This window comes from Macrosteles quadrilineatus, unplaced genomic scaffold (genome assembly GCF_028750875.1).
Source record: "Macrosteles quadrilineatus isolate MER2022 unplaced genomic scaffold, UCM_ALF_1.0 Scaffold_9__3_contigs__length_116548681, whole genome shotgun sequence".
Taxonomy (NCBI): Eukaryota; Metazoa; Arthropoda; class Insecta; order Hemiptera; family Cicadellidae; genus Macrosteles; species Macrosteles quadrilineatus.
The window spans coordinates 88,279,778-88,409,087 of NW_026542602.1; the positions used below are offsets into that span (position 1 = coordinate 88,279,778).

A 129,310-nucleotide genomic window follows, 5' to 3' on the forward strand; every position below is an offset into this window, starting at 1 on the left:
TAAAATCCCCTAGTTTCTTGATTCTACATGATTTTTGACGGCAAATTGACCTTTCTAGCCGCGTTTTTGACACGACGCAACGATCACATGCACTACGCCACCTACGCGGAGAAAGAGCGCCCAGTCGCTCTCAAAGACGTACTGACGAATAGAACCTCTGTATAGTGTACATGCCTTTCCCCTCTCACAAAATGTATATAAGAGATTCACCTTTCATCCAGCATCTGCATTTCATAAGCATCGGTGGTTCAGTGGTAGAATGCTCGCCTGCCACGCGGGCGGCCCGGGTTCGATTCCCGGCCGATGCAAAGTATTTTGCAGTATTTACTTTTTAGAAAACGCATTAATGTAATGGGGCTTTTCAACACAACTAAAACTATACTGTATGATAACTGTTGTTCCTTGCTCAATTTACACACTCATTCAAATGCAAAATGTAATAATCCCCACCCAGATTGAACGTATACACACATATGAATAATTCAACAGAAGTCAAGAGCCGAGAAGTGATTTAATCGCACCTCTCAATTATTACATTCGCCACGTTAATTTGGCGTGTCGAAAGCAATTTAAACAGTCCTAGAGTTTAATAAACCCAGTTGAAGGTCATCTACAAAATCAGCTGTAAGTGCAATAAACTGAGGAAGTGCGGTGAGTGCGCCTGCGCCGAGCCGTTGAGCATGACGTCACTGCGCGTAATCTCTACGCATGCGCCAACGCCCTGCTCCCCTCCCTGGTGTATCCGGAGGTAGTAAAATATATGATGGACACTACTGCTTCCGGAAGATGAAAATGAGGTGAACTTCATTGCATCGGTAAATTTGTTGGTTAAGGTACATTTTGTGAACGGAAACTTCTGAATGGTTTACATAAATGAATTGCTTCACAAACCAATAAGTCAGAGTTTCTTTGTATATAACTGGACAAATAATTGGTGTATTAAGTAGAAGAGTAAAGCTATATTTTCAGCCGGAGGGAAGGTCGTATACCATTTGGATAAGAAGCATAAAAAGCTTTACCTCAAAAACTTAAGTAAAGTTTACCCTTACTCCCCCCGAGCTCTTGGTAAAGTGAAACAGGAGACTGCCATGGCGGGTTCTGCACTGAGATACCTCCTCCAGGAACAAGCATCGATGTAGTTCGTTTTATACATCGTTGGGAACAAGATCATCTTAATAAGGCAGTTTAAAGTTGCTCGTTAAAATTTAATCCAAGCAATGATTCATTGTTACAGTGTTAATAACAAACAATTATTACATATTGGTTCTTAGCTCACAGTCGAACTACCATATTGTAACATATTCTTTAACAAAATATATAAATAAAAACATTAAGTTCACAATTAACATCGTGTTCAGAGTCATATAAATAGTTAGGTATAACTCTCACTGTCACTCTTAATACAAACTTGCTACCCGTTGCCAAAACGTGATGGATCACTGTCAGATGACAAATGGCTGAAATAAATAAAAACTGTATCCACCCTGGATCAGCCATTAATATCCCTGGATACCCTGTGTTGTGATTGCCACTCCATTGTTTGGTGTCAGTCAACTAAAACCCGCTGTGCTTTTGTATCCAGGGCCGCAGCCATTTGTTTCTGCTTCACGCTATTGGGTTTAATTAGTTTTGCTAGAGACGATTCTTGCGGGTGGTTTCAACATTTGTCTCCAGATAGGAAGAAGCATTGACTATAGGTAGAAGTTCTCTGGCAAAGAGTGTTGATTTGGCTTGTAAAACATTGATGTTCATTAAAAAAAATTAAATTGGTTTCTATTAACCCCGGCGTGTAAATGTTAATGTTATATAGTTTTTTGGTTGTGCTTTACAATTGATTAAAGACCAATAATTATAAACTTGGGTGTTTTAAAACGTATTCAAGTGATCAGATATGGGTCCTTAGACGGATTAGATCTAATGTGGATTTGGATTGTAAATATTTTTGGATATTTTATGTACTGTACTTTTACAACTGAAATCCGTTGAGGGGCTTCGTTCACCTACCATGTCCAAACCGAAAAATAAAATATTTAGCTAATTGGACAGTATTACAATTTTAAACTTAGTAAAAAATACGATAACTTAAAATTTTCTGTACATTTTGTTACTTATTTTGTGCTGTGCGTATGTACAAACACAATGCAAAAATTTCAAATTGAACTGCAAAACACGACTAATTAAAAAATATACGGAACCATACGGAATTGATCGGTGGGGTATTAACAAATGATTTTGGTGTGATTTAAAGACTCTTGACAACTGAAAAGAGAACTGAACATCCACCTGCATTTTACCATTGACTATACACCTCTCCAAGGGTTTACCTTACATATAGACACCATTAAAATCTCTCTATTATTTATTGTTTGTTATCTAATTTATATCCTTTATTGTTTGTTATCTTATCTACATTATGTATACCATAGTTTAACTATCTTGCCACATATTTGTTCTCACTATGTAGTTCTTGTTATTTTAATTAGGCCTCTCATTTTGTTTTCTTTAACTCATAATGCCACCTTGATCACTGTAATTGACGTGGTAAAATGGTATAATCAGTAGGGATAAATAAATAAATAAAACCACGACCTTTACTTTTGGTATTTACATTACTTTTAAATTAGAAAATCCTAATGTTTACTCCAATTCATACCTCTAATGTTTTAACTTTAAAAAATTTAGTCGATGTGTAATACTACTTTGCATATATAACATTTTGAAAATGAATGGTAAAATTACCTATTTCCTTGATACTTCACTTATATAATCTAAAATAAAAAGAAAGGTAATGGTTGATATAATATGTTATTTAAAAAAAAAAATTACAAGCTAACAACCAAACCTACGATACGATACAATGGTCCGCATACAAACCACTTGCAACAATACCTGGCTGGTTTGTGAAGAAAAACATTTATGTATTAGCTTCAATCGATTCTTAAGATGTTCATTCAAGGCTACGTTACGTAGCAATCAGTGTGAAGGAGAGTGGAGTTCTACAGCGAAAACGAGTTCTATAATGACTTGGTATCTTCTTGGAAAAATTATTCCGTGTTTAAAATCCCTAAACATGCAACAGCATGTTGATTATTTGTTTTGTCACTGTTTGTATACTTTGTTGGTTGTATTACGTGATTTTAGAACTAATTCCTAAACGAACAATTAGGAACAAATAAAACTTTCTATGTATTGTTTATTGTTTGTCTTCTGATGGAATAATGAAAGAGTGAAACTCCCCAAATCACTATAAAATTGAAGAGAAAACTTACTCGACATCAGCACAACGATATGCAAATTAACATAAAAACCACATGAAAACAAGTTTCAGATATAGCATGAAAAACCTGCTTGAAGTTTCCAAAGTCAATGCTCATCTTTTGTGAATCAATAAAACAAGTTTAACGCAGCTTATTCATAGTTTTAGAAAGACAAGTGTTCCACTATTGCCAATTTGCACAATATTTTTTAACATATCTCGGAAATTTACATCAAGGTTTTTCAGTGGTGTTCTTGGTATCCCTTATTGTAATCATACATAGGTTTATCACTCAAATAACGGTTAACAACAATGCCTTGTTATCAATGACCTTGGCGTTATCAGTTGAATAGACGTCCACGACCTCTAGGAGGCTAAAGTACAGAGAACATTCGTTATTCGAGCTATAAACATGTATGACATAAGGTAACAAGAGTGCAGTACTCTATAAAACATGACAGGGATTTTATTCGACATAGAAGTTATTTTAAAGCAAATCCCAATAAATAGGGGTTAGGTTTATATGTATTAGGATAGTAAATATATATATATATTTTTTAATTTGATAACATCAAAATTATGAATTTGGATTCTGCAACTCTAGTTGCATTTAAATGCGCTGATGTCAACAGAACCATTTTACACTGCAAGTTTTACTCTTAAGTTGTAATTTTACAAAGGAAACAGTAGTTTATAAATAATATTTTTATTTCGTTAATAATTTTGTAAAGGTCAATCATACAGGCTAAGAGAAAATTAAACAAAAACCCCTGTAACAAAGAAGACGGAAAAATTTATACGTTTACCTTGTCTTTTAAATTAAAGCAGATTAAAAATAATGGTAAATATACGTTATGTATTTAAAAGAATAATATTGGACTTGAGTGTAAACATATTAATTGCATTGAATTAAGTAATACAAATTACAAGTTTTATTGTATCCTACAAATTTAAATAATTTAATAAAGTTATTAATGGGGTTTTGTTATTTTATCAAAGCGATATGATGCGTTGCCATTTCAGAAAAGGAATTTGTAATGCTATGTATGGTATTTAATGGCCTAGTATTTACTATTCCAGGCATTTCCCGCGGTCTATAATGCTGGTTTAAATCATATTTTATTTATTTATCATAATTAATATCATATTATGAATTAATTATACAAATATTTAATGTAAATAAATTGTTCCCAAATTCGTTGAATACATTTAAAATATTTAATTAAAACAAATGGTGTCTGCAAACATAATGTATGCTATTGTGTTATCTTAAAATTAATATAATGGAATTTGTAATAAAGATTCGCCCCAACTAAGGGAACGCCTCGAGGGCTGTGGGAAACGAACCAACCCCCACTTGACTGAAGTGAAGGAATGGGGTGAAAACCTCGCCAAGCAAAGGAATCCTTTAAAATTATTTACTCCCAGACCTAAATATAAAACTACATTTTAAGTAAGGTCTTAATTGCTTAAGTAGGTGATTAGAATTTGGTTTCACCTGTTAAGACGAATAATAACCTAATTTTTACTCGAATTTTAGCTTTTTAAGTGATAGGCATTGTTGCTATCAGTTTGTAAATTTAAATATATATTTTAAGTTTAAACCACGAAGATAAAAAACATTTTAAAATATCGAACGTTTCAAAATCTCAAATACAAATATTTTTTGGAATCAAGATATCGGAACAAGATATTTATAACTATATCCAGTATCATGAAAATCTTTCGAATTGTTTTAATACAAACAAATTGTTCCAGACATAAACCCCTTAGCATTTAGAGAAAATTATGAGAAAGAAAGAAAAGGTGGTGTGGAAAACGTCTTATCAATGACCTCACAAGTCAGTGATAACGCCACTTATCAAAAGAAAAGAACGTTGACCTGAAGACGTGAGATAGAGGTGGAAAGAAACTTTTAAAACTGTTATCAACAATTTATCTTACAAGCAGCGCTCTTTTGTTGAGGTTAAACAACCTGCTCGTCTTTTCGTCTTTATTGGACCATTTTGTACATTTTCCGCTTAATGCTAATGTATTTTTGACTTTATTTGTAAAGGGCCATGCAGATTTCGATTTACTTTTAAAAAGACACTTTTAGTATACAAAACATATGAATTTCATCAAATTAATTTAACAATTTTTATGAATAGAATCAAACTTGTTAAAACAGACATTGTATATTTAAAACCAACTTTGTTTCGACATTTTATAAAGGAACATAAATTATCAATATTCAGTAAACTTATTACTATATTATTACAGTAATACAGTAAAATTAGTGTTCATCGTTTAAGGTAGTTTTCTAATGCGTTACACATTTGTCTATCCTTTTGAATGTACACAAATTGGTTTATTTCTCCGTTATAAAGAAGGTGTTTTGAAAACTTTGAGTTATACATATATAGTTATTTTATTTTCAGATTTATTTGCCTAAATATGTTCAATAAATCTAATTTACAAATCAGACTAGCAGTTTCTTGAAAAATAAATTGTTAAAACCAACATAAAAGGAGTATTATAAATAAATATTACCATAAAAAAAACTTATGAATTCAAGCATCCAAGATTATTCACTAACTGGAACGAACTTTCCTAACAAACTTGAAATTTACAAAACAAAGCTTTACATCAGCTCTTCTAACCAACTCGGCTGAGTTGAATACTTCACTTTTGATCAGAGGACAGAAATTAACATACTTTTGACGTTGGTTGAACTGCTTGAATTAAACATTTTTCTAATGTTTTCTTTGAGGCTAATGTAGTTTATATTTTTTAAACTTTTCTATTATCAGTTTCTGTAAATTTCAAAATCTTTAAGACAACATATTTTTTATCTTGATAAGAACGCAATTTGGCATATTTGAAGTCTATTTTTTTTAAGAAATTATATATAAAAGTGAAATTCCTTGTGTGGTTTCTATTTACTTGTCCAGTTGTTTCTTTAGTTAGGATAATTTAACTAAAATGTCAATGATTACGAGCAGCGTTAACGTATCAAAAAGATAGACTTTTCTCAGGATCGAACTAGTAACCTTTTGATTATCAAGCGAACACTTATACCATTGCCATCAGACCATTTTATACCATTCAACTACTTGGCTAAGATTAGTAAAATAATTTTAGTTTTTTATTAAATTTTTAACGTAATAGTGTCCCAGCAAACATTTGAAAAAGAGAAGCATGATCTGTTTAATATGAACAAGTACCCATGATTATAGGTGGTCGATTTAAATGTAGATATAGTTGATCAAAACTTAGTTGATTTACCTACTAGACGTTTATAGGAAACACCCTACTTGCTATACTTTATGCGTTATGAGATTGGTACCACTTGAATGGTTTGTGGAGTGTTCTGTAGGATTTGTTTAGTTTTCCACTATTGTGTACAATACGTTATGATCAACCCTAACGTAGTTAATTGTATTTCATTGTGATGAATAAACCAAAATGATGCAAGAAAATGTACTCGCCTGAGGGTTCCTTATTGATAGATGGACCCAAATCTTTGACCAGTATGTCAGTCAAGAGCCATTAGCGAATAACGGGATTTGAACCAGAACCTGTAGGACAGGAACCCCATTCTCTCATATCTATACTAACTTTACTACCAATGCCAGATAACTTTGCCAATGCATTTCCCTGACTTACCAATGCTTATTCCAACAGCAAATGTCTCACTTTCTAAATTATAGTCGGGACTTGGAAACAAAGACACACTAATTACGATTAAATATATACTTTATTTTATAAACATGATAATTTTAAGCATATTAATTACAAAATCTACATCTAAACATAAACCGCCCGTCACGGACTCGAGGTTAAGCGGTACTGAGCAAAACTAATGGTAAATCATATTTACAACAAAATATACAATAACAATTCTCATGACTAGTATAACAAACAAAGCATAACACCGACACGGAAAACATTCAATATAGAAACAAACTCGGAAAACAACAAACATTTTCAGTCAAGCATAAACGATTAAAATATGCCGTTTTATATAAAAATAGATATGACTAATTTTGATTTTTGCACAAAATATAACCGCAGGGAAAAAGGTTAAAAATATAGCAGATTATACAGTACATTCATGTGAAGGGTTAACTGATTTAGCAAGTTTAAAATAACATTAGTTGAAAAAATGTCAAGTGTAGGCCAAAAAACAGAGTTTTAATAAATTTGACACATATATCAAACTAACACAACCCATTTCATGAAATGCAGTTTAAACAATTTCCTACGTTGTTTAAATTAATGAGCATATAAGAAAATATATGAGTAGAGTTTACTGTGACTAGCTTATGCTGAAAGATTCTATTGTGGAATATTACTGGGAAATCTTATCTATTTATTGTTCTGGCATTTTTTCTAATACGAATACAGGTGTGAAATCGTAACTGCGAAATGGCTGGTTAGTTAGGCCTACTGAGTATTAATAGAAACAATTTGAATTGATGATGATGCATTCAGATTTTTAAAATTGTTTTTTTTTTTAACTTAAGAAGTAAAAAAGTCTGATATCATCATTTATTGATAGCCCAATGAAAAATTACATCTAGGTCCAGATTCTGACTTGCTGGATCAAACCAGCAATTTCTAATTTGAAGATGAGCACTATATAACTGTTTGGACACTCCCGCAGTTTTACTCACATATCTCGGGTTTTCAATAAAATGTAATATCCACATATGTTATAATATTTCGAATGTAAAAACATTATTTTAATGTTAAAATCAATATACAGTAACCGGCATTCAATCTCGTCCATATAGTTTCAGAATTCATATATTAAATATTTGCAATGTAGGTAATTCTGTAGAAAGATGTATAAACAATAAAAGATTGCAAAATCCGCCACTCAAAGATGGAAACAAAAGACTCAATAATCAAACTTTAAAGGTCACCGTGGTAATTTTTAGTTATGCAATTTTATGACGTAAGCAGACGTTTCGCACGAACTCAACTCGTGACCCTATATTGATTCGCTCTCCGTTCTCTTTGCCCACCGGAACCAAAATTCACTTCCGGTTCAACGAATTTCATTTCCGGTTTACTAATCAAACCCCAGAACAAAAACAGGTTTATCTCCAATCGTGACGTATCTCGATCTCTAGTGCTCTGAGGGAATCGTAGAGCAGAACCAGAATGAATTGAATGCAAATCTCAGAAAAGTTGGGTGAATAAATTATGAAAACTGAAAAATTCCAAATTCATCATTACTTCAAATTGTTTCAAACTTAAATATTGACGGTTAACCTTACATATTTTGTGCTTTAACATTATAGATATTAGTGTTTACTACAGTCTACGAAATTCTGAATTTATTTTCCTATATCACTTACAAAAGAATGTCACTTCCAAAGATTACGATAAGGCACAAATTAATATAATGGACTATTTTATTTCGATTAAAATTAAAATTGCGCCGTCAGAATTTATTTACCCGCTTGAATACGTCTAGCGTACATAATTGGTCGCAGATAGGTGGGTTTTACACAGTCTAAAGGGTATTTACATAAATAGAAATATCTTATGTACAACGGTTACGGGTTAAAACTGTTGAAGCAAAGTGTCCTATTCACTGAAATAAATGGGTTAACTACAGTTTTGAGTGTAAGTAGTTCGATAAATTATTTGGCTACCAAAGTAGGTCGAGTGAACCACCAACCGACCAACCACAGTGGCAATGCATTAGCCGACAAGTTTTGCTATGACCTCGTTTTCGACGGGACTGTTTTATAAATTGGCCATTCAAGTGTTGAAAACAGTTTGAAAATTAAGAGGGTTTTTAACACTTTTATGCTCTTCGTTGGAAATTACACTTAAAACATTGCTTTCCCCCAGAGGAGTTTTAAATTAAAGAAAAGTGTGATTAGTGTGAATGTTTAAAATATATATTTTAACGAATTCCAATTGAAATAATCTAAGACAGATTCTTTTTATATTGATATCTGTCAACTTTTTGTAGCCAACAATTGTTTTTCTCTGTTCAATAAAGGATACAGTTGCTTGAAAATTTTAAATTATATGTAATTTTTGATAACACAAACTATAACAACGGGGATGAGCGTTAAAATGAGAGAAGCCATTCAATCAGGTAAAGAGCTACTTGTCCCTAATAATTATTTGTCAAGTTTGCAAAGACTCTTCATTGTGCTTCCTCAACAGACACTTTGCCAGAACAGCAACATCTACAACAAAACAAGAACAGACGGAGAAGACTGTACAGGCTACTAGTGTTGTTTTATCTAGTCTTTTTCTTGCACTGTTTCGCGAGTTTCCTCCTCTTCAGAATCATCTCGTACAAGGCCTCCATCCCTTCGTGAAGACCATCCCCCGTGATGGCACAGGCAGGTTGGATATGCCACGAGTGGGTACACCCGCCCAGTTCGTGGAGTCCTAGAAGTTTCTCGAGCTCCTTGGGTTCCCTGGCTCCCGGAAGGTCCTGCTTGTTCGCCAGGATCAGGATAGGAACTCCCGTGTTTTCCGGAGACCTAGCGGTCCTCACTAGTTCCATCTTGGCCTCTTCCATTCTCTCCACGTCAACAGAGTCCAGCACAAACACTATACCGTCGGTGCATCTGGTGTACGACTTCCAGAGCGGTCGTAGTTTCTCTTGCCCTCCGACGTCCCAGACGAGGAAGTTGATGCCCTTCGCTCTTCCCAGAGTTCCTTTGACCTGGAAAATAATTTTGGTGAGAATTATGAAAGTTCTCTGAGGAAGGTTGTCAAAGGGCAAGGAAAAACTTAGTTGAGGTCACTAATGATTTATTTAGAATTTTGCAATAGTCAGTGTCGTGAAAATCAATTAGGTATCCCAACACTAATTTAGAAACAAGGAGTTTCGAATTTCCATGGGATTTCAGTTCTTTTTTAGTTGCTGTGTAGCATTAAAGTCCAACTTTACACACAATACAAAATTATTACAGTTTATTGAATAGGCTACACTAATTCAATCCAACAAATATGAAAGGGGTTGTTTGTTTGAAGTTAACCTTCCAGCCTGGTTACTCCACAAACAATGACTTGGAATCTGAATATTCACTGTGCAATAGTACCCACACATTGTATGCCACTCCCCACTGTTGTTATAGGTTTGCAATGTAATAATTTTGTTAGGCTTACGCTATTTTTTCAGAATTGTGTTACTTTTAGCTGAATTCAAAGATTTACTTCTTTATTTCTAGTATGGGTTACTCGTACACTACTCTGCTGTTTTTAAACATCTTCTCACCTCTAAATCCTAATTTTTAAATTGTCTCCCTATAAACCTCTCACCCAGACCAAATCGGAAATCACTTGGATAAACGTGAAACATACATCATTAAGCTTCGTAAAATATTTAAATCCATAAAACATTTAAATCCATAAAATATTTTAAGGTGTTAATTTCAGTGTGCGAATGGTGTTCCTAGCTATCGTAACGCTATTCAAATATACTATAGTAAGTATGATGGAACCTGTATTCTGACCCGGTCTTTCTGGGGACTGACCAATGGTTTAAGGCCCGGGCCAGTCAAAGGTAGGTGGAAGGGAAGAAATCAGATTCCACCACACAGACTATAGGGTGGGAAATTACACATAGGAATAGCTTAAACCCGACCAAGATTTATAGGCTTAATCATGTCAAGATTCCCTTGGTCTTCGCCCAAGGAACGTCCAATGTTACAGCAAAGCTTATTGAATTGACCAAAGGTGATACATTTTAGAAAACTATCAACATTTATACCTTCTCGCAGTTGAAGCCTATGGTGGGCACTGTGTTGAGGTACTGGTCGAACTTGAGCCGGTAGAGTGCGGTGGTCTTGCCAGCGCTGTCCAGTCCCAACATGACCACGTGGAGAGTGGCCTGGGTCGAGGGCAGAGAGTCCAGGAAGGAGGAGTTCTTGCCCATGTTGGCTCCCATGACCCAAGCTCGGATCTCACATCACTGCAACAATTAAGTTCGGATTAAGTGGCAAAACTTGAGAGATTTTAGTGGAATTGTAAGGTTCTTAAGGAAATTTGGAAGATCTATTTGGAAAGAAGTTAGTACGTAAGGGACGTATATTCCAGGTATATAGTTGAGGTCATAGTTCAATCACAAGTTAACAGCATACATAGAACATGTTAACTATGTTATGCTGCAGGGTTTCATCTTTAGTTTTTGAGACCCAGGTTTCACTCTTCATATACCTATTTCAGCTGCACCCAAACCAAAATTGAATATTGTATGTCTGGTGGATAACCACGAGCGATATCCTTTACGACGTCATTTTTGTCATCGAGCCCTTGACCACAAGCAGAATGTGACGTACTCTAGAAGTGGTTTGCTAAGATGGCTGTATCTTGTCTGAAAATAAACTGCAGACACCTATGTTTTTGTTATATCGTAACAGTGATCACTTTTGGAAAGACAATTATTTATAAGTAGATCTTTTGGAAACAAGCAGAATGTAGTGTACTATGGAGGTTTGTTTGGTCTACATCTGGTCTAAATGCAATAATTGCCGATCTAATTTGCTCAGATCGCCGAATAGGAATATGCACGTATATTAGAACAGAAACTGTATCGATCCTAATCATAAACAAATGACGTCCCTGATACGAACGTCTATATTATAATAGCTGTAACAACTGGTTTGAACGTTTTTGTCAGTTCCATTCAAAATTAATATAAACATGTTTACTTTCGGGCCTGTGAAGTCCTTTGTTTATTTTTATGATCCATACAGTTTCTGTTCTAATATTTGTGGGGCTGTGTAAACAAAATAAACTCATCGAATAACGTGACATCTTAGTTATCACAGACAACTCTTCCAAGTATGACATAACGTTTTTTACGACAACTTGAACCATTCAAGTCTTCCATCCTGTACGTTGCCAACTTCAACTTGGATGTTGATTCAAGTCAATGACAATTCCACATAAAGACAGCCCACACTGGACGGGTACAGGTCTGCCTACCTAGAACAGCCTGACTGATGGACAAGACACTGTACAGAGACCTAGCAAGGTGTGACAGGAAACAGTCCATTACGTGCGTATGTGTGAGTGAACGGTCCATGAATGGGGCAAATGGTCAGCTGGCCATTGAGCACGACCATTCACAAGATGCCTAGAAGTCTGGTCTAGTCTGAGATTTCTACAATCCTCAGATGGTAGCTAGCACTGCAACGTAAACTCCTAGAAAGTTGGTGTCCCGCAAGGTTCTACTACCGGGCCGAGTTTTTATCGCTATAGAAGTGGGGATGGACTAACGTTCGTTTACTTCTACTCCACTTCCACTAATCGTCAGTATGGTTATTTTAATGGTTTAAAGAAGTTCATATGTGTGGCTAGACATTCTACAAAGAAGTAAGTTCTGCAGAAGCAAGTAAAAGACTGCACTACGAGCTAGAGAGAGCTCACTAATTATTGTATAGTACGAATGTTTTTTGGTGAGATTCGGTAGTAGTAGTAAGAAATAATAGATTTTAATAAAGATATCAAGAAATAAAAACTTGTCAACAAATATCAACAAATATCTGTCATGATTGACAGAATATTAATTTTAACAGTTTGAACAACTCCCTTGTAAAAGGAAACACAACATTGTCATATACCGGTACACGAATAATAAATATTTTCAAATAAATTAGAACAAAAAATAAAATTGGTTTTGTCAAAGCAAGAGTCCCAAATGTGGGATTATAATCAGCCCTTTTAACTGCCCCGGGTTTAAACTACATCAAACAATCAATAAAAGGTCAAATTACCCGTGTCCGCCGGTCGATCCTGTTGTATCCTATTATCGACCGGCGGACACAGGTAATTTTACCTTTAATTGATTGTCACACCGAAAACAACATAAAATGTTCATTGAGTGGGGCCTTGATTAAACAGTAAAATTAAATTGTCATAATAACTTAATTCACAAAATAACAAAAGTATTCACCTATTCGTCTATACAGGATCCCCAAAGCAGAATGGTTCCTACGTGTCTGCAACAGCCTGTGAAAACCTCAAAATGTGTCCGCAAGCGCTAAAACTAAAAAGCTAAATAATGACTTATATACCGGTATATATATATATATATATATATTCACTCTTTAGGGCTACTAGTAATATAGTTAAATAAAATAAGTAAATTTCAATAACTTGTATAGCCTACTTTTGAAACAAAAAACTAAAAAACAGGATTTTCCAAAGTTTACGTTCTGAAAATAAAACCTAGAGAATACACATCCACAATCGGTTCAGAATTTTCTCACGAACGTCTTTTCAACGAATAATCCACGAACAAATGCAATAAAACAAATAAAACTGAAACACATCATGTAAAATTGAACCAAGAGTCCATAACACAGGCTTACTTTAATCGTACGATTCACTTCACTCACTTAACTGGAGCATCTTCGTCTGTCCTATCACTGATACGGAGAGGAAAGATAACTTTAATGAGACTGATTGAACAGTCGGAATGGTGGGAGAGTCAAACACTTCATTCTCTTATCTTTAAACGTTTAATGGTTGAGTCACAGTAGTGACGGAAAGTTGACAAGAATTACGTACCAACTACACTATGGAGGTTGGACAGTTGAGAAATATAAATAAAGGATGTTTGAATTAGCGTGTCACAATGAAAATGATATTAGTGTTGGAATATCTTTACATTTTAGGGGTTGCGTTACGGTAAAGGATTGTCGGAAAGATGTGAGGAATTATGTACTTAAAGTACTAAGAAAGACACGATAATTGAGTTTTACAATAGTAGCTTTTAGATAAGCGCTTTTCTTAAGATTTTGGTTTATCGATTGTTTACATGGGACGTTTCGGGACGTAATTTTACTGACGAAAGTGGGGTTTTACGGAGATATAGGAAATAACTACACTGTAAAAAATAACTCATCTGATATTTTATTTAGTTAGATATTTCGTTCTAAACATAGCATAGTATTGCAATGTTGTATTTATTGGTTAAATTTAATTTGTTTATTGCTAAGGCCTATAAGAGTTTATAGCGTAATACCTATAGGCTAGCGGCTAGCGTAAAACTGATATCCGTTTTGAACCCCCTTATACACTTATGGAAGTTTAATGGCGTTTGGCCAACAAATGTAATGTAACATTGTTGGAACAGGAAGGAACACCTGCATTTTAACTGCAGTTGAGGGGGTTAACTGAAAAAGGGTTCAAACGATTTAAACTCATTGACTGATGATGTAAGCAGACCAGTGATGACTGCAATTATAGAAGTACTGTAAATTGTAAATTCATACCCAAAATATGTATTACTCTCTAGTTACCACTGATGCTTTAAAGCACCTAGCGGATAATGTGGGGAAAGGTTCAGCAGGAAATACAGTAATCCGTACTAGTAATTCGTCTTAAGTTATAGCATTGTTAGCTTTACTTAGATACATTAATGTTCAATTCCTAAACATTAATTTAACATTAGCGAAGAAATTGTTAAACTATATTAGGGAGTGAAGTAATTGAATGCAACCCAATTAATAGTCGAGAGAAGCGCAATTTCGCCAGGAATGCAAACTGCGAATCAACATGCAGAGCAAACATCTCGGATAATGATGTGATAAAACTGTTTACAACTACGTATTCCCCCTCTTAATGGGGGAAAGCTGGTTATGCATGGCGTTTTGCTTACTTGGCTACACATTATGCGCGAGATACGCCAAACATTACAAACGAAAGTTGTGAAAATAGCAGATATTGTTTATAGACGCAGTTCATGAAGGCTGAGGAAACGTAAAAGTATGCCTTAGTAAAATGAATGAATCAACTGTTTACGAAAACATGAGCTTATCTTAGGAGAATAAATTCCTTAAAAAACAACAGATGGCTTTTCTAAATAAAGTTTAACTATCATCGGCGTATATCAGCAGCACGTACATCAATTGACCTACCTACAGCACTCATAACTTTATTTACACGAAAGGTATACAAAATTTGAAAAAGTCTGTGTTGAATACAAGCAAACAAAACTTATAATGATCAAAATATGTTTTTTAAACAAAGTTGAACTACCAAATATTATTAAACTTATTAACAAGCATCAAAATGTTCATATGCTAAAGAGTTACTATTGTCTTAACATAGCTAGTCTGTGTATACCTCACAGCACCATTTTAAATCTCATACCCGTGAATAATTTGTTCAATACGTCCCCAAAACATTAAGCTCCGAAAATGGCAGTTTTGCACAATCCGGCCCGAAGGACCATTTTCTTAATCCGGCTCGAAGGACTATTTTCTTAATCCGGCTCGAAGGACTATTTTCTTAATCCGGCTCGAAGGACCATTTTGCCCAATAATTCCGCCGGCAATTTGGACTTTAAAACACTTTCCGCCTCATCTGCCGCAAGATGCGCTTATCTAGGTCTCGTAAGTGGGACATGTGCAATTACAACACCGACCATCAGCTAGCGCAACTACCAGGTGGTTCGCGCATGTTCCAACTTGCCGCAATCAACCACATTCCCGCTAACGGTGGAACCAGTTGGACGTTGGACGTTCCCTCTCTGCACTCGTTCTGCCCCACTTCTTCCACGCACTTTCCACATTCTTCTTTCACGCAATTCCCTTCTCCCTTTCCTGTTATGATCCTCCACCTGACATGTGCCACAAACACCCTTGCTGCCGGTTGGGCGGCCTACTTGGTCACCGATGAACTTTTACGACCTTTTGTGTCTGGCATGTGGTTTTCGTTTGGTCACTTGGCTATGCTTTCTCTTGACCATTTGGGTCTTATGGTTCCTGCATGTTTTTACACTTAAGGTTAGAGATTTGTAGATTGTTCTATGACTTAAGTGAAAATAAACAAATCGTAGCCAATTATGAAATAACGTAATCCATAGATTAATCATATTCAAAATCAATTATAGCACCTAAAAAAAGAAAACTGAAAAAGGTAGCTTAAATAATCAAGCCATTACAGTTTTACTTAATCAAGAAATGAAATTGTTTTTTTTAAATTGTAGATAGAAGATATGTTCAACAAAAACACTTCAGTTTTATGTCATGTTTTGTTAATAAATGAAAAACGATTGATATAGATACTTCTAAGTCTTCCTTCTAATCTTCATCCTAGACTCCATCTCTAAGGCAACCGTATTTTAAGTAAAGTAGGCTAAATGAAAAGTCGTTATGAAAAGTCGGATTCAAAACCGTTATTACTACAATCATTTCTCTACAACTTTGTAGGATGTAAATTCGTCGAGTTTTAATAAATCTAGCTCAAAATTGTGCGTATTAATATTTTAAAGTTCTGTTAATGTGCGTCAAAAAAAAAAAAAAAAAAAAAAAACAGTTTAACACAAAACTTTTCGAATGCACACACAATTTAGGCACAAAACGAGGAAACTGCAAACACGAGCTGCAGAAAGCAATCAGTTAATGTAGCGGCAGAACAGGATCAAACACACCCCTCGTGTGTTTTGTTTGAAAAAGTTTTCATCAACATTTGCTTGCCTTTGTGCCACTCCCTCTTCACTTGAGGAGTAGAATGATTAGCCTTTTGACAATCCCAAAATCATTACTCAATTTTATGTTTATTTGTCAAAACACATCAGCATTCTAGTCAATCTCCAGATCACAAAATTTCAAACGAACCCTTTCAAAAGCTACAAATTATCACAATCATCCACAAAAGTGGTTGAAACATAAACTGAAAGAACGACCTTTCGCAAAGGATTTACTGTTCCCTTTCTAATTAGGCCTAGAATGAATGAACGACGTTCTCGCCCTTGAACAATTCGTCGGTCACGATGAAACCCACTCAACCTTGGGAACGCAAACAAGTGTACGAAGTGTCAACACAGCGCAGGTGGGGGAATGCGTATGACAATGTGAGGTTATGTTAGGGGAAAGTCGCGGAGGTATGCGCATGCGCGGACGTTCACCTGGGAGCGGCGCAGGCGCTACGCGGATAACGGTCTCACGCATGCGTATCGCAGATCATATCAGCAGAATCCGGCGAAGGACCAAATTTTACCTAGATTAGTATTAGGACAAACAAGCTACTACTAATGTCATACTACTAACTATAAACATCAGACATCAGAGAGAGCAACTTAGACTAAATGAAGATATTTTACTTCGAGTAGTATAAGTTAAAATTTTATTTTGAATATTACAGGAAATATTTGTATCTTTCCCGATACAAGACACTCAAGTTTTAAGTTACCTTGGTTCTAACCAAACCTAGCCCTAAACACGTTCGTTTAATAACGTAATATCTACACCAACTATTTATCAGCAAGGCAGAGTTTTCTAAAAAGAAAAAGAAGCCTTTGTATCAACAATGTTCAACTTTAACTAAATGAAGATATTTTACTTCGAGTAGTATGAGTTAAAATTTTATTTTGAATATTACAGGAAATATTTGTATCTTTCCCGATACAAGACACTCAAGTTTTAAGTTACCTTGGTTCTAACCAAACCTAGCCCTAAACAGGATTTGCAGATAATTATAACATTTCAGCCAGCAGCCCCACTTTTTGGTATAAGGAAATTGTTGAGTTCGTTTAATAACGTAATATCTACACCAACTATTTATCAGCAAGGCAGAGTTTTCTAAAAGAAAAATTATTATATCTGTAGAACCCAGCCTTGACAACAGCAGGACCAAATTTTACCTCGAGTTACAAGCACAGTTATATTCGGGACAAATAATCATTTATCATCTGTTCTACTGCAAAATTATCTCAATCAATTCGTTATAACGGTCAACATGTATCAATAAGATAGTATTATCAAAGAATTGGAAATACAGTAGCAATCTTTAGAGGAGTTAAAACATTAGTCTCCTAAACGATGTTTGCTACCAAGGAATTACTTTACAAAGATTCCAATAAGTAGAGTTTTTTGAGTTTATTCAGTTCAAAAATGACTGGTGAGCTTTAAAATGTAATTACGATACAAGGCAATAAAACAAATGTCTAAAAAAACACAAAAATAAAACAACAACAACAACAAAAATTCACAAAATATTAAAACAGTTTACATGATTGAATTTAAACATTAAACATGAACAATACACTACATTTAACTATTCGCAAATCCCAAATCGTGAATGTGCTTAGTTTCTGTGCACAAAATGAAGTGTTTAGGGAAACCTAAAATACATATTGCTGGAACAAAGTTATGAATATGGATGAGAATTTGAGGCATTTTAATTCCAAGCAGCATCTGGTCAATAAAACCTCAGTCTAGCCAGTCCAGACCGCTTCCCTATCAGCTATACAAGTGCTCTTGGGCTGTTGTTGATCGGATCGGAGTATTTATAAGGGTATTTCCAAGACGCTTGCCAACAACAGAAAACTAAAATATAATGGTGTGGTAAAAATTATATTAACGAAAAATCAAAATTAGCAAGATAATATATGGAAAAATATTGGAGCATTTACTTTACTCCAAGGAAATTGGGACACCAATACTAAAGGTTTATCAATTAAACTCCAGCAACGGAATTAATATCCCATACATAAGAAACGTGTTCATTAACCACATTCATTGTGCATTTCCCAGTAAATACGTATCCGATTTTCTATTTTTAAGTTTTGGTTTACTTACTAGCTTACTAGCTTATTATTAGCGAGTAGTTCTTGTCCGGTAGCTTTCGAGTTCATTGACATCTTTCTTAACCAAAGGTTCATTGAATCACTTTAAAAGTAGTGAAACCAAAAATATCTATGTGTAAACTACTTGTCGTCTGAAAAAAAAACGAATGATTACAGAGCACTCTCAAACTATATATACATTTGATCGTCATCATCGGCTTTCAAGCTTTCCACACATCAATACATTTTTCTAATAAAAGAATGAGATACCTACTTGCATTTCCCAAGATAGTAATACAGTACAGGTTTCCGTTCAACTGTGGAACGAGAAGAAGAAGGTTCTTTGAGACATTCCTATGAACTTTTATGGTGATTCCAATTGTATAGTTCTCATAGAAACTACACAAGTAGGTTTATGTCCATCTAGTCGACAGCAATCTAATATTATTACTCTGGTAACAAACTCTCTTGGAAACCGGCTCTTACGAGAAAGCAAAAAAGTCCCGGAAGGTAATACTGTCAACCAATTGGACGAGTTGCGCAACGATTGTCCCAGATTCTACCCTTTCATGGTAAGACCGATCGCTCCATGGTCGACTGACTGAGCCAAGGGGGCGTGACCGAGGACTGCCATGACGACGTGACGACGAAGAGTTCAAGACTACAATCGTGACGACTCTGGAACTACAGGTTTGTATTGTGTTCATGGCGTAGGACAATTTTAATCTTTCTATGGTGACGAATAGGCCTAAATAAGACTTGTTCCACCCCTCGTTTCCATGCTTTAAAATAAGATTGCCCAGAACGATTTAGACACATTTTGGATGCTGGAGGAGTATGAGTATGCTGGAGGTTGAAAGAGCATCTAAATAGAGTGTGTTATTCCCAACGTCATATTTTATGTTCTATTTTTCCATATTTCAGTAAGCTACTTGATGGGAACGTAAAATATTTTACATGTTACAATAAATAGCTCTTACAATTTTCCATGTTTCATTTTCATTTCATTTCATTTTTAATTTAACACCAATGGAGAAGCAGTAGGGAATATTTCGTTTTTCTATGTTGTTAAACGAAAGGCAACGAAGTCATGGGTTCGAGTTCCCACTCACTTTAAACTTATCAGTAGCCTACAGCTTAATCTTTTCCTACTTGGCTTACCCCTAGCTTTGCTTGATACCGTCTATTCACAGCCATCGAAGTGGAAATGTAGACAGTCTAGTTCAAGTATGAAAGTTTTTTTTAAAGGAATACATTTTAGTTCATTTATTGCACTAGCATTTGGAAATTTAGAATCTTAGAATCAATCTAATGCAATAATTCTTGTCGTCAAGACTGCAGTTTCTAAAAATTAAGAAAATCATAATTTATTTAATTTATTTACCAATAAAATAACGTATTAAACAAACTTCTAACTACTACTTCTAACTACTTCAAACTTCTAACTTCTAACTATACAAACTATTAACGATCATTTACGATTTCCAAGCCATCTCCGATGTCGCAAAGCTAAAGCAAAGTTGATGGCTTGAATCATTCTAAGAACAGCTGATGGCTGATGGCCGAGCCGATCTATCTCGACCTTTGCTGAGTTCATATTCTGACGTCAGAGCTATATCCGGACTGTCATTATGGCCTTTCAAAGTGCAATTGAGTCTAATAATAATAATGTTATTAGAAAGTCGTAATATCGTTAAGGGTAACTTTGATTGCTTGAATAATGGAATATTTAAGTATAGTTAGTTTGAGTAGGTAATTTGAGTACATAATTTACTTATATAAGATTCGTCAATACAGTAATTAATTGTATTTATGCTTAGTTCGTTTTGGAGATGACAAACTAATTATTAAAGGGCACATGAAAATAAATTTCTAATTATAAATACCTCGAATTTTGTATTTATTGTAAAGATTCGGGTATGAATAGTAGGAAAAAAAATCTTCCAGGATAAAAAATTAACATTAATCAATCAATAATTCTGTAAACAGTTATTTGTGCTGTAAACAGTTTTCAAAACGATCAAAATGCTGTATTTTCTTTACCATGCAACTGTTCAAACTGCATTAAGTCAAATCAAACTAATTCTTAGACAATTCAAGTAACCAACGAGGTCCAAAACGGGAGTGTTGCACGACGTCCAAGTGCCATGACGTCCAATAATATTTTTCCAGTGCCACGACGTCCAAAACATAATTTTTGAGTTGTTGCACGACGTCCAAGTGTCACGACGTCCAAAAGTACAGTAACTGCGAAAAATATAGTCTTTCTACAAGCTTTGGACGTCGTGGCACTTGGACGTCGTGAAACAGCGCACTATATAATTGTAAAGACGTATCATTTGCACGACGTCCAAAGCCTCTGCCAGTTGCACGACGTCCAAGTGCCACGACGTCCAATCAATATTTGACTGTTGCACGACGTCCAAGTGCCACGACGTCCAAAGTGCCTGCACACTGTGAACACTGTTTGCCGACCTCAGTGCATACAGTTCGCATTGCAATTATTGAAGGCAACTAGTCCTAGTCAACTGTTTGAAAGTTGTCAACCGCTTCGTCTTCGATTAATGTTTAAATTATTCAATGGTTCTAATTGAACTAATTATTGCATTAGCTTAAATTTTTTTATATGTAAAATAAATACTATGTCGCCGTAAAATGTAATGATGCAGTATTTCTGTTGTTATGATTGCATAATTGATTTCTACAAAATAGAGCTATGTCATAGAAACGAAATAAATAAATGACTACCTACACTATTCACTATATTGTATGATTAATACAATAAATTAATCACTAGCCCAAAAGTAAATATGGTTGGTTTAATGTGAGTAGTGGTAGAATTCTAAGTACTGCAGTAGAATAGAATTGTCATACTATATCAATTGGTAGCAAATTTACTCGTAAGATAAAATGTATGCACAGTTTTATAACAGCTGTAAGACTTCCCATTTAAGTACCGGTATCATTGAAATTGTATAACTTCCATTGAACAGAAATGAGATAAGTAGATATTGATACACAGATATATGAATTTTCATACACTTATAATATGACGAATTCAAAAAAGTTTTATCCGTCAAATGTGCTAAATATTATGTAAACTATCAACTTTTTAAGCTATAATGATGTTACTACAATGGTTAAAAATGTTTCCTGTGAAACAGTGGGAATAATTCGTTTTAAAAGAAATCATTCATCATGGATATAGGAAATAATTAAGATTCTATAATCATTGCCCTATCAGCCTAGGCCCTTTTCCTGAGTGTTATGAGGTTTACGTTTTGATTTATTTTTGTGTAAACCGTAATATAATCCCCCTGCCACAGCAAATCTGTAGACTGAATTTCCATTTGCCTGATTATATAATTTCACTTAAATATGTTTGAAAATTACCCTTTTTCCATATTTATTTATATTTTCCTATTTTTCCTATTTGTCGGTATGGAACTATTGTGATAGCTTTTTGTTTACAGTGCAAACCATGGATGATGGATGTTTGTGACAAGCAAACGCGAAAAATACTAAACCGACAAGGTTGAAATTTGGTATGATGATAGATGACATCCCCGATTAACATATTCTTACCTCAACAATTCTTTCAGTCTCCGCCCCGGTGGCTCTGGCTCTGGACTTTCTCTAGTTAACCTTATGAGAATTCAAATTTAAAAAAATTAAAGAATTTTGTCAGCCGTTTCAACTGTACAAGTTGGTTCTATGATATTAAACAGCATTAAAAAGTTATAAGGCTTGCCAAACAGGGTGCAGCACTATTATGTTGTTTGTTTGCATTAATGACCACAGCTAATTTGAACCAACTAGCAAAAAAAAGTTGTGGTACACAATGAGAACTTTACTTTTTCCATGGTCTAGGTGCAAGAACATCAGGACTATGGTAGATGTGTGCTACACAATAGGATACCGTATAAATTAAGAGACCAGTTTTTTTTTTTAATCGTGTCCTCTTCCATAACTGCAATAAGCATATATACTTATATGTCAACCCCGTACGAAGGACGGGTACTCTGCTAGTAACACAATAATACAAATACAGTATATTAATACAATAATACTGTAGGTTTCCGTAGTCTGTGGCCATAGGTTCATCTGAACTGTCAATCAATTCTGAGAAATTCACAGTTGTAAATTCTTACTAGTCTTTTTCTAAGTTCACGTCGCACTCGCAATTAGTTCGCATGTTTTATGTAGGAAAACAGGTAAGCATTTGTAGGTTAAGTATAATAATAACAAACATGCTTATCGTAGGTTTGTAGGCATACTTGTTCAAGAATATGCCGTGGTAGGTTTTGTTTATACATTTTATGTTTTAATTCTTGTCTAATGACGATATTGATTTGTATTAGTGCGAAAATGTTAATTTATTTGTCAAGGGCATGAGCGGCCCTCTAGTCTATGTATGTTACATGAAGCACAACATGAAAAAGAATAAATTAAAGGAAGGTAAAAAACGGATCAGTTGCTGAAGGTCTAAATCTCGGAAGGTCTAATCAGACCTTCGACACACATTTTGCAGTTTGTACTTGATGCTGAGGATCCCATGAATCCTGTACAAAATAAAAAAAATGTTTCATTCAAACTACAATTTTATTACTTTTCCGAGAACCAGCCTTTATCAGGACTTCCGCTCCCACGCTAGTTGGCAACGTCAACTGTGCTATATGAAAACAATAAATCTTGAGAAAATATACTGTTTAATGTTGAATTTTGAGGTTGTGGTGTTCCTTCGTAAACACATTCAATTATAATCTAGGAATATGTAAATTTATTGTTATACGTTAACTTTATTGATATTCGATTCGCTACAGTACTATTAAACCTATAACATTTTCAATTCATGTGCGTTGTATTTTAGAGTTGGGGAAACAAAAGAACCCTGTGTGCAACTTATTTATATGATACTAGCTGTGTGCCCGTTCTACGCACGGGGATCTTAAAGTAGTCAGTTGAAACCTTCTTATATTAAGAAAAGCAGTTGGTTTGCATATTTTCAGATATGCTGACAAAACTATTATATATAAACCTTCGCAAATACAGTATCTGACAGTTTCAAGCCAAAACAAATCTATGAGGCATAGCCCTAAGGCCTATAGTTGAAAGTTACTTCCCACAATGGTTAAAGACATTTAAAGTACTACCTCAACCTTACCATTTAACACTTTATTCGGGTTGACATTTTCATTATCAAGGTGCTCTTGTCCTTTTCGTGACACTGAGAAATAAGGACATAAATGCGTTACCAACAGACATACACACAAAAATACAGAACTTAATTAGGGAATTTGCTACGTTTTAAGCATAACAAAGTACATATAAAATTAGAATTTGAAATCTTTGTCAATGTCATCAAATTTTATCATAACAATTTATATTTGCTTGGACCGAAGATGACCCGAAATGCTGTCGAAATGACGGCTTACTTTATAAAATGAAGTACTATAGACAATTTAGATTGGTAATGGTAATTTAACCTATAATAAAAATTACCAAAATAGGCCACGAACTATTGATACATAAACAACGTAAATCGTAAACAATTCATGATGGTTTGCTAAACAAATGTTTTACTTAAATGAGTTATCATTTTCTTAGCATAAACTAACATTTTGGAATCCAGACAGAAAAAGCAAAACTTATACAGTTAAGGCGTCAATTAAATTGAATAAGGCTGTAATACCACTGTATAAATAAGGTGCAACACCAACGATAACTAATTTGTAAATTACAGTGATGTGTTGGTACGTAAAAATGATTCTTGCTGCTACCAACGGTTCTAAGGAAAAAAAACCAGTACCAAAAACCAACGTTTACAGTTAAGAATTACGTCCAACAAATTAAATGCGTTAATCAAGTCCCAAGGTTATTGATTTCTTGGTTTTGGATTTTTTCGTGAAAAGTTATCGGCAATCAAAATTATTTCCCATTAATTGCTTTATTCGTAAACAACTTTTAATGTAAACTTATTCAGTTTGAAAAAAAACAACCTTATAAAAACAACTGTTTGTTATTTAATAGATTACGCAGGCCTATTCTCTAAACAATGATTGGTATATCTTTTAACATTAGAATGAAATGTGACAAAAATCACGCAATGCTGGGTTTTTGGACGTTTGTAATTTTATTTCTTAAGTAGGGAGGCCGTGTATTCTAGGGAAAAGTACCGGTAACAAGGATTGTCGTCGAAAAGGTTGTTATGAATAATTGGGTAGGCGTAAGTACCCAAGAGATGGGCTATGGGCCTATTGGCTGTATGGTCCAGCGATTGCATCATACGGTGAGTAGGAACAGAAAGTGACACATTGGAAAAACGAGTTTAGCATCATCCATAAACCGTAAACCTCTGTTGCAATCACCCACTGCAGTTGTGATTTTTTACTTTACACTTTACACTTAACACAACCACCATCGAAGCGCCGTCAATGAGTTAGTAAGGTATTGGCGACGATCATTAATAAATTCAAGTTTCCCAGCCCTATACAACACTGATTCAAGGTTATAAAAACTCAAGAACAATTTTATACACAAAGAATCTCTGGTTCCTAACCTGGATGATGTTATTAAATTTCATTTACGGTTTCACTATATTATTCCACTTGCGATTAATTAAATCCGTTATGTAAGACAACGATTTTAATCTCACTTGTATAAATGGGCTTTGCCTTCAAAACGTGATCGAAAATGGTTGTGGTATTTGTAAACATATCAGTGACAGCGAGAAAAAATAATCTTGATCCGAACAGCTGTTCGTTATTTCATAGATCATTATGTGATAAAAATTGGACGAAAACTTAACAAAAATCGCAAAAAACTGCATTTTTTAAAGTCCGTAATATTATTTACTAAGTAGTGATGCCATATTTTAATGGCTAAAGACACTATCGCCAATCCAGTGAATACATTAAAATGACTTGGATCTTGATAGGTACTCTCGTTTTCCTGGAGAAGATTGCGTAAAATGTCATCTTGAGTGTTACAGAAAGACAGGAAGACAGACAGACAGAAATTTAGATGAGACTTGTTTCGGCTTCTTTAATGTATAAAACGTAAAAATAACCTACAAATGAATGATTCTGAGCAATGTACAGACAAAACACCAATTTTATTTATATAGATTCTCATTGGTTGCAATTTAATAAGTGGTGTAGCAAAACACAAACACAAAATTTATTGAAATGAAATTAAGTCAGTGTTAAGTGAATACTATTAACAAACATATTTGCTACATAAAGACATTTAATTGAAGCCTAAAAAACAGTTCGAAAAAGGCATTCTATTCTTTATACTAGTAAAAATTAAAATGAGGGTATAAAAAATAGTTTTCAAAGATCATGTTGATCAATGTACATTCATCTAGTCTTGAAAAAATAAGTATTTAAAAGCTTACTCCAAACATAATGAAGTTGATCGGTTGTTAAGAAAATGTCATCATTTTTCAAACCATGTAAACCTTATAGTTTTCCAACCGTTGCCTTGTTTATTTTTTTCTTTTTATGTTTTTTTTTTACTTTATGATGTTTCAATTAATGGTTCAAATATTCATATTATATATATTTCTGAACAAGAACATATACCCATGTATATATAACTAATAAACGTTCCATAAGCATTTTACACGAGAGAACACTATTCGGCAAGTAGCCGGTCATCGTAACCGGTCATCATGAAGGAGCTTGGACGTCGTGCAACAGCGCTGAGCTATATTGGACGGCGTGCAACAGTCAAATATTTATTGGACGTCGTGGCACTTGGACGTCGTGCAACTGGCAGCGACTTTGGACGTCGTGCAACACTCCCGCAAATGTAACTTTTTTACAATTCTATAGTGCGCTGTTTCACGACGTCCAAGTGTCACGACGTCCAAAGCTTGTAGAAAGACTATATTTTTGGCAGTTACTGTACTTTTGGACGTCGTGGCACTTGGACGTCGTGCAACAACTCAAAAATTATGTTTTGGACGTCGTGACACTGAATAAATATTATTGGACGTCGTGGCACTTGGACGTCGTGCAATGCATCCGTCCAAAACTAAACTAATTATGACTATGCATGTATGGACATAATTTAAATAGCCAGCGAATAAAATTACCCTTTATAGAACGACTATTGTACAAGAATTTCCTAGTTTTACGTTTGTATTTAGTCTTAGCTTGATAAGTAACAAATAATACACAAGGGATTATTTCAACAACATCAGCCTTAATAATTAGCGTTTTTCCAAAGTAATATCCCCAAACAACAATATTCTCTAACGTTTTAGTTGTTAGGGATAGCTACTGTAACAATGAATGCCGATCTAACTTCTTACTTTCTCATCGTATCTCATCAAAATAGTTTCAACATTTCTTTGGACCAAGACAACCTTGGTTTGGCCACTATTGTAGCGTCAAGTTACCCATAGCGGGCCCCTGACTACCCACAGACAATAACTACCTTCATGTTGTGGCGAATGTAATGTCCAGATACAGAGATCATTCAAACCTAAGTTATATTGCGGCGAAAACACGTCTAATAAGGCCTTATAAGGTTGGTAATTTTAAATATTGATACAATTTTGTATTCAAGACAATGTTAAATATAGGGCTTTGAAATGTATGAGTAATGATAGAATTCACTCTTTCGATATAGTAAGAAGAGACCTGTTATAAGAATTCAATAGGCCTACCACGATGTTTTAATTTTTTTTTATTTTTTTTTGTAAGTTGTAATATTTTCAAATCCTGTTTAGGATTTTGTTTAGGATTTAGTTAGGATATTTTACAAAACCAAAACATAAATTACACCTAATTGTGAGTTATACATAAATTATTAAGTGGTAGTGTGCTAATGGAATACATCTGAAAATAGTTTTCAAAAGTTTTACGTAATGTTTTAGGATATTTTCAATCGAAATTGTGAAATGAATAGTGTTTTAAGTGAAGTTTTGGGACTAGAATTAGATTTTCTTGTGTAAAAGGATACATTCTTTACAGAATCCTTTCATCTTTAGTCTATACGAAACTCCATTGATCTGTTCAAAACACTCCTTTTTTCAAGAATTTTCTTCACACTTGCTCTCTTATAACTCCAATACTCTTGAGCATGATTTCCATTATTGAGTGTGTATTATAAAACACTAGGTTCTCTTTACAGAACACTATTTACCCTTTAAAGAACAACTATATGAAAAATAGCGAAATCGACGGTTACTTTCAAGGCTTACAATGACTATTGCGTTAGTTACAAAATATGGTGGATTACTCAATAAATAAAATATGTCCAGTACGTCATCGGAGTAATTATTACTATGTTATTTGGTTTCAGCTCCTTCTTTAAGAACCTTTGGATAGTATTAACATCGTATCGGTGGATCTTTTGTGGTAAACACTTCCACGATTTCATCAGTGCAAGGAAGATTAAATCTATGTTCTTATTTGAGAAATCTCTTTGTTGATAAAGCACGTTCTTACTTCAAAAGGGAGGTCTACCCTTTGCAGTAAACTATTTTTCTGTACATAACGGTAACACTATTTATTGTTTACAGAACTCTTTAGAAACCCTAAATCTTCCACAAAAACCATAATTTATATTACTTCTAACAGAGTTTTATTTACTCTTTAAAGAACACAATTTCCCTTTTGTAGGACTTCTGCTCTTTACATTATACTCTTTGCATATATTAAGACGGACGGTGACCTGTTTTATCATTGAGGTTAATGACTACTTGCTCCTACACTAATGCGATAAGGAAATACTTGACTACAGTAGCTAATTTACCTACTAAGATAGTGAGTGGTTAAGACTGCTACTGTGATCCGAAATTCAGACCTATATTTCGAGTAAATGACCGGAAAAGTCGTTGAATGATTTTACATAACTCATTTAACATACATAGCTGAAGTGGTTCATTCGGACATTAAAAAAATTGTTTTTAAACATTTAGGGGATTTAAAATATAACATGGCCTAACTGGGGAATAAGAAACTAAGATCGTAAATAGAAGCCTCCAAAAGGGGATTATTTATCACAACCGATTGTAATAACATTAATGTACAATGGTTTTATTACGGTAATACAATAAGTTTTATACGTCTTCACGTTCAACTGTGGTATTTGTCAAAAATAACCTCGTAAAGTGTGTAATATATTTCAGGAATATGTATGTAGCCTATAGTTATATATTGCCTATAATATTCGATATTTCATTAATAAGGGGAATTATAACCACCGGTAGATATTTAATGGTAGGCATAATTTGATTAAATTATTTGAGAACATTTTTGTTTTTAAATGTCCCTACGTACTGTTTATTTAAGATAGCCTTAGTGAAAAAATAATTTGTTTCATTCAAATCTTATACAGTAAAAGTTTTGAGCATGACTTTATGATTATGAAGCTAGTTAAAAGATCTTGAATATTTAAAAACTTATACGTGCAAGTTGTTATCTTATTTAAAAATTTAAACGTTTGAATATATTTAAAAGATTAAATACACTATATATGAGTAATATAAAAATAAATCAAACGCAAAATTAATCATTAAAAATAACTTAAACGAAAAATACCCTAAGGATGACAACAGATAAGGAGGCAATTACCTTATTATGTTTACTGCATAATGTAGTAAGGATGACGGTAATGGTGTCATTATAATCATCATTAACAAGATACTGTCGTTATCAGGTCATTACTAGAGGGCGGTACCGGTAGTCACTACTCACTGATAAGAATACAATGACCATATGTTTACTGCACAATGTAGTAAGGATGATATAATTATAATCATCATTACCAAGATACCGTAATTGTCAGGTCATTACTAAGAGCGTTACCGGTAGCCACTGCTCACTGATAAGGAGGTATTGACCATATGTTTACTGCGTAATTTAGTAAGGATGACAGCTGTGGTGTCATTATAATCATCATTACCAAGATACCGTAATTATCAGGTCATTACTAAGGGCGGTGCCGGTAGTCACTTCTCACTGATAAGGAGGCAATGGCCATATGTTTACTGATAACACGCCTAACTTTACTGTGTTGGGAATTCTTCATAAATATATTACTTATGTTTACTTTGTATACAATGAAATCTTGCTTAATCCTTAAAAGAAAATTAAAATAAATACTGTAGAATTTCCAATTTTTAATATATTTTCTATTTTTATTCCAGCAACATTTAAGTGAAGCGTAGAGATTTTGTTTTCTAAGCATGTTCCGCATCCCTTGGGGTCATTTGACTTTAAAATTACTTCCACCCGTTTCCTATTCATGATATTCATCTTGTGTCTTAACATTGTCTTCAATTAAGCTGAATTCATTAAATATAAACTGCTTAATGGAATAAAATGGAAAGTGCTATAATCTTTTCTCATAAATAAGCTTTAAAATATGCTGTACTTTCGTAACACACGTTATGTTGGAATGAAATGAAATGAAATATTATTTATTTATACAAGCAAAAGTTTTACACTTAACCTGTAACATTAGAATTCCAAATAAAATAACAGCTATGTGGTAGGTAACGCAAATAAATGTCATTGTTTGTTATACCGGTATTATTAAGTTTTTTTTTATTTTCCTGAAAATTCAGTTAGATCTTCCTTTAGAAAATCGTTGTTATGTGCCCATGTTATTTGAATTGCTAGTGCATTTAATATAAGTAAATTTAATTTTGAATTTTTTACATTGTACATTTAAAGAGTACTATTTAGTTTAATGAATTTACTATTAAATTTAAAATTCTAAACACTATCAAGCAGTTACCGATACACTACATTTTTATAAAACATTATATTACTAAACGACCGTACCTTAAATTTTAAGAATACAATATAATTTAGTGATAATAATTACCATTCAGGGTGTTATTCACACGTTTTCACCATACCTGTAAAATAAAAAGTACAATTAGTAAATAAAATTAAAGAGATGTTCTAAGGAATAAGATTACAAGGAGATATTTCACAAATAACAATTCGATTAAAAACATATACACAAAACACAAATGTTGTGTTGAGTATTTGTATAGAGATATTAAATTAAAATTACGAAAAAAATAGGTCAGAGCAGTGTTGTTAATCGTATTGGAAATCGAGGTAAATTGATAAATCCAGTCCTAAACGGACAAGTTGTCCTTGCTGAGTTAACGATTTCGATGTAACCCGATTCGATATCTGATCGCCGCCGGCTTCTCAATTTAGCAACAATTCCAGACCTAACAATTACCAACGGTAGTTATGGGGGGGGGGAGACCGCCATTGGCAGACAATGCCCAATTAATTGACATTAAGTTAATTGGCAATATTCAGACTGGTTAGGTAGTTAGGTACTGGTTAGCAGAGGGGTTGACGACCGCGGATTATGCAACTTTCACCCCTACGGATTTGGATTCTAAAATTAAGTGATTTAGAAGGATGAGGGTTAAATAGTGCTAATAAAGTGGTTTGGTCTAATTTTTTCAGGAATACTTAACTTTTTTATTTTTTGTCCTACGACGCTAGGCACGAGCCCGGATTTTTTTGCAAACCCGTTAATAAGCCAACCTTTGTAACAATACTTGTTTAATAATCTCCATGAGAGTCTTATTTTCGAGGTTTCACTGTGCTCCTTATTTTAAAGGAAGTGTTTACAGGATTATAAGTCAGTTTGTAAGCTTAGGGTTTGTAAGAAAAACAACTTTGGTTAGTTTGAATACAACTTAAGACACGTAAGAAAACCACAAATGCAGGAGTTAACGAACAAAAAATACAAACACGCCATTACTTAAAACAAATGTAAGATAAATTCAGCCAACAAATTTTCTTATTTTGTGTTCATAACAATTTAAAAAATATAATTATCTTGAAAACTGAACATATCTTGAACCTCTCTAATTTAATTTAAGGTTGGACAAATAATTTACGAATATTAACGAATACATCAAAACTCTATAACTTTGAAAGATAAAATCAATTTCCAATCATCGCGGGACAAAGCCGCTGTTGATAGAATGTAGTTTATGTGCAGATTCGATTATCCCTTATAATTGAACGGTGCCTTTGCACACATGAGGCAGCTTCATCAGCATATGGTAGTGAAGACAAGACCTTATATAGCGCTGTGACGTCACTACGACGACAGGCCGATTAACTAGGCAAACAAAGTAAACGATTGATGACGCACGATGTACGGATGCACTTGAGTGTGAGTGAAATCATAAGTGGTTTAGACATCAAAGTTTGTGCTCAACATAACCTTAGAGTGTCATAAAATTTAAGAATATCCTCACGGTTCATACATCATGGGTTTTGCAATGAAATGCAGTTTTTAATGTGCATGAAAAATTACATTAGGGATATCAATTGAAAATGAAGTAGAGGAAATAATGAACTACAAAATAACTACAAAGGACATATTTTTAATAACACACAAGCCTTTTGAAACTACTATGTAATAGCTACTAATGATATTTCATTGAAAAGAATTCATAATTGAAAAAAAAAACAAAGACACATACTAGATTAAGAATTGAACATTTCAACTACCGCAACTACGAAAAAATCTGTACAGAAAAAACTGTACATTTTATTAATTTAAAATATGCAAAACGAAAGTGCTAAATTTCTATTGAAAATAAGGACATGTATAGCCTACTTTATTAGTTTTGAAATAATTATATATCATAAAAATTAAATTGGCTCGCTCCTTTTGCTTTGGGTCAGGAAAGAAAATAAATAAATACCCGCAACTTACACAAGAAAAGAAGTTAAAAAAATACATTCAGCTTAAAAAACCCCATAACCACCTAAATAACCCAAAACATATCACAAACAAAAGTATGTCCATAGTTGTACATTGACTATTATTTTAATAACAAAATAACAAAATTTATTCCAGCATAAAGAAATCGATCCAACAATTTAATAGACAGAATACAACTTTTGTTCAATCGAGATATTAAATAAGTTCAGTTATACATATGTTACAGTGTTCGACTTTGGAACAAAATACTCTTTGTTTTATAAAAACAGGTTTACACGGGACGCACCCACGTAAAGTAGCAATACACTATACTGTATTTTATTTTATGTACTCGTCAACAATTACCGTCCTGTCAACATCTACCATCCCGTCAACATCTACCATTCCGTCAACATCTACCATCCCGTCAACATCTACCATTCCGTCAATATCTACCATCCCGTCAACATCTACCATCCCGTCAACATCTACTATCCCGTCAACATCTACCATCCCGTCAACATCTACCATCTCGTCAACATCAACCATCTTGTCATCATCTACCATCACGTCAACATCCATTCGTCTGGTGAAAACAACCTTCATACTCATTTCGCATCATATATTGTAGTTTCTAAACAAAACAGTAAGGTGTGTCTCGTGATTTACATTTGAACAATGTTATGAAACATTAACAGTTGTGGATAACTTCCTAGCAATAGCAATAACCTTGAGGTATAGGGTTGGGCGGAAGGCCACCAATAACATAACAGTGTTGTCAGCTGTTGAAATACGATTCGTATACGAGCATTGTTGCAAACACTCTATTAAACGTGTTATATTACCACTCTAGATTTACGGTGGGGGACTGGCATTTGATATGATGACGTCTTCGGAGTGGAAAATTACACTGCTTTAGATTTTTAATGGTGTAAGTAGATTTTTTATCCTAATTTCTGAATAATGGCGATATGCTTTGAAAGAGTTGCTCTCTCTAGAAAAAAAATTTTCTTATGATTCGTGCCTTATTTTTGTCAAACTGGTAAGTACAGCTTTATTTTTTTAAGGAATGGAATTTTTTTCATATTATTCTCTTTTTTGTTATGAATTGTATGTACTCTTGTATAGGTGTAAATGTAGGTATGCATGTTTTCAACATGTGTTTAAAAAATCGTGTACGTATAAGACTTGTACTAAAACGTTTCATAGTTTACTTTTTGCATCCATTTACAAAACTATGTACGCTTAATGTAAAGGTTAATCCAACTGACTGAGAAAACAAGAAATTTTCTAAAAAAAGTTACTCATTTTATTTTCCACCGATTAGCAGTTGTATTTCGCTAAAGTGATTAAGAAATCAAGAATTATATTGAAATAAGTAACATTTTAGTTGTTCAACACAATTATACATATGTTTTTAATTTATAACTAATATCATTGAGAATGTGTATACTCAATGATAATATCTTACCAAAAGAGAATCCGGTGATTCCAATTTTAAAAGTTGTATTTTGGAATAACACTCAATCTGTTTTAGCGCAATGAAAAGTTATATTTGGCAAGAGGGAAATTAAAAAAGTGATGTGTAATATTTTACATCCCATATTTCGATTCTGAAATGGACGCGTCAGTGACGTTTTAATTTCCTAAAATCAAATGAATAAAATCCCTTTGGGATTCAGGTATCGATATTCCAATCTGTTACAAGTTCTAATTCCACTAAAAACATAAAATTGTTTTGAAGTGTTTGCATTTATAGAGGCAATTAAAGTTATCAAGTGATTATGTATTTTGAATTGAAAAATAAACACTGGCAAAGGTGTTTCCTTAATGTAGCCAAATTAATTATCTAAAATTGTTTCATGGTAATTGGAATTGCTTTATTTATTTTATCGTATATTTAAAAATAATTACTTCCATCAATTTCGTAAAGGTATATAAAACATACGTAATCTATAAATGGCATATCTCATTTCCCCCCGTCTTTATCAAGTATTCTCGATCCATAATTCCAGTATTAAGACATACTTTCCCTTTGCGAACATTGAAACCCTTTACTTTTACTCGACACACTGTTTTAACTTATTCATATGAATAAGGCATTCTTATGGGAATAAAACAACTCAAGTATTCTAAGAGCTTTTCAAAATTTTAGCAGGATGGATGAATGAATGAATGAATGAATGAATGAAATCCATCACTATCAGGATCAACTTCAGGTAAGCTCTACTTTTTACTTAAAACATAACTTCAGTCTCAACCCCCCCCCCCCCCTAAAAGAATATAAAGTAGGCTAATGACTGTAATAGAATCATGAATCTTTGTTTATGCTTTAGATGTAGTTTCGAGACAAAAACTTAATGGTAATTTCTGTACTAAAAACTGGCTACAACAAGTATTTTTATGGGTTATCCTTTAAGTATCAAAAGCCAATGGATTTACCGAACTCCAATAACTTTAAAGCATTTTTAGTAACCTTAAGAGATGTTCGAACACAAAATATCTCAACCTATTGAATTCGTTTTGAGTTAATTGTTTGAAAGATACGTGATGGTGCCAACGTTACGAAGTTTAACACTTTAGAAGATGCGACAGACTAACAGTTGCAACAATAGCGACAACGACAACGACTGCGACACAACCTGACAACAGAGACTGTCTATTTCCACAGTTCTATTTCTGGGAGTTCATCGTACAGTGGGAAACCCAACAGCCCATCATGTGTTCACCAGATGAAGAATTATTTTGGGTTCTTTCTGGGTTGTTCTCCAAAAACTAATTGTTGGATTCGACAACTTTAAAGACTGAAAACTTCAATAAACGGTGATTTAATGGTTTTCTACCGTCGTAGGGTGGAATTGTATATATGTATATAACCACAAAGTCTTAATTAGTATTAATTTTTACACAATACATAACGGCGTGACTTGAACTAAACCAAAGCGACCAAAGCTAACGGGTATTGATTTCGATTTATTCCAAGAACACAAAAGCAATAATACTGTGTTAACTAAACGAAACAAATCAAAAACGTAAAAACCCTCTCGCAACCTGCAACTACATGACTTGTCCCATTCAACACCAAAAACGTTCCCCGACTCATTACCTAGAGAAAGTAGCCGTCTAGAGCCTGGAGCGGTGGGAAGTGTTGTTAGAAGATGACTCACGGGTATAGCTGACAGTGGACTCCCACGGGCGAGTACCCAGGGGTCGGCCTACGCGGAGGCGACGACCGACGACATTGGACCTTGGTTATGCAACAGCGTAGGTGTGGTCGTGGGAGAGAGTGATAGAAACATCAGAGATCTGATAGTAGAGGAGGAGGGTGGAAGAGGGTGGAGTTGATAAGGGTTGTGAAGAGGGTGGATAAGATCATATAAGGTTGGTGAGGTATGCGATACCAGGTCGAAATAGGGTCTAAAATAGTAAATAAAAATAGGTAGCTGAGTATAAAGTATATCGATTGTTAGCACAAGAGATTAATAGGTGGTTTAAGAAAATATTTTATATTAATTGCTCTGACCGTGCTTTTCAAAAGGTTGAGAACATAGAGGAGAATAATAAGGTTCTTTAAATCTATCGTGAAAAATAGATAAACCGACCATTGATTGTACCTAGAGCTAGAGGTAAAACTCAATGGTACTTATTGCTTATTTTAATGGATATCATTTTACTTTACGTATTTGGAATCAGTCGTGTGGCAGAATCAAATCTAACAACCTTATCGAAGGTACTGTAAACATAGAATGTACACTATGAATCAAAGGTTTTACTCAGGAAAAACTAAATGGAAGGATAAATTATTAGCAGACCATGTAAAAATATTTCGCATAGTAGTAAATATTTTAAATGCTGTTGAATACAACCCTTAAATTGGAAAATTGATCGTGTCCTCAGGGGAGGGTGGGCAAAAAATTGATAATTATCTGAGAAATTTCTAATCGAGAAATTTCATTCAGGTATGCGGGTGCGGCTTAAGATTTTCTCATACGTTCCTGTTCCTTATTTAAGTTATGCAGATGAGGTGAAATACTAAAAACTTGAATTTCAATTTCAAATGTGCCCGATTTAGAGCACGAGACAAACACAGTTTAGTACGACCAATTCATCTGTCACGTTTTGAAAGCTTGCCAATTAACGAATTACTTTTCAATATAAGCGTAAATAGCTGTAAAAGCGCGTCGAAATTCTGTCGTCAAGATTACACGGTCTAAAAGCTTTTTTGTTAGTTTGAAACTCGGACAGGAGACAGACAGGCAAAGTTTCTCGGAAGTTTCTGTGACTAAAAGCCACCCAGGTGCTTTGCTAGAGTTAAACTGGGACAAATCAATCTTTGCTGGAGCTCCCAAGAATTTGCAAGTTGGGAAAACTTGAGGAGGAAAACTTAACAGAAAAAAAAATTGGAAACAAAAATAATACTGATTGGTAGTGTAGATCTCATTGTTACTGAAAAACTTAGCATCAAATAGAACTTGTGAAATCGTATAATTTTGAACTGTATGAACGTCTTGTACCTTTCACCATACTGGAAAAATATATAATTTATTTATGGCTCCCACTATAAGTAAATAGAAATTTATAAGTTATTGAACCAAACATAAAATAACTATTATAGCAATATTTTAGGAGCTACGAATTATGATTCTAGTTAACTAACAGGTTTAAAACATTCACCCCCCAATAACACCATGAGGGCACAAAATTAGTTTATGAGAGGTTTTGTTCTAACACATTGGTACCATAAATTGGTCAACGTTTTAATGTGTATAAAAACTCGACGTACCTCCTGAAATACAAGAAAATTAAGATCATCAGCAAATTATTTTTCATACGATCATTGCCTGCAATTCTAGAGATACATTCCTAAACTCACTATCAATTCACGCGATCAACTGTTTGCATCAATAAAACAAATTAAAAAAATTGCAATTAAAAAAATCTTATATCATAAACTAAATTTTTCTTTAAATGTCGCTAAAACAAGTTATTACCACTTCAAACGAAACGTGTTGTAAGAAGTGTGAACGAAGGAGTAAATATTGACTCTAGAGCCGTAGGACGGCCCATCCCATCCTAGAGATTGTACAAACAAACACTGATAACAAAAATATTCATCCTTACCCAAGCTTCTGGGGGAGGGAGGGGTGTTTTCAATGGGAAAGGAGTGTAGTGGTGTTAAGAGACCTCTGTCTTGAAGTCCTGGGTTTTAATCCTGGCAATCGCCAATTACGTTATATATGCTTTAATGTCATGAACAGTGGTTCAGATCTCGTCTAAAGCTACTAGTCTATCTATTATAGACATAAATAATGGGTATTTCGCTAATATGATAACTGTCTCCTATTCGGAGGGTTCTCCTAAGTTAAACCCTAACAATTTTTACGTTGAGGGCAAAGTAGGAATACGGAAAGTTAAACTAACTATGATTAATTAGAGATGACATCTTTTGACTAATTCTGCAATAAAAACTACCATGATTAGGTAAAATGTTAACAGTTAGTCTATCTTATGACAAAACTGAATTTAGTTCAATATTTAACAACCATATTATGTGCTTAGATACATAAAATATAACGTAGTACAGTAGATCAATAAAAGCCTGTTATTGTACGAGTAGCCTACTGTATATGAAAAAGACTATAAGTAAGTAATAGTATATTTCAATACTATTCACGAAAGTGACCCATTTCGGGACGAGATAGTGTTTTACATGCGAGTCGAAGCATTGGAAACACTATCGAGCCCCAAAATGGGACTTTCGTGACGAGTATTGAACGATACTTTTTATCACGATAAAAAAAAAACTACTTTATCAAACTTAAAAACAATCTGATATTTCGTAATCAATTCATTTTTCTAATCCAAACACAATACGACTGTAGAATTAATTTTAGTGTTAAATTCAGCTGATTGTAACTTTGCTAATGTCAGGCAAAGTATTGTTTATGTAGCGAAAGTAATGTTTATGTCAGGAAAAGTCATCTGATCACTATTTGTTTTTGGTGTGTGGAAATTAAAGATTTTCGAAGATCTCAGCTGCATGGAAATGGGCTATTTTCGAGTAGATCGACGAGAAAATATTTATTTCAACAATTATAAGCTACGTTCTAGTTCGTCCATAGCTTGACCTTGTTATGATTTGTTGAGTCATTGTTATTAAACTTTGAAGTCGATATCAGCAAAACGTCGTTAGAACAGATGTTGCAATACATCGATGACCAACGTCCAAAGTTTCTACGATTAATCGTCGGCGTTTTTTTAAGTTACGTCATAGTAAATCAGCAATATTTGTTGCTTGGAAATATTCTAAGAAATATTCCTAGTAACTGAAGTAATAAAGTCATAGTAGCTGAAACAACCTGGTTATTTGTTTTCTGAATAATCGAATGCAGCATACTTCATAAGGTAGGACAAACTCACGCAGAAAACACGGTACAGTAAAACAATGTAAAATAATCAGACTATGTGCTTAAGTACACATACAGCTTTATAACTAGTAGGCCTACTAGTACAATCAGTCTATCCTGCTACACAAATGTTTTTGAGAAGTGTTAGCCCTATCTAGAAATCCCATAGCTACGGAATTTACAACCCTGTTTATTCAATTTTGAAACGTTCGAGATCGCACACAAACAAAATAGAAAAGTCATCCTATGTTCGCATGAGTAGGCGACAATTCTGACGATGGAGCAGGTGGCAGACTGGGGGCTCAGGTTGCATTGCCAGAGGGGCAGAGCCCCAAGCCAGCCAGACGGGCCTGGGAGAGAGCTGTGCCACTTTTTGTAGTCCGACTACCTAGGGCTTCGCCAGATTGGGTCCAAACATAGCTTATTTGAAGCTAATTAACAGTTTCAACGATCGCAGGGTTCAGCAAGGACCCTGTTTTTAGTACTAATAATTTGTTGATCTTTTGTTGTATATCATAATTAATAGTTTATAGCTCAACGACGAATCCAAAAACCGATTCCGACTTTAAGCGAGTAATATAACCACTCCACCGGACATATAGTAATCTATGCAAGTTTTTCCTGCAGGCGATAATATTATATACTTCAAGAAATTAAAAAAAAATTTAATAAAACTACAGATATGGCCTTAAACAAATAGAGTACCAACTGAAAAATAACACAATGCGATTCCTTCAACAGTTAAAACATGGGATATACGCGATTATACTATATGTTATGTGAAAAGAGGAGGTAAAGCTAATGATGAAATCTAGAACAATTTCTTGACACAAATCAAATTTGCAACTGACACAGATAATAAATTGCTGTGAAACATGCATTCTGGTGTATTTCTAGCGCAATTTATACAATCCTGTAGCGTGTAGCTTATCTATTATACAACACGTATATTACAACAGTGCCTGGGAAAGGTAGTTAGACACACACAGTAAAATACTGATGCAACATTATTAATACAATTATTACACTAATAATGCCACTTGAAAATCAATAGTCATAAATATTGCGAACATAACCAAAATGAAACGCATAAAAAACTTTCAGTTTATACAATAGAATAAAATGTTCGGTTCAATGTCAACGTTTATCACCGAATAAACAGTACAATACGCAATACAAAGGCATTAAGCACAATAACATTTATTGGATAAACGCACAATAAATACGTCTAATAATTTACAATCCCAATCAACAATGGGCTCAATGTCCGTGATAACTATTAACCTCTGGCCCACTCTCCTACTTTTGCTATCCGAAGGGTGAAATAACAATCAGCTGTTTCATTATTGACGAAGATTGAAAACCAATGGCTATTTAGCCTTCACCTTTGGCTAACCATATACTTCCCACGGCCAACTTGAGTATACATAAATTTCAATTTGCTGAACCAACAGCTTTTACGTGACCACACCTTGGTATAATATGCTACTAAACAAACCGTAATACATCTATTGTTATAGGTTTATTACAATGGTATGTTCATTTGATTGGAGTAGAAGCATTTAATGAAATAATTGATTTTATAAAGTAGGCCTAACCTAATGTAATAGATGGGTGATTAAGTTATGAATAATAATGAACAAATATTGTTCCATATATTTGGAACAACAGAATTAGAGCTTTAAAAATGTGATGATTTGTTATCAAAACACTGTCCGTTATATTTAACTTATCGTCTTCATTATTTTTATTTGAATTATTCTTGAAAATATACTAATTTATTATGGCATGCTTCCAGTAATTATTGGTTTTGCAAATTAAACGTAAACAGATTACCTTAAAATTTTTGAGAAGTTCATTCAAACTGGTTACTGACCTGTAAGAAAAAACTAATTAAAATTTTAAATAGAGCAACAAAGCTTAGAGTATTGACACATATCAGTTGAATATATACATACATTTAAAGTGAACTACCAAAAGTAAAAGGATTAGGCAAACATAAGGTGTTTTATTCACAGCTTTGTGTGTTTAGCATAAATGCAAAGGCTATACAATAAATGGAATTTACATGTTGATGTTAAGTTTATGAAACCGTCTGGCTATGTAGCCTAATAGGAGTGAAAAAACCACCCCTTCCCTCAAAGCAACTATAAATCATCAAGGAGAAAGGGGCTAATTTAATTCACAACATCCCAATATAACCACCAAAACTATGTACCCCAGGCATTTAATTAGTTGGTTCAACTATGCGTTCTCTGACAGAACCTGGATTAGCAATCATACGCTACCAAATCAAAACCCAGCTTGGAATGTGGTTATCTAAGCTAAATTAACAGTTTCACGAGTATCTGGTTGGTTGGCAGCTGCCTGGTTTGTTAGAATCGGGTAGTCGGTTTGATGTTTTGGTTTGTTTGCGGTTACAGTATTTGGTATGTTGGCAATGCTGTATGTTTGTTTAAAGTAAGTAGATGGCAACTTGGTAGCCCTGCGTGTTTGTTTGAAGTGAGTTGAGTACATATTAGGTATGCGTCAATGGCATGTGTTTGTTTAGAAACAGGAAACTGGTATCTTTGACTATTGATACAACTACGAGTTGTATGCTATTTTATTAATACAATATTTCAGTATCCAATAGTCAATGCTGGTATGTTGACATTACCGTGTTTAAAGGGGGTACAGTAGTTTGTCTCAAAACACTGGAAATGTACACAATGTTTTCCCTGTTCTTATCATTGTTTACTGATTACCATTGCTGTGAAAAGCTGCGCATTTATAAACAAATATTTGCATTCGTTGTTTGTATTTACATGAAAAGTAGTCAAGCCGAATAAAATAGTGGTATTTTCGAATTTTTGCATTTAAATGAGTTTTTAAATCATTATTCCTACTTTCTCTTGGACTAAATTAATTTTAGTTTGTTGTATTATTATATTGCGTCATAAACTATCTTAGCTTGAATTTGAATAATTCAACATCAAAACCGTGTTAAAATCAATTATTAGCTAATTCATGAAAAACAAATATTAAACAAAAATTTTATCAAACAGCATTATTTTATAACTTTCATAAAACTGTTATAGTTTTTAGAATTTAATTGCCAGACTAAAAACGTCATCGTTATTGTAGCGTAACATGTTTTATATCACTCCAGTGAAAGAACTGAACACTTTCATGTCGGTAAAAACTTCGAAGCAAAACACGTTTTCCACCAAGGATATAATAAGAAAACATAATATAACCAAGGAAAATTATTCTCGGTGCAGTTATTATAAGAACGCCCATGAAAGAGAGACGGGTCATAAGCGGCAAGAACGGAAGAAATAAATTTTGCTTCTTTTCACCACAAATTAGGGGTTGCTGTGATGAATCGTTTCGTCTCAAATTCTCGACGCCTCATTTTGAACCCCTCTGACCCTTTTTGTTCATATTTATACCTTCCACAGCTTAATGGATGCTATTGCTACATCTTTTGAAAATATACATGAAGCAAACGTACATCGTTAATAATAGGTTTATAAACATACCATTTTACAATTGTTGAAGATTTTACTGTTGTATTTCGTGCGGAACAACTTAAATAAAAACTATTATTAAAATGGGAGAATTATTTAATAAATAATTTAACACTAAGGATATAGGTACAGTTCAGATATTTTGTTGGTGTGATTTTCGTATGGGGCTAAAGTGAAAACGTCGCATTGTTTAAAGGAAATGATCTTATCATTAGTTTAGACGTAAGTTTAAAACGTGGTTTTTAGGACAGCTCAGGTGAAAATGAGGTTTAAAAATAATACAACAGAAATATTAGCACAGTAGAAGACAAATTAAATATAAAACATAATGCTATAGATATTATGAATAAAACTACAGAAAACTGCATTATTTATTTCAAGAGGTTGAATTAATTATTAGTTCTCTTTAACTAACTTTGTTCGTTAAAAGTTCAAAGTTGACCACTGGATGCGAATCAGAGTTAATTCTGAATCAAGAGATAATTAGTGCACTTCATTAGTAATTTTTAAAAATATTTAAACTACTAAAGTTTGATTAAAGTTTATTTTCTGTGTTTGTCTTATTAAGTGAAAAAAGTTTGGATTAATATTTGAATGGAACAAAGAATTTTCAAGAGTCAAGAATCATGGTTAATGAGGTACGTTTATAATTGGGCGCAACTTATGTTTATCGATACACTATCGTAGAATTGATATACCATTTCAATATAACAATCGAAATCAGTGGGTAAAAGTTTGTTTGATGAATCGAACCATCGACAGCGTGCTGTAAAATAGTTTTATTTCTTACCACGACTTTTTAATCTGAAAGAAGTCAATTGTAATCTAACAAAATCTTTTTTATGACCCCAGCATAGTTAAGTTATACAAACATAAGATACAAATATAGACTATAGATGGATAACATATAATAGCAAATGTAGAATCGATTCCTGCTAAAGTAATCTTTGAGAATAAATTTGGAATATTTATTCAAGATCTATAGTCAACGATTTCAGTAACCAAGATGTAAATTTTTGGTAATATTTAAGACTTGATCAATTAGGTTAATCTAGCCCGATAAGTGTGTATACAGGTAGGCAAGCTAAAAGCGGTTTTCGGAGAACTAATTCAATATATTAGATAGTAACAACAAGACCAGGGTTTTAACAGATCCTTTGCAAAACTTTAAATGACGCACGAATAGACACAAAATAAGTTCATAGATGCTCAATTGGCTATTCAACGTGTTACATTTAGCCCTGAAAAAAAATTAATATAGTCATCCCAAACGAGAACTTAACTCACCATTGGGGTTGAAAACCACACATTTTCGTCCCCCCAGTCGAAGCCTTACACCTAATACCGGCTTAGAAAGGTGATCCCAGGGACAAATTGACTTAGGGAAATTCGATAAAGGGTCCAACTAAACTGGGATAAGCCTCGACTAGGCCACCAACTGTGATTTGTAACCAATCTACGTGTTCCCGCCGTAATCAATGCGAATTGGTTACATGCTCCGAGCCTAATGTACAAGATTTTTGTGACTAAACATTTGGTGTTTCAATTTTATAAGGTTTTTTTTAACATTTTTGACGGATTTACACTGAACCGGATTACGCTTGATCATTGGTCTGTTCATACATTTGCATTGGGCTTCAATAAGATTTTCTAAATTAATTATTCCACGTATCACTTACTTTTTTACTTGTTTTCTTTGATTTCCAAAACATATTACAACTTCAGTTGGCGGGGACACACTTGTCATACACCCTTCCGATCCGACTCCGGTCATACTGTGGTACGACTGTCGGAGAGGGGGATGGTACATAACTTTGAACGCGGTTGTTTACACATCTCCGACACGCGTCACGTCATACTCCGATCCTACTCCGATTTTGACTCCGATCACGCACCGACACTGCAGTCTATTCGTTTGTCGGATGCAGGACGGGTTGTTTCTTAAAAATCTCCTTTATTCTTAAGGTTTAAGAATAATGGTTTAAGATAAATATATGCCGATGCTTGTTGTGAAATCTGTGCGTGCATATCTTCAATTTGAGACCTCGCTCATGAAAATCGGACGGGTAGAAGAGCCTAATGAACTCGAGAGAGAAAACCCAATGTGTTTAATATGTAAACAACCTAACTATCATTCCATGCAGAATGAACCCAAATTCTTCGTTTTCCACTGCCTTTCAGAGATGTCTGACTTTCGTCCTCTTCATCTAGACAAACCGCCATCATGGCTGAATCCCGAAGTCCAAAGTTTTTGAACATGTTACCACCTTCTGCACGTAGTTTACAAATCAGACTGGCGAGTGTTGATCGACCCGGTGTAGGAAATCGGAGATGAGTCGGAATCGTATATGACATATGTGCTCACCCCCTCCGATCCTGCACCGATCCTTCTGGAATCCCGCAAATCGGATCGTAGTAGGATCGGAACAGTGTATGACAAGTGTGTCCCCGCCTGCCTACAATAACAAGTGGTCTATCAGGCCTTTTCACACCGGCGTACTGGACGTACTGTACGTTTGGTACGGCCAGTTCGTACAGTACGCGGTCCTTTCACACCGCACAGAAACTTCCAAAACGTACACTTGTTCGTTTGCAGCCAGACAAGTAACACTGGCTGAGCACGTGGTTTTGGTGTGACCACTGCGCATGCGCGAGCTCGCGTACGCCTCGTACGATTTAGAAAAATCGCTCTCCGAGCGATTCTCACAAAACCATCGCGTACGTACTGTACGTACAGTACGTTCTGTACGCGCGGTGTGAACGAGCCCATATGATAACATGGACAGCGATTTGTTGAAAAAAAAACGTACCAAACGTACAGTACGTCCAGTACGCCGGTGTGAAAAGGCCTTTTTAGCCCTCCTACCTTTTGGCGTTGGCGTACATTGAATTAATTTAGATATTCTAACAGTGTATGAGGGATTGATTTGGAATTTACAATGCTTATTTTATGTTAATTTTGAGATTTATTACATGTCACCGTCAAGACAACAGCACCAGTTATTGCTTATGTATAGCTACGGAATTTGCAAAATACGATATAACTCAAGTAAAATGAGCAAAAAGTGTAAGCTTGGCCAGAAATGGTAACCATACAAAGGCGTGATTTTCCAAGCGATTATCAATTTGGTTTCACAGGTGCTGGTTGCAGTTCAATTTGCTTGTAGTAGGCTAGATATAGCCCTATATTTGACTTGATATTTTAAATATTTTAGCCCGAAACTTGATTCTAACCCAATCAATATCAAACTACTTCATGCTAAACAACCCGTTATCTCTAATCACTGATGGCAAACGTCCCAATCTCACAGTGTTGCATGCTGGATAATGCGAAATTAAAAACGATTGCAAATACGATTACAATATTTTTTCACACGACTGTAGTTGTCCGTCAGCTGTAACGCAACGGTGTAATTTACGCGGTAAACCGAGGTGTTGTACGTGCGAGATATGAAAGTGGTCGCACGGAATTGTGGGAACACTTTCCCGCCAATAGCGCGTCCTGAGGCACCACGCAAGCGCGTTAACACCTCAGGCCGAGACGAGGTGGTTTATGGTTGGCCAATCTTTGTTGTTGTTTCAATGAGGAGACATAACCTCAAAAAGTGTTTCAATCCTCGGATAGGCAGCTTGAATAATTTAACTTAAAACTAGTCTTGTGTCCACAAATTAAGTGGGGAAACTCAAATATCGTTTTCAAAAATATGTATCTTATTGTAAATGCGACCGATAAAAAAATACATTGCAAGGAAATATATTCACACTTATTACAATATTGTTTCACGTACACGTTATATAGTGTAGTGTAGTGTGAAGTGCAACTTGTAATTTGATTTAGTGGTTATGAGTTTTTGCACCTACGATATACCCAAATAGCCTTTCTTCCACTTCCTGCTGTGTCCTCCTAGAGGTTCCTCGGACCGTGCCCTCGTCACGCACCGACTTCCATGGTCACTCCCTGGCCACGGACCCTGGTAGTGGACCATGGAGTACAAGGTCCTACCTTCACGCGATCTCTGAATAAACCTAGGTTAACAATATAGAGGTTCCTCCTTCGAAAGGTTACCAGTTTTTGTGGTTAAAACTGTAATAACATTCATGAATGACCCAAACTAATCGCTTTCGCGATGAAATGGTTACGTGTAACTATTGTTGGATGAAAAGTAAAATTACACAGATCTGTTATTTAGTTAAGGTGTGAAATGTGTGGCTAGGTATTGCTTGTGAATGATTGTCCATAAACTTTACTAGTTGATTACACTGTTTTTATTGCACGAACCATGCTGGGTCCTATTATCCTATCCTACTATCCTATTATAATGGCTAGGCGCTTTCGTATCAGCTTTGAGAAGAGGGCATCTTGTTTTGATTCGTTTCGATAAAAATAAAGAGACAAATTATTAACGCAGTAAATTCAACTAAAGAATTTTGATTTTCACAATTTGAGTTGACTTTGGCAGGTTATGAGATGCTTTGCAATGATCAAACCACAAAAAGAGTAATGGCATTAGGTTGAGAGCTAAGTCATACAACATAGGCCCTAACCTAAAAAAAATGTTTTTGTAACGTAAGGACATATTTTGAGACATAATTCCACTCGCTTGGGCTCTAGGATAATACAAACATGTTAACACTAAAAGAAATTTTCCCTGCAAAGTAATGAGAACTCTTTAAACCACCTGGCGAGACTCATAAATCACAACCCTTGAGCCAAAGTGTTATTAAGGCCAGTAATCGCCAAACTGATGTATTGGAGGTAGAAATATTGAAACATTTATCATGTTTTTGTTGCCTTGCAAACAATAAATATTTTAAATGTACTTTTTTAAAATAACATATATTTATGGCATTTAGGTTGTATTTGTTTGATAAAGCAACATATATTTTTTGATTGAGGAAGAGGAAATCTTTTAAACATAAATGATGTGGGACCGAACTGAATAAATGGATGTCCACGATATATTTTCTCTCTCAATACATATTTCAGGAGGCGCGGGTTGCTGTGATTGGTCTAAACAAGGCCCTGGCGATTCAAAAAGTATTTTTACGACATGTTATTTTAGGTTGAAAGTTTGAGGCCCCTTAAAAGGTAACTTAAGGATACAGGGTTTGTCTAATGAATAAAATTTAATATTACAATGATATATAATTGACTTATGAAACTTAAATAAGTGTTGATGACTCGAAACTGCACCCGGCTGTTATTAATCCTTTTTCAAATTTTATAGCTTCAAGTTTTGGATTATCATAACTTTTAAAAAATGATCAAAATCCATTTTAAGACTATAATTTTACTTCAGTCGTATCTTTATGTTATGAAATCGTCCCGACAAGTAGTGTTCATTTTCAATGTATCCACCATTAAAATAGTCTCAAGCAGCAAACAAAGAAGAGATTAATATTTCACTCAAACAGGCAACGTGACTCGAGAGCGTTATTCATTCATAACGCCGTGTTGCGAGACGAAACTTGTAGTCATTCATACGTTGTCGGGATTGTGTTTCGTCTGAAAGACTGTAATTCCCTGAATCGACGTACATTTCTCATTAGGATGCAGACTTTAAACGGATTAGTACAAGGATCACGTACTGTAGCTCGTGCGCAGGTTGGTAGCACCGTCAGTTGTCATTCGTACCAACTGAAAAAAATAATAGTTATTGCATTGTTGAGCGCACTGCGGAATAAATAGGTTAGTTGATTGTTGAAGCTAGATGATTGGAAACCAGTAAAGAAGTCGCTTTGCTGAGGTCCGTGAAGTTGGCGTACCCATATTAGCGTATCCACTTTTGATCATACCAATCGTTAGTTCATCGTTAGTTCTCGATAGTTCCCAAATTTTTTCGTTAGTTCTCAAAAAATAAAAAAGTTATAGCCGATTATAAGTGGGTACGCTAACTTCACACTTCCGGGTTCTAGCACGCGCCGTTTTCTGAGGAGAAATGTTTACATCTATATACCAATCGTTAGTTCTTCGTTAGTCCTCGATAGTTCCCAAATTTTTTCGTAAGTTCTCAAAAAATAAAAAAGTTATGAGGCATACAAAGTGGGTACGCTAACTTCACAATTGTACAATTTCCAGCGGGAACAGTTTTTTTACTATAAATGCCTATATCTATATACCAATCGTTAGTTCTTCGTTAGTTCTCGATAGTTCTCCAAAATTAACGTTAGTTCTCCAAAAATAAAAAAGTTACGAGGCATACAAAGTGGGTACGCACACTTCACAATTATAGAATTTCCAGCGGGCACAGTTTTTTTACTATAAATACCTATATCTATATACCAATCGTTAGTTCTTCGTTAGTTCTCGATAGTTCTCCAAAATTAACGTTAGTTCTCAAAAAATAAAAAAGTTACGAAGCATAAAAAGTGGGTACGCCAACTTCACAGTTATAGAATTTCCAGCGGGCACAGTTTTTTTACTATAAATGCCTATATCTATATACCAATCGTTAGTTCTTCGTTAGTTCTCGATAGTTCTCCAAAATTAACGTTAGTTCTCAAAAAATAAAAAAGTTACGAAGCATAAAAAGTGGGTACGCCAACTACACAACTATAGAATTTCCAGCGGGCACTGTTTACTGACTATAAATGCTTATATCTATACACCAATCATTAGTTCTTCGTTAGTTCTCGATAGTTCTCCAATATTTACGTTAGTTCTCAAAAAATAAAAAAGTTACGAAGCATAAAAAGTGGGTACGCCAACTACACAACTATAGAATTTCCAGCGGGCACTGTTTTCTGACTATAAATGCCTGTATCTATATAACAATCGTTAGTTCTTCGTTAGTTCTCGACAGTTCTCCAATATTTACGTTAGTTCTCAAAAAATAAAAAAGTTACGAGGCATACAAAGAGGGTTCGCTAATTTCACAATTATACAATTTCCAGCGGGCACCTTTTTCTGACTATAAATGCCTATATCTATATACCAATCGTTAGGTCTTCGTTAGTTCTCGATAGTTCTGTAATATTTACGTTAGTTCTCAAAAAAAAAAAAAGTTACGAGGCGTACAAAGTGAGTACGCTGACTTCAAAATTATAAAATTTCCTGCGGGCACCGTTTTCTGACTAAAAACGCTTATATCTATTTACCAATTTTTAGTTCTTCGTTATGTCGTGTTAGTTCCCCAATATTATTACTAGTTCTTAAAAAATAAAAAGGCAATAAGGTCTTAAACGTGGTTATGCCAACCTCAAACCCAAATCATTCCTAGCGTGCACCCTTGTCTGACTAAAAGTGCCTATATCTTAATATTAATCGTAAGATGGGCTCACTCATTTATTTTTTTAGTTCTAAAAAAATTAAATAAATATACGTATAGCCAATAATCAATAGATAAACTTATTTAATGCTTCTGATTTCCAGCGCGCACCTTCATTCAACGAAAAATGCTTACAGTATACTACTATACAACTAAATAAATATTGTCTCGACCCCGCCATACCCAATACGCCATGCTAGTAATGTGTTGTACACATTTATTCCATCCACTACTCCAGTCTCCAGTTTGTTCAAGTCCGTATGACCTTCCAGTCTCGATCCGTGCAACTGTCACTCGTAACGTGTTACGTTTAATGATGTAATTTTATAATACTAATACCGAACACAAACAAATACAAACAATACAAACGATTAGTTTAATTAACCAAACAGAAGTTCTTTGATCGTACATATTTTATCTGCTTAATCCAATTCAAATAATCACTGCTTATAAATTACTTTAGGCTATACCATTTTACTTAGCAGACTCTGGTTTTCATTTTGATGGATAGTTTATTTTGTTTCCATGATGGACTTTTTATAAAATGCACTTTTTCACACAACTAAGTAGGTATAAATATGATTTCATTGCTTATCTAAAACCAATTTTTGGAAGCGTTGTCTTTTTTGGATGTTCTAATTAACTGAACATATTCAACTGTTAATAATTTTGATAACGTAATCAAAATTATCACTCCTAAAAAATAATCTAACCGAGTGACACCTGCAACTACTATTGCGGATATCACAGATAAGCGCTATCCTGGAACTGATAAGCAATCCTTTCTCTTCGAGAGAATCATAATGTGATAGTTATTCTAATGTCAGTGTTACTTTGATTTTCATTGTGTGAAGATGAATCAAATTACAATGCATGGAACTAAAAATTGGTATATAGATTTAAGCGTTATTAGTCGGAAAACGGTGCCCGCTGGAAATTTTATAATTTTGAAGTCAGCGTACTCACTTTGAATGCCTCGTAACTTTTTTATTTTTTTTTTAGAACTAACGTAAATATTGGAGAACTATCGAGAACTAACAAAGAACTAACGATTGGTATATAGATGTAAGCATTTTTATTAAAAAAAACTGTGCCCGCTGAAAATTCTATAATTGTGAAGTTGGCGTACCCACTTTTTATGCTTCGTAACTTTTTAATTTTTTGAGAACTAACGCAAATATTGAAGAACTATCGAGAACTAACGAAGAACTAACGATTGGTATATAAATATAAGCATTTTTATTTAGAAAACTGTGCCCGCTGGAAATTCTATAATTGTGAAGTTGGCGTACCCACTTTTTATGCTTCGTAACTTTTTCATTTTTTGAGAACTAACGCAAATTTGGAGAACTATCGAGAACTAACGAAGAACTAACGATTGGCATAGATATAAGCATTTATAGTCATAAAACGGTGCCCGCTGGATATTCTATAATTGTGAAGTTAGCGTACCCACTTTGTATGCCTCGTAGCTTTTTTATTTTTTGAGAACTAACGTAAATATTGGAAAACTATCGAGAACTAACGAAGAACTAACGATTGGTGTATAGATATAAGCATTTATAGTCAGAAAACGGTGCCCGCTGGAAATTGTATAGTTGTGAAGTTAGCGTTCCCACTTTGTATGCCTCGTAACTTTTTTATTTTTTGAGAACTAACGTAAATATTGGAGAACTATCGAGAACTAACGACAAACTAACGATTGGTATATAGATATAGGTATTTATAGTAAAAAAACTGTGCCCGCTGGAAATCCTATAATTGTGAAGTGTGCGTACCCACTTTGTATGCCTCTTAACTTTTTTATTTTGTTGAGAACTAACTTAAATATTGGAGAACTATCGAGAACTAACGAAGAACTAACGATTGGTATATAGATATAGGCATTTATAGTAAAAAAACTGTGCCCGCTGGAAATTCTATAACTGTGAAGTTGGCGTACCCACTTTTTATGCTTCGTAACTTTTTTATTTTTTGAGAACTAACGTTAATTTTGGAGAACTATCGAGAACTAACGAAGAACTAACGATTGGTATATAGATATAGGTATTTATAGTAAAAAAAACTGTGCCCGCTGGAAATTCTATAATTGTGAAGTTGGCGTACCCACTTTGTATGCCTCTTAACTTTTTTATTTTTGAGAACTAACGTAAATATTGGAGAACTATCGAGAACTAACGAAGAACTAACGATTGGTATAAAGATATAGGCATTTATAGTAAAAAAAACTGTGCCCGCTGGAAATTCTATAACTGTGAAGTTGGCGTACCCACTTTTTATGCTTCGTAACTTTTTTATTTTTTGAGAAATAACGTTAATTTTGGAGAACTATCGAGAACTAACGAAGAACTAACGATTGGTATATAGATATAGGCATTTATAGTAAAAAAACTGTTCCCGCTGGAAATTGTACAATTGTGAAGTTAGCGTACCCACTTTGTATCCCTCATAACTTTTTTATTTTTTGAGAACTAACGAAAAAATTTGGGAACTATCGAGGACTAACGAAGAACTAACGATTGGTATATAGATGTAAACATTTCTCCTCAGAAAACGGCGCGTGCTAGAACCCGGAAGTGTGAAGTTAGCGTACCCACTTATAATCGGCTATAACTTTTTTATTTTTTGAGAACTAACGAAAAAATTTGGGAGCTATCGAAAACTAACGATGAACTAACGATTGGTATGATCAAAAGTGGATACGCTAATATGGGTACGCCCTTCACGGACCTGCTTTGCTGGTCGTTCTTAAGTTAAATTGATAAACATTTTAAACATATTTGGGGAATGTAAGTACTTGATACAGGAAATTTGTATTGATACCGGTTTAATAGATTCTAATAGCTTAGTTTTGGATTGAGTTTTTTTCTAAAATTAAAAAGGTTAGCACTAAGAAGAGCACAATTAGTACCTTTGTTTCTTAAGTAGATCGTGTCATTATTACTAAATACAGAAAAAGATGACCAAATTAATTTTCAAAAAGTGTAAAACGTAGGCCTATACAAAAATAGAAAACATAAAAAAATGTTTTCACCTACTATTTTTTTAAATATGTTAAGTGTGGTGCATAAGTATGCTAAACAAAACAAACACCTTTGTTAGATTTACAAACATAATTATAGTTAGTGGTTTGTCTCGGCAACATGATGGTATCGAAACGGAACGAGGTTGCTACTTTCGCAACACCAAGTTCATTCGCCGGTCTGGTGTTTTGCTCACTGGTTCAGAGATTTGAATATTGAACTGATCATAAGTAAAGAGGAAGGATAAAATTAGAAAAGATAAAGATAAGCACAACAAATTACAGTTATTCAGAAATTTAACATCAACAGTGTCTGTAAACTATGAATTGTAAAGGAAAGTTAATATTACGCATTTGTACGAATCTCTTTCACTCAAACCATTTTTTATATCAAGCATCGTTAATTTATGGTCCAAATAACAAGTACTGGGCAAAAATCAACGTAGCTTTAACCTAACCAATGCCCTATCCACTATCCAGTCAAATAAAAACGTGGCAATGAAACAGAAATATAAACAATTAAGTGAATGATTACTTTTTTACAAGCTAATATTAAGTGAATTCGCGAATCCAGACGAAGAATTTAGATTCGGATCCGTAACCATAGGCTAAACCTGTTACTTGTGCAAATTTGAATTTGTTATTTTAGACTTAACAGAACAAACAAACAGCTTCAAATCTTTGTACTGTATTGCAATATTTGGTTGGCAACTGTTACCATTCACTTAATAGACTGTTGTGTTCCGTAGTTTAGTGATATTAATCTTCTAAATCTTCTAAACGTAATACGGTAAAAACTGTTGGATGTGTAACCCTTTAATGACTGGTTAGAAACGCACGTCCCGACGATTATTCATCCAGTGACTCCAGAGTGATTCAAACACAGAAGAAACTGTTCCAAGAAGGGTCGTGGAGTCGTGTACGATGATTCTACTCAGGCTCGCGACGGAAGTTGTCGAACTAACCTTTGCTTTAGGAAAACATGTACTACACTTGTAGAAAAACGTAGTTCAATTGAAACTTTGACAAAATAAACTGCAGTAAAACACTTCACAAATTTCTTTTCCATACCTTACATCAACATCATAAGAAACTATCAAAATTATCTTTCCACCTTCAACAATCGTAACAGTTTGACTAAAACGCAGGTTAATTTAAACTTTAATGTCTATATTAGACATAGATAATATAGAGTTGATCAACGAGTCACTGCTAGTTTGAAATTGTATTTTCATCCTCAATTTGTGTTGCTATCCTTCATAGTTGATGTGACATATAAAGATGCTCTAGTCACAGAGAAGTAATATAAATTTGGCGAAATCGACAGAAATCATGTTCATAGCACGTTATGAGAACAGCTCAATTAAACGTATACTCATTATTCAAAAACTTACTATAAACTTACAAAAATAGGTACAATAACATGTCTATTTGTATCTATAATTGAAGGTAGTACACAAGAATCTAAAAACTGTTACAATTATTGTTAATTTGAAACCCCGTTATCTTGGACTTTGAACAACCCAAATCGTAAACTTCCTAAATTTGATTTACACAGTGGAAAATAACAGAGAACTTGCCAATTTCAAGATACGAACTTTCTTTGAACATCGCCAAAGACAGTTTAATTTAGATCCACGAGGTCTGAAAACTGTCTTCGCCGCTATAAGAACACGAGAAGTTTTCCAATCTAAACTTCAGTTTTCTTATTTTGTCTATTTATAGGTTGGCTTAGACCTGAAAAATTCACAGTATAACCAATAGAATAACATTGAATTTAATTCGTTTACGATCATTTATATGGCAAAAGATTAAGGTATTGGAATTACTAAGCCTGTACGATTTTACACGTTTTCAGAATTTGGAACGGGGAAATATCACAATATAGAGACAATCCTTCGGCATTATTTAGATAAGGATTCAGTTAGACCATTAGACATTCTATAGTTTTAGGATATAGAACCATTTATTTTATTTTATTTTTAATAGAGCCGAAGATAATTGAGCCACCATTTTGGGCTGATAGTTTCTGATTTCCATCATATACGCCAACTTTATATGGAAGCCAAACGGAAAATAAAACGTATTGTAAACTATTGCACATCAGAAAAAACAATTCCACAACTTACACATGAAAAGATTTAATTTAATCATCTTTAGACTAAACTTCCACCTTATATTGAGCTACCAAAGTCCCCCAAGCTACAGAGGATGTTTGGAAGCGAGCTTGACAATCGGGGGGAGCCGGTTATTTTAGTGGCAGTAATTGACTCATTGAACGGCAGCAATAATGAGGACTCTTCCAAAACAACCTCCAGCTAACTGGCTGCCCCTTAGTATACGAAACATACTGGTAGTCTATGCTTTGGACTAGGGTAACACAACATGGGTTGTAGGAATTACTTTATTACTACATGCAATCGATTGCAATAAATTATATTGTGTAGTATATTGTATGTATATTTCGTAGTCTAACTGTAACATCGGTTATAAAGAGTTACTTAAAATCTGAGGATTGATATTTCTCAAATCAAACACTTTGTAAGTTTATACAATTACGGAACAAGAATTTTTTGAGAGAGATTCGTAGGCTATAGGGCTTTAGTCAAATATAATGTTTTTAAGAAAAATGAATAATCCACATTGAGAGAAGGTTTAGAGAATTTCCTGCCAGTTTTAGAGTAAAAAGCATACAATTGATTGAGCTAAGTATTGTGCTGTTGTAAGATATTTTTTCTATTTCTTACAGTGTTTAGGTAAAGTGGTAGACCATTAGGGCTATGGTAGATGTGTTTTATTACAGCATACCGTAAATTTAAAGAAACAAGTTTTCTTAAACCGTGTCCTCCTTCATTGCAAACGAAAAGCACAAGTAACTGCAATAAGCCAACCCCGTACGAAGGACGGGAACTTTGCTAGTCCAAACTAAAAATTGACTACATAAGGTACATTAATGACATATCTACACAATACTTTGTTGTTAAAATACCGACACGAACGGTATGATAAAATTTACCCACAAACAATTAAGATAATAAAATAAAAATCCCTTATTTTGAAACTGACTAAGCAATTTCAATTCCTGCCCAACTCTTATGAGGCAACACAAAACGGGAGGATTATCGACCCCACTTTCTCCGTAAACGATATTGCGAAAACCTAATACACCAATAGCTGGCCCTGCGCCCAATTCATGTTGGCGAGGTCCCTGGGTTGATATTGCTTAACTACACTCACGGCCGTAAGCGATTTCGACTGACCTTCCACTGATTAGAAGTAAAACACGGGCAGATACGATGGATATTGAACACAGCTCCGAAACGGCTTAGTTCCGAAAAAAAACGCATTATTTATCGGGTAAACACAATCTTTAGGGTTCAGTGTTCAAATGTATGGATGAAAATTAGACGAATCGTGTTTTAGGTTGAATTATAAAACCGTTGGAGTTTAGTAGAAGATAGAAATATACATGAAAATTTATGCTGTAAATCAATCACTCCATTTGTCTTAAGCCATTCATTCAACAAGTTAGTCTTAAAAACATCACCAATTTTTGTGTCTAAGTCTAATTACGAGTTTGTACATCATCTTTCTAGGGTAAGTCTAGTAGCATTAATGGTTTTTTTTTTTTTTTTTTTTTGTAGATTTGCCACGTAAGTATATAAACTTCAAGAAAATACGAGACCTACTTCTCATAAAACACTAATAGCACACAAATAAAACTAAAGATTCGCCGCATCAACATACAATTCTTATGGAGCAATTACCTAAACCAGAGGATAAACCATGTAGTTTTACGGTTGGATAGTTTGTATAAAATTTTTTTACTCTGACAGTGATTAAACTCAAGGAAACGTAAGAGTTTTTACAAAAATCAGTTGGACATAGAACATGAATTTGTATTCTAATTAGGCCTAGTGTAAACTAATAAATTTCTTTTGATATAGGAAAAGTTCATTAATAATTTCTCCTCGTTGATAGATATTTCATATTTTTATAGATGGATCTATCTTGCCTAAGATTGGTTCCAACTATCGATTCGTTGCATTAGGACATAAATAAAACTAATTTATGTCACTCGGAATCCAATCCTTAGAAGTTGTTTTTATTTCAGATAACTAAAAGTGGAGTTTTTTCTTAGAGTCCTTTGGAATGGACGCGATTCTAAAAATGAAACACTGAATGATTTAATTCAAACTCCCACTGTTGTATCAAGACAACAATATCTCACGGGCACAGAGTTCTTTTAATGATAAAGTTAAGTTGTTGCCCACACTTTTAAGTTTCTAGAGGACGGCCTTTCCTGAAATCTGGAGTGGGTGATTCCATTAGGCAGTTTCGGGAAGGAAACTACTTTTGAAACTTTGGATAACCAATTTAAACTCCTGCGTCAACCCCGATCTCAAGTTATCAAGAGTTAAGTAATTTGTGGAGGATCCAAGGTAGTTTGGATTTTCTGTAGCAATACTTTTGTCTGAGATTAAAAAAAATAAAAATCTTTTACGAATTAAAAATGATTTTTATTTACATTGTGATTCTGTGGTCTTGGTTTAGGGTTAAAGATAGGGAGACATGTAGACATTGAATAATATTGTAAATGATTGGCCTTTGCTAGCTAAATGGCTTTAGGACATATTTAGCCTATTTTACAACAGAATATTTTCCTGTAGAATATGACGGTATATCGTTTTCCATTACATTACATTGAATTGACATTGTTAACAGACCATTGACCTTTAATTGTCAAATAGACTGATATTCATGTTGATCACGTTTGGGTGCGCTAATGTCGACAAAATGTGTCGCTTTTATTTCAATACTGCCGATTCTGGCTTTTCTATTTGTATTTGCCCAGGGACAATAAATTGACAATAATTAGATCGTTTCGTTTGGTTATAATAGTGTTAGAGCCGGTTGAAAATACGACACAAAAATGAACAAAACACTCCATAAACCTGGAATAAACCAATCTTAAAATAATCTTCAACAGGTCCATAAGAATGATAGATATATCAAATAAATATACCGTTTACCTAACACATATAGGCCTAATAAAAGAAATATGGTGATGAGAATTGACAAAAGAAACTAAATAAACAACACGTATCCTATTTCCAAACGCAAAACATAAGGTCAAACAAGATCTGTATAACCAACAACAATTAATCAAGTTTCAAACAAGACACTGATTACAAACACTAATCCAGAAGTTGTTTTAGACACAAAACTGTCAACAAGTTGAATCAAAACATCTACACAAGCCTCTAAACTGAAGTAGCTTTTGTAAATAATCAAAACAGCATCAGCATTCGCCCTAGTTAACGTTTAGACTTTTCTTCTTCCCATTTTAAATTAATTTTCTTCCCTCTTTAATTACAGACTTCAAGTTAATTGTTTCTAGAAGCTTCTTTTGCGTCTTTTATATCTTATTTGGCTAACGAGATAAGCGCTTTGAATATTCTTTTGAAAGTCTTTTGGATGGGAGAGGTAATCAAGGTTTACACTGTTACTATGTTTTATTCCCATTGGGATTTTCATGAAATATTTATCGTGTTATAGAATTATGATGATTTTTACTAAACTGTATCCTATGTTACTTTTCGTAGTATTTTCCAATTTACACAAACAATTGCACCCTACATTTGGACCTAGGCATACTTAGGCTACCTTAAAATCTTCTTAACAGATCCGAAGAAAATGTTTATATTATCTACAAACACCATATCTGCACTATTGTCAAAACGTCCACGAAATTGATCCCTCCAGAACTATTAACTCAATCTTTAAATAAAACCAAGCAACAACACTCGCTGTCTCAACATACTGGAACAACTCTTAACAATGTCTTCGACCGATCCACAAGAAGGAAATTCAGTAATGGAGTTTAATCAATACTTATTGTCAAAACCCCCACGAAATAGTTCCCTCGAGAAAAATGATTCCGATAATTAAGAGTAACAAATCACGCACAAGAACTTTCCCATGGTCCAGTCTACGACACGACTCAAGTCCGTTCCCAGCTGATGGCAGATACGTAATCAGCTGTGGTGACGTCACAGGTGTAAACAGCTGATCGCATATTGTTGACGACTTCGTGTTGCTGTAAAGGTCGCCGGTAATTCACGCAGGCTCGTAACATTACGATTACACACTCCTTTTATTCCCGGGTCCAGGAAGGAAGCGGTTTTCACGCTTTGTCGGTAAATGACCTTGCGTCGCGTAGACGAGGTGAATTGATTAGGTTGTAAAATGTGATCAGTTTCGGGAGCCATGAGTGCTTTATTGAGCGAACAGTGAACATTGGTTGATTTTAAAATGGCAATTGTGCAAAACTGAGTGGAAATATTCATGTTATACAGGCTTGTTTTTTCATTTATTAATTTTTTTCTGAAGATTGGTTGAGCATACGGAATTGAAACTTTGTACAAACATTTATGGCAAGAGTAAAAGTATTAGACTTATTTTTGTAAAGAACAAATGCTTGTCGGGGGAAAAAGTTGAAAAGAATTATTTGGGTAAAGTTGATCTAGCGAGTTGATTTCCGTTTTCACCTTTGGTTAATCTGAATCCAATATTGGAATAAATCAATAAATAAAGATAAATCTGTGATATGCAGTATAATTTTAGATTTTTTTTAATACAAACACCGTTAGTGTAGCCGACTTTTTTAACTTCATATTTTTCTTTTTTGTTTAAATAGCACTTATTCTGAATCCATACTGTAACTAGAGATCTATCTAATCCCCTAAACATAGATAAATGAATACTTTAGGTCATCATTAATTATTGTTGAAAACGTATAGTGGATAGCGAAATGCTTCATTGAACGGCAAAAAAACTAAATTTCTTTGGTAAAACTAAAAAAAAATTCCATTCGAATGTTATGTCATCTCAAAGAATAAACTGAAAACGTACAAATGGTTTAGCAATAACGCACTATTAACCTAATTCAGATTAATTTAGGTCTCTAAAGCCTAATTCAGATTACAATAACAGTAAAATTAACTCACTGGTATGTATAGGTTTATATACCGGATACAGGGGCTGTGCTGACGTAATGCTGACGCAGAATACAGCTGCTGATGTACACGTGATACGACCAGCCACTCAGCTCAGCACACACTTGCTGAAATAGGTTACTGGTTACGTGCTGTGCAACTAAACTACCCAATGCACTTCGCCCTACATTGATTACAACCAGCTTGAGGACTCTGCATGCTGTGGCTTGATACAGTATAACGTTTTACTATAGAAAGCATAATCTGTAAAATATACATTCCATTAACGTGCTCATTATTGTAAGTATATCTGAGAGACTATAGTGATCACCTTTTAATCGAATACAGTTGTTTGTTCGACCCCTGAAGGTGTCGATTACGGACCCAAATGCCATTTGCTATTGATCAATCAATTGATGCTGTAACAATAGATTAACCTAACGAGGTTTGGAACGTTTTCTGGCAAATCACCAGCTGATTGGAAAACTTAATCTTCGCTTTTAACAATCAGTTTCTTTCACTTTCACAATAATAAATTATCTTATACCAAGCAGCGAACGCCTCAGCTGCTACCATTTTACGCAGAAGATTTATTTTCCACACACAACACATCTTGAATGTAGATTGCATACAACTGTAGTAGCGTGGTTCTTGGATCAGAATAATTTGTCAACTACTAGTTTCTTGGGTTTTTATGGTTTTTAATATACCATTTTATTTTGTGTCCAAACTCAAGGATTAAATGTAGGTAAACTATGTAGTTTCTTGACAAATTGAATACCGGTAACTGGCACTAAGTTTCGTTTGAAATTAAATTTTCAATTTCATAATTTAAATGTGCCTTGTCGCATTTTGGTGTACACATTATTTTCAATCGGTCTATTAGAGAGAACTAGAACGACTTTTCCTCGAGAATAAAAAAAATATGTATGGCCAGTGTCATCATAATCATTTCTCCATGCTGTACCTGTCCGAGGAGTGGGATGAAAATGGGCAAGAAAGTGAAATAGAAATCAGAGACTATCAGAGAAACCTCTGATCAGAGACTCTACAAAGAGAAGCACGTCAGATCTGAGAACCGTCTCTTGGAAGTAAAGAATGCAGACTTTCCCGGCCCAGCGAGCAAAGCTGAACAAAGCGTTCTAACCGTGCTGATTAAAATGCAATGCTTTACTAAACACCTTTTGTTGAAAAACTGGGATTTAATATTAAGTTCAAGCGTTTCTGGGACTGGCAGAAAAACTGATGAATAAAAAATGCTTCGCTTGACGTGTTTGTTGGAAAACAGGGATTTAACATTCCATTGTACAAGTGTTTCTGAAACTGACAGTGACAGCAATATTCATAAGAACTGCGAAAGTTTGAGAGGTAGAAATGTGGAACATGTTCACCTGTAGAGAAAAATATTGGGATTTGTTTATCATACCCTATATTATGTGTTCACATATGGTGTGATTATTATTTACTAGACTCTAGTAACAAGAGCAATACGTATTAATATAATTAAACGATTGGATCAAGTTAAATAAATTATTTTATTTGTACAGTTATTAGGCCTACCTAAAAAAAATACCAAACTGCTGGTTTTGAAATTGATTATAACATGGCATATTGTAACTAATCCATGTAACCTTAATGTTTCCAAGATATTTTTATTTTCTTGCATATGTTTAGCCTACTTTGCCACAATAAGGATTGACAACATAAAAACACTAAATAAGTTAAAATTACTAGAAATTACGTAACAGCTAGGCAAGGTACACAAGAAAACATTTGCTGAAATTGTTCGAGGTTATTTGAAGACAATTGAGGTAAACAACACTGACTGTAGATCAGCTGTTTCACTATTATTGTTGCGGGAAGTTTTGAATACGACAATAACATTGTAGACCATATTATTATTGTTGTGCCTTGTTAGATTGCTGATGGATTCAATCATCATTTACATATTTGCATGATTGTTTCAAATTATATAAGAGTAAAGAAATTAACTCTTAATATTTTTCAACAGTTGACGAAAATGGTTTCCCTAATTGCATGGATATGAAACTTAAGCTGCCTCAACAACAAAATTGTGGTTTGCTTTGAAGAAACCACGCAGTTGTGTCATTCTACGCTAAACAAGTGTTCAATTTGCGTCATTGGCTTGTTTACGATTTACACATCTGGCAGAAATTACTTCACTCCAAGTGCGACTTACACGGCTACGTCCAAATTCACCAACATTTTTGGGGTCGTTTCTAATGTCCAAATTCACCAACTTTCTACCTGGAGCAGGTACGATTTTTCTCCCGGCGGGCGGGGAAGGAATTCCAAATAGTTTGCCCTCGCCTGCTCCGTCTCGTCTCGGCGAGAGTGTACTGCTTAGCCCTAATAGTACTGTTTAAGCTGTGATTGTTTCAGACAGCTTTAGGTTAGGTTAGGTTAGGTTTGGTTAGGTTTGGTTAGGTTTGGTTAGGTTAGGTTATGTTAGGTTAAGTTAGGTTTGGTTAGGTTACAGTACACTCTCGCCGGGACGAGACGGAGCAGGCGATGGCAAACTATTCGGAGGGAATTCCTTCCCCGCCCGCCGGGAGAAATATCGTACCTGCTAAAGGTAGAAAGTTGGTGAATTTGGACATTAGAAACGACCCCAAAAATGTTGGTGAATTTGGACCTGGCCGACTTACACAACAAGTTAAGCGTTAGCGGATTAGGAATCTAAATCAACAATTGAACAGCTGTTTATAACAACATTAGACTGTTTACTAAAGTTGACATCCTAGCAATTTGTCAACAAACTGGAACCAGTCATTCACTTGCATAGAAAACATAGTAGAGCAAATCAGGGAGATTTATATAAGCCTAAGTTGGTACTATTTTCTCGTTATATTTTCATAGTATACTATAATTATAGTTGATAGATATTGTACGATGATGTACACTTAATCTATTACATAATTATCTTGATTGGTTCGGCTTATACAAAAGTCCATTAGCTAGGAAACTAACTGCAACGAATTTGATCCAATTTCATTTGATTGAATATGAAACAATGAAAATATAGGTATATTTAATTAAACATTTCCTGAGTATATATTGTTTAGTATCATTTCATTGTGTTGAATAACAAATTCAATACAGCGTTATGTCATTTAAAAGAATGAATACTTTCGACATGATTATTAGTAGCCTAATTACGTACAAAGACGAGGTCCAGTTTTGTTGTTATTTCTTTAGCCAGATACCTGTTTAGGGTTGTTATATTTATAATTAATAACAGTACTAGATACGTTATGGAGCAATATTTATAAAAACTTAAACCCTGATGATCAAGCTGGATCCAGTTTTAAATCGTGCATTAGACTTGCACCTAAACCCTACTTAACCCAGATTAATACAGGAACCCTACCAAACTTCATAAATAAATAGGCAAATGAAATATATTATTGAATTCCTAAATTATAAAAAAAACACAGTGTTTTGAGACGAGATATTTTTCATAAAGGCAGTGCCGGACGGTAAAGCTTTGAAGTTATGACCTCTCGGAATGTTTAGGTCAAGAGGTCAAACTGTTAAAGCTATCTGCGTGACTAATTCCTCAAGATCAACATGTGTGGTCGACGAATATGTAAGTGCGTACCTATAGTTCCATAGATTAAAGATTAAACTTACTTATAGATCATCCTTATGGATAATCTGAAGACAATTTGAGGTTTGTTTATGTATATTATAAGTCTTCTCTTTAGGCTGTTTTGGTTATTTAAATTATTCCAGCCAAATAAAAGGATACATTCGTAAATAATTTACTACATCGTATTTATACTACTATATTACTACTACTATACCGGTATATACTACATGGAATATTTGTATAATTTACTTTTGTATTTAATTATTACTAGTCATCGCGTGGTATGGTAACCAAAGAGTAATTGACTACCTTTGTATAATCAATGGTCAAGAGCTCACAGTAAAAGTCACATAAAGATAGAAGTAAGAAGTAATACAATTATTAGTTGATACAAAGCATTACTGATCATGAAACACACAATTGAAGCTTCAGGTTTTACATGATGATGATGTTGATGTTAATTAAATGTTACGAAGATGCGGGTCCAACTGTGTGGTTAATAAGCCTTATTTTTTACGAATTAACTTTGTTTAAATTAAATCAATTCAATAAATTTCCTGCTTAAGAGCAAAACTTGGGTGGATAAAATGTTGAAAAAAATTCTTCAGATCAAAAAACCTAGGTATCAAGGAAAAATCTCTTCAGGTTATTCTGTTTTTTATTAGATGTAGCCAATCTAGCCCAGGTAACTCTCTCTTGAACGATAAAATGAAGGTCGCCGATTTTATCCTAATGAGATAAGATGCTTCTCGAATTTTTGGGACTGGAACATTATCCTAAATCATTTGGAGCGTACTTCCTGGCAAAATGAAAACGATATAGATTTTATGTGTACTAAATTTGTACATACATCCAGTTAATAATATATTCCAGTTATAATATTAGTATGGCTGAGCTGCGATTACGTCGTATTCGGTTTAATGGTCTTACTGTTGGACGAAACGAGAATTCTATCCAACTCAGAGAATCTGGGTAGAATTTCCGAGACACTAATTCCAAATCCGACTGTCGGAGTGTCGGGGCCGAAAAGATAGATTGTCGTCTTGATTAGCCCCAGACGACGGCACCTTGGGGCAAAAAATGGGCCGAGCTTTAGATGAGGGATGGCTGTTCAGTGTCGCCAGCCCTGTTGATTATAACAGAACACGACTTGACATGTTGACATACATGGGATGATAAAGGTCTAGAGAGGCTGAGAAGTTTAAAATAGGAATCTATCAATACAAAGAAGTGTGTAGTTAACCTATTGAATACGAATTGAAAAATATTCCTTCTAATGAAGAGTAAGGAAAGGTTAACTTGTCCAAGAACGCGTTGAGAATCTTCCTGAGAGGTAGAAAGTTGCGTATAAAAAGTTTAAACTTGAATGGACACGGGAGTTTTCCTAAATCTCTAGATTATTAACTATTTTCGGCACTGGGATTTTTAGGAGCCGAAATTTCTCCAGTACAGTACATGCTTCGGCAATGGTGTTCAAACGGGTACTTTTCCAACATATTGTGACTTACTTGTTTTTGAACAAACAATAACCTTCTAAGGAAACCTCCATCAAGAAGAAAACCTTGAGTTGTTTACATTCTTTTATCAACACTTAAACAGTTATATAACACCAACAAAAATTGTTAAATGAGATTTGGAAGTGACATTAAGACTAAAAAGGAATCCCAACCTTCCATCATGTTTGTCGTGTGAAATATTTTAAGTGAAAAAAATATTTAAGTTTTAAATATTTAAAACACTACAACATTTTAAAAACAACTTAAATGTTTGTTCTTTAACTTTAAGATTTTAAAGATAGGTTTTAACGAGGAAAACTAAGCAGAATGTGTCTTAAAATATTTACAAAATACATTTTTTTCCTAGAACATTATATTTTGATTACATTCAATTTTCATCATTGTGTTCCTAACTGGTAACAATAACAACAACATTGTTGTAATCAGCTGTCGATATTATTGCATTGTTACCATCGTCCTATACGATCAAACATATTACCTCCTACACCTGTACTGAACAATTCAAAAACTTTCACAAAATAACCATGTATTCCCTCAAATTCCTCGTTTGAGCAGTTTCCACTAATAGTTAGGCCTAGTGATAAGATTAAGATGTTTCACACTTCTTCCGCCAACAAAATGGCGACATAACCAGTTGGATAAGACGTGCAACCACGATTGCGACACGTTGGTTGTTGGTTGGTGTTTCTCTTCAGATATAACGGCGTCTTTATTACACCAGCTCGAATTGGCCACAGCGTTGCTGAGGCGCATAGCTTATTCGAAACTATGTTTTGATCAAGGACATTGAACCCTGTATGGAGTTGTTAAAATATTGCAAATTGCAAGCTTTTCTCTTGGATTAAGTGAATAACTTGCGATGAAGGTGTGCTATGACGAAATTAGCCTACTTTCAGATTTCACACACAGAATACCGTACCTTTCCACCTACAAAGATATATTTCTGATGAAGTTGATGAACATTAGGTTATCTATTCCGTCACCAGACTTGAAGTTTGCTACACCTTCTGAATCTAAGTTTCGTTAAGTTTGCAAGTTCATTTTAAATTAGTGAGTTGATGAATATTAATGCAATATGAATGAAGAATGGTCAAAAATGATTTGTGCAACTTTGTTACAGAATGAGCTTTATGATCGAAGGGAGCTCTGTGCGGCTTCAAACAGCCAAAATTCTACTTTGTTTTCTCAGGATCGAACTGGCGATGATCTTTTGTATTGTCAGACAAATATTTACTTATTTTCGTATTGTGTAATTGTATTTCTTCAGAGCCTATGCTTACTGGGAAATAGGCTATTTAATATTAAATTTGGTTGAATAAATTACGTTTTGAGTCTTTAGAGGTGGATTTGCTTAACTTGGTTTGATCGTTTTCGTTTCTCAGACTTTATACAAGTGACGCGCACCACTTGACCTCCCACAATCTTTTTAAGTAGTTGATAACAGATATCATACGTTTACTGAATGTTTAAAAAGTGATTAATCTGTTGTTATCTATGATTGTTTTAATGCTACGATCATTACCTACACAGTTTCCATCCTACAGTAGAACTGATTATTTTTTGTTACGTTTTTCCTCTACGTCTGCTATAACAAGATTTTTATAAGTTTTGAGCTTGTAAAATGTGGAACGTGTATAATATTCATAATATTAGCGAAAATCAAACCAATCATTTGAACTCTAAAATCAACATTGGCTGAAATCAATAGAGCGTTGAGTAATTTACTTTCAATACGGCCAAATAAAAGCCCTTTGCAAAGCATATTGGATTCACTCTAGTGGAAGGAGGGTTCTACATGCTTTATTCTTCTGCTTGTATTTCTTCACCCTTCTCCAAACTCCCTTGGGTTACTACAATAGGACAAAAGACCAGTAGGGGTTCAAAATCTCACCTGTAAACGTAAGTCCCAGGTTTTCCGGTTTGGTGAGATGTTGGAACAGCTTTTTGTTTTGGGTCAAGCACCTGGTTCCAAACGGTACACTTATTTGATCCTTCAGGCACAGACACATAATAAAAAATACACAAGTTTAATGTTTTGATTTCCTAACACAGTGACACTTCGGTTGTCAACACTTTGTAAACACTCGTTTTAACTAATAAGAGTTAAAAGCTAAGTTCACATTGCTCATAAACGTTGTTTAATTAAAAATTGTTAAATTAAAACAAAATTTTCATTAATGTTTACCCTATTTATTATTTGTTTAGTGTAAGCGACCAAAATGCTGATAATCAATTTGTTACGAATATTTTAATTTATAAGGTATTTCTAAAAGCCTTCACACTATTAAATAAATCGAAATAAAACTCATCCCTCATTACTCACAAGGGTGTAATAAAATCCATTGACTACACTTGCGAATATAGGTCATCACACCTGCACACGATCCACAGCTGTTATTGATTCACGGAACACTGCACTGGTTTCCACAGATACTCCACGAACTACGGACACTGTTTTGATTGTAAAAATCAAAATAGGTAATCGCGAAATTCTAATCTTGCAGACAACTCTAACCTAACCCCCCATGGCTCTAGCCTCTACTCCAACGGTTGCCCAGCCTAAACTGAGCTCTGAATTCAAATGTGTCGGAGATTAGTTCGTGTAGGCGACACAGAGCGCTGAAGTCGCGTCAATCGCAGCTTTGAACAACTCTGTGAGCCGATCATGGTAAAGATTCAGCTCAATTTGAGATTGAAGAACGAATAAAAAAAAAAAAAATATCGGTGTTCTCCGTGGCTTTACATAAAACTTTTATACAGTAACCATATTACAATATAAAATTGGTATTCTCTTATTGGTTTCTAAATTGGTTTCTCTTATGAGGCATATTTAATACAAAAGGCCTAAAAAATATACTTAACACAAGCAATAGGTTCATCTACAAAGAATATTAAATTATTCTTCATTTTCTTATTGATATGATGATTTATGTCGATTGTATTATTTATATTGTACTCATTTTAATGACTTTTTGAGGTTTCGTTTTCAAATAGGTTAAATAATTAAAATAACGACATAGAGCTGTATTTATTTAATAACAAAATTTTCGATCGACTATTGCTGTAGTGTCATTATCATCACCATAAATGTTTATATTCAAATAAAAAATTAAAGGCAATAAAATGTTTTACCAACTAAAAAATATTATCTGAGTATTTTTACAAATCGGTTATAAGGGCTATTAAATAATAATACATTATATACTAAATTTCCTCCTGTGAAATCAAAATTTAATCTTAATTAAGTCGCTGATGCAGCTCGCTCACTATTGAACTGATCTTTTCAAAGACTCGTTCACCCAAACAGTTCGCCAGAGATTTATCATGGCTGTAAACTCACATTTCATCAGTTTTACGACTACCAATCATCGAATCATCCGAACCAAACCGTCGTAAAGCCGTAAAACAATCTTGTCACGCGTTTGGGAAAGATATGCCTTCATCCGATTGAATTCACGGCCCGTTTGATTAAATTTTGTGGGCTTTTTCCATCCAAAACAATCAGATTATGGAGTGTGGTCCGTTATTGGTTTACGTTTAGGAAACTAAAGGTCAAATTTCGGTCGTGGAACGACTATATTTTTGCCATACATAGAAAAATTATACAATAATATTTAAATATTTACCATATCAAGTAATTTAAATATCAACATATGCCAGCTAAAACTCTTACTAACATATATTAAATCTATGAAGTTCACCAAAAAAGGGGCTTGCCAGGCTTCGACAGTTTTGTACATTTAGTAACATCATTGACTATATATATAGTCAATGGTAACATATAATTTTACCTTAGTTTTTTTAGTAGGCTATAATATAAGTGTATATTAATATTGAGCACATGCTACCCTAATAACGTAATTTACTATAGACAATCAACCATTTAGATGGTTAAAATAAGGGTTTTAAAATTGCTTTTTGTAAAAGAAGGGAATAAAAATCGATAAACATAATTCACAACACCACCAGAAATATATACCTATCAATTTTTAACACCAAGCTACTCTATATTAATATTAAATCCCAAATCTTCAATCATAGACACTCATCTGTTTATTTAAAGCCCACATCCAGATCTCAGCTCGGCGGGCCATTTAAACTATGACGTCAAAGATCAGCTGTTCCGCCGGAACTGGTGCATGTGGAGCTGCTACTTCCGGTCCACAGCTCCCCGTGTTCCCGGGCCGGGTGTCACTTCCGGTTCTGTATAAACACATTTAAATGCCCACTTTCCCACAGCAAATGCTCCCCTTGCCATGTGTTGGGCCTATTCTCGGAGCAATGAGACCTTATGGGAATTGAACATACACACTTGGTGGCAAGATAGTTGATGCAATCTTAACTTTGGGTACTACAATGCCCAAAAGTAGGCTTGAAGATTTCATATTGCGAAATATGGAGCCTTTTATGTATGTTTTATGGCATTAAAGTGTGCCTTTTTTGACTAAACATTCTGTATAGTAAAGGTGAAGTAGACGACATATTTTCGTTGGGATCATTACTAGGTATATTTTTTTACTATGCATTGCAGTGAAGGGCGTGACAAACCTACATAATTAAGTGAGGTAGCCAATTAATTCCGTCAATACGCAAAACTAGTTCAGGGCTTTATTAAATATCACAAAAATAACTATCATTTCCGTTATATTCAACTAATCGACTATTTTCCATATCTAAAACCGTTACACAATCTACAAGACCGCAAATGTATTAATGAGTTTAATTGAGGACTTCGGATTGTTCGGCTAAATAACATCCGTGTTAGGCAAAATCCTCTCCATTAAAATAAATGTTTTAGGTTTGGAACAGAGCCGAGAGAATCCTACAACGGGGTCAGCAACGACTACGGAGGAATAATCATTTTAAATCAACGCTCAGAGTGCCAAATAGTCTCCAAAAGTAGTTGAATTTTGTAATTCCATTTGAATTTCGTAATTAATTGAGTTTTGTAAGATTTAATTTACTGCGTTGAAATCTGGGAAAGTAGAAATCATGAATCAAAATCATGAATCCAGCAGTAATAATAATGTATTCTTGTACAGTTAAGATGCAGATTAAATCCGTTTACAAATACTTACACACATACCCTATTAATTGTACTGTAAATAAATAAATATTGTAAAATTAACACACATATGATATAAATAACAAATATAAATAGGTATACGTAAGGCAAACAAACATATTCAAGCGTTAATTCTGAATACATCAAAAATTACAAAACGTTGTTTAGCGTAAACACAGAACCCTTAAAATACATATTTTAATAATTTTGGGTAAATTCTATTTCTATTATAAAATTATTTTTTTGAAACTGTGTGTGTATTTGCATATTAATTCAATTCAAATGAAAATGACAAACACCGAGATATTTTCAGCATTTAATTTAGTCAGATATGAAGCGTCGAACCAAATATAGACACCAATATTCCAATATTACCTTCGTGGACACATGCCGTTGCAAATATTTGTTTTTTCTGATGAACATTGAAATTTTATTTTCTTAATACCGGTAATTTAGAATGATGATTTAGTTAAACCCATAAAATCGCCAATAGCACAGTTTTGGCATATTTTTATAAAAAAATGGACGAATTTGCATAGAATGTTTAGTGATGATTTAAAACTGACTCCTAATTTTGTAGATAGCCAAAATAAATTGTTTTTGCCATGGATTAATAAAAGAATAAATCTTTTTCTATTTTTTACAAGTTATTTTTAAGATTTGTCATAAAATTTTATTTTGAAGATTTAGACACCTATTCTTTTAGTAATACTCACCACTATAGTAGTTTCCCTTATATACGGTAATTTCAAACAATCCGGACAATATTACTTATTTTATCATCAATAAATCAGTAACCTAATTTAAATTGCAAGAATTTTTTTTTAAATGAAATCTTTTACTGGATATTCAAACAAATGGTTTTTAATACATGTATCAAGCGAATGTAAACATGGACTCTTGGAAATTATGATTGGTCCATCAAGAATTGGTCAAATTTATTAACAATGTTTCAAAACTTCAATTTATTGTAAAACATTGCCTTTCCTCAAAGCTCAAAATTAATTCAACATGCGAAACTAATTTCGAAAATTCACAATCATCGTCGATTTCCTCTAATTCTAAAACGAGCCACGTACAGACAGTTTTGAGGTTAAGGGATTAACCAAAGAATTTTGTGATTGGCAACCAAGAGGAGATTTACGGATAATCTGAACTCAGTCCATTACATGTAGAGATTGGTCCCCTCCCCCTCCCCCCATCATCCTGTATACCCTACCCTATCTATCAAATGCACTCTCCAACCCCTGACCTGATAATTCATCAACAGGCATTAGGCATTATCCAGTAATGACATTGATAAGTCACTTGATATATCCTTCAGTGATGCACGTTTACACAAGATATTCGTACCTCCACCTATAACCTCCATTTATAACTTCCTAATAATTAAGGAAATTGGCTATTGAATAAGAGTGTTAAATTAATTTTAAATATATTTTATTTGTTAGTTATGAGTGTACAGTTTTTATTTTATTTTTGTTAATTTATTAATATTTTTATGTAGGCCTATCATTTTATTTGTTCATTTTTGTATATTTATTGTTTTTTATGTAGGCCTATAATTTTATTTTTGTATATTTATATTTATTTAAGTTTTGTTTTTCCAAGTCATTATATTTTTAAAGACTATTGTCTACCCATAAACACGGTAAAATACCCATAGTATGTTTTTTTATTATTTATATGCCTATTTTAGTTTGGTTAAATGTATATAGAATAATATGTTGATACTGATTAAACTCTGCAGTTTGTTCGTTGATAAAATGTAAGTAAAAAGGCCTACAAGTATATACAATTTGTTAAATTTAATAGACTATTAGGAAATCGGATTACACAAAAAAATGTTACAACTATTCCCTTCATTAAAATATGTCATTAAAACGCTTTCTCGTTCAACGAAAATAACAAAATTTTATATATTAAAATACAATAATGCAGTTTCTTTTTACTAGGCTTCTTACATAGTGATCGATAAGAAACTGTTAAGGATTTCAGACTTAATTAATATTACGATAGCAGCTATTTTATAAATGAAAACGACCTGTATTTATATTATTTTTATTTATCTTAATATTAAAAGTTTTAATTGATGTGCAGTAGTTGGTGCATTTTGTTTTAATTTCCTAATTCCGTTCCAGTGTCATGTAAACCCCAAAGGCCCTGGAACAAATCCTACTGTAAAAGCAACATATGGTTACCTCACTTGCATGTTTAGTTAATTAACTCTTTGCCTCTTCATGTGATACCGTTGCATCTCAACTTATTTTCAATAATCTTAAATTGTTTATTGACAGCTTTCCTGTGCAGATATAAGTACGGATTGATTTGTGAATAAACATTGCAATTTAAATATGAAATATTACAAACTATTATTGCGGGAGGATAATTGTATACTTTATGAATCACATAGTTGGAAGAAAAAAAATCACAAATTAAATTTTCAAATCTGTAAAACATAATCTATTCAACTCTAAATTAATTAGATCAGCTAACAGTTTATGTTTCTGTCCATTGCTATGAAGATATTTTTAATGTTCACTATTTATTTATTTTTTGTTTTTTTTTTTAATAAAAATGTTAAAATTATTTGTTTAGAAACGGTTTCTTGACCTCTAGTATTATTAGGCCTTCCAAAAATGTAATAGGGCATAGGAAAATTGACCATACATAGGAGATTTATACTGTTATTACTTGACATCTGCGCACTCATATCAAATCACTCTTTTAACAGGTCTCAGAATGAAAACAAACCATTTTTTTGTTTAAACGTGAGAATAATACTTGAAATAAGTTTATTCAAAGTCAATTTCATGTTAAGAATTGTTAATAATTTAATATTATTTCCTGTTAATATTTAGCATAACCTTTGTATATTTAAAATAACTAGACTTCTCCTATTTATAAACCTTTCAAAGTCTGTAAAACGATCTAATAAGAACATCTTTTCATCCAGCTGATTTATGATCCACATTTACAAATCCTAATATTTTATTATGAGTCATAAACCATCAAATGTGGACAGTTTCATACTTTATTTGTGAAACCTTTTACTTTTCCACTACGATTCAATAGAGTTATAATTTTGGGAAATTTGAGCTATATGTTATTTTAAATTTACAACAAATTACAGAGACTTATAAGGGATCAACTTAAAATCAGAAACACATATATCATTAGTTTTTAAAATTAAATAAAAAGTAATTTTCAAATTTAAATTGCAGCCAAGTATGAGTGTAAATGCGGACGTTGGCACAAACTTGCAACGTACGGTATTTTAAGCGAAACATTCTTGCCTCGGTGCAGTCTAGCTCGGACCAATGGTCATATAAAGTGTTAGTTTACTGGGTCGTGTATGATATACTAGTATGTAAACAGCAAGTACTGCATCCTAAACACTGTTTTGAAACATTAATTCCCTCTAAAGCTAGCAAATTATGCAACCAACATCTAAAAATTTTTTTTAACTTTAATTATGTAAAGAATATTTTATAGGGTGCTTGCAAACAAATATTTACTATTAAGTGCATTTTTTATGTAGTATTTAGAAGTAGGTTATAAAATAGTATCAATAGTTTCTAAAATGACTCTCATCGAAAGGAATTCAAATGTAGAAGTCTTTATCTTTATAATAATCATAAATTCTGCTTATCCATAAAATATTTTTGACACGTTATACAAACGAACTATATTTTTTTGCTTTTCTTAACGATTACTAATTTTCTAAGTGAAAATTATGTAAATTTGAGAATGAGACATAAGAGAAATAAGACGGCAAGAGAGACGAAAATAAAATCCCATCGACATCATCGCTATTAAACCCAACAACTTGTACCTCCGAGCTTTTTGGTTACCATGTTATTTATCTGTTTATGATTGCGTTTGTTACCATATCGCTATCTTGTAGTGCTGATAACAGTGTAACAATAAGCTACAACATCGGTCAGTTTACAAATTAAATTTACAAAAGACGAAATTGAACAGCTAATATTTCCAGCTGGTTATTTTTATCTTATGAAAATAAATCACTGTTTAGGTCACGCAAAATAAAACCGTAATTTTTACTGCATAATGACAATGTTTTTTTTTTTTTAATAAATGAATTTGTTGCAAAAGATTACGAGGGTATAGTTTTTCTTCATAAACATTTTGCACCTGTCACATTTATTTTTCAATAGACATGTTGGATGAAGGAACATTTTATCTTGAAATTATAAATAATTGTTATTTTTAACTTGTTTGTAAAACCCTAGTACATAATACAAATTACTGATATTTTAAAGTAAGAATAGAATATTAAACCTTAAGTGTAATTTTTATTACAAAATAAACTCCTAGAGTTTGTAAAATAATTACACGAAAAATGTTTGAACAGTAAAATATTCAAGAATTAAGGAAACGTGACAAATGTAGATGGACCAATTACGTACAGTTGACTGTTGGCTCAAAACCAAATATTCAAACCAAATATCTCTGCAGTTCAGCCATTTTCCCAAATGTGTCCACACATTGTGTTATGGAAATGTTTCAAAAATCCAACTATTGTAAACAATACATTGTTTCACGGTTCAAATTCATCCAACATTAATTATTCAAAGACTGTGGGAACCTAAGAAAGTGGAGATCGCCCACAAAAGTTGGCCGGACCATTTTTGGACGTTCCCCATTTTGGGCGCCCACTGTTCGGTCGTTCTGGGCCTCCTTCCGGAGCTATCGCTGGGATCAAACCTGTGTTTTAAACCCGCCAATTAGGGTTTGAGTGGACATGTGCCTGAGTAGGCGGAAGTGTAGGATTGTTAGTTCCAGGAGGATGTGCTACTGTATGTAATTTGTACATGATTTGATTACTAAGTACTTAAAACTAATTGTGTATATGATACTATTAATTGTACTAATATCACGATGATCAAATATTGGCTCTAGTTATGACATCGACCATATATTATATGGTTCATGGTTCTATCTAGAGCATTGTTTTTGTGTAATCAGAAGGTTACCAGTTCAATCCTGTTCTGAATAAATCTGTCCTCAGCCATTGGGCTTATAATGAATGACCTTGGTTAACAAAGTTATTTTTTTGTTGAGGGTGATATATCATACCTTAGGCCGGGGCCACACGACGCGGATCATCCGCGCGGACGGTCCGCGCGGATGATCCGCGTGGTACGACAACACATAGAATCAAATGAGAGTGGCCACACGGGGCGATCCTAAGCCGCCTGGGCGGATTGTCCGCGCCATGTCGCGGATTGTCCGCGCGATCATAAGCCGCGTTGGAGGGGATGACACACGTAGTCTTATGAGAGTGGCCACACGATACGGATTGTCCGCGCGATCATAAGCCACGTTGGAGGGGATGACACACGTAGTCTCATGAGAGTGGCCACACGATACGGATTGTCCGCGCGGTTGGAGCTCATTTTCAAGCATTTGTAGTGTTTTTTTTTTTTAGTTTGTGCTTGTTCGTTTTGGTTTATAGGTGTAAAATGTTCGATACAGACAAATACATAGGACTTGTTAATACAAACCATGTCTGTGGGATTTCTCATGTTGTATTTCATGTTGTAAATTTCTCATTAGAGTATCTTCCTTTTAGTTATATGCGGTCAAAGCAATTTAAGTAGCTCGTCAAATGATGCTATTTACATGCAATAGTAAAAAAAAACCTCCGAACTATGGCTTCGCATGTGCTCGTAAAAGGTTTGGGACACAAATGGTTTATCGGTTATGAAAGGATGGACCCAATGATTTCGGTTAACCTTAGGCTCTAGCTCACCACACGCTTCTAATTCACAAACTGACATAAGTGTTTCGTCCATGACTACAACAAGAACGAGTGATGTTCTAATCTTACAGTACGTAGGCTGAGAAACCTCAACCGGAAGCGGTTCATCCGCCCCGTGTGGCCGGGACACCTTTGCGCGGCTTATGATCGCGCGATCATAAGCCACGCGGACGATCCGCCACACGACGCGGATCATCCGCGCGGACGGACCACGCGGATGATCCGCGTGGTCCGACAACACATTGAATCAAATGAGAGTGGCCACACGGGGCGATCCTAAGCCGCCTGGGCGGATTGTCCGCGCCATGTCGCGGTTGTCCGCGCGATCATAAGCCGCGTTGGAGGGGATGACACACGTAGTCTTATGAGAGTGGCCACACGATACGGATTGTCCGCGCGGTTGGAGCTCATTTTCAAGCATTTGTAGTTGTTTTTTTTTAGTTTGTGCTTGTGCGTTTCAGTTTATAGGTGTAAAATGTTCGATACAGGCAAATCAATAGAACTTGTTAAAAACAATGTGGGATTTCTCATGTTGTACATTTCTCATGAGGATGTCTTCCTTAGTTATATGCGGTCGTAGCAATTGAAGTAGATCGTCAAACGATGCTATCTACATGCGATAGTAACAATATAAAAGACTCCGAACTATGGTTTCGCATGTGCTCGTAAAAGGTTTGGAACACAAATGGTTTATCGGTTATGAAATGATGGACCCAATGATTTCGGTTTGCCAGGCTCTAGTTTACCACACGCTTCTAATGCACAAACTAACATACGTGTTTCTTCCATGACTACAACGAGAATGAGTGAATTAAACCATGTTATCTCAGTACGTAGGCTGGGAAACCTCAACCGAAAGCGGTTCATCCGCTCCGTGTGGCCGGGACATCGTCGCGCGGACGATGTCCCGCCGGACCGCGCGGACGATCCGCCACGTGTGGCCCCGGCCTTACAAGATATTTGATCAAAATCAAAGAAAAAAATAACACAATGTACTTTTTAAAAAAATTTAAAAAATTTAAAAACAATATCATTGACATTATATTAACAAATGATTGTGATATTTAAAATGAGACAAGTAAAAAAACGTTGGTTCTGTAATCAGGTCCCATTATTTATTGTATTGAAACAAAAACGTAATTTGTAAGTATTCAAAAGTCAGAATCTTTTTTTTATATTTTAATAGTCATCCCAGGTAATTTTTAAATGATGTACCCAGATTACATTATAAATTCTGAAAATATCTAATTGCATAAGGTTTTATTTAGGTTAAGGGTTTTAACTTACATTATAGTAAGGACCATTACTGTACTTATATTTAGATTATATTATCAAATTACAATACATCAATATTCATTAGTTTCACATGATATTCTTCACTCATATATGGATAATACGCACCTCTTCTTAATGATTGATGAAATTGATAACTGATATGAAAACCATGCACTTAAAACAATAAATTTCACTGAATACATAAGGTTGATTTGTAATAGGCCTACTAAACATAAAAATTATGAACATTTCAAAACTAATGTTGTAAACGGTTTGACATAAAGAAAGTAGTACCTCTAAAGGAACTACCAGAGATGCTAATGAAAGAAAGAGACGGAGATACACGAAATGCTAATGAGAAACAAAGAGATACATTTCAAATGCATCTCACGTCTCGTAGCATTGTTTGCTCGTTGGCGACGGAATGTGAGAGATGGAGAAGTCTCCGAGATATGAAGTTTACATACCTGAGAGGTGGGCAGTGGTTAGAAGTGTTTGACTTGATTTTAGACATGAAAAACTCATACCCGCCACAGATAACGTGCAGACAAAGCGAATTTCATTTTCCTGATTGACAGTTCACTCAACATTACACAATATTCACTGTTTACTTAACCATGTCAAATTTCTTCCCTATTTAAATAACATTAGGATTAACGAATACTTTGGTGTGTTGCTACAGAGAGGGTAAAACAATAAATCAAAGGATTAGTATAAAAGAAATAAATTTGCTAAATTTTACAACCATCCATTAACAAACAAACCTCAACAGTTTACTTAGGCTATTGTTTATAACAATAACTTGGGAGGGTTAAATTTTTATTTATTTAAATTTTTCCCATAACCTATAAACGTGTAAAACTCTTCAAACTAGTTTTGAAGGTCAAAAATGAGGAAAACCAGTTTTTACATCATATAACACCGTTCCCATAGTCCCCACATGCATGTTCGCGATGTCGTTCGCATAGACGTAAAGGATATGTAAAGCAACGGGCTGTGTTTTTGGCCTCTGGGGACATCGAAACGAAAAGAATTGGTCCTTGATCTAGGGTTTACCATGGGACCTACAGTAATAGCTTATTTCTTATATAGGAAATCGAATAATCCCATTATATGTTTTTCAACATGGAAACCCCTACTGGAAGGAATAAGGCAACACAGAGCATCCATTCAAACGGACTTCCACTGCGGTCAGACTAACAGACAGACAGACAGACAGACAGACTATACTAGCTGGTCATGCATGTGCCAATTAACAGCTGTTTCAGTCAATTAAGCCCACCAAACAGATTAAATGGGTGTTGAACTTTTTATGACCTCTCTTACGAGGCACGCGCCAAGAGTAAAAAACCGTCTTCCTGTTGTAGTTATTCGAACCACGTTAATGAGATTTGCAATGCAAATCTAAACGGAGTTAATTTGCGTACTTTAAACGTATAGTTGTTTACTAAATATTTATTAATATTATTTTATTTAATGTAGTAAATTTAATTACAACTGAGCACTCTGAAAATAATATTTTTTTATGAAGCAACATGTATTGGACTAAGTCCATTTTTAAACTTCAATAAATAATAAATACTTACCGGTAACTTTGTTTATATAATATTAGCTTTGTGTGCATGTAATTTGAATTAACATAATATTAATTTTTTCAGACAGGATTTGGAAATTTGTTAACTATTGATTACCTAGTTGTAACACCCTTAAAATGGGATTTCTTGAAGGAATTTGGCTATTTAAAATTTGATTGAGATTTTCTTTGTATATTATTTATTTTATATCAAATCCAATGTGTTACCTTTGTTTAGAATTTGTAATGTTTTCACGTTATTGTTGTATATTAAATCATAAATAATAATTATCAATACGAAGTCACTGCAAGTTATATTCAATGCTTAATGCTTACTAAGAAAGAAACAGGAAATACATGCTAAAGCTCAAAGGTCAAAGGCTGAAGACCAAGAACTGGAGAGGATTCACTTCACTTCTGTATGAACTGTGAGTATAGCAAGAGAGTAAAATGTGCACTTGTTAGGGTTAATATTTTCCCCCTAAAAATATACAATAATTTGGCGACGAGCTTGTGGAAGTCTTAAATATTAGTTTAAAAGTTATTAAAACAGTGTTTTCTAGTACAAATTCTACAAATAAAAGTGAAATATTAGTAAAATCTGCATCAAGAGGAGACAAGTCACATGTTCAGTTTTCACAAAAAGTTACAAGTCAACTATTGCAAGTTTATAAGTTGATTAAATTTTAAAGCTGAGTTTTTATTGATATCTGGAAAAAGGAATATTTTATTTCAAAAACACACAAAGGCAAGGTATTTATGTAAAATATAGGACTTGTCATCAATTTTCATGTTAGTACAGAACTTTGCAGAAACCTGTTCAGACAAAGCATTTTGCAGGAAATCCCAAGTGGAAATATTATAAATTTGGAAAATCATTTGCAACTTTTTGTAACTTTTAAAGCAAATGGATCTACTTCAGTAATATATAATCTTCTTAAAGGTTAAAAGTAAAATTAAATCAGTCAAATGCAATGAAATGGACTTATGTTTCTTGGAATAGGCCTAGGCTAGTCCTGACTTTGGAAAGTTTTTTACTGTACTGTTCATGCCTAAAACAAACATTTGCCATAGCAAAATGTCAGTTACTGGTAAATTCTCTGAATTTAATGAAGAAGTGGAAGATCTTAGTAATTATTTGGAAAGATTTGAGTTGTACATAAAAGCTAATTCTGTGAAGGAAACAGAAAAAGTTCCATTATTCCTTACTGTTATAGGGCCTAAAGTTTTTGGAGTTTTGAAAAACTTATTGCTTCCCAAAAAGCTTGCTGATGAAACTTATGACAATTTAATTAAGGCTTTAAAGGGTCATTTCACACCAGAAAAGTCAATTATTTCTGAAAGGTGTAAATTTCACAAAAGGTTCCAAAAAGATGGGGAAACGTTAGCTCAGTACGCAGTGGAGATTAAACATTTAGCTGCTTCTTGTGATTTTGGTAATTTCTTAAACGATGCCATGAGGGACCGCTTTGTTAGTGGGATTAAAAACGAGGATATTCAACAACGGTTGATGACAGAGACCGATTCAAATTTTTCGCAACTCTTTGAACTTGCTTGTAGGCTAGAGGCTGCAAGGAAGGAAGTCAAAGGATTTCATTCACAGGGAGAAGTGGGTGAAATAGATTTTGTAAAATCGTACAGACACAGTTCTAAGCCTAGTGGGGGTAAAAACAATTTCCAAAAGCCAAAACTAGGTTATGTCAAAGGTAATAACCTCATGGAAAATAAGAAAGACTATAAATGCTACAGGTGTGGCAAAACTGGTCATAATTGTAATATGTGTTTCTTCAAAGGAGCACGATGTCACTCTTGTGGTAAAATAGGCCATTTGTCGAGTGTTTGTAAGCAAAAACATGGAAAGCCTAAACCTACTAGTAATAGGTCAAGAGTAAATTTTGTAACTGATAGTCCAGATGAAGATGTAAATACTTGCTATGATTTACAGTGTGTTTCTTTGATAAATGAAGTTTCTTTTGATAACAATTATCGAACCACCTTGATGGTCGAAGACAAACCATTGGATATGGTTATTGACACCGGTGCTATTATGACTGTTTTACCTAAACATATTTATGATGATAAATTTAGTCATATAAATTTAAGGCCTACTGAGTTGCAGCTGAAGTCGTACACTGGACACCCATTGGATGTTTTGGGAGAGTTCAAAGCCGCAGTTTCGCACGAAGGAAAGGACTACCATCTACCTGTAGTGGTTGTAGGAATCACCGATCATCGACAGCCAGCACTGTTGGGACGTAATTGGCTACATCAGTTGAAGTTGGACTGGAACAGGATATTACAGGTTGGATCTGGAAATAATGCAGGCAAGTCTAGCCATAATGTTTCTACTTCTACCGCTTCTGTAGAAAATGACTTGAAAAGTAAATTTATGGATGTTTTTGAAGGGCAAATGGGTCTAATTAAAGGTATCACAACGGAGATTGCTGTAGATGAAGAGGCGACTCCAATTTTTTGTAAGGCTGGACCTGTTCCATATGCTTTAAGAGAATCAGTCGAGAAAGAACTTGATAATCTTGTTAAATCTGATGTTATTTATCCAGTCAAAGATAGCCAGTGGAGTACACCCTTGGTTTGTGTTTTAAAACCTGACGGAAAATCAGTGCGACTGTGTGGGGATTTCAAAGTAACCTTAAACCGAGTCTTGAAAAATTCGGAGCATTATCCACTCCCTACATCAGAAGATATTTTCACAAAACTTTCAGGTGGGAAAATATTTTCAAAAATTGATTTGACTTCAGCCTATTTGCAGTTAGGTGTAGGCGAAAAATCGCAACCATTCTTAACGGTAAACACCCACAAAGGTCTTTTCAGGTACAAAAGACTACCCTTTGGGATTACGAGTGCACCTTTTCAGTTCCAAGCGGTCATGGACTGGATCCTAAAAGGATTAAATAGTACATACTGTTTTCTGGATGATATTTTGATTGTAGGCCACAACATGCAAGATGCAGTAAACAAAACCGAAGCTCTTCTAGTGCGACTTAAAGAATTCGGTATCAAGGCTAACTACCAGAAAAGTGAGTTCCTTAAACCCAGTTTGAATTTCCTTGGACATAGGATTGATGAGTTCGGAATACACCCTACCGATAAACTAGTTAAAGCTATTTTGGATGCACCCGAACCTACCGATGTTACCCAGCTAAGAGCCTATCTAGGCCTATTGAATTTTTATGGGCGTTTTCTCCCTAACCTATCCACGGTGTTATACCCATTGCATCAGTTGCTTCATAAAGCCAAACCCTGGCAATGGAATTCAGAATGTTCAAAAGCTTTTAATGAGAGTAAACTGCTTTTAACTCAAAGTAATGTTTTGGTACCTTATGATCCAAAGTTGAAAATCCAAGTGACATGCGATGCAAGCCCTTATGGGATCGCCAGTGTTATGTCTCACACTATGCCGGACGGATCTGTCCGACCAGTTGCGTATGCTTCTCGAAGTCTTACAAAATCCGAAATGAACTATGCTCAGTTAGATAAAGAAGCCCTTGCTATCATATTCGGAGTAAAGAAATTTCACAAATATATTTTTGGTCGATCATTCACATTGATTACGGATCATGCCCCTTTAACAGCACTCCTAGGAGAGAAAAAGGGTATCCCAGTTCTTGCAGCTGCCCGCATGCAACGTTGGGCAATAATTTTGTCTGCGTATGACTACCACATCATATATCGAAAAGGTTCTGAAATTGTAGAAGCTGACGCTCTTTCACGTCTTCCTAAGAAACTCGACCCAAACTCTGAAGATATTTCAGTTATTCAGTTTTTTGCTCCATTTCCAGAACTACCTCTCACAGCAAAAGAAATAAGTCTTGCAACCCGAAGAGATCCGTTGTTTTCTAAAGTCTTAGATTTGACACTTCAAGGCTGGCCTACACATTTAGATAAGGATGAGCCATTAAGAGCTTTCTTTCTGAGAAAGAACGAACTTTCAGTTGAAAATGGTTGTATTCTTTGGGGAAATCGAGTCCTCATTCCTACTAAATTTCAAAAACACCTCTTAGACATGTTACATGAAGAACATCCTGGTGTTTGCAAAATGAAAGCTTTGGCCAGAAGTTTTGTGTGGTGGCCTAAAATTGATGACCAAATTGAAAATGTTGTTAAAACTTGTGAGATTTGTCAAATGACCCGTAAATCTGCCCCTAAGCTGCCTCTACAGCCGTGGCAGTGGCCTTCAAAGAAATGGCAGCGTGTGCACCTAGATTTCGCTCAGAAGGATGGTGTTTATTTTCTGATACTAGTGGACAGTTTCTCTAAATGGGTCGAAGTATACCAAATGAATGGTACCAACGCCTCAAAAACTATTGAAAAATTACGTACATGCTTTTCCGCATATGGAGTTCCGGAGAACATCATCACAGACGGAGGACCGCCTTTTAGGTCAGAAGAATTTGAAAGTTTTTTGAGATTCAATGGAATAAATCACATTTTCTCCCCTCCATATCATCCGGCGAGTAACGGCCAAGCAGAGTCTATGGTGGGTACTTTTAAAACATCTCTCTTAAAGCAAGTACTCCAAGACAACCTCAAGGGCCGAAATCGGACTTTGCAGCACAAACTGGATTGTTTCATGTTCGCTTACCGTAACACACCTCACTCAATCACTGGTAGAACACCTTCGGAACTATTTTTGGGTTTTCAGCCTAGAACCAGATTCACTCTGCTAAAACCAGATTTCAAAAGCAACATGGAGAGCAAGCAACAGAAAATAAAAGAATCCAGTGACCAACATAGAGGAAAATGGAGGTCGTTCACACTAGGACAGGAAGTCTGGGTCAAAAGTATCCGTAACGAAGAAACAAGATGGATGCCGGGAGTTATTATCAAGTGTATCAGTCCTGTGACTTACATTGTTAGCGTAAGGGGACAGAAACGGTTTGTACATGCCGATCATTTGAAAGAGTTGGAAGGTGAATTGCCCATTATGAGAAGAGAAGAACCAGAAATCACTCCTCCACGACCCTTACCAGTGCTATCACCAAGCAAAAGTCTGGTCGAACCTCATATACATGTTGATCAATCACAGAGTCCCACGAGATCACCACCACCTCGGAAATCTTTACCACCTCAGAAATCTCCATCACCTCGGAAATCTCCATTACCTAAAGGAAGTATAACTCACGAACAAGAATCCCTGCGGAGGTCCAAAAGGATGATAACGGCCCCGCAGAAACTTAATCTTTAGTAGACAAGAGAACAAGTTCGCAGCAAGATTAAGTTAATTTTATTTTACATTTGATAAACAATGAATTTTATGTTGAAATGAAGATGCTGCGAACATTTATAAAAGAAGAGTTATTTTATTTTATTTTCAAGAAGAGTTTAAGTTTTTTTTTAAAGGGGAAAGGAGTGTTGTATATTAAATCATAAATAATAATTATCAATACGAAGTCACTGCAAGTTATATTCAATGCTTAATGCTTACTAAGAAAGAAACAGGAAATACATGCTAAAGCTCAAAGGTCAAAGGCTGAAGACCAAGAACTGGAGAGGATTCACTTCACTTCTGTATGAACTGTGAGTATAGCAAGAGAGTAAAATGTGCACTTGTTAGGGTTAATATTTTCCCCCTAAAAATATACAATAGTTATTAGTTAAATTTGTATAATCATGGTTAGTTGACAGTATTAATTTATAATAAGAATAGTTGACTTAGTCCGTTCACAAAAAAATATTAATTTCAGGGAGCTCAGTTGTTAATTACTACTTAATATATATTAGCTGCCCTTTTTTATAAAAATCAAGACATACATTATTTAAATAATTTGTCGACTGAATGATTTGAACTATTTTATTGTTAAATTATTTCACTGTATTGGGTCTCCATGTTTATTGCTAAAATCGTTGATTTTAACACCAAAAGATCCAATGCTAACACGAACTCGACCACCTGTTACTAATGTACACTAGGACAAGTAGAATTCAATTCCGTGTGAAACTGCAATTTCAACGTTGGAACTGGAATGCCAATTCTGGGGTAATGAAGTCATGTATACCCCGGTCAGTCCAAGTCCAAATGGTTGAATCTCAGCTGGACTCTGGTCCAGTTCTGTCCAATCTGAACCTCGTCCGTTACATTTCCATCAACCTCTTTCACCATTTACCTCCACACCACTTCTCACTCAATTTACCTCAATGTTAGCTTGGCTTGTGGTTGACATTGAGTGAAACGGTAAGAGAATTATATTGCTCGGTAAGATATTCGAGGATAGTGAACGTAAAGACCGATTAAATAGTAAACATTTATACATTTAAATAAACATCTGATCTTGGACTCTTAGACAGCGTGAAAACCATTAATTTACCCCCGTCCCTATTCTCGATCAATGTACGCAATTTTCACTTCGCTTTGGGATTAGCCATTTAATTGTAAAAAAATTGTAAAAGTTAAATTTACAAAAAAAATAATAAATTAGGTTGCAATTTGTTAGGACCGATTCACAGTGTTTATCTAAGTAATCAGCTGATATTTGGAAGAAAGCCACACAGATTGTCACATTCCATTTTAACATTGACTGGGGAGACCATGATAATCGATTGAGTTCCAACATGATCGAACATGAAAATAATGAGTGATCTTTGTACTTTTGGTACAGCGTAAAATAAATGAAGATAGAAAACTTTGCACCGGAGTAAGAATATGTGTAAATAGGCAAGTATGCAGATGCATATCTCTACTGTAGTTAGCTATGCACACAAACAAAGCATGACATGCGTAAGTGACTGAGCATGTGCGATAAGTACTCACAATTTCTCACCGCTTTCTCATGTTAGTTTTTTTCATCATGACTGTTTTTTTTATGACTTTCTAATTCTGATTTAAATTCTTTAGCAATCTGTAGCAGACAGACAAACAACCCACTTAAAGGATTTCCCTTTAAAGGATAAAGGATTAAAATAATTACTTTCAAATATATAAAATTAGAATATAATTTTCATATTATTTAGAGCCTTAACATCAATACGTGTTATACTATTTTATACACGGGTAGCATTTAATTCTATATAAAATAACGTTCTCTTATTCGCTTGTTAACAACCCTTATCATATTTTAATAATCTCATATTTTATAATATTTTATGAAGAAAATCACAGAAGTAGAAGTTGCAATTAATTTCAAACCTGCAATTTTTACAATATTTGTCGTTGAGCCATTTTGTTTAGACTGAATGGTCCATTAAAATCATAGACTAAGGAACCATTATTATATGCTAAAATTTAATCATAATGGTTCGAGCAGTTTTTTTTTGCGCAAATCCGACCCACCGAGGCACAGCTTTACAGGTGAAATCCAGTGGCGATTGGCTGGATTTGACCTCGGCCATTAATACAGAAATTCAGCTCTCTAACCGCTAGACTTTTTTTTATAAATACCAAGATAAAATCAGAACACATTGTTTCTTCTAAATTGTGGAAATATAAGGCTAGGATTTTATTATTATGAAAAAGAATGTCATAGGAGGAACCACTCATGATTTTAACACTGTAAACATTTGTGTGCGGACCCAAGGAGTATTTATTGGAGGGATATAACCCTTAACGTCCAGGGTTGAATTCCCACGCTTTGACCTTGACCACTACCATCCATGTATAGTTAATCAACTGCATATCCCTACGCGACTCCGTTACGCTGCGAGGAGCAAAGTAGTTCAAAGAACAGCGAGTTTATTCCTACGATCAGCTGTTTACCCGACAGTTACATAAATGACAGGCCGGCATTACATTTGCACGTGCAGCCCAACGGTAAGTCTAGAGATGTAACGGGTTATATTAGACAAGTTTGCGGTAACCACTACTGCAAATTATAGTCCTGTAATACATTTCGTGAACGTTTTAAAATCTGCTTTTACCACGAGGAAATAGCTATTAGTGTTTAAATGTTAGTTATTCGTAGTTGTGTTGCCTACCATTGCCAAGCTGGTTCCTACAACATGATTGGAGCTGGTCTAATGGTAGAGCGCGGGGCTTCGGCCCCCGAGGTCTCAGGTTCAAATCGTACCATTCACCAATGTCCTTGGAAAATGTGGCAAACCTCTACGCATAACCTGAAGTGACGTGTAGAACGGTTTTAGGTTCAAATATAGAATCATATTATGCGAAGGAAATACATTTAAAATCCTGTCTTCAGTTGTACAGTATCCATAGGATATGACACTCCTGAGTCAAATTTGATTCGAACGCCACGGAAAGCACTTACCAACCATTTTTGGTCAGTGTAGAACAATTAACAGACAAATCAAGGTTCCCAGAACAAAAATAAAAGTACACAAAGTTATATTTTACATAAAAATATAATTATAATTTTGTATGTTCTAACGTGTATTATGTTCTTGAAAATATGCCTTTTAAAACGCCCTACACGGCGAAAGTACATATGAATAATGAACAGGAGCAACTAACCAGGACTTGTCATTGGTCATTAGAATTGACAACAAGATCGAATTTATGGGTGGATGTTGTGTTTCAATTAGTTCACTTTCCTACCACGGCAGCGCTGCATTTCACCAACTTGGCGGGAGAAAGTACAGGTTAACCTGAATCTTACAATCAGCTGTTATTTATTACGCTTGTAAACATCTGTTGATACTATCTCCTCACGAGTCTATTCCACCTGTTGTGATTTTGAATGGAAAGGTTTCTCCTGTAAATGTTAAATCAATAAGCTCTGAGCTTGGTCCAAGTGATTTCATAGATCATAATTTAAAATAAACTAGAGCACCTGTTGCTCGAATTCGAGCAATTGCAAAGTTGTTATTTGAAAAAATCATAATTATTTCCGATGACTTAAAAGCGTCAACTAATATAGGCTAATCATTACTTCCATTACTTACATTACTTACATTACTTACATGTATTACTTCTCTCCAGTTATCGAAACTGAAAATGAACTCGCTCTGAAAACGATCGTTGTTGTTTGTTTCATGTGTTTACTATGAACAGCTATAAATAATACAAATTATTCGTCTTTTTAAGTAAACAAAATCTTTTCTTCATAAGAAATACTTTGGGATTTTTATGGCTTGTTGGGCAAAGCCCGAGGACTTTTATTTCAGGAATTGGTGAGAGGGGGCGTCTACACAAAAAAAATACTTAATTATGACACATCGTTTGTAAACATCCGTCCATTATTAACGGGGGAGTAGTGTTTCACAGAAATCGCCTTCACGGACAAGTAATAGAAGGGGACCCAGGGAAGAACGACAAGAACGACATAAGAGAATATCAAAGCACATGACGACACAGAATTACCAATTAATATTAATCTAAAAAAGATAATACAAATTATTACAGACGAGGAGGTCACAAAACAAGCTATATATTGTTATGTTTCAGTGGTGAATGAGCGCTGTTCTAGGACTTGATCTTCAGCCTTGGGAAATTAAATGTCATAAATACATCTCAGGATATTATTTCACAGAAGAGAAAAATACTAATGATGGTAATCGCAGTGAAGAGACGCAGCTGACGTTTACCCATGATATAACCGGGCCCATATTGTAACATGGAGCCATGCAATGTTATGGCTAGACACCTAATAAGGAAGGCAGCGTTCCGCCCCATGAAGCCTCGACTGCTTGTTGTTAGAGACGCTCTGTTAGTTTTATCTGCTGGACTGACGATGGAAATACAGAAACCACAGATTGAAACCATTCACAACCAGAGAACGGTTTGATACACGGATCTCTTTGTTTGGATCTCTGTTGGTTGTTGTCTTGAGATGTACTCAGTTTCAGTTTAAGAATTGGGAATTGGGTTTGAGACCAAGGCATTGAGGCAGGCGTAACTCCGAATAGTACTGCTCGAAACACATTTTTTTAAGAATAGCTTTCTGGAACAAAGCTCGGTCGTGCAAGCTCTTTCGGAAAAGAGCCTTCCCGTCTCATTTTCCGGTCAGAACCTTGTTGTCAAGTTTGTTTCGGAACAGAGCCTTAGTACAGCTTTTCATATAAATGCCAATCACCGATTCGATTCTATTGACCTTCAATAATGTTTTATTTGCAATCACATTTGTAGTGCAAAACTTTACTACTCAAGATAGTTTTAGTTCCAATAAATGTTTACTCACATTTGTACCAAACGACGGTAGCTCACTGTGTCATCTTATGACATTCTACGAGAACCGAAGTCGCGACGTCACTATCTTATCATTACTTCAACATTGGCTTGTTTGTTTGACTTTACCGTAACGGTACTTCCTGTATATAGATCATCTCACAGACCAGTTTTCAAGCACTTTTTTGTTGTCGAAATTTACCTTTTGAATCAAACGATTTGCGAAGAAAGTTAATTTGTTGTAGCCACAGTTATCGTACTATCCAAAATATTGAATCTGGTATAGTTTTGTAAGGGTATAACCAAGTTTTAAGCTTTATATGGATTAAAATGCAAAAATAGGATTGTAACAGATTTTTTTCTTTTAAAAAACTTGGTTTATAATTGATTATCACGTAAAGTCCTCCTTAAAACAACACATTTTGTTCTTGCTTTCCTAAACTTACTGTCTATTATAAACTCAACCCTTACTGTACAATCTTACCCGACTCTTTTCTATATCAGCATAAAAAATTGGCATACTCTTTTTTGCTGCAATAAATATTGTACATTTAAAAACAATGTCATATACATTTAGAGCAATTCCATAATTTACCAATATAAATTTCCTCTGTGATTTCCAGCAGTATCTACTAAATCAGTTGTGATCTATCACCTCAACAAAGCCAGCGACGGGAGGTGAGACAACAATGCAGTCTCTCTTTTGGCGGCAAACCAACCTGTTTGGCGGGTAGCGGGAGACGTACACGGCCAAAACATGCCTTCATGATCTCGTCGTTGTACTCGACTCAAGGTCAGTTATATTTCGTAATGATGACAGACTTTATTTTGCGGTAAAAAATATAAAACAAAAAAGTTGTATGGAAATGGAAAATATAAGTTTTCGGTGGAGAGGTTTTTACCACGCAGTATTTAGTGCAATGAATATTGGGTCAAAGCAATGTAATAGAGTATTCAACACCTTTCACAAAATTAACCCCTTGAAGTACCTCTCATTTAACCGAAAACTTGATTATTCGGTTAATCGAACATTCCAGTTTAATTCCTGTATTTCGGTACGATGGGGCGTTATGGTAATTTAAAAGCACAAAAATCAAAATGATTAAAGGCAGGACATCGCTGTGTACAGTGCGGTGTAGTTCATGCATATTGAACACTGGCTGTGCATTTACATTGAACGTGGTTGAATTGAATATCCGAGGCTTGTACAGGGATCAGTGAAGCCGCTCTGAGTGCTCTTAGAATACACTTTGGAAACACTATCCGTGGGAATTGCTGAACTTATGCTGTAAGAAAAGTACACAAAGAAGTATGATTTTTTTTTTCGACCGATTGACTTGAGGAGACAAAGACATTGAGTTTAGATATTGATGTAGACATTTCATATACACATTGACTTTGAATAGTGCAAGTAGACTTCAATTATTAACCTATTGCAAACACTTAAGCCTGTTTAACGTGTATTTCAGGTTGGAGACGTTTGAGTAAACTGTTGGCTACTACTAAAAGTTAAAAATTGTTCTGCTTTCGTAAATATCTCACAGCAAGCAGGTCGACCAATTGTGTGAATTAATTAAAAAGAAACCAATTGATTACAACAAACCACTCTCTATCCAACCAGTACAGAACTAACATAAACACTTGCATAGGCTAATCTGTAAAAAGATCAGAGAAAAGTGTGATCTCAGGTTTGATCTATGAGCTGCAGAAAGTTAGATGTGTCTCTCAAAAAGTGAGCAGCTATTGAAGTTATTTTATTATTCAAACACTTGAAAGGAATTAAAAATGCTTTAGATTGCATATTTCTTTCCAGAATGACATGAGAAAAATGTGTGTGAAGTGAAGTGATATTTGATCTAAAACCTTAAACAAACGCGTATTCCACAGTATCTATAGTCAAAGGTGCTACCTAATCTTAGAAACTGTGACGACTACTTAGAAGAACCAAGAAGCAAAGGTCAGGAGTAACAGCTGATTATGTGAAGCAAATATTTAAAAAGTAGGAAGAATATATACCAAGAAAAACTAACAATTACAGTAACTCACTTTTTTTTAATGCAAATCAATATCTCTCAATGTAAAGTGATTAATAGTGCAAAGAGAGCCTTATCAATCAATCGTTCATTGATCAAAAGGAATGTCACGGTGGAACTGTCATCTATTAATGGATTCGTGTCGTTTGTCACATGAGTAATGGATTGAGTGTGTAGTTGATTAAACCAACTACGTAATTGATAGCATGGACCTAAATCCAGCGAAAGTTCTCTTTTAAAAGAGATCAGCTGTAAAAATCCAAAGTTGGAAACAGTTGCATACACTTCTTAATCCCTACATTTAATAGAGTTTTAATTAATTATTTGATTTGTTGGGTCGTTTATAGCCTTATTTAAAGATTACGTTAAAATTGAAATAAAAGTCTAAGAGTGAACTATACAAACTATAGATCTATTATTATTAGATTATTAGCATCCGAAAGCAGTTTTAGGATTTGTTACTGTTGTTATATGTAGACTACTACCAGATTACGTGTTGATGTTCCCAACTCAATGTAAACTAGTCAATAAAAAAATATTTTACCGAAATTAGTTTATCTGAGTAGTATTGTGTTAAACCCTCTATCTGCTCATAACCTAACCTTTTTATTTTCGTCGGTTAGGATGCACCACTACCACTATAAAAGAGACTGTAGTCTCATTTGATTCTCTTCTGGTAGCTCCTGATCTTGCCATTTAATACGAGGCACAGTGCTACCAAATACTCATCACATTCTTAATTGATTTTATTCTTATCAAGTTGTTCACCAATATTTTTTCCTTGACCTTGAAGCTCGACCTTGGTTATACTGAGTGTAGGACTTTCGGCCTGGGGTGATTATGAGAAACTTACCCTCCGCAACAAACAATAGGGAACGTGGGTAGCTCTGAGTCTGCTGTCCCCAAAAGATTCCCTATAGGTAAATTGAAAAGATTTTGTGGGTAAGAGGGAAGTAGGGAAGGGGTGATATGGGGTGTTTGACACAGCAAGCTGGCCAAAAACTATGAATAAGATTAGGTACGGTACTTCCAAGAAGGACCTGAGCCCCAGAGCACTCCAGAGCAAGAGCAGGTATTAGATGGATTTAAATCTAAGTTTGGGCTAGTTTAGTTACAAAAACCGTGCTAAAAGTTGTATATTTAAACAGTTTTTAACCAATTTTAACGAAGATTTGACGACATATGTGTCACCTCAGTTCAAGATACAAAAACAGCGGATATGTATAAATTGACCATCATAATATTAGTTATAGATATTATAGTTTTGTATATACATTATAGCTTTTATAGATAGGCTACTGCAGAAGGTGGGACCACCATCCGCCTATTGTCACTATAGCTTTCATAAATCACAAACGTTGACGAATTAGTCTCACTTAATATGATTTCAAGGCTTGTTTACATAAGAATCCATCCACTCAATAGTACAAAAATATTATCCATACAACAGTATATTATATTATTACAGTGATACAATCAAATTTTATGTAAACGGTAAAGGCCATTTACCAAATAAAAATATAGGCATATGGCATATCAAAATGAAGAGTGTGTAGATTTTGCCGAAAAGTATTGATATGGACGAATTCCCTAAGGGCTCTGCCCCACAGGCAGATTTTCAAAAGGCTACGCCTTGCATGTTTTGGAAGTTATTATTTGATTAATTTAGTGAACAACAGCTGGCCAATGCAATCGACAATATAGTTTGTTTGTTTACATTTTTGTTTACTTATTTTATTATTTACTTTTACGTTCTTAAAAGAGTCGCGGTGAATGGGCAGTGAAGCTATTTATAGTTGTTCGTTACAAGTGAGTAACTAAAGGTGTTCGAACCATGATGACTATGAGATTAACAAACCATGTATGTTGTTCGTTCCAAGAGGTTGTCACCGATTTTTAACAGATCGCAATTTCATTGAAAAGTATTAAAGATGTCGTGAAAGAGAGCTGCGTGTTCAGGTACAACCTCGGCCAACCTTAGGACGTAAGGTATGAAGGTTCCACTGCCTTTAACATCCTTTCACATGAAAATTTCTCGAACTTGGGCCCTTTAAATGAAATATAAAGTCAAAGTTGATTAAATTAATTTAATGGTGGTTTCTGTTCACCCGTGAATTCACGGGTAGAACCTCTTGTTTCAGTTTAAAGTGTGAATTGTAGTTTAACAGCTGAATGTACATTCGTAGTACATTCATTCAGATAATTTAAACAAGAGACGTAGTATAAAAATAATGATAGGCCTACTTTAATTAAATTACAGTCTGGTGTAAGGTAAACAAAAAACTGCAGTGTTTAAAATAATGTTTACCTAAAAAAACTTCTGGTAGTGTCCTATTTACAAGCAAATACAAAGTGAAAGTAAATAACAATTTGTTATGTAAAAACCAGATAAACACTAAGTATAAAATACGAAATTAAAAACTAAATGTACCAATGTAGGTAACAAGAGACAAGTATGTTATAAAAATGCGTTTAAAATATTATAATCCTATATATTAATTAACAGTCTGGTGTATTGGTACAACAAAATATTAAAATTAAACTTGTAACTGCAGTGTTTAAATGATCAATTACTACAAAAAGGCTTCTAGTGATGTAGATATTTACAATCAATAAACGAAATTTACAGTTTGTTATATACAAAATCAGAAAATTCAGTTGGATGGAATTAAATGCCCCTATGCATTTCATTCAACAATTAATTAATGTAATTTGCAATTTAATAATTGGAACACACAATTCAACATTGTGCATTTCCAACCAAAATTATGTTGGATGGAATTAAATGTACTGTTATTATTAGGTGAAATAACACAGAACAAGTAAGTATCAAAATTAAACTTTTACGGCCAAAATTTAGCGTACGCAGCCAACGAAATAAAGAATTCAAGTTAAAATTACTACAAGTATTTTGCATTTAAAGGTTTCGTAATACAGTAAAGTTAAATAGACACCTTCTAGTGATGAAATGCACTATTTTGTACTGTTTTACTACCTTACACAAACATCTGTTACTTTTATATTTAGTGTTCGCGGCCAACGAAATAAAGAATTCAAGTTCAAATTACTACAAGTATTTTACATATAAATGTTTCGTAATACAGTACTGTTAAATAGGTACTCTCTAGTGATGAAATGCACTATTTTTTATTGTTTAACTACTGTACACGAACATCTGTTACATATTTAGCGTTCGCGGCCTAAGAAATAATGAATTCAAGTTCAAATGACTGCAAGTATTTTACATTTAAATTTGTCATGATACAGTACTAAAAACCACTATCATATACAGTATTAAAAGAAGCATAAAAGATTTATTATACGTAGTAAGAATTTGCGTATTTTTGAATCTAAAATTTTGAAACAAAAATAGGTTTATTTGGGGCGGATATCCACCACCCGTAGACACCATCACTTCCTGAGTCGTTAATGCCAAAGATTACAGCAGTATTCTAATACAATAGTAATGTATTTCCTAGAAGGTTGGCTCCAATGCTATTTGCCCTGTTTCCTGTGTCGACGACCCTGTCCACCACCCCACAGGTATTTCCGGGAGATTCCTGGGATTTAGTGGGTAAAGCGCAAGCTCAGGTCAGGTACCTACTCCCGAGAAACCTACCCTTTACACCACATAATAGGGGCAGCCCAGGCCGAGTCAGGGGCAGCGCAGGCCGAAAGTCCGTTTCCCGGTTATACTAAATAAGCTCGTTGGCAAGAAACTTTATAAAGACCACAGTATTTATGATCTTCTAGTGAAGTAGTTGTGCTCAAATCAATAAAAGTATTGTTGATTGAAATTCTGGATTTGGTTTTCTAATACGTACCACATTAAAACAGACAGTACCAGAAACTCTTAACAAAACCAAAATGAATTATCTTCTTCCCAACTGGTTGTTAATGATCATTTTCTGGGTATATCTATCTTTTCTATTTAAACTACACTCGTTTTCTCGTTTAAAACACTTTGAACAGCATCTCATCTCACATGACTAATTTTGGAGTGATTATTATAAAATATTTTCTCGTTATCTAACATTTCGACTTTCGTTCTTAGTGTAAAAATAAACTTTATAAAACGGCTCGTAAGATTTTTACTTCTCAACTGGATGTTCCCAAATCTTTTGTGAGGTGGACGGAGCAGGTGAAACACAATGTGAATTAAAAATCAAGGCTGAAGACAGGTGGCGGGTCTGGGCAGGTGGTTTTTGGGGCGGAGGCAATCAAAAAGGTGGAATCATCGCTCGTGTCAGCAACAGCTGTTTCACCTGCTCAGCTTCCGACCAATAAACAGCTGATGTTTGAGATAAGCATCCAGCATTTAGCAGCTGTTAGTGACTTCTTCAGGCGTCGCCGTCGGAGTCAAGGTGGCAAGCGTGCCTTTGTCGCTTTTTGTCTATTGCTCTTGTAATTGATTATTGATCATGCTGAAATTTTACATTAATTACATGCTAGAAACCTCCAAATCAAATTTCCAATTATATTATGGCAACCATTAAAGAACTGGGGTTATTTAATACTAAGTTCCTTGCAAGTTAAGGTTCCTAAAGGTCCTGAAGGTTTCATAATGGAAGCATTACATTGATTATAACATTTTAAAACTATTAAAGAGGGTCATATATGAACCCATTATACATTATAAGTATAAAATTAATGGTGTTCCTTATGTTTGTGCATTCTGCCATTGATTGATTATATCATATTTATCGTGTATGTTTCTAAATTACCATTACAAAGCCATATATCCGATCCGAATACCCTTAATCTTCGGGAATTTTGTTCTGTGTAAGCTTAGGAAAGTTTCTGTCTTATTCCCAATCTTAATCCCCTACGAATTAGTCCATGTTAGGATTTATTCTATTTGTTGATCCCCATGGAAACAGCAGGTAAAATAAAACATATGGGTTTGAAATAGTTTTACCGTTCATTTTCTAATATTTTGTATATAAACTAATTTTTTTAGCAACACATATAATACCCACGACTTTAAAATTTTATTTGTTTATGTTCCTAACCAGGGAAAAATGGTAATACTGATTGTTTTATGCAGTAGGTTGAAAACACTGTACTCAGCCCATACCCTGTTGTAAAGTATTCGAAATCGTTTTGTATTTTTTATTTGACATTTAATAGAATAAAATGCTTAAAGCTTGTTTCTTTTATTTCATTTTTTTGTTGATTTATTTTAAATTTCCAATAAAAAACTATCCCTTAAAAATTACTTGCGGGGATTTGGTTTTCTATGTTAAATGATATATGTGTGACGATATCGGTATTTCAATGATATCTTTAGCTGTGCCGCTGTGTCAGCATTCAAGCAGATTATTTCGTTGTATCTAATGTCAAACATTTACATATCTTATCTTTCCGCATTCTAGCCAGGTGATCGTGGCATTTCCTACTTCATAATGTAAGATTGCACAATAGAAGTGCTCAGACCGGTTGTTTCCCTCAATCAGCTGATCAAGTAGAGTAATCAGCTGTGCAACAATCGGCAATCACGTGACCAGGAGTCAGCTGTTACGTCACGTGACCTATGTGAGGCAACCCAGACACGAAGCTTCAATCAGCTGTTTCGCAGGTCTAATGTTTAATAAGATGCATTTTTGTTCTCGGTTCTCAATCAAACCATGCTTTGCTACCGAGAATGACCACACTTTTAGAAACAGTCCGACCTTTGCTTTAAAGTTAAAAAAAAGTGAAAGCATGAAATAATGACAATCTATTATAGTAACACCACTGACAATAGAACATAACGTCATTTCTACAGTAAATTCTTTATGATAAGCAATCAATTTAAAGCCTGTTATAATGCATTATCAAATTTATTTTCTAAATAGCTAAAACTAAAAATGCACCATCAAATGTGTAATCAAACACTTGCATAATAACATATTGGATGCTTGTCTACTCTTTTTTTCTGGTTTTGCATTAAAAAAGACATCCCCCACATCTACTGCCATTTGTGATCCAAAGTAGAGGTGAGATTTTTACCAAAACTACTAGAGTAAACTTTTCTATCCAATGATACTGTACAATAATTATTTTATAGAGTTCAAATGAGCGCCAGCGCGATAATCTCCAAACCCAAATGTTATTCCCTGACTATAAAATTTTAATGTATCAATGGTGCAATATAGTGTTGCAAATGGAAATAAGTGGTGTTGTTACAGTTAAAAAATAAATTTGTCATTTTTTGCATGGTTACAGCATTACCGCCTGCGTGCAGAATTAAGTCAGACTGATTTTTTTCGAAATAATACTAATTTTGTATTTTTCTATGATATAATGAATTTTACCGTCTTTTTGGGAAAGTTGTAACTTTCATGAATAAGAAACAGAGTTGGAAAAACAATTATAAGCACGTAATACAGTTCAAACAAAGAGTACAGTAAAATATTGATGGAAAAAGCAGTTGAGTAAAATTATTGTTATAATTTGCAACTACCAGAAACAAAAACTTAACTGCATCGGCCGGGAATCGAACCCGGGCCGCCCGCGTGGCAGGCGAGCATTCTACCACTGAACCACCGATGCTTGAAGAGAACGTGATTCCACAGGCTACATAAGCACTTTCCAGAGTCTCTAAAATCAAATTGAATATTTTAATTTTCGTATGTTTTCTGTTTATGACTATGTACTGTACTTTTATTCTGTCTTAAGTTTAAAATAAAAAGTCAAATATATATTTTCCTAGGTTTGTTTAGGTTACAGTAGAACCCCTCATATCCGACCACCACGGGACCAAGCCCCTGGCCGGATAACGATTTGGCCGGATAAACCAACCTACTATGAAAATGACAATTCATACCTAATAATAATAGGTAATCAAAATATCCAGTCAAAAGTATCATTCCAGTCTGTTCTGGGATATAAAAAAATAAACATGTTTGTAAAAAGAAAAAAAATATTTTTTGTAGGTTAAAGTTGTCAAGCAATGAGGCACGTACAGTACAAATATGATGATTCCAGGTAACATTCCAGTCTGTTCTGGGATATAAAAAAATAAACATGTTTGTAAAAAGAAAAAAAATATTTTTTGTAGGTTAAAGTTGTCAAGCAATGAGGCACGTACAGTACAAATATGATGATTCCAGGTAACAAAAGGTATTAAATGGTGGTAAAAATGACAATAAATTGGACTTGAAGATCGTTATAGGACTTAAATGGTACATGAATTTCAACTTTACATTCTTATCCATTTTGTGAAATACAAAAATTAATGTACTGTACTGTACTAACCCCGCTTTGGAAATAATCAACCAACTGATCAGAGGTTAATCCCACTAGCTCAACTGAGTATAGTGACACAGCAAATAAATGTATAAACAAACAGATAAATAATGAGAACAATTTGTTTGATGACTTGAGCAGTCACAAAGACTAGTGCTTGCATCTAAACGTCTGTAAGCTTTGAGAAAAACATTTTGATATTGGTTTCCTGGAAGGGGCCGGATAAACAGAGGACCGGTAAAACCAAGGCCGGATATGAGGGGTTCTACTAAACAAAAATATTAAGAAAATAATTAAACATAGGTAGAATTCGAATGCTTTCGAAACTCGACATACTAAGTTAATACTGTAACATCTAAATTAGATAGGATCATTAAGCAGGGTGTATGTAAAACCTCTCACTACGAATCGGATACAAGTTTTTTTATTGATATTTACTCTTGCAAAGATTTTCAAATATAACAAAGTTTGACCAACTCCTAAACATGAATTTGGATGAGGTCTAAACACTGATGACTCGCAGTCAAAATTTGTTTTGAAAGGTGTTGTAAAAGTTTCTACGATATAAACAGTGCTAAAAGGAACATTTAATTTAAAAATTACAGTTTTTACGTGATTCCCCTAGCAGCAAACATAAGTACACCCAAATCACAACCCAAAGACCCAATGTTTTTCCTAACATAAATGTATATGGGTTCTTTGTCCCATTTTCCTGTCCCATGAACATGTTTGTTTCAATACTTAATAAAAGATCGGTTAGTCTGTAAGTTTGTCTGGGATAAGGGGTTTTTGAATTCAATTTAAAGCCCTTCCTATTGACAGGAATTGTTTTATTGAGCTGGGATTGTATGAATATGCCGGTACCAGTATACTGTACTGTGTAGGTCTTTGATATTTTGGGATGTTCAACCAACTAGCCTGCATATTGTTTGTTTGTTACTGGAGATTATTAAATAAAATTGGTAATTAGATGGATTTCAGTAAGATAATAGTAATAAACTGGTAAACAATAGGTTTTAAATATCGTGTACTTCAATGTAATACTCAAGGGGAGCGCGAGCTGGTCTAGTGGTTAGAGTGCGGGACTCCGGTTTCTATGGGATCCCGGGTTGAAATCCCGCCAAATCACCAATGGATTTTTTGCTGAATTGATACATCTGGTAGACATGACTTAGTCTATCATTTATGCAATTTTCGAAGTATTAGGTGAAAAGCAAATCGTAATTTAGCTGTAAAAAACTCTCCATGCGCTCGCTTTCATTATAGTTGGACAAACACATGGCTTGTTCACCAACTTAACTCATGAATATGTCGGTCATTACTTATCGAACCATAATTTAATCAAAATTTAGAATTTTCTGTGGCATTATCGTGCCAAAACGTACTATTAAAATTAAATTGAACAGTCTCTTTTACTTGAAACCTCAATACAGAAAATTACAATTGTCTCGCCCACTAGGCCTATACCTACTTCTATGTAAGTTGCCAAAAATAACATCTATAAAAGTTTTACGAAATTGTAGAGCTCTTGGTTTACAGAGTGAGAGTGGTTACTACTTTTCCAAAAATCGCGAGGGAACTTTCTACCGCGTAGCGTATCGTAAAACAGACGCAGTATAATTTGCTGCAAACGACATTGGACTTAACTGTCTGTGGGAAAGTGAAATGTAAATCAGATCAAGATGGCATAATCAGCTGACTATGCTGTGTCGTCAGCTGTTAGGTCTATAACCTCAATCCGGAGGGAAAAGTCTGGTAAGTGGAGGGATATAAAGTAGATACTAAATCTTGGCGTACAAAAAGTGTTTTGTGTGGTTCAGTTCAATTTATTATGCGTTTTTAAATTCAATTACGGGTTATTTATTCCAATTGATTAGCAAAAATTCAACCATCCCTTTAAAGAAAGTAACGCAATAAATGAAATATATATAAACTACGGAAATCGCTGAATAATTGTTTGCCTAATTTCTTTGAGTCTTTCTTTATGGATGAATTACATTAAACGCCAGGAGGGTAAGGTTTATCCTAATATCCCACTTTAAGAACTATTAGTTTTTTACACCAGTAAGAAAACATTTAAAATTTGTATGCTTACAAATTCATACAACAAAAGGTCTATAAAAATATTTTAATGAAATCAAATTTGCGTAGGTAGGTATGCTAAGTTATTGGCTGTACTTTTAAATTGTAATTGTAGTACTGTATGTGTTTTTAAATAATGCGAAAGAAGTGGTATGTATCAAAAGAGAAATAGTAAATCCAAGAAGCAAACGTTTACAGAATAACGAGTTATTTTGTAAAAATACTGTGGCTATAAACGTTTATATCCCCCCAGTGATGTTGCGACTACTTGGTGCCTGAAGTTCGTGGGTATTTTTTAAATTTTCCCTTCACACACACATCCTGGTTACAAAACGTCAAATCAAAACATTATTGTATTTTGCACAATCTCAAAATGATGTACAGTATTAACACTTTTGAATGCAACTCTTGAAGTTTATAGTTAGTTAGGTGGACAAACTCGATTACAAGAGCGTGTTTTCTGCTGGCTCCTGGTACAATTACGCTTCCGGCCGGTTTTATGCACCGCGACAGTCGCGTGTCGCGTGTCGCGGCGCGACTCAAGTTCTATTGAGTTAAATGGGAGCATTTATGCACCGCGACAGCGACAAACTGCCGCGGAGCGACTCTAAATACCCGCGACAGGTTTTAGAATCGCAGCTTCAAAAAATGTGTCGCGCGCGGTTCAAGTTCTATTGGATCAAATGGGCACGTTTATGCACCGCGACAGTCGCGGCGCGACAGTAGTATTTTTCATACTCCACGTGGTATATTCTCCATATATTTATATTGATTAATGTCAATAATTAGTATATAAATGGGTTCTTTACTCTTTATTTGTAATATAAATTACATCATTATATTATGTAATGAAATTTTTAAGAGGGTTGACCCAATTCCAACTGTAAATTGTATGTGTTGTTTAAATAACTGGGGGTTTGTCATTAACGTGTACAACACTACAGGGTCTATATTTAAACAACTTAATAATCACTTCTACATCAAAACACAACACAAAACATTGGATTGAGAACAGACTGATTTCTTTAATTCCCCCACCACCGGATGTGAGTTTACGCGACAAAAAAGTGTCGCTGTCACGTGACATTTTTGTCAGCCGCAAGACGTGGCGCGACTCGCGACTCGCGACTGTCGCGGTGCATAAAACCAGCCTTAACACACACCGACGTAAAACTAACTCACACACACTCTCACACACTAGTAGATACAATAGGACAATATGACACCACTTTAGGCACGTTTTCCCCATAAGAATAACATGGTGAGCTTTTTTTGACCACTTTTTTAAAAATCCAGCTCTCGACCAATACAAGCCTATATAAATGATCAATACCATTGTATAACTTCATTACTATTTCAAATCCACATGCATTCACATGTATATTCTCAAAATCATCAACTTGACAGTGCGAGGTTTGTACGCGAACTCGTGCGCGCTCCCGGCTCATGGTCCTGCTCTCACTTCTTGTCTCTAGTGGTCTAGTCCTAGTTGGGAGACCTCCTGTTGAAGTAATTTTTAGTTAAATTGTTTGAAATTTTTTAATTTCTAGTAAAAAATTTAGAAAATTTCACAATTTCTGGTAAAAAATTTTGCAAATTTCAAAAAATCTATAAATAGAGGTGGCATTGGCCCAAGACCTCATTCTCGTGCATGATGCCGACCTGTCAACACTGCTCCGTGTCGCTCTCCACCAAAAGTAACCTGATTCGCCACTACAAGGTAATTCATAAAATGAAGGTGAAACTGTGCAAAGTTTGCAATTTAATCTGTGATAATAATGTGGCTTTAAAATCACATATATTACAAAGTCACAAGACTTGTAATTTCTGTAAAACGAATGTTGTTGGACATTTTAAAAGACACGCCAATTCTTGCATAAAATGTCCATATACAATGATTAAATTTGTCGGTGAATCGATTAGAACTGACCTTGAAAGTACTCTGAAGTCTTGTCCTCTGCCGATAAAATGGACTTTAGTTAGGAGAATCAAATTTATAAAATATTCAATGGATCAAAATGGAAAATTAGTTAATGAAAAAGAATGTATTGCAGATTTTAGAAGCCTTACTACCTTAACTATTGAGAAGAGAGATTTAAAACCTCAAATTGAAAATGCACTTTTAAAGATTGATGCGTCGATTCATAAATATCAAGCCCAAGGCAGTGGATGGATATATGACCATACTAAATATTGGCAGTTGCATGTTTATAAGTATAAGCCTTTAACTCCAAAGTCATATATCCCCACACCAAAAAGTATTCAATCAAAACATGCAGTTTTAAATATAAAAAATTCTGATAATAAATGCTTCCTTTGGTCAATTTTAGCAGCTTTATATCCAAGGAACTCTAATGAAAGTGCTAATAGAGTCTCTAATTATGTACCCTATGAAAGTCAGTTGAATATGACAAACATAAAGTATCCTGTGAAAATATCTGATATAGATAAATTTGAAATACAAAATAACATAAGTGTTAATGTATTTGGGGTTGAATATGATAAATTTATATATCCATTAAGAACAACCAAACTAAATAGTAGTACTCATATAGATTTATTATTATTACAAGAAGGTCGTAAATTACATTACTGTTTAATTCGTGATTTTGATAAGTTAATGTTCCACTCTACAAAAGATGACCATAAGAAGCATTTTTGCAAGTTGTGTTTGCAACATTTTTACAGTAATGATATATTAGAACGTCATGCAACATATTGTAAAAACTTTGATGCCCAACGAGTGGAAATGTCTAAACAAGATACATTACAATTTAAAAACTATAAATATCAACTTAAAGCCCCATTTGTGATTTATGCAGATTTTGAATGCTTTATAAACTCTAACAAGCATACTCCATCTGGATTTGCATTTGTTGTCGTGAGAGATTCTAAGATTATTTCTGAAGAGTTATATAGTGGTGCAAACGTTATGGATGTGTTTTTCAAAAGGTTGTTTGAGACTTATGACTTCATTAAACGTCAAATGTCAATATACATTCCCCTTGTAATGACTCCAGAGCAAGAGGTATCTTTCCAAAACTCAACACATTGTCATATTTGTGAAAAGCCCCTATATTTTGATAGGGTGAGAGATCATTGCCATTCCTCTGGGCAATACCGTGGAGCTGCCCACAATGATTGTAATTTAAACTATAAAGTAACAAAGAAAATACCAGTATTCTTCCATAACTTGAAAAATTACGATGGGCATTTAATAATGCAACACTTGGGAAAGTTTAATCGTAAATTAAATTGCATAGCTAAAGATATGGAAAAATATATATCATTCTCTGTAGATGATTTAGTATTTTTAGATTCATACAACTTTCTGTCCCTTCCATTATACAAATTAGCTTCCAATTTAAATACATTTAGATTCATTGACAATCCACTACTACAACGCAAAGGTGTATTTCCCTATGAATATATGACAGGACCAGATAAGTTTGCAGAGTCTCTACCCCCAATTGAAGCCTTCTATAGTACTCTAACTAAAGAACATATCTCTCCCATCGAATATGAACATGCTAAAAATGTCTGGACCCATTTTAATATAAATAATTTACAAGAATATCATGATTTATATCTTAAAACAGATGTATTGCTACTGGCTGATGTGTTTGAGACATTTAGAGACCTGTGTTTAAAAGATTATAAACTGGACCCCGTACATATGTATTCACTTCCTGGATTAACATGGGAGGCCTGTCTTAGAATGACTGGTATAAAATTACAATTATTTCAAGATATTGACATGCATTTGTTCATAGAAAGTGCGATTAGAGGAGGAGTCAGTATGATTTCCACACGTTACGCTAAAGCCAATAATAGATATATGGGCAAACATTATGATCCCAATCAAGAAAGTGTGTATTTAATATATTTAGACTGTAACTCGCTATACTCCACAGCTATGTGTGAGACACTACCCATGGATGGATTTTGTTGGACAAATGAGATAGACTACAAAATATACAAAAACAATCAAAATGATGAGTTTGGATACATTTTAGAAGTTGATTTAAAATATGATAAAAGCTTACATGATTTACATAATGACTATCCATTAGCACCTGAGAAAATGAATGGCAAATTAATATCTAATTTAAATGACAAAACTAAATATATTTTACATTATAAAGCATTACAAAAATATGAGGAATTAGGTTTGGTTGCTACAAAATACTATAGAATTTTAAAATTTAGACAATCAAAATGGCTTGCACCCTATATTAATTTTAATATTGAAAAACGCAAATGTGCTAAAAATGATTTTGAAAAAGACTTTTACAAATTGTTAAATAATAGTCTCTTTGGTCGAACAATTATGAACCAACGCAAGTTTCGTGATATATATCTCAAGGATGAGTCACTATTAACAAAATATGTCACTAATCCAAGGTTTGACTGTAGCAAAAAGTTCGATAACAATTTACATGCTATACATTTAAATAAATTAGTTGTAAAGTTTAATAAGCCGATATATTTGGGAATGACCATTTTGGATATTAGTAAAGTAATAATGTATGATTTCCACTATAATTATATGTCAAAATTTAAGAACAAAAGATTTCTTATGACAGATACAGATTCTTTAATGTATTCTATAGTTTCAGAGGACTTTTACAAGGAAATAGAAAGTGACTTGCACTATTTTGATACCTCTGGATATAGTAAAGACCATTTCTTATACTCTGATAAAAATAAAATACCCCCGCCGCAGCAAACCTGCCGTCTAAGCGAATTTCCATTTGGCCGAATTGATTTTCAATTGATCTATTTAAATAACATTAGGTTTAACGAGTACCTAGGTTTGCTGCTACAAGGAAACTAATAAAGTAGTGTGTTTTTAGTAAAATATTGATAGCTTACTATAAAATAAATAAATTGGCCAAGTTTGATCAAAATATATCCATAAACAAGCAAACTACAACATTTTACAATATTCTCCATAAGAATAACATGGGAATTTTAAATTTACAATTTTTTTAGTTTTCTCCGTAACCAATAACCGTACAAAAACACTTTGATATACTGAATTGTTTGTTTTTTTAAGCTCTTTAAGAAGGTTTAGAGAAAAATTGGGAAATTTTGTGTTTTGAGGGTAAAAAGTGAGAAAAACCAATTTTTACCCAATAAAACCCCCCATAAAACCCTGTTCCCATGGTCCGATCTAGCTGGATCGCGAACTCATTCAAGTTTATCCCGCCTTACACCTTCAAACCAAATTTCATCAAAATCGGATAAAAATTACTCAAGTTATCGTGTTCACGGACACATATATATATAAATCTATATATATATATACCTATATATATATATATATATATACATATATAAAAATTTGAACGAATGGTGTTTTTGGCCTCTGGGGACATTAAAATGAAAAAGTAGATCGGTCCCGGGCCTAAGTCTTACCATGAGACCTACGGTAATAGCTACTTCCCTATAGGGAAATTCGCTAAAAGTCACAGGCAAGTTCAAAGACGAATTAGATGGTCATATTATGTATGAATATTGTGGTTTAAGACCAAAGTTATATTCTTATATTCCTCTAAAATGGTTATATGAAGAAGACAAGCAAGCTTTAGAGGTGAAGAAAGCTAAAGGAGCTGATGGTGCTACAGTTAAACATCTCCTTAGACATCAACATTATTTGAACTGTCTTGCAACTGGGCAAGATTACTATGAGAATGTGACAAGAATTAAATCTACAAATCATCATCTTCAAACCTTAACCATGAACAAGAAAGTACTATCATTTGACGATGACAAGAGGTTTATTCTAGAAGATGGCATCAATACGCTTGCGCTTGGTCACTATAAAATTGATCAAACATAAATCTATATTTGCCATTATTCTTTGACCTTTCTTTGTCTATTACAAAAAAACCATATTTAGTTTTATCCCAGCATTGGTGGCAGAGATTTCTAAATTGGTTAAATGAAAAGTCATTACCAACATGATTGTTATATACATGTTTTAAATTTAAATCATCTTGTTTAAATAATATTAGGAAATTTACATTATCACGTAAATGTTTGTGTACTTTGCTGTAAGATTGACACAAGTAAAAACAGTTAATATTTTTATGTCGACCCATTGAAAAAAATTGTGTAATATTTTGACTATTTATGTCATCAAATACAACAACTGACTGTGATTTTACATCATTTGGTGTGATTTCACAGTCAGTAAACGTGTGTAATTTCACTTCGTCACACAAACTAAATATTTCAATTATTTTTTTATATTTTTCTTGTTCTAAAGATTTAGATATTAAATATAAGTTTGTAAATTTTAATCCTTCCTTTTTCACAATTAAATTGTAAATTACAACCGTCTTCCCACTTCCACTTGGACCACAAATAACACATCGAATATTGGTAGGAAATAGACCCAACTTCTTTGGTATATTTTCCTTAGTATGTACTATTTTAAATTTATGTTTTTGTTGAATAAAAGACATTTTTTATATAATAAAAATGGTGAAAAATAATAAGAAAACATGTAAAAAGGGCAAAGGTTTATTCTTAAAGCCTTACAGGGGTCGAGGGCTATTGAATACTCTTATAAATAATCTTCCATTTCCACTTCACATACCATCATATCGGTACTGTGGACCTGGAACGAATATACGTCAAAATCTAGCCAAAAATGTACCTCCAAAAAATAAGTTAGACTCTTATTGTAAAGAGCATGACATATTCTACATGAATAATCCCGATACCGCTGCTCGGAACAAAGCAGACATGAGATTAGCAGACTTAGCTTGGACTAGAGTAACGGCGAATGACGCAAATCTTGCTGAAAGAGCTGCAGCTTATGCGGTGACAAATTTGATGAAGGCAAAAGCAAAAATGGGAATGGGATTAAAATTTAATAAAAAAGATGGACAACTACCAGCTGTTAGAGGCCGCAAAAGACGTGCCTCACTTCCGGGGGGTGTACCTAAAAAACGAGCTAAAAAATCTAACACCAAAAGTAAAAGAGTGTGGAATAGTTAATTTAGACAGTTCATCTGGCACACATTGGACAGCATATCGTAAAAATAAAGATATTGTAATTTATTTTGACCCATTTGGAATCCAACCTCCAAAAGAAGTAATTAAATATTTTGAGGGACATAAAATATTCTATACAACCGATCAAATACAAGATTTAAATAGTTCTATTTGTGGAATTTTATGTTTATCATTCATAAAAAATTTTTGTTTATAAAAATGGATTCATTTACTATAACATTTTCGGGTACAGAGCCAGAGCTAAAGTCAGTGTTCTTTCCTCCCATAGAATTAAATGATGATTATGTAATTGGATTAGTAGATTTTCAAAGTTATAATTCTATATTTAATGTAAAAAAACCACTTAATACTTTAACATATTACAAAGTAGAGAAAAAAACATTACCAAAGGGAGAGATCTTAGTTGATGATTTAAACCAGTTATTAGATGGTAAACTTAAAGTTATAATACATAAGAATGGAGAAGCATTAATTAATACTAAAGTCAAACTTTTATTCAAAGGGCTTATTCCAAAATTAAATCAACTTAAAGCCAACAAATTAACCATTGAAGAAGGTGATGATGTTTTCTATTATGACCACAAAGCTCCAGTTACAATAGAAATTTCTGAAGGAACATATGAGGTGGTTGAGCTTGCAAAGGAAATTCAAAAGCAAATCCCAGACTTTTTCCTTACAGCTAATAATAAAACTATGAAAGCAACATTACTTTCTAGCCACGTGTTTGATTTTACAAAACCATGTTTAGGGTCTGTTTTATTGGGATTTAAAGGTGTTTCTACTCCTGGTGTTCAGTTTGAATCTACAAATAAAATAAACATTAATAATGTAAATGTGATTAGAGTAAAATGTAATATTGCAAACGGGTCCTATTTAAACGGAAACAAATCACACACCATACATAGCTTTTATCCAGAAGCTCCTCCTGGCTACAAAATTATTGAAGTTCCAAGAAATATTATATATTTTCCTGTAAATAAGAGAAGTTTAGATGTTGTCAGTATTACATTTGCCGATCAGCATGACAAGGCAATTGACTTTAATGGAGAAGAAACTACAATTACTTGTCATATAAAAAAGATATGAGAATTTATAAGAATTTATCTATAAGTGTACAAAATGCTAGGTTCCTACGATCAATAGGACTAAAGTTAAAATTTTCTATTAATAAAAATGGAAGATTTTCTAGACGTTACAGGGAAATCCCAATTCGACGATAGTGTGGTTAAAATTACAAATCACTCCTATGTTCCCCACAACACTTTGGCAATAAATAATTCCGATGAAATTCGAATATGTATTAATAATCAAGATTTGCTAACTCTCCCGTGTAGGAGTTATCTGTATATTAAGGGAGAAATTGAAAATCATGATAAAGGTCATTTTATAAATAATGCATTTGCATTCTTATTTGATGAAATTAGATATGAAGTCGCAGGTAAAGAAATAGACATTGTAAGAAACCCAGGAATTTCTAGTCTTATGAAAATATTGAGCTCTTACAATAAAACAACTAAATTGTCAAATGTGGCATTTGATTCTGACACGAATTTAAAAGAGTTCCATAAAAGTGGCAAGTTTAGTACTTGTTTGCCATTAGAACTGTTAATGGGTGTATTTGAGGATTTTAATAAGGTATTAGTAAATGTCAAACAAGAATTGGTGTTAAAAAGATCCAAAAATGATTTGAATTGTATATTAACAACCACTAGTGCTCCAGCCAGTGGTACTGCTGATATGATTCCTAAAATTACACTTAACTCAATTCAATGGGTGATGCCACATGTAATACCATCAGATGGGGAGAAGTTACAATTACAAAAGATGTTACTGCAAAATAAAAATTTGCAAATTGCATTTAGAAGCTTAGAGTTGCATGAACTTCCATCATATCCCAATACTACAAGACATACATGGTCAGTAAAGACATCTTCAAGTTTGGAGAAGCCTAGGTATATTATATTTGGTTTCCAAACAGCTAGGGATAATAGTGCACGAAAAAGAACTGATGAATTTGATCACTGTAAGTTAAAAAATCTCAAAGTATTTCTAAACTCTGAATATTATCCTTATAGTGATTTAAATCTCGACTTTGAAAATGGAGATGTCTCTAAAGCTTATGAGATGTTTATGAGGTTTAGAGAGACTTACTATAATACTATCCCAGATCCTATGATTAGTAGGGCTGAGTTTATGAAGAAATATCCACTAATTGTAATAGACTGTTCTAGACAGAACGAAACAGTGAAGGAAGGAATTGTTGATATTAAATTAGAGATTGAAACTGCAGAAAATGTGCCAGCAAATACATCTGCATATTGTTTGATAATACATGATAAAGTGTTTGAGTACAATCCTTTGTCAAATGAGATAAATAAAATGTAAATAAAAGATGAAAAACATTCAACAAGAATTGGTTGACTCTGCAAATCAAATACGAGAGAAATATAGAGCTTTAAAACGTGGCAAGTTTCTAGAGGCTGAAGAGAGGTTCCAAACATTCCAACCTTTAATAGAGCCATTACAAGAATTAAAAAAAATCGCCAAAACAGAGAGGCCTCGAATGGAGATTCTCCCAATGACTCCATCTAGAATACCAATAATACCAAGATTACAACCATTACAACAATCCACTCCACAGAAATTAGATTTTGGTCTTTTAGCATCAGACTATTTAGGAAATTACCTCAGTAAAAGTAGTATGACAGACACTACATATGGTATTAGACGAGAAGCAAATAAATTTTTTATTGGAAATAAGGAAGTTGATATTGCCAATGATGATGTTACAATTGCAAATAAAACTTACAAGGGGACAAAAGGTTTGTGGCAATTGTTAACTTTAAAAGAACCTGAGGATTATACTCCGGCTGATTTGCAAAATTATAAAGAAATTTTGGAAGCTACAAATGGGCATTTAAAGAGTTACAAAGATGGTGCACCAATTTCAAGTAATAGACATACTAAATATCTTAATATAATTAAACCTCTTTTTAAATCTGTTGGTGAAGGTTTGAGACAAGTGACTGGTAATAAAATAGACTATATTTATTGGGATGATCCTAATGAGCTTGTAGATAGGTTAAGACTTCTTTGGCTAAGTCGCCAAGCCGGTAACTCAGGAGTAGATAATGAAATAGATTCCATTATTGAGGAATTGAGAGAAAGTGGTATTATTTATTAAATAAAAATATGTTTATAGATAAATTTTATCGTTTATATAATCCATATAATAAGCCTGCAGAACCCAGGGCTAGTAGTGAACCTACTTTAAATTTACAAGACGATAGTTGGAATGGTTTAAACCGTAAAATTGGTAATGTTAAAGATGGGGAGATTGTAGATGATGTATCAACTTTGGGACAGACATTAACTAGAAAAGGTGATGTCTTTTTACAAGGTAAAACTAAATATGAGTTTTTAGAATCCAAGAATAAAAATTGGAATGCTAAAAAACAGAAAATTACTAATGTGGAAAAAGGTGAAAGTTTAGATGATGTGCCCACTTTACAACAGACTTTAATACGTAAAGACGGTGGTACATTTGTACAAGACAGTAATAATTATGAATTTTTAGAATCAGAGAATGGTGTTTGGAATGCTAAGAAACAGAAAATTACTAATGTGGAAAAGGGTGAAAGTTTAAATGATGTGCCCACTTTACAACAGACTTTAATACGAAAAGAAGATGGTAAATTTGTACAAGACGATAATAATTATGAATTTTTAGAATCTGAGAATGGTGTTTGGAATGCTAAGAAACAGAAACTTAGCAATTTGATGGAAGGTACAGATAGTAAAGATGCTGTGAATGTTTCACAAGTTCCAAAAATGGAAGCAGGCTATTGGGATTTTAATAATAAAAGGTTAGTACGTGTAAAACCCGCCGTTGATGACACTGACTGTGTTACAAAAGAACAGACTATAACTTTTGATAAAAAAGAAAAATGTTGGGATGCCAAAAAACAATTTATAAGGAATCTGCCAAAGGGGGAATATTTAGATGATATTTGTTTAATGTCACAAGCTATGTATTATGATGGATCAAAATTTGTATATGCAGGAAGAAAATTTAATTTGATGGAATACAATCCTGATTTATTAGTTGCCGACCCTACATCTTTGAGTGGATTTAAGTATATAGATAATAGACCTTATATACCAGAAAACTATGTATTTAAAAGAATGGAAGATAATCTATTGATTGGGGCTAATGGTAATATATTTACAGTACAAGGAAAGAGTGATGTTATAAAAAATGAATGAAATTGCATACGAACTTCATAAGCCTGCAAGAAAGAATTTCATTAGAAGATCTTTTAAAGTATTAGGTATAAACGAAACCTTACAAATAGATTTAATTGATATGCAAAACTATGCTAGAGAAAATTCTGGCAATAAATATATTTTAACTTTAATAGATACATTTTCTAAAAAAGCTTATGCTGCTCCGCTAAAGAATAAGACAGGGTTGGTGGTTACAGAAGCCATTAAAACCATTCTACCAAAGGGGGTTAAAAACATTCAATCTGACAATGGAAAAGAATTTTTTAATCAATATTTTAGCAAACTAATGAAAAAATTAAATATTAATCACTATCACACGTTTTCTACAACTAAGGCTGCAATTGTGGAGAGGTTTCAGAGAACTTTAAAAAATTGGTTATATAGGGAATTTAGTGCTCAGGGAAGTTATAAATGGTTGGATTTACTTCCAAAGTTAATTCGAAAATATAATAATAAGGTGCATAGATCTATAGGTATGAAGCCTAACCAAGTGAATATTAAGAATAGTAAATATGTGCATGAGAGGTTGCATGAAAGGACTTCTAAAGTAGTGCAAGTTAAAAAGCCAAGATATAAGGTGGGTGATAGTGTGAGGATTTCCAAGTATAAACATGTTTTTAGTAAAGGATATACTCCAAATTGGACAGGTGAGCTATTTACAATAGCAGAAGTTAAGAATACAAAGCCTGTGACTTATATCTTGAAAGATGAAAATGGTAATATAATCAGGGGAGGCTTCTATACAGAGGAGTTGTTAAAGACCAAGTATAAAGACATGTATTTGGTAGAGAAGGTAATTAGGAGGAAGGGTGATTTATTGTATGTCAAATGGCTTGGGTTCCCAAGTAGCCAGAACTCATGGATTTCCACTAAGGATGTCCAAGGGAGCACGCCATGAGCCGGGAGCGCGCACAAGTTCGCGTACAAACCTCGCACTGTCAAGTTGATGATTTTGAGAATATACATGTGAATGCATGTGGATTTGAAATAGTAATGAAGTTATACAATGGTATTGATCATTTATATAGGCTTGTATTGGTCGAGAGCTGGATTTTTAAAAAAGTGGTCAAAAAAAGCTCACCATGTTATTCTTATGGGGAAAACGTGCCTAAAGTGGTGTCATATTGTCCTATTGTATCTACTCACACTGGCGGCACGTTCCCTCTAATAACAACGTCTGAAGACGCGGCCGGGCGGAACTACCGGTTGTAAATATTTATTATCTCAAATAGACGCCGCGCATGATCCCATTCCAGTCTGTGACAGGACCAACGACAGGGAAGTATACTACTATTTTGTGGAGTCCCCCAAGGCTCTGTGTTTGGGCCAATTATGATCGACTTTTGCTACTGCATCCAGGATCGCATGTTTGTAAAGATCGAGAAGTGGGTGGTATCATTTTGTTATTGGTGTGTTTGGGCCGCTTTTTATTGACGGTTAATATTTGTTTAGACTTCACAAAGGTATTTGCTATTGCCTCCAGGATTGTATGTAGCAATAGAGAATATTGAGAAGATATTGAGTTGAGGTTTTAAATTATTTTGCATTAACAACTGTCATATGATGTCTCGTAGGCGATCATATCCACTTATGAGATAGTTCTTTTCACAAAAGAATCATAACTTAAAAGAACTAAAATAAACTTTAAAGAAAGAAATATCTTTTTTTTTGTATAGAGGTGAAGACACGGCTTAAATAAGTAATTCTAAATCTGACTATAACCATTACATGAACATGCTATGTCTATTTCCACGCATAGTAAATGATTGACTCAAAGCATTGTTAAAACCGAAAGTCTCATTGGGGCCACTTAAAATAGAAACAGCTGATTACCATTCAAATCGCTCGAACCTTCGTACCTACAAACCCAACTGGGAGATAACTTATCTTTTTACTGTTTGGGGAAAGTTTTGAGCCCAATTACCAAAGCAATAAAATCCTGTGAGCTGTTTATGTGATGATTTGTTAATTTATGAGTTTGGGCGTAAGAGAAAAAGTGAAACTTGTTCCCCAGCATATCTTAGTTTTATGTGTAAATGCTCTTCTAACTTTCTCTGTTTTGTATTTTTCCTACGTCTGCTCACACCTGTACAGTACTTGTACAACTTGCGCACTTTCACGAACGTAAGTACCTGAGTGTGTAAGAAGAGGGTAGTAGTTTGTGGAAAGGAGCCCATTAGGCAATTGCAGCATAAAATGGTGAGATGGTAGAACGTAACAAATGTAAACAACTCGTAATGATTTTGCTATATCTCAGTACTTCTGACTTTGGTGATGCATTTCAAGAGATAAATGGTCAGTCGGTTGAACGTTACAAACTTAAACAACTTGTAATGATTTTGCTATATCTCTGTACTAATAATTTTGGTGATGTATTTGAAGAGATAAGTAGGAACAAAGATTTCGAAAAACTGTTTCAGAACGGGTTTTCTAATTTGGAGTGTCGAGCTCAAATCCTGCCAAAAAACAATGGCTTCTAATAATGTGCTAATGGAAACCCTGTTTAAAAACCCATCTGACATGAGAAAACGTGATTTAAAATGATTTTCAGGAAAAGCATTGTAGAAAATGTACAACATCCAATACAAAAGACATGGTGTACTTAATACAAAGCATACACTGAAACAGCGTCTTTATATTAAACAATTAAAAAAAAAGAGAATGATTTAACATACATCTTATGTTTTTTACGGATCAACTAGACATTTTTAGGTTCGTTTCGTCAGTTTTATCCAAAGGGGGTTTTATTGGTTAGGCATACCACTGTTTCTCATTATTAAACTGGTTTTGAGACTTTTAAACTAAATAAAAGCAAGTATACTATATAGACTATATTGTTAACCTTATAAAACGAAAAGTAAAGTTTTGTTTTAATTTGTGGTAGACTTAGAGATCAGCCCACTTAAATCTATAAAATGCAGATAAAAAGGTGTCCAGATTATCCAAATAATTATGAATTAACTTTCAGCTGCTATACATAGTCAATGATAACAATCAAAATAAATAACGATAAAAGAACTGTAGTGGCAAATACCATAGATAAAACATACTCCCTTGCAAATACTCTCCCATATTTACACATCATTTCATTTTGTTCTGTTTAATTGAAATAATTTTCACCCCGCTACATATTTCTAAATTAATTAGTCTAGACTATGCGTAAAGCAATGTAATGTACCAAGCACAAGCACCACTGCTACTCGCTACCGTTTGTTAGGTTTAATTAAAAACACATTTAATCCTCATTAGGGACCTTAGCCAAACAAATCCCGTTACAATGTTTAGTTTTGTTGTTTTGTTTGTCAATTAGTTAGTAATTTGAAAATACGGAATTAACACGAATGCGATAATTACAAATAATGAAGCGGGTTTAACTTGCATAATTGTTGTGAAATGAAGTGAATAATGTTAAAAAAAATTAATTTATAAAAAAAAATATTATAAAATATTACACTACTTAATAGATTGTAGTAATTAAACAATTAAGAAGCTTTACAGTACTTGTATCATATAAACATACATCAAATCTATTTACAAAGGAGGACAGTAATGATTATTTTAAGACATGAGGGGTTTTACCGGAAATAAAAAATACCCCCGCCGCAGCAAACCTGCCGTCTAAGCGAATTTCTATTTGGCTGAATTGATTTTCAATTGATCTATTGAAATAACATTCGGTTTAACGAGTACCTAGGTTTGCTGCTACAAGGAACATTATAAAGTGTGTGTTTTAAGTAAAATAATTATTGCTTAGTATAAAATGAATATATTTGCCAAGTTTAAACAAAAAATATCCATAAACAAGCAAACTACAACATTTTACAATATCCTCCATAAGAATAACATAGGAATTTTAAATTTATCATTTTTTTTTGTTTTCTCCGTAACCAATAACCGTACAAAAACACTTTGATATACTGAATTGTTTGTTTTTTAAGCTCTTTAAGAAGGTTTAGAGAAAAATTGGAAAATTTTGTGTTTTGAGGGTCAAAAGTGAGAAAAACCAATTTTTACCCCATAAAACCCCCCATAAAACCCTGTTCCCATGGTCCGATCATGCTGGATCGCGAACTCATTCAAGTTTATCCCGCCTTACACCTTCAAACCAAATTTCATCAAAATCGGATAAAAATTACTCAAGTTATCGTGTTCACGGACACATATATATATATATAAATCTTGGGTTGGTTAGCCATTATTATTTTGTTATTGTATACATCAATGAGGGCTACTTTAAATGTTACTAAGCAAATCAAAATACCACAGTACCCTAAAAACATTTTATTATATATTATTTATTATAAAACATTATATAAAATGTTTTTAGGGTACTGTGGTATTTTGATTTGCTTAGTAATATATAAATCTATATATATATATCCATATATATATATATATATATATATATACATATATAAACATTTGAACGAATGGTGTTTTTGGCCTCTGGGGACATCAAAATGAAAAAGTAAATCGGTCCCGGGGCTAAGTCTTACCATGAGACCTACGGTAATAGCTACTTCCCTTTAGGGAAATTCGCTAAAAACTAAATTTTTAATATGTCTTACAATTTACAGCCTAATGGTGAATTTTACGACTTAAACTTTGTCCTTTACCAGATACAAATTTCCAACGTCTCATACAGATAGTACAGACGTGACTTTTAACGTGCCTGGCCCGTTAACTATTTAGACGGCAACGCAGCGACCCGCTAACAGCCTGTTATTTAGCGCTGCCGTCAAAAATAATTTCGGAAGAGAAAAGTCGCTAATCAGAGAATCTGTTGGACGTGGTGGAATTCTCCTCAGGCCTTCGTGAGGTTACAAGGGTGCAGTAGGTAGAGGAGGAAAGGGGAAAAAAGAAAGGATTTCTACAATCCTTACAAGGCCTACGTTTTAGAAAAATCGCTCTCCGTCAACGGAGAGCCAACAAAACCATCGCGTACGTACTGGACGTTCAGTAGGCTACGTTCTGTACGCGCGGTGTGAACGAGCTCATATGATAACATGGACAGCGATTTGTTGAAAAAAAAAACGTACCAAACGTAGAGTACGTCCAGTACGCCGGTGTGAAAAGGCCTTATTTTGAATACTTGAACACTTTTAAACTAAAACTACTTATTGTAAAATCTACTAAGCAACAAATAATTATCCCTTCATTTGAAACAGATAACTGTTTCACCCTTTAGGATGCAGGTAATTGAAGCATTTCCCAAAAATCCGAGTTCACACACAACTCATAAAAAAACCTGAAACTCGCAAAATAAATAGAAAAAAATATTGATCGCGATTGCTGATATAGGCAGAAGGGAAGGGAATATACTCATATTATCCATGAACATGGGACAATTTTATGAGGGGTCTGAACTTTAAAAAACCAGGATCAAGGCTAAAGATGCCTTGAAGCTGGTCGCCCTATGATCGTGACACTAAAACAGTGACATCATATCAAATCCTCGTAGGTTCTTATGACTTCGGTTTTGTTGGAACGTTCGTTGTTGTTCGTCGTTGTTGTTGTTCGGAGGTTGGTACGTTCTCAGGGGCACAAGCTGTTGAAATCCTGCCAACGATTGACAAATTCCAACTTTCACACAGTTCCATTGTGATATGACAGGCCTAACCTAAATGAAGACATTATTTATGAAAACCAACTGATAATCAACCAGATCACATTATCATTATGAACTACAGGTAAAGAAGCCGATGTATGCACTTATGCATTTAAACCGTGTGATTTTACAAGCCATGGATTCCCTTGCATCAAATAATGAAACAATTTTTGTTATTCTACCTCAGTCTTTGTTTAGTGAAGGTGTCAAAAACGCGATTAGAAAAAAGCAGTCCAAATCCATTAATTTTTGTGCATGTGCCAGGGATCAAAGTTGTCCCTTTAGCAGCATAGTTCAAGAAACTACCACTAGGTCAACTAGGCTAACAACTAGCAACACATCTCCCATTGTGTGTACATACGAGCAACGGAAACACTGACCTATTAAACAAAATTATATATTTGTCGATCCTGGCAAAATCATTCAAATATGCCGTCATGGTAAGTGAAGTGCTCTTTTAATTCTAGAAGAGAATATAGCCTATGGGGCTACAACCTGTTCTTTCTTGGTGCCTCAGGTGGAAGAAAGTTGAATGGTTGGACAGAATTGCAATTTGCAAGTCACCAAGATGCTGGCCATACTGACAACTAATTGTTTCTCATGTTGGCAATACTTTCACGCACGACTGGGATGATAAGCTGATGACTGTTGATTATTGAACAGTTGGTAACACTTTCACCTGTACTTAGGAATACTTAGGAATGGTTTACATTCATTTAGAATATTCTTTGAGTACAACATCAAGAAAGGAATTACAGCAGGCACATTGTTAAAATGTCGCAGCTCAAACAAGTTTGTGAAGAGGAGGTTTTAATCTATGCCTCATCATAGGCATAGGGCATATTATGATGAGGCATCAAAAATATGCCTCATCATATTTTTGGTAAATATTGTGAACACCGACTTGTAGCTTTCACAGAGAGACCGATGGTTCATTTATCCACCATTGCCAAGTTAGACCACCTTCACAATTCCATCAATTGAAATTCATACACACGTATTCCTCCCAAAACTTTTTGGATTGCAATCAAGGGAACGGAAACGAAGCGCAAATGACATAGAAGAGTCCACGCACGGACGATTGCTAATGCTGCGAACTACGGCTGATGTGGCGATCGCCGCGGCCCCAATAACAGGCCCCGGGCCCCGTGACTGGCGGGCCCGGGGCTACACTCCAGGGTGGTGACCTTACACCCGCACCCGCACCCACGATAGGCCACTTTCACCCGAGAAACTATCTGTGTTGAAGAAATTGCAAGAATAATAACAGCTTGTAGGGGAAACCAGGAAGTAGGTTTGTATCCGATTGATTTAAATGTGTAGAAAATTATTGTTATTAAGTTTCTAAATAATCGTTAGGTTTACCCTGATTAATTGTGAAATTTTTACACAGAATTCAGCATAGCTTGAATTATATACAGCTGTTGATGCTAGGATGGGTGGTGTAAGATTAAAACTTCTACCGATAGCCAAAAGATTCTTCTTGCCCTGGAGTCTTAAAATACGCACCCAAATGTACGTATTGACTTAAAGATTTATTCCTTGGTGGATTCATTCAATGACATAAATTATAGTATTCTTTCCTAGCATCCAAAGCCTCTTTTGAGCTACAAAGCCTAAATTCAATTTTCCGAATCACAATCTAAACCGCGGCAGTGTTCTACAATCAAATGCTTTTTTGTTTTTGTAATCTCCCCTGATTGAGCACGGTAATGCACCAGACCCAAGAGTATCTGTAACAATCAATGTATCGGAATTGGAGGAGTGAGGAAGAATCGAATCAATTCTGTGGTCGATGACCAAAAGTCAATTATCGAAAGTTTCCCATCGGGTCGGGAGTTGAGCGTGGGACTAAGGCGCGCCTACACTGAGAACTAACAACTGATGGCTAATGAAACTAACACACCTAAGTTTCTAATATACCATTCTTCTACTAAAGGAGTTTTGTACACATAGGTGGCGTCCCCATCTCAAATGAATATGAATATATTTTACAATTGAGGAAATTTGTTTAAGTCTATATGTTTTTTCATTTACTTTGGATGCTGCTAGTGCTCTCATCCGACGAGTTGTTTACAAATTACGACATAGTGATCGTTGGTATATTACACTTTTTTATAACTATATTCTGCATTTTTCTACCATAAAGGATTTGCGTATATGTTGGTATACTATATTGGTATCCTATATATTAATAGGCAAGCATATTTCTTGAAAACCTTTTTTCTCAGCTCTTGTGCATCGCAGGGAATCTACTTAGAAAGATATTTTCTTATAGATGTGCAGAATACCTTTATAAATTAAAATAAGCTAAAATAAGTTAAAAAAATATTAACATGGGCCTTATGGGTCGCCATGCTGGTGACGAAACAACAACGAAATATAAACAGAAAATCAAAACAAATTGAAGAAATTACAATCACAGGTTTTGTTTACAGCGTGGAGTGAAAATAGAGAAGTCTGTACATTACATATGATTGGTCGAGTTTTCGACCCCTGGACCACCTCTAGAACAACATAGAACCATAGAATAAATAAATACAAAGAACTCCACTCGTACAAAATGTGTTTACCGTACGTACTCGTATGTAATTCGATCTCGACTACGTCAATGAATACACAAGTTTGTGCCTTTGTGACTACGTCTCGTGCGGGAACGACCACACTCGTCTGGTAAACACAGTTTCAGGAATAGTTTACACACATATACATATTTCTGCATACTATCTATGAATAATTCACGTTACACGTTGGTTATATGTTGATGCAGTTCGTATTGAACTTGTTTTACATTGACTTCTTATACAAAATATCAATTTAACTCTATAATAATGAATATGTTACTATTTTTTGTGTCATTATAGTTCCCAAGAAATTGAAATATATAAATGGCCTTATTTTGTTGTCTTCGTTCTTGAGGTAAATGCATGTATTCACCCTATGAACTTGGTACGTTGTGTACGGGTGTGTACCGGTAATTATTTTGAGTATTTTTAGGCTTCATGATCAACCTTTGCTCCAGCTTTACTAGAGCAACAAGTAAGAAGAAAAATACATTGTTGTTTCGTTTCGAGTGTGATGTTTCAGTTTCAGTACGGGGAGGCTGAGCTGAGGCTGTTCTAGGACCATTTTTATGTCCTCTTCGTCTATAAAATACATTCGTTTCTAAAATGGATAGAGGTACGTAACCACTATAACCATACAACTATTTTACTGAAAATAGTGCTTAAAATGGTTTACAATGCCTGCATATAGTAATCCTTTGTTGCTGATTTAAAGACGGTGACACACTATCGATCTTTTCCCCGAACAAGACCCCGAACCGAGCAGGGAGAAGGGAGAAGGGAGGTCGAAGGGAGGATGTTCGATAGTGTGTCACGGGTCCGTACACCGATCAAGACGCCGAACAAGACATCAGGCCGAGCAGGGAGACGAGCGCTCTGGAGGCGGTTTTTTGGCGAAAGATCAAAGAAAAGATCGGTCCGATGTACGGTCCGATGTACGATAGTGTGTCACGGTACATTTTTGCCCCGTACATCGTCGCGAGCGCCGCACCGAGCGGCCGCCTGCGCTAGCATTGATAGTTCCGCGCTCTCACTCGCACACACTCTCTATCTCTCTCCAAACTTCCTTTTGCCGCGCTCGGTAGAATTCGTCTGGTCTTGGTCATGTTCGGGGAAATGTTCGGAGTAAAATTTTGCTGATATTTATCTCCCTTCTCCCTTCTCCCTGCTCGGTTCGGGGTCTTGATCGGGGAAAAGATCGATAGTGTGTCACCGCCTTAAGCTAGGCGCCCACCGGGCAACCCAGCGGGTGACGCGGCGCGGCGCGGCACGGCGCGACGCGGAGAAAAACTTCCGTCCGCTTCTCCAGGGTTCGCGCCCACCAAGCAACTCTAGCGGAAACGCGGGGCAGCGCTGAGAATTATTCTTTTGGAGGGGATGCACAGTGCACTTCGATTCGGACCCGAACACTCCCGAAGGGCTCACGATACTTTCCGAAAACACCCGAATGAGCGGCAGACGAGGGGCAGACGCCGTTTCCGCGCCTCTACCCCGCGCCCACCAGGCAACTCAACGAAGGCGCCGCAACACGAGAGGAAGAAATTCTCCACCGAATTCTCACTGCCGGATTCGAGAAGAAGTTTTTTTTCCGAGCCGCGTTGCGCCACCCGCTGGGTTGCTAGGTGGGCGTCAGTCCATAAGATAACATGGCACGGATACGTGGCAACTTTTTTCCACGGCGTCGCGCCGCGCCGCGTCACCCGCTGAGTTGCCCGGTGGGCGCCTAGCTTTAGGCAACTAGTTTCGGTTCTTGTTTTGAACCATCTTCAGGCCTCAAGGTGTCAAGTGATCACTTCATTCGAAGTTCGTTAACAGAGTTCAATAAATAAAACATATACAAAACAGGATACACGGAACGGACACACATTACAAATACCCCCGTCGCAGCAAACCTGCATACTAAGCGAATTTCCATTCACCCGGCTTGATTTCTACTAAAATATTCCCTATAAATTTTCAGATTTATTTCCTATTTAAATTAAATAACATTAATTTTAGTGAGTAGTTAGGTTTGCTGCTACGGGAAAGATGTTGAGGTGTGTTTTTCAATTGAAATATTGATAGCTTAGTATGAAATAAGCCAAATTGCCAAATTTGATTGAAATATATCCATAAACAAGCAAACTAGAACAGTTTATTTATTCTCCATAAGAATAACATGGGAATTTTAAATTTACAATTTCTTTAATTTTCTCCGTAGTCAATGAACATTCAAAAAAACTTCAATATACTAAATTATTTGTTTTTTTAAGCTCTTAAAAATGGTCTAGAGAGAAATTTAAAGTTTTTAGGGTCAAAAATGAGAAAAACCCATTTTTACCCCATAAAACCCCCCATAAACCCCTGATCCCATGGTCCGATTATGCTGGTTCGCGAACTCGTTGGAATAAATGTAGGTTTACACGTTTGTACCAAATTTCATCAAAATCGGATAAATTTTGCTCGAGTTATCACGCTAACGGACACATATATAAATATATATGAATTTGAACGGATAGTGTTTTTGGCCTCTGGGGACCTCAAAACGAAAAAGTAAATCGGTCCCGGGTCTAGGTCTTACCATGAGACCTACGGTAATAGCTTATTCCCTATATGGGAAATTCGCTATAAACACGAAGGGTCGAAGATGGTTCAAAACAAGAACCGAAACTAGTTGCCTAAATCAGCAAAAAAGGATTACTATATGCAGGTATTGTAAACCATTTTAAGTATAATACAGTAATCCGGAGGCTAACCAACTATTTTAAAATGAAAGTAGTGGATAAAGAACCGTGTTACAGTATTTTAATCTGGATAACCACCATGTTGCGAAGCAACTAAAGTACATTTAATCAACCTTGAAGAAATAGGTTTTCAGAATTCCCCAGAACTATCTAAATTTCAGGACAAGTTGATCGCAGAATCACTGATTCCCCATAATTAAACGCTTCAACCTGCCCGAGGTTTCGAGACACTTTCCAGTTGATGACCGTCATCAGGCCAACTTTCTCCGCAAACTGTCAGCATTTGCCTAATGACAGGGCTAACTATCAACTAGCTTTCTGCCATCGCCATCTACAGCCTTGATCGTCTATCTGGAGTAAACAGATTGCAGAACTCTCTAGATGCTCCAGGGCCGTGCTATGATTACTGTACTCCATCTCTGGAGTTATTGATATTGTGCTCCGTATACCGTACAGTGCTTGACTTTACTAGGCATCTGGCAGACACATATTTTGAGTACGTATTTAAAGCTGAGTTTGACTGGAGTGTGATTGTGTGTTGCAGTAGGATGACGTATCTTTGTTAAATAAAGATCAGCTCAGTCTTGATGAACATGGACAACCACGAGCAATAAATCGAAACAGATCAATAGATCCAAAATGCTTAGGCGATACATAAGCAAAAGCAGAGCCGGCCTTACATTGAAAACCACACGCAGATAGAATCGATATGATATGCCATGTCATCGTGCGTTAGATGTGTTTGTCGTGTGTTGAAAACAAAGCTATTAATTGCAATTAATGTATATTCCTGGAATGAAGTGTTTGACAATGGCAGATTGCCAAAACATATTGTAACACTTTAAACGAAGATCAATATCTGGAACTGATTAAGGTAATGTAAAACCAATTTAATGATTAAAATCCATTAGTGATTGGCAGGATTTGAACTCGGGGCCAAAGTCCTGCGATCTACTACGAAGCCAGCTCGCTCCCCCGAAAATTTGTTTTAGATAGCTGAGGTGGAGCCACACACTGCACTCGGTAGTTTCAGAGTGCTCGGGGACATAGGCAGCACCTTTTTAGCAGCTCATGATCTATGCAGGAGGGCTTGTACGAGTTGTGATATCCTGTATTAAAAGTTTCAGATAACTGGTTAATACTGGTTTACATAGACAACAAAACCATGTGCCAATAGTTCCAACATTTTGCTTGAATCAATGGTATAACAGGAACAGCACTGGGATACATTGGCAACAATAAATCAACAGGTTCAGAATCTGGGTTATATTATAAGTCAACCCATTATGTTACTACAGTACTCTACTATATATAACACATGTAGTTATGGTTAGATAACTACAGCAGTTACTGGTTGGACACTTGAATCTCCTAGTATTGTCTGTAGTTATAGCTGAGTAGTTGAGTACCTACCGGTACCTAATAATTACTGCTAAACAATTAAAATGCTGTCGGTTTGACCCTAAAGAAGTCTGTGGCTTTTTTTAAGATTCCAGAACTGTACCCAACTGCTATTGGTTATAGGTCCTGGCTAAAGACACATCTGTAAAAGTTGCACCATTTTGAGCGTCAGGTTGGGGGGAAGGAGGGTTTTGTTTTATCTATGGTTTTACTAAAATACCCCGCCGCAGCAAACCTGCAGACTTAGCGAATTTCCATTTGCCTGATTGGATTTAAACTAAAATGTCTCCTTAAAAATATCACACTTATTCCCTATTTAAACAGAATTAGTTTAGTCAGTACTTAGGTTTGCTGCAACAGGGAGGGTAAAAATTTTTTTAAATGTAAAATGTTAAAAAGTACTGTGGTTTAGTACAAAATGTATTTTCCAAATTTGATCAAAATATGTTCATAAACAAGCAAACTACAACAGTTGACTTATTCTCCATAAGAACAACATGGGAATTTCAAATTACAATTTTTTTGAATTTTCTCCGTAACATTTAGGCGCATCATAACGCTTCAATATACTAAATTATTTGTTTTTTTAAGCTCTACAAAATGGTTTAAAAAGAAATTGTGAAATTTTGTGTTTTTATGGTCAAAAATGGGAAAAACCTATTTTTACCCCATAAAACCCCCCATAAACACCCGTTCCCATAGTCCGATCATGCTGGTTCGCGAACTCATTCAAGTTTATCCCGCCTTACACCTTTAAACCAAATTTTATGAAAATCGGACAAAAATTACTCAAGTTATCGTGCGGATGGACACACACATATATATATATATATATATATATATATATAGATACTAGCTGTAACCCGCGGGCTTTGCCCCGTTTAACTTCTTAATTTTTTAAGATTATCTCGTTCGCATGGCTCAATCATGTCCTGGTTGAAGTTTGTTCGCTACGCTCACTCACCTTTAGGTTGGAGCTCGTTCGCTACGCTCACTCACCTTTAGGTTGGAGCTCGTTCGCTGCGCTCACTTGCCTTCAGGTTAGCTCGTTCGCTACGCTAACTCGCCTCCAGGTTGAAGTTCGTTCGCTGCGCTCACTCACCTTTTGGTTGCAAATTAGCTGTTGTCATAAATGTAAAAGAAATAATAGTGCTGCACCCTGTTGGTAATCCTAACTTTAATGCTATTGAACATCATAGAACAGAACCAACTTGTTTAATTTAAACAGCTGTTAAGATTCAATAATTCCATTTCTCATAAGGTGAACATGGGAAACTCCAGAGCCACTGGGGCGGAGCCCGAAAGGATTTTTGAAATAAGAACATGCCTATATGTTAATTGGGAATGTGAGCTATTATCATGCCAAATTTCAGCCCAATCCGACCAGTATTTTTCGCGTTCACTTGTCACAAACATACATCCATACATCCATACATCCAAACTTTCTCATTTATAATATTAGTAGGATATAAAAATTTGAACGAATGGTGTTTTTGGCCTCTGGGGACATCAAAATGAAAAAGTAAATCGGTCCCGGGCTTAGGTCTTACCATGAGACCTACGGTAATAGCTACTTCCCTATAGGGAAATTCGCTAAAAGAACGTAGTTGTGTGAGCCAGTCACAGAATGCGCTAGTGTATAAATTTCTATTATATACCTTATTTTTTGTTGCTGACCAGGTTGATGGTCATAACTCCATCATAAGTCATTCCCTAAGTTTGACTTGGTAAAAAAGTGTGTGTACCAGTGGCGTTGCTTGGTTAAATTCCAGGGGGGGGAGAAGCCTCAAATTTCCCAACTACTTAACATAGATTTCCCAACTTTTTTTAGAAATCAATTTCTGTACTATTTTTAAAAATCTACAAATTATTATACTACACTGCAGTAACATTCAATTCAGTATTTATAAACTTGCATTAACAAAACATAGCTAGTTTTACGTATATACAAAATTACTCAATTTCTAAAACTTCTACCAATTCATAATGAAATTTTATGACTTCAAAACACTTGAACAAGTAATGTTTCTAATCCAAAAAACTTTACAAACCATTGTGGTAGCAGACGTAGCAGTGTAAAATGTTAGGGATATAAAATAAGCCTCAGAGTACAAATTAGTATAGAAAAAATATTTTATTACAAAATAATGAAATTAAAATACTTTTAGAAGTTAAGATCAACATTTTAACTTTCATAAAACTTACAACTAGGGTAGGCCTAAACAAGTTGATGAAATATTAATATCAGATACTCAATGATATCAGTGTTGTGAATAATATTATTCTAGTCTATAAAAGAATAAACCTAAATTAAGACTCATATAAAATAAAAACGTTCAACTTGGTTGATAATAAACTTATACATATAATAAAAATGTTAACCTTCATCTTCATCAAACTAGAACTTAGACGAAAATCAAACTTAGAGTGAAAGTTCAACATCAAATTTTAGGTTATGTTTTGTCCACGTAGATCTATTTCAGAGTAATTAGTTGATTCATTTTTGTAAATCCTTAACTAGGAATGATAAATAACTTGTGTAGATTTTTTAAATACATTCAGAGAATAAATATTCCCTTTAGGTTATTAAAAATAAGAGTTTTAAAGGTAATACCGATACACAAAACCTATCTTTAATGTTATTTTAATCTGCTTATTAGCAAGTACTCTGGTCAGTTAGCCTGCTCCAAATACCACAAAAAAGGTATAAAATATATTTCATGTGACTGACGTGAAAAATATTTTTGAATTTCTTGTAAACACTAACAAACAACATAATTTAACAGAAGAGCTACATCCACATCGCTTGCACTTTCAAAATTCAAACTCGCAGTCTCGCAGACGTATCATTCGGAATCATCATCACAGGACAGGATCAAGGTAGCCAACATACGTCCAATAAGGAACAAAATTTCTCGTAAACAAAATTCCAACAAGCTTTACCGCTAATTGATTATTGTTTTCTTAAAATAAGGCGTGTTTAGCCATGGTTTAGCCTTGTTTAATCAAAGTTAAATGAAATCAAAGAAGTGTCAAGTTTATTTGTCCAAGTCAAAGAAATTTTTATCTTTGATGGATTTTCGCAAATATTTAAATTTTGTTTGGTTTAAAAATAAATTTTTCTTGTATCTGACTTCCCAACTGTCCCAACTCGTGGCAAGGAAATTCCCAACTTTTCTCTTTCCCAGATTCTAGGGGGGGGAGGCTCCCCCCCCTACCCCCCCCAAGGCGACGCCCCTGGTGTGTACTCGACAGAATTTGTGCATTTAGATTAGATCAGTGCGTGTGGGTGGCTCATCAACTACAACAATTTTAATCTAGAGGTTAAAATACCTTTAATCCGTCAATGTGATCAAAATATCACCGATGAGCGGCGACCGGTTTCAGCCCAGCTGTGGGGCCATCTTCAGGCGATGAAGGAACATAAATATCACTCCGAAGAGATCGTCATAAAGTCTATAAATACGTCACGAGAAACAACACATAAATACATTTTTTACAAATACACGCGTGGCCACAAATTAACTGCGCGGCGGAGAGTCTGGACTAGCAAATTAATGTACGCGTACCGTCCGCCGGTTTCAAGCTCATCTAGTTAGTTTCTAGCTCATCGGGAAGTTAGTATAAAATTGATTTCAAAATTTGTACTGGACAAGAAAGCGAGCTAATAAACACGTTTTAAAATAGCCTATTGCTGGAAATTTCAGTGAGCTGCTTTACTTGCCCATTTCATTGCAGAATCATATTATTAACCTGCATGCTACCTATTTTATAATATTGATTTTACAAATAAAAAAATGTTTTGGTGTAAACAAATAAAAATATCTGTAAGATTTATACTAAAACTTTCAATTGGTTTACGTTCATAAAATTAGAGTTATTAAACCTACAAAACTACAAACTACAAGGATGGCATAGCTTCAGACCCACAAATGTGCCAAATTTACCAGTCTAAAACTGATGTCTTTCTAGTTAAGGATCAAGTAAACATTTTTCAGACTTAAAACTTAAAGTGTTATTTTATTATTATTAAAACGTTTTTATTAGCTCGCTTTCTTGTCCGGTACAAATTTTGCAATCAATTTTATACTAACTTCCCGATGAGCTAGAGACTTGAAACATAGGTCACAAATGGATGACAATGTAATATTATATAATTTAATTTTCATATTTCCCATGGGCTTGTTTTTATTAGCTCGCTTTCCTACAAATTTTGATACCAATTTTAAACGAAATTCCTGATGAGCTAGAGACTTGAAATTTGGAACATGGCTCACAAAATGGATGACAATGCAATATTATATCATTTAATTTCCATATTTCCCTTGGGCTACATCCCATGGGCTTCCAAATTTTCCATGTTTACATTTTGAAAGAATGTAAATATATCAACTAATTTAAGTCAGCTGTAAAATTATAGCTCAGTGGCTGTAAATACTTAAATTTTACAGTTCGAAGAGCAGAGGTTAAGAGGTACAGGTTATGCTTTCAAGAGATTCTTTATACAAACATTTCAAAATAGAGATAAACAATCTGATTGCATAGGTGTTTGTTAATAATGTCAATTGTTATTTATTTAGTAATCTATAAAGTAAAAAAACAAAAAACAAAATAAAAACGTTTTAATAAATGAAATAGATTGATATATTTATAGTTAGTAGGTAGGCCATACATTCAATCTAATACATATTTATATGAAAAGAAACTCAAATAAACATTAGATTTCCCACATGCCTCTGTCTTAATCTGATATAGATGCTTGATATAGATTTAACACCCACACACACTAAAAACTAAAAAGTATAAAATAATTTATAAATAAAAAACTTTTTTAAAACAAAACGTTTTTAAACGCACTAAAGTAGAAAGTAATTTATAAATATGTGGAGAGTATAAATACTTTTAAGATTTAAAACGAAAAACGTGGGGTGCATGCAATTGATAATAATAGTTAGTTCAATAGGTGAAAGTAATTCTAAAATTATCTATTGCATGCACCCCACGGTTTTGTTTTAAATCTTAAAAGTATTTATACTCTCCACATATTTATAAATTATTTTCTACTTTTTAGAGCGTTTAAAAACGTTTTGTTCTAAAAAAAACTGTTTTAAAAAGGTTATTTTTATATTCTAATATTCGTGATCAAGACATAAACAAGCTTTATCGGACGAAACGAAGAATAAAAATCCTCTTCAGCTGATACAAAAGGAATATTTTATCTATGAATGAGGAATCACAATCATGAATGATAACTGAATCTATAAATGTAATGAAGAAGAGTACACACTATATTGTAAATGCAAAATGGCTTGTGTTATTTTTAGAATGATTTTGGAGTGAATGTTTCAGCTATGTTTACAGTAGTAAAACATGTCTTTCACACTGCTTAGATTTAACAAAACTTATCATCATTTGCAATGTAAAAAAAATAAAACAATTAAAGCAATATATACATGCAAAAAATAGTTAAATAAGAACGCCTTCGCAAAGAAAACGCAACAAAAATGCGCTCCTGTATTGCGGGTATTGCATTTATTTTCTGCAGATATTTTTCGTACATATAAATGTTGAGGCTAACCCGTTTTTTTTTTTTGCTGATCGCACGCTACCATCAGAGGATTTGGTATAAAAATATGGTATTTTAAAATCAACTTTAAAAGTAAGTTTACTTAAAATTGTACTTATTTAATTGTCTTTAGCTTTATTGTTGTCAGTTCAAAACTATTCTAC

At 34.4% G+C, this 129,310-nt stretch overlaps 1 protein-coding gene and 2 non-coding genes across 3 annotated transcripts; 1 reads left to right on the top strand and 2 right to left on the bottom strand.

The window, feature by feature from the left end:
• The first annotated feature begins 237 nt into the window (after positions 1 to 237).
• On the top strand, positions 238 to 308 carry Trnag-gcc (transfer RNA glycine (anticodon GCC)). The gene has a single exon. It is a non-coding gene; the product is annotated as a tRNA-Gly (tRNA).
• Positions 309 to 6,976: 6,668 nt separating this feature from the next.
• On the bottom strand, positions 6,977 to 67,393 carry LOC129002854 (ADP-ribosylation factor-like protein 4A). Its single transcript, XM_054430950.1, has 3 exons — positions 66,742 to 67,393; positions 10,992 to 11,192; positions 6,977 to 9,941 (listed from the first exon to the last, which is right to left on the bottom strand). The coding sequence occupies exons 2-3, from the start codon at positions 11,166 to 11,168 to the stop codon at positions 9,507 to 9,509; spliced, it is 612 nt and encodes a 203-aa protein (XP_054286925.1). The 5' UTR covers positions 11,169 to 11,192; positions 66,742 to 67,393; the 3' UTR covers positions 6,977 to 9,506.
• A 29,726-nt stretch (positions 67,394 to 97,119) lies between these two features.
• On the bottom strand, positions 97,120 to 97,190 carry Trnag-gcc (transfer RNA glycine (anticodon GCC)). Its single transcript has one exon. It is a non-coding gene; the product is annotated as a tRNA-Gly (tRNA).
• Positions 97,191 to 129,310: the final 32,120 nt, after the last annotated feature.

Bases quoted from the DNA above. Each gene is read 5' to 3' on its own strand.
- LOC129002854 (XM_054430950.1), bottom strand. From the start codon at position 11,168: ATGGGAGCCAACATGGGCAAGAACTCCTCCTTCCTGGACTCTCTGCCC. The intron at 9,942-10,991 runs GTATAAATGTTG...ATTATTTTCCAG, and splicing joins TAGGCTTCAACTGCGAGAAG to GTCAAAGGAACTCTGGGAAG.